The 123245-nt window shown below is 46.1% G+C and overlaps 2 protein-coding genes across 2 annotated transcripts; one reads left to right on the top strand and one right to left on the bottom strand.

The window, feature by feature from the left end:
* Positions 1–16219: 16219 nt before the first annotated feature.
* LOC306927340 (E3 ubiquitin-protein ligase TRIM11-like) lies at positions 16220–17524 on the top strand (the record flags this gene model as incomplete). The annotated part of the gene is made up of 2 exons (XM_079507051.1): positions 16220–17186; positions 17388–17524. The coding sequence occupies 2 exons, from the start codon at positions 16220–16222 to the stop codon at positions 17522–17524; spliced, it is 1104 nt and encodes a 367-aa protein (XP_079363177.1).
* Positions 17525–30870: 13346 nt separating this feature from the next.
* LOC306927339 (protein sel-1 homolog 3) lies at positions 30871–112353 on the bottom strand (the record flags this gene model as incomplete). The annotated part of the gene is made up of 27 exons (XM_079507050.1): positions 30871–31096; positions 31184–31367; positions 32472–32535; positions 33911–34025; positions 41586–41707; positions 42332–42447; positions 42832–42913; positions 48702–48783; positions 49170–49253; positions 53790–53917; positions 54730–54909; positions 56902–56964; positions 62166–62306; positions 63910–64035; positions 64433–64581; positions 64902–64923; positions 66257–66453; positions 67645–67788; positions 85562–85697; positions 88192–88315; positions 89929–89978; positions 94558–94673; positions 95367–95491; positions 104028–104154; positions 107948–108345; positions 109104–109348; positions 112330–112353. 27 exons carry the CDS (start codon positions 112351–112353, stop codon positions 30871–30873), a joined length of 3570 nt encoding a protein of 1189 aa, XP_079363176.1.
* Between the last annotated feature and the right edge of the window lie 10892 nt (positions 112354–123245).

The following is a 123245-nucleotide window of genomic DNA, read 5'->3' as shown; positions in this document are numbered from 1 at the left end:
ACATTGTTATAATTTAGCTATTGAAAAATAGCAGATCTACAAGCTCATAGCGCGAGTGGCGCGCTACGAGCTTGTAGGTCTGCTATTTTTGAAAAATCGTGAAAATATTTATTTCAGAAAACTGGAGGATTTAGAAGGATTTTTTAAAATTTGAGGTCAGGCCTAAATGGGTCAAATGATAAGGGACAATATCGGTGGCACCAACTGTATAGCTAGATAGCTATAAACACATCATGAGATCACGACACTGGTATCGGTATTCGGTATCGGCTAACACAGAAATGTAGGTATCGGGATCGGATCGGAAGCGAAAAAAGTGTATCGGGACATCCCTAGAGATAAGCGGTCTCATACTTGCTCTGATGAAGACTCTGTTTGAGTCGAAACATGTTGGCTTATTTTAACTTTTCTAAATAAAAAATACATTTATTTGTATCCACGCTCTCCTTATTTCATTTTTAATCTTTTGAGTGTTCGGATTCCAGTCTCACTGATCCTTGAAGCACCAGAACCAACTTTACATTATTATTTTTTTGCATCTCCATCGAGCACCTGGTTGACTTTCTTTGTTGTGGAGATAAGCGGTTTCTTGTCTGACGGCGACCGGCGCTATAACATAAGGTCAAATAGGTGAGGGTGTTTATTGCTGCTATAGGCAGCCCGCGGTGTGAGGTCTGTTTTTATTTTATGAGATGTATCAACCGGTTCCCGGAGGCGTATCTGAGTTGGTGTAATCGCTACGGAGAGGACTTTGACTGGACAGGACACTCTGACCTCCCTGGTCCCTGCTGTGTGGAGTCGAACTGCAGCCCACACTCTCCCTGCCTCGTCTCCCAAACGCCTCTATCTTCATTTATGAGCTCAATTAGCAAACAGTAGATCTGAGTCCACTCTCTCTGTCGTCGTGGGTTTCACATATACATAACAACTTTGAATCGTTATCGGTATATTGCCGCACTGACAATAAAATGTCCAGCTGAGTCCAGCTTTTTAATGCTTATATAGTAGTGGACACTGCTGCCAGTTATGTAACCCAGTGGTTCTCAACCTGGGGGTCGCGACCCCTCGGGGCCGGGGGTCCCCAAATTATTTAATAAATGAATTGAACTGAATGGCTGGAAAATGGAAATGTAGAGTTTACATAGTACACATTGTCCCCAGCCAAAAACGTTGGCTGGGGACCAGCTGATGTAACCAAAGGTTTTCTGTATAGTGACAATTTATATACATAATTACACAATAAAGTGAGCATAATTTCCATTGTGATTAAGTCAATGTGTAATATAGAAGTATTTAACATTTAATCGTATTAAACAAATGCCGTGCCTTGTTTACATTAGCCTATGGGCAGTTCATTAAATACCTTGTTTACATTAGCCTATGGGCAGTTCATTAGCCTATGGGCAGTTCATTAGCCTATGGGCAGTTCATTAGCCTATGGGCAGTTCATTAGCCTATGGGCAGTTCATTAGCCTATGGGCAGTTCATTGGCCTATGGGCAGTTCATTGGCCTATGGGCAGTTCATTAGCCTATGGGCAGTTCATTAGCCTATGGGCAGTTCATTAGCCTATGGGCAGTTCATTGTGGTAATTGCATTCTGTATTGATCATCCAACTACATTAGTAACTAAGCTGTCAAATGATGGAGTCAAAAATACAATATGTCTGTCGAGTAGAAGTATCAAGAAGAAATAACAAAGCAGAGTAAAAGTACCACTCTAGTAATTAAGTACTTTCCAACCACAGCACATTTAACCCATTCTGACCTGAGATCAGATTCTAAAAATGTCTTCTACATCCTGACAGTTTTCTGAAAAAGCTATGTTTCTATGTCAGTCGTTCTTCGATTTTTCAAAAATAGCAGAGTGGCGCGCTATGAGCTTGTAGATCAATAGCTAAAGCATAACATGCTAACACCAAAAGGGGTTCCCGCCCAAAATGGGTTAAAGTCGTGAGCTGGTCTACTATACTGAAGTAGTTTTCGGTACGCTATCTGACATCATATTTCTCTGTTAGCTTCTTTACTTCCAGGGAGTCCATCAGTATGCCATGGCCACACTTTCTGCATGGCTGGATGACGGCCTCCATCATGGCCGAGACCCATCATTACAGGCCAGGGTCAGCTGAGGGAAGGAGAGGCCATGGTACAGGCCAGGGTCAGCTGAGGGAAGGAGAGGCCAGGTACAGGCCAGGGTCAGCTGAGGGAAGGAGAGGCCAGGTACAGGCCAGGGTCAGCTGAGGGAAGGAGAGGCCAGGTACAGGCCAGGGTCAGCTGAGGGAAGGAGAGGCCAGGTACAGGCCAGGGTCAGCTGAGGGAAGGAGAGGCCAGGTACAGGCCAGGGTCAGCTGAGGGAAGGAGAGGCCAGCCCTAGTGAAGTACAAGCAGACATGTGACTCTGAGTAGAGATGAGTTAGACTATAACGTGGGCCGGGTTATGACTTACACGCACGCACGCACGCCACGCCACGCCACGCCACGCACGCACGCCACGCCACGCACGCACGCACACACTGTGTCACAATATGAAAGCCCTATACATCGTCGTATGATAATGGTGTCACACAGTGGAAATAAACCATAAATAGACGGCCTCTAATGATGTGACGTGAGCAAAATGGGGATTCCATGCCAGGGGGATCTGTTACCTATAGCGTGGGGCTTCTCAAACGTTTTCATGTCAAGGACCAAAGGGATACATATTACCCCTCACCGCGGACCCTCATTTGAAAAGACATAGCAGTGATTCTCAAAAGTAATTTCAAGGGTCGCCAATTTGATATGCATTAGACCACAGAGCTTTAATTTCATTGTAGGCTACTTGCTACAGTAACTATCAATCATTTGCCTGGGGACACCCTGGTACAGTACGTCCCCTAAACAAATTCACAAATCATATGTTTCTAGTGTGAATGGTTTGTGTGTTGATAATTATTTACTGCTGGCTGGGCAACTAATTGCCCCTGTGTTAACGATAAAGTTCACCTTGGCCTTGATCATAAACCGATACATTTATAATTTATAACAGCTGTGTACCTATAGCCTAGCATATGTCACTAATGAACTGTACTGTGGGTGTTCGTCACGGTGGGGGTTTCCTAGTTTGGAGATTGCTCCAGTATCCACTAGTTTTATGCCCACAGGGGTGGGAGGGACTTTCGCCCAGTGGAGGTGTCCCTTATTATGACAATTCACCTGTCAGACCAATAGACGCCTTATCAGACGACATCACACTGATAAGCACCAGCATACACGCGCATACCGGCAGCACAAGAACCCTGTCTCTCATAAGATGCAATGGAAAAGTTCTAACTCACGTGTAAAAAATGTCCCATCAAATATTCAGATGCTGTTTTTCTCCCAGTGTGGACTGTGGAGGAAGAATGATTAGGATTTTTATTGTGATCACTCACTCTTGAAATATATTATCCAAAATTGGGTTCTGTTGTGTGTGAACAATAATAGCAATTCAAAGCAGTTGTCCTCAAAACCACAGCTCCAGTCGCTGTCATAAGAACGGGAGGTGCGCTCATGATCACGGCAGCAGAGCCGGTTTGTGCACGGCTGCACGCGCACCTGCACCCCATCAAGTATAATTTATGCTTCGTCCCGCGATGGTGTCGCGCACGCAGACCTCTACGCTCGCAACAGTTGCATCTGCGATGTGATGTAAGCTTATATATCAGCTGTTCTCTGGGTGCAATACTGTTGCGCTTTGAAGTATAAATGTCTCCTAGGGTGCACCTCACTAGCCAACTCACAACAGGAGGTTGAATGAACTGAAACCAGTGCTCCCCAAAACAACAGGTTCGGAGATCTGTTGGGAATTGATTACAGGAAACCTGTGCGACCAGTCTCAATGTTTTTATGATTCCCCGTGGGATCATTACAGCAGGAAACACAGTGGTCGATACATTGATTCCTGAGACAAGGTATACAGAAGGGGCCAGTGAGGCTATTCAACGTTGAAGCTCTGGGTCCTAGTGGTAGGAGGAGGGACTACAGGCGGACCCGTGGATTCATGACCCGGGAAACCCCGTGCAGCTGGGCTTTAACATTGAGCGCTCGGTTGCACTTCCGCATTTGACCACCAAAATTTGGTGGTCAAATGCGGAAGTAGACGTTCTGAGACGGTACTTCCGGCAGTCTTCCGGGTGCTTCAAAACGCCACTGAGCAACTTCCACTGACATGAATAGCTGGGGGGGGCGGAGCTTCGCGCCAGTTCAGTCTCTATCCTTTTATATACTCTATGATACAGACTAACGCTGCTCCCAGTGGAAGTGGGAGGTGGAGTTAAGATTCATATCATGGCATCAAGCCATGATGGTGTGGAAATAATCCATGCTAATGTAGCCAGGCAGAGTTGAGCCTCATGGGCCACCGTAGGCTGGCTGCACTGTCACTTCCTGGCCAATCAGTGGGAGTATATAAAGGCCCTGCAGACTAGCAAACATAGGATTCTTGGTGTTGACTGTCTGTGAACTGGGTCTCATTCTTTGTGTTTTTCCATTCCTATGCCTGCGTTGAGGCACTGTATATGTCCAAGTCATGTACCGAGAGGGATATGGTGTGAGAGAACACAACCACTCCAAGTTATTTCACCACTGCTGTTTTGGTTTAGCTTGAGTTTTATAATTTGCTTTTATTTATTGAGCTATTTCTTTTGAATTGGCTTTTATACTTTTAAGGAATATAAACATTGCAAAGTTGTTTATATAATATTTAATAAAATACCTCCTTGTGTTTGGGGGAACTTGTCTCAAGCCCTTGTTTCGAACTTGTTATGTGGGGAACCCAATTTACAATTACTGGTATTCATTCATGTCTTTGAATATTTCAAGGTGGCGTAGTCTTGCTATACAAATAAGAGTAAATCCTTTGCCGCACTTGGTTACACTAAGATGAACTCCCGTCTCACGGTATGGACCAGCTGGGCCACGGGAAGATATTTACAGAACGTTCAGTAGGGGGTGCGCGCAAAATATGTGTGCACGCGCCTCGTGCACGCGCATTTTCACGCGGAAAAGTGGCTTTTACTTTCCCTCTCAGTTATATGAACAAACTGACACAAGCAATTAACCAGGATAAGGTGCTGATACTGTGATATCCTGTCCGAGGGGGGGGGGGGGGCTGTGCCTGGGGCGGGGGGGGAGCACCCCCGTTCCCTCAGGCATGGTATGGGCAGTCACCTGTGTTAGTTGATGAAGATGAAGTTACCTTTCCTGTGCTGTGCTGAGTGGGCTGTTTGGAGACAGTAAGGTCAGCTCTCTCTTTACTCTGTGATTGCGGTTGTTACAATGCAGTTTCTGAAGTGCTGATGAAGCTATTTCAGGCTAGTCGTACAGCGTCCCGCTCATTGCCCACTGCTATAGCGATCGATGGGGGTGGGTGGGGGTTACAGGTGGAGGGTGGGGAGGGGAGGGGGAGGGAGGGATATAACTTATAAGATGAGATAAGATCAACCTTTATTGATCCTCCCCTCGTGGGGACACGATGGGGGTGTGGTAGAGCGTCTTTCAGCAACAGTGAGCGTGGAACATGATCGGCTGGATGGGTTCAGGTAAAAGATTAGAATAAAGGAGAATACAGATGAGATGAGTTCAACGTAGCAGACATCATACAGCTTATGAATCATTTACACAGGCGACCACAAGGGGAGATAAAAACAACATTTGTTTTGTTTGTATTGCCCCGTGTAAGAGAGGGGAACATCATTTCATCCAGTGGCGTGCACAGACATTTAGAGGGGCAGGTGCTCAAGTTAAAAAAGGGCACCTTGTGCAGCGCGTGGAACCGGCCGGTTGCCTTAATCCATTTTGGGCGGGAACCCCTTTTGGTGTTAGCATTATGTTATGCTTTAGCTATTGAAAAATAGCAGATCTACAAGCTCATAGCGCGCCACCGAGTGGCGCGCTATGAGCTTGTAGGTCTGCTATTTTTGAAAAACCACGTTTTTTTTTCCTTTTTTTTTCAAAAGGGCACATTGCCAAAAGGGCAGGGGGTGCTCTAGCACCCCCTAGTGTCTATCTGTGCACGCCACTGATTTCATCCCTCTATGTCTGACATATATTGGTGTGACAAATAAAGAAACCTTTTATCTATGTAAATTCATTCATACATACCATTGTTCCCTTTTCTCCTTTTTTGTATTATTTAGTTGATGACCCATTGTGTACATTTTTAATGTCCAAAATAGAAGACTATATAAACTCCATGTGACCACAATTCATGTCCGCCATTGGCTGTTTCCCCTCAGTATGGCGGTGTCAGTCAGTCCTACCCATAGTCATCTGTCCTACATGTTGCTTCCTGCATACATGTTACAATATTTCAAAGTCAATTACCACCAGTAAGACGCCCTGAGGGCGAGAAGCGACCTCTCCCCTTCTGAAACAACAGAGCTTCTTAACACAATCAGTGCCGGAAGTCCTTCAAAATAGGAGCTCTGGGGTGCCGGAACAACATGGCCGCTTTTACTCGGAAAGCCATGACCCGGAAACAATCCACTAAAAAACTTTACACTTTACATAGCTAGCTTACATTGCGATCGTTTTAGTTTATACGATATACGATCCAAAAAGCGTTCATTTTTTGCGGGAGAGACGGATGAGGAGCAGAAATGAAGCGCCAGTATATCGATCCGTTCAACACCACGGAAAGCGGATTCGGAGAGACGAGTCATTCTTTCCGCCGTGCTAACGGCTAACTCAATGATAAGCTAACATGGGGACAGAGCGGAGCATTGCGGTAGCCGAGAGGAGAACTGACAAATAAAAAAAGGGAAAAATTCAGAATATTCTTATCTCGCCCCGTATCATTGAGGATGCGCTAGGACGTCCTCACTCGTCTTTAGGACGCGTCGATTGGGACCCCTAGGACGTGCTGACACGTCGGATGGACGGAAACGGTTAATACGGCACAGTTGAGAAGCAGGAGTTAAAACTATTAATCTGGTGTCAGTGAGGTCAAATGTAGAGTTGCTGCAGGCCGGCTCCATATACTGTATGCAGATCTAGTATGTCAAACCATGTATGGCTGTCCAGGGTTTGACTGCATGGTGGTGGGTAACCTGTCATGTATGGCTGTCCAGGGTTTGACTGCATGGTGGTGGGTAACCTGTCCAGGGTTTGACTGCATGGTGGTGGGTAACCTGTCATGGCAAACAGACACTTTAACCCATTTAGGCATGACGTCGAAATAAAAAAAAAAGTCTTCTGAAAGAATATATGTTCAATTTTCTAAGATTTGTGCCGCATTTTCACGATTTTTCAAAAATAGCAGACCTACAAGCTCGTAGCGCGCCACTCGGTGGCGCGCTATGAGCTTGTAGATCTGCTATTTTTCAATAGCTAAAGTATAACATAATGCTTAAAACACCAAAAGGGGTTCCCGCCCCAAAATGGGTTAAAGGGCCTTCTACACCAAGTACTATTATAACTATTATTACAACTATAAATTAACATTAAATGACAACCACTGTCATAGTTGAGGTGTGGATATGAGAATGAGAATGAGAATGATGTGAGAATTAATGATGTTTTGTATTTTACTATACAGCATATCTTTAAAGTTATACTGTGCGTGGGGTGGATGGCCCTACCACAGCTCTGATGTAAGCTGCACCACAATGTTAGACATTAAGTCAACTTTTCTCGGGTGTGAACTGGAGTTCATAGGCATTTCTGCAAAGTGTTTTTTATCTTCGGTCCAGTCGTCGCGATAATGTTTTGTTCGATTTGTTTCACTGCTGGCCCGGGCCTGATATTATTACAGTAGAATGCTGGTACAACAGTAGTAACCACGGTGAACACACTTTGTGTAAGCGAGCGTTTCGGAGCGTACAATGATATCTGGCAAACACGGCGCAGAGAAGAGGAACGAGTGAATAACATTTGCCTCCATTGTTGATGACATGGATGTGGAATGTTGTGGCTGGTACTTATACTGGCAGAGCAGAGAGGGCATTCTGAGCAAATGAAGCACAAAGCCAGAAACATTCTGAGCAAATAAAGCACAAAGCCAGAAAGGTATTTCATGCAATGCTACATACTCGCAGTGGTGGGAAAAGTACTCACATATTAAGTAAAAGTATCAATACTGCAATTGAAATCCGGTGAATTAAAGGCTACAGTTGTCTCTTAAGGTGTCTATAAAGGGCCTTGCAAACGTGAAGCGAGGAACGCAGGCGTTGCCTGGATCAACACAGGTCTCCTCCAGGTCTGTTGAAGAGGGTCTGGATCAACACAGGTCTCCTCCAGGTCTGTTGAAGAGGGTCTGGATCAACGACAGGTCTCCTCCAGGTCTGTTGAAGAGGGTCTGGATCAACACAGGTCTCCTCCAGGTCTGTTGAAGAGGGTCTGGATCAACACAGGTCCCCTCCAGGTCTATTGAAGAGGGTCTGGATCAACGACAGGTCTCCTCCAGGTCTGTTGAAGAGGGTCTGGATCAACACAGGTCTCCTCCAGGTCTGTTGAAGAGGGTCTGGATCAACACAGGTCTCCTCCAGGTCTGCTGAAGAGGGTCTGGATCAACGACAGGTCTCCTCCAGGTCTGTTGAAGAGGGTCTGGATCAACAACAGGTCTCCTCCAGGTCTGTTGAAGAGGGTCTGGATCAACACAGGTCTCCTCCAGGTCTGTTGAAGAGGGTCTGGATCAACGACAGGTCTCCTCCAGGTCTGTTGAAGAGGGTCTGGATCAACACAGGTCTCCTCCAGGTCTGTTGAAGAGGGTCTGGATCAACAACAGGTCTCCTCCAGGTCTGTTGAAGAGGGCCTGGATCAACACAGGTCTCCTCCAGGTCTGTTGAAGAGGGTCTGGATCAACACAGGTCTCCTCCAGGTCTGTTGAAGAGGGTCTGGATCAACGACAGGTCTCCTCCAGGTCTTTTGAAGAGGGTCTGGATCAACACAGGTCTCCTCCAGGTCTGTTGAAGAGGGTCTGGATCAACACAGGTCTCCTCCAGGTCTGTTGAAGAGGGTCTGGATCAACAACAGGTCTCCTCCAGGTCTGTTGAAGAGGGTCTGGATCAACACAGGTCCCCTCCAGGTCTATTGAAGAGGGTCTGGATCAACGACAGGTCTCCTCCAGGTCTGTTGAAGAGGGTCTGGATCAACACAGGTCTCCTCCAGGTCTGTTGAAGAGGGTCTGGATCAACACAGGTCTCCCCCAGGTCTGTTGAAGAGGGTCTGGATCAACACAGGTCTCCCCCAGGTCTGTTGAAGAGGGTCTGGATCAACACAGGTCTCCTCCAGGTCTGTTGAAGAGGGTCTGGATCAACGACAGGTCTCCTCCAGGTCTGTTGAAGAGGGTCTGGATCAACAACAGGTCTCCTCCAGGTCTGTTGAAGAGGGTCTGGATCAACGACAGGTCTCCTCCAGGTCTGTTGAAGAGGGTCTGGATCAACACGGGTCTCCTCCAGGTCTGTTGAAGAGGGTCTGGATCAACAACAGGTCTCCTCCAGGTCTGTTGAAGAGGGTCTGGATCAACACAGGTCTCCTCCAGGTCTGTTGAAGAGGGTCTGGATCAACACAGGTCTCCTCCAGGTCTGTTGAAGAGGGTCTGGATCAACACAGGTCTCCTCCAGGTCTGTTGAAGAGGGGCGCAACAACGCAAGCGTAAAAAAAAAGAAGCTAAACCAAATCCAGGTCTGGTGAGTCGCGGGGAGTGTGTGCACAAAACGAGCATACGCGCAACAAATTCACGGGACCGCGCTCACGTAAATACGCTTGCGTTGTCGCACCGCGACTTCTCTGAGCAAAAACGCAGGTCTCATTGAAAATGAACTACAGCCGCGTTTTATCGCTCCACGTTTGCAAGGCCCTTAAGGCGCCAAAAAGCCATGCTAAAAATGTGTATATATATATATATATATATCATTATTATCTATCTTATCTATAAATGCACAGTGTCTGTCTGTGTGTATGGCTGTAATGCACGTAATTCGAGAACCGTTCACCCCACCGACTTCAGGGGGTGCAGTGCCCGATGTCGAGTCGGTCGGACCCACGGTTGTCCAGAACCACCACAAAAGGCCTCTGCCCGGGCTCTGGACAGCAGGGCCCCTGCCCAGGATCCATATTTGGACGTGGCCTGTTCTGACATCACAACACTCTGACACACAACACACATCACAAATCTCCATATATGGGCATATAAATGGACACAGACAGATGGGTGGAACGGTACGGGTACAACGGGCATGGATCTCCAACTTCCATCGTTAGCGACTCGGTGCTCTACAGCCGGCCGGGCTAGTAATAATAATCCAGATGTCACTGAACACGAGGAACTTGTGTAATCTTTTCACGTGAAAAAAACCCAGCAGCATTCCTACGTGTCAAAACACACTAGTGTGACTAGTGTGGGTCACTATCTCATCCCAGATAGGGACCAGATATACGCTATGTCGTTTATTCCCTATATCTAATGTCAGATAGTGAACAGATATGTTTACATAGTTTATTGCAGTCGTTGCTCAGAGCCAGTCCACATGCATGCTGATGGAGAGACCTTACTGTACTGTACAGGTATGTTGTAAATGTTATATATTAGTGCTGATAGAATCGCTAATAGATAATTCATCATGAGGCCTATAGTTTGCTTAACCCGTTAAAACCGGGAGTCCTTGTAGGTTTTATAATCTATACGTTAACCACTTTAACCATTATTGTATACGTTGGGTTTTCAAAAATAGAAGATTTACAACCTTTGTTCACACACACGATTTCTTTGAGATGGGGGGTATTGGCGGCTAAAAAGGCTATACATATACTTTTGGGGGTCCTTGACATGAAAAGGTTTGAGCACCACTGATATCAGAATTTAGAAGACATTCTATCGGCCTGAAGGTGTTATGGGTGAAGGAGCAGCCTGTAAAAAAATAAATCTGATCTTTCACTGTATTCTCTGTGCGTGCGTGCGTGCGTGCGTGCGTGCGTGCGTGCGTGCGTGCGTGCGTGCGTGCGTGCGTGATAAATCCATCATACCTCACAGTCAGCTGCCAACGTTTCACAGCAAACTGACAGCCCTCAAAATGCATTCAAATCGTGTCAGTCTGACTGGAAGTTCAGCTCGGCTCTATTTATTGTGTGGAAGCCCATTTCTGTCACTGACTTAAAAAAGACCTGAACTCTTCCCACAAAATAGATATAGGAAACTGGGAGAAAATGAATCCAGTCACAATTCCGCCGTTTTTAAACCACTTTTCGTTCATGTCATTATAGGTGACATTCTCCCCAAATCCTAGAAACAATTAAAGTAGTTTGTATTTTTGGGGAAAAGATATTTAACATCTGTGAGTATAGAGGGTATGCGTGTGACATCATCATCAAACCAGGAAGTTATGCAGGAATGCCTACTGAGTGGCAAATAACTTACTTTCTGGCCTTGACAGCCCATACATCCACACAGAAAAGTCTTATCTGATTGCATTAAACAACATTAAACAATGTTAAACTCACTTTGCCTGTTGCTTTGCCACTCGATGTGCCATTCACTTTAAGCATACGCATACTCTCTATTTGTGATATTAGTATAATAGACCTGAATGACATGCTTTGGAAGAAGTGATTGCCAGTATTCAATGTGGTTGTGCTGTAACTTCACACTGGGATTCTGGGGTGTTCCAAACACATGCAGTTCATCTCTATACTATCACTAACTTCACACTGGGATTCTGGGGTGTTCCAAACACATGCAGTTCATCTCTATACTATCGTTGCTGTCGGGAGGAAACCTCATAACTACATTTTTTACGTTTTTGATTGAACCAATGGAAAGTAGTAAAAAAATGCTTGGGACAAAACCTCTTAAAACACATTTTGTGCCCAAGACGTCTGTGGACGTCTTTGGTATTACCGCACGGGAAGAGCTGTGGACGTCTTTTATTTTTTGTAATAAAAAAAAATCAAACAAATCAAAACAATGATTTTTTTTTATACGTGGTGCCAAAGTGTGTGTTTTCGCCATTGAGAATGCATTTGGCGTTTCAATTAAATAACTCAGAAACTATAAAACATTTCAAAGTAAAAAGTTCCAGCATGTGTCTCCACAGTCAGCTGAATTATAAAAAATGTGAATGGATTTTCTAGGTGAAAGTGATTTTTGGGCAGTTTTGCGTGGGCTCTCAAAGTGTTAACTCAGTTGAACCCTCAAACTGTCTGGTAAAGCAGCCAACTCACACCACCTCTCCCCCTCTCATGCAAGTCATTGACAATATATAAAGTCACAACACCAACTTTGATGAGGCAGTATTGCTTTGTTTTCAAAACATAAGGTTTTCTTAATTTCCTGAAAAATGTACAGTATATTTTTCATAATCCTGAAAGATGAACATTTTGGAGTTATGTGGTTTCTCTTCCCGACAGCAGAGATATGCTCCCTCCACCCTGTGCTCCCTCCACCCTGTGCACCCTCCACCCTGTGCACCCTCCACCCTGTGCTCCCTCCACCCTGTGCACCCTCCACCCTGTGCACCCTCCACCCTGTGCTCCCTCCACCCTGTGCTCCCTCCACCCTGTGCTCCCTCCACCCTGTGCACCCTCCACCCTGTGCACCCTCCACCCTGTGCTCCCTCCACCCTGTGCACCCTCCACCCTGTGCTCCCTCCACCCTGTGCACCCTCCACCCTGTGCTCCCTCCACCCTGTGCACCCTCCACCCTGTGCTCCCTCCACCCTGTGCACCCTCCACCCTGTGCACCCTCCACCCTGTGCTCCCTCCACCCTGTGCACCCTCCACCCTGTGCACCCTCCACCCTGTGCACCCTCCACCCTGTGCACCCTCCACCCTGTGCTCCCTCCACCCTGTGCACCCTCCACCCTGTGCTCCCTCCACCCTGTGCACCCTCCACCCTGTGCTCCCTCCACCCTGTGCACCCTCCACCCTGTGCACCCTCCACCCTGTGCACCCTCCACCCTGTGCACCCTCCACCCTGTGTTCCCTCCACCCTGTGCACCCTCCACCCTGTGCTCCCTCCACCCTGTGCTCCCTCCACCCTGTGCACCCTCCACCCTGTGCACCCTCCACCCTGTGCACCCTCCACCCTGTGCACCCTCCACCCTGTGCTCCCTCCACCCTGTGCTCCCTCCACCCTGTGCACCCTCCACCCTGTGCACCCTCCACCCTGTGCACCCTCCACCCTGTGCTCCCTCCACCCTGTGCTCCCTCCACCCTGTGCACCCTCCACCCTGTGCACCCTCCACCCTGTGCTCCCTCCACCCTGTGCACCCTCCACCCTGTGCACCCTCCACCCTGTGCACCCTCCAGCCTGTGCACCCTCCACCCTGTGCTCCCTCCACCCTGTGCACCCTCCACCCTGTGCTCCCTCCACCCTGTGCACCCTCCACCCTGTGCACCCTCCACCCTGTGCACCCTCCACCCTGTGCTCCCTCCACCCTGTGCACCCTCCACCCTGTGCACCCTCCACCCTGTGCTCCCTCCACCCTGTGCACCCTCCGCCCCCTCCACCCTGTGCTCCCTCCACCCTGTGCACCCTCCACCCTGTGCACCCTCCACCCTGTGCTCCCTCCACCCTGTGCACCCTCCACCCTGTGCTCCCTCCACCCTGTGCACCCTCCACCCTGTGCTCCCTCCACCCTGTGCACCCTCCACCCTGTGCACCCTCCACCCTGTGCTCCCTCCACCCTGTGCTCCCTCCACCCTGTGCACCCTCCACCCTGTGCTCCCTCCACCCTGTGCACCCTCCACCCTTTGCTCCCTCCACCCTGTGCACCCTCCACCCTGTGCTCCCTCCACCCTGTGCACCCTCCACCCTGTGCACCCTCCACCCTGTGCACCCACCACCCTGTGCTCCCTCCACCCTGTGCACCCTCCACCCTGTGCACCCTCCACCCTGTGCACCCTCCACCCTGTGCTCCCTCCACCCTGTGCTCCCTCCACCCTGTGCTCCCTCCACCCTGTGCACCCTCCACCCTGTGCTCCCTCCACCCTGTGCTCCCTCCACCCTGTGCTCAGGGCAGCGCTGTAAACAGCGACGGCATGTGGCTCAGGGGGTAGAGTGGCTGGATGGTAACGGCAAGGCAAGGTTGCCAGTTCGAACCCTGTGGGCTCCTCCAGAGTTAGTGTCGAAGTGTCCTTGAGCAAGACTCTGAACCCCTAATAGCTCCTGATGTGCTGGTTGGTGCCGTGCACATGGTTTCTGCCACCATCGGTGTGTGTGAATGGGTGAATGTAATGCACAATCTATGTAAAGCGCCTTGGATCCAATCCAATCCAACTTTATTTATAGAGCACATTTAAAACAACAAAGTTGACCAAAGTGCTGTATGCAAAGCAGTAATAAAACATATACAATAAAATCAAACACTCAGGAGTACACATTATTCACGGTTTAAAAGCCAGGGAATAGAAATGAGTTTTAAGATGTGTTTTAAAAACAGGTAGTGTTGGAGCCAGCCTGACACGGAAGCTGGTTCCACAGTTTAGGATCTTCAATATATCCTGAATAACAGAAAAAAAGTTGCCTGGAATTGTCTGAAGGGAAAGTGTTGAAAATGGCCTGTACAGTATGGCCACCATTGACATCCTATTATAAGGCACTATTTTCTAAATGTCCTTATGCTTTAAGTAGCATGTGACATACTAGGGGTGTCAAACTAGGGGTTTTCATGATGCTGAATCCATTCCAAGTATTCGTTTTGCACAAAAACACTCATTAAGGGCTAAATTTAAGTACTAAAAACATCAAACAAAAACAGAGCAAGGTCAGTGGAGAGCAAAAACAAAGACCGAGGCAGTAAAAGAGGTAAAAAAAAAAGGTCAGCCAAATGCCATAGTAAAATATAGCTGCAAGCAGCGATAAGGCGGGACCAAGAAAGAAGACAATACACAATAAGATCAATTTGCAGAAATAAGACTCATGGGCTGAGTTGTCGGTAGCCCGGATTTGAACACACAACCTTGTGGTCGCAGGGCGAGAGCTCTACTGACTAAGCTACACGGAGACAATCAGTGACTACAATGTAAACATGAAAATCATTCAGTGTGTTTGATAACAATCATGTGTGTCCTCGTTTTGGGCATGTCATTATCCATTACTACAGTGTGTTCGCTGTTCATGCTTTCACGTACAAAGTTCTCTTCAACTGGAATTTCAGATAATGGTCCATACATTGTGTGTAGAACGTTTCACGCAAATTGCTCAAAAAACCAGGCAGAAAATCAGGTATAAGCATTCTTCAAACTGCTCAAAATGGCGGAAAGTCTGAGGGCAAGTAAGCTTACTTGTCAAAGTGACAGATGTGTTCCCTGTGAGTCAAGGAATATGTGGAAACAAGTGCCAAACGAGGCATGAGTTATGACTGTTCAAAGGTTTCATTTTCAAAGCACCCCCTTTTGGCCAATTGGACTAAGACTAAGCTTTTAGTGCTATTTGGCATGACCCTCTACCATACTGTAAAATGTCATAAGCATATGACGCTGCATGTATGTATTAGGGACAGAAGAAGATTTTTCACAAAACAGCAATTTTCATCGGCTCATAAAAACTTAAATTTTTCACTTAAAAATAATGTACTACGATTTGTTGTCCGTATAGGTCCAAAGTTCACGTGTAGACGTTTTCGTGCACTTTGATCAAAGATTCTGGGAGGAGATATATTTTAACTGTTTTTCATATAATTCAATGGTGCTCCATATATGGCCTGTGCACGCTTCTCTCCCTCAGGTATATAGGTATATGTGTATGTGTGTACCATTTATGCCCATATATGAAGATCTCTGTGTATGTGTGTACCATTTATGCCCATATATGAAGATCTCTGTATATGTGTATGTGTGTACCATTTATGTCCATATATGGAGATATCTGTGTCTATGTGTGTACCCTGTATGCCCTTATATGGAGATTCCATCTCACAGATTTCCCTAAGAAATCAGTTTGTTGATTTTGGCTAACGATCAGTGCACTTAGGAGGCCAGCTCAGCGTGACATCACGGAACTCCTTATTTGGGCATGGCTGACACAGAACTCCGTCGGTGGGCATGGCTTGTCGTCACAGTGACATCACTGTGATGATGTCACAGCGCCTGGTATAAATGCAGAACCCACACTGAGAAAATATCATTCACTGCCTTGTACCGACACAACATAGCCTCCTGCTGGACTCTTCACCACGTTGTACCGACGCAACCAGTTGGGTTCGCTCTCTTTCACGAAGGAAGTTGTTTCATTTTGTACACTTTTATTCTGAGCGTGTAGAGATGGCTACCGCCTGCGACCTCCCGACTGAAGAGGACTTACGTTGCGCTATCTGTCTGGACGTGTTCACCGATCCAGTCAGAACTCCATGTGGACACAACTACTGCAGAACCTGCATCACTCGCTACTGGGACATCAACGACGTGTGCAGGTGTCCGCTGTGTGCAAAGGTCTTTGACGAGAGACCAGAAGTATTTGTCAATACCTCCGTTTCTGAGATGGTTCATCGCTTCAGGAGTCACAAGTGGAAAGAAGAATACGAAGAAAAGATCAAACGCTTGGAGAAGCTCAGCAGGAAAGATGCAGACGCTGTCCTAGCAGACAGTGTGCAGATCTTCACTGCTCTGATCAGCTGTATTCAGAGAAGCCAAGCTGAGCTCGTTGATGCGATTGAAGAGAAGAAGAAAACAACAGAGAAACAGGCTGAAGGCTTCATCGAAGATCTGCAAAAGGAAATGACTCAGTTAGAGGAGAGAATCTCTGAGCTGAAGCAACTCTCACACTTTGAAGACCTCCTCCAGAGCGTCACATCCATCAACACCCCTCCACCCACCAAGGACTGGACGAAGGTCAATGCCCTCCAGTCTTCATGTGTGGGGACTGTGAGGACAGCTGTGGCTCAGCTGGAGGAGACACTCAGTGAAGTGATAGATAAGAAGCTGGGTGATGCTGAGCTGAGGAGGATCCAACAATATGCAGTTAACGTGACACTGGACCCTGATACAGCACATCCTGAACTCAGCCTGTCTGAGGATGGAAAACAAGTGAGTCATGGAGACGTAAAGAAGAATGTCCCGGACAACAAAGAGAGATTCTCTCCATGTCCCTGTGTCTTAGGAAAACAAAGCTTCTCCTCAGGAAGGTTTTACTATGAGGTTCAGGTTGGAGGGAAGACTGAGTGGGATCTAGGAGTGGCCAGAGAGTCCATCGACAGGAAGGAAGACGACATCATACTGACTCCCTACAATGGTTATTGGAATTTCGGGTTCTTTAATGGAACGTCATATGCTGACCCATATGACTCATATGACCCATATGACTCATATGCTGTCCCCCTCCCTGTAAGAGAGGAGCTCCAGAAAGTGGGAGTGTTTGTGGATTATGAGGAGGGTCTGGTCTCCTTTTATGATGCGGAGGCCAGAGTTCACCTCTACTCTTACACTGGCTGCACCTTCTTCACTGAGAAACTCTTTCCATTCTTCAGTCCATGTCGTAATGATGGTGGTAGAAACTCTGCTCCTCTGATCATCTCTCCTGTCAACATGAACGCTGCTCTCAGTGGGGACGGAGGGAACATTTCCCTCTAACTTCAAAAAGAAGAAAAACATTTCTAAACAAGTTGTCCCGGCAGTAGATTATTCATAAATAAATTATGCACGTCCTTAAAAAGCAAACAAAATCGCTCTGGCGCCTTACTGGTTTATAATATATGAACATATAATGCCAATATATGGCAAGTATGCAGAATATATGCACATATTTGCATTATTGTGCATATATGTGGATATGAAATATTACATAATATGTCTCGTATATAGCTTATATGTCCACATGTATGGATATAATTATCTACATATATGTACAGACATATATGCAAGCAGTCAATTTCGAATAATGTCACATGACAAAACTGGTGGGTCAAACTGAACAACCAATATGTCAATTTGAAGTTGAAGTCACGAGGACAACTATAACGAGAGAATATAATGTATCCATTAACGATTGAAATAATATTACAATATTTGCCTCTGAGACGTAGTGGAGTAGAAGTAAATGAAACTTGGAAACACTCCAGTAAAGTAAATAAATATCTCAAAATTGTTGCGAATGCAGCAATTTTGAACTATAGAAGATGGCCTAAACTGTCTGTGTGTCTGTCTGTGTGTCACGCTGTAACACCACCGACCCGCCACCAGAGGGCGTAGCTTTATCACACACACACACACACACACACACACACACACACACACACACACACACACACACACACACACACACACACACACACACACACACACACACACACACACACACACACAACTTAACTTAAAAAAACTTAACTTAAAAAAAAAATTAAAGAAAAAACTTTATTCTAATTGTTGTTATTGCAATTTACGAGCTGCGTTCGCTTCCCGCGTTTGCGCGTCTTACTTGTACTGAAGTAAAGTACTTAGTAGGCTACTTGGTTACTTGTGCGTGCACGGTGCACCCCTTGTGCGTGCACCCCTTGTGCGTGCACCCCTTGTGGTGCGCGAATGCCCTCTAGCTTGTAGTCCAAAATGTGGACTACAGACCATGTGACTTCCATTGGAAATGCTTGGGGCGGCCATGACACTCACAACACTCATACAACAAGCATGCATCATTTAAAGGTCTGAGTGAGGCCTTAGAGGTATTTGAGCATTTCTTATTTATCTTACTACATTTTATATTTGAAAACTTTAATTACCAGTTACTTTGTAGATTTTGATTATTATTATTGCAAAACATACATTAACCACATCAGTCCATTTCGGCCAGTATTTTGAAAATAGCCGATCTACAAGCTCACAATGCGTCGCGATGCGAGGCATTGTGAGCTTCTAGATGGGCTGTTTTCAAAAGATCTGTATACATTTTGAGAACTTGCAATGAGACATTCAGCATAAAGAGTACTTTCGACTTTTGCTACTTTAAGTACATTATTTGATACCAATAATTTTCTACTTTTACTCAAGGCAATTTTGAATTCCGGACTTTTACTTGTAACAGTTTCTATATCGCAGTTTCTATATCAAAGTAGTGATACTTTTACTCAAGTCCAAAATGTGAATACTTTTTCACTGTTACATAGTGGCTGCTACTGGTTGTGTTGTTACATTTTGTGACATATAAAGCCAGCAGAATGTTCTCCCCCCGTGTCCCCTAGGGTAGGTACCCTCACATGTTCTCCCCGTGTCCCCTAGGGTAGGTACCCTCACATGTTCTCCCCGTGTCCACTAGGTTAGGTACCCTCACATGTTCTCCCCGTGTCCACTAGGTTAGGTACCCTCACATGTTCTCCCCGTGTCCACTAGGGTAGGTACCCTCACATGTTCTCCCCGTGTCCCCTAGGGTAGGTCCCCTCACATGTTCTCCCCTAGGGTAGGTACCCTCACATGTTCTCCCCGTGTCCCCTAGGGTAGGTACCCTCACATGTTCTCCCCGTGTCCCCTAGGGTAGGTACCCTCACATGTTCTCCCCGTGTCCCCTAGGGTAGGTACCCTCACATGTTCTCCCCGTGTCCCCTAGGGTAGGTACCCTCACATGTTCTCCCCGTGTCCCCTAGGGTAGGTACCCTCACATGTTCTCCCCGTGTCCCCTAGGGTAGGTACCCTCACATGTTCTCCCCGTGTCCCCTAGGGTAGGTACCCTCACAAAAAACATGCAGTAATCCTGGTCTCTAAACTGTCTCCCCCTGGCCAGCCGGGGCGCCTGATGGAGGGGAAAGGAACTGGTTGGAATAACGTGTTCCTTCCACGCGCCACGTCCAACCAGGGAAACTCCCCCCTGTCAGGTGTAAAGGAGCAACTTGGACACTCAGGCATGAAGGAAGCATGAGTTCAAGTCCCCATATATGGGGACTACGTTGGCGGAGGGTGTGTAGAGCCCAGGATCACATTAGATAATTGACACAGGGGTGAAAAATGGGTTACAAAATCGTGGGATAAAAAATATAAAAAAATAAAAATAAAGCCAGCAGAAACATGAAACTCAGGGCTTTATTAATTCCCCAACACACCATATCATATCGCCTTAATGTTAGCATAGCTTTGGCCAAGTATTTCAGCATTTCACACTCGTACATTTCACACTTTCACACACAAAAGAACACACCGTAGGTCAATATAACTGTTCAGAGCAAAACAAAATGACGCAACGAACCACGGCTCACAAAATCAGGTCAATTGAATAGCTGGATCATTTCTGAAAGGTTTTCAAGCTTAGAAATAATCTAATGTCGTTGTTGACTCAATGCCCCAACGTCAGTTTAGTTCAAGTAAAAAAATAACCCACTCGTATTCTCTACACATGTACACAAGTACACATGCTACCTATTCAACTCATTTCACGTTCCATTGAGTTCCCAATAACATCAAAACTACACAGTGGACGCATAGCACTGTTTGAAGGTGTAACCATTAGGAATAATCAAAATCTCAACATTAGAGGCGTGTAAGTCAGTAGGCTGACAACCTGTGGGTCAGATACCCACATGATTTATTTTTGGTTTTTATTTGTTTCTGTGTTTGTTTGTTTTTTTGGGGGGGGGGGGGGGGGGGGGACAGTGAAGTGACAAATGAAGGACTTCACTCTACCAAGTCCCTCATGCGAGCCCTGCGCCACAGAGAGCTCGCTCTCGACTTGTCACGGTTGAGTACTGAGGAGAAAATGTAACGACCAAAATGCTGGATGAGGCCTTGATCAGGCAGAGAAGCATGTCAGTGTTTACTGTTTAAGGACTCAAAAACTAGGAACACAAACAAAAACACTGTGTGGATGGCACACTGTGTGGATGGCACACTGCTGTCAAGACATGAGACACAATGAACTAGCAAGGAGGAACCACAGGCAACAGGGGGGGTATGAATACACACGGACACAGGTGAACTCAACTGATAATCAACACAGGGATTGGCTAGGAGACTAAGGCCCCATTTACACTGGCAGCCAAATCCAGCCTGAATCAGATCTGAGCCACATCCAGATTGGAATCTGATTTGTCTAAATGAGTCATGTGACCATTTAAACGAATCCGATTTCAATCTTGATGTGGCTCAGATCTGATTCAGGCTAGATTTGTCTGCCAGTGTAAATGGGGCCTAACAGGACACAGGTGGAGAAAATTTCACTAATGATCACAGGGAGCTGAGCCAAGACAGGTAACAGTGAGTGACTAGAGAGGAAACCGACCAGGACACTATAACATTACTACAAACTAAAGGTAAACCGACCAGGACACTATAACATTACTACAAACTAAAGGTAAACCGACCAGGACACTATAACATTACTACAAACTAAAGGTACTTACGTGGGTGTAAAGTCAAACTCAAACTGCAACTAGGAACACTTCAACACAGCAAAATGCTGCGTTCAAGTTCAAGAGGGTTCGGACAAATGAAGGAAACTCTCCAGCAGTTATTGACTGATTTTCACAGTGTAAAGTGCTGCCTTCTCACTGTGTGTTACCTCTCAACTCAAGGGGTATTTTTTCCTAAATAAAGAAACTTGAATCATCAAAGCTGCCCTTCAGAGTTGAACGCATAGCCTGACCATAGCCTGACCATAGCCTGACCTAGCTGTCTCCTCTAGAACGTTGTTCTGCTCTTAATGTCTCCATATTGTAACTCTTTGTGTTATTCTTCAGTGTCACACAAAGGCATCAAACTGCAAGCTCGAAGTGTGCAGGCGCTTCTCGTTTCGAGCTTGTAGGTGTTAGAGGGGCAGGGGCTGAAATCCCGTTAAGAGGGCACTTTTGGACAAAAATAGCGAAAATAGCAGATCCACAAGCTCTCACGTTGAGAGCTTGTGGATCTGCTATATTCAGGGTGCAACCCAGCACTCTTCATCTAATGGAGATGCGGTGCAATAGCCGCTGCCACACGGTCGAAAGAGCTGCGCACGTTCTCGGCTGCGCGCAGCTTAAAGCTTGAGTTTTTAGACAGCTGGTGGATGGAAATTAAGCTCCACCTCCGCCGAAGACTTGCGCGACGGCCAGATTCCCGGAAACGCTCTCCTCCGCTCAAGTCTTCGGCGGAGGTGGAGCTTAATTTCCATCCACCAGCTGTCTAAAAACTCGGAATTTAAGCTGCGCGCAGTTTAAGAAGTGCGCAGCTTAAGACCGTTTTGCGCTAAGGTGTGGAGACGGTGAATGACATGGATTTCTAAACAAATGTGTTCAACACAAAATGATGCGTTCAAGTTCAGGAGACTTCGGAAAATGCTGCCTTCCGGCATGGCATGGAATGGAAAGGAAAGGAGGGCATTTGCATTTCTTTCACCATATAGTAAATGCTGCATTTGTGGTCTGTAAAGGGCAGTTGGTTTTACAGACGGGTAAAAGGGCAAAGGCTTCCTTTGATGTCTATGTGTGCACGTCCCTGGGTTTGGACATAAAGACTCCTCTCTCAGCCTGTTTGCTCTCGTCGGATCCCTCCCCTCCAGAAGGACATTGCAGAGTTATAGTTGCCTGACAGTGGAGTGCACATGAGGGCACTGTGGGAGGTGGTGCTCAAAAAGCCCACAAAAAGGGCACGTGCACGACGCAGGCACCCGCGCCGTCTGCATGCGGGACTTTTTAGCGGTTTGTAGCCTTTTTTTGCCTTCATTTTTCCCTCATTTGACCACCTGGCACCTGCGGTACTGTGGGTCCAGTACCTGCAGTACTGTGGGTCCAGCTGGGTCCAGTACCTGCAGTACTGTGGGTCCAGCTGTGGGTCCAGTACCTGCAGTACTGTGGGTCCAGCCAAAACATCAGAGCCACAGTGTGAGGACATACTGTACCAGAACCACGTTAGGCAGGCCAGCATGAGACAATTAACCAAAGTCCACTGTAACAAAATATTCAGCAAAACAAGGTTAAGTATTCTGATAGCTTCACATTCACAACAAATACATGCTTGACTACCAGGTAACAAGACAGTATATATCCTGAGGCTTTACGCTGCTTCAACACACACACACACACACACACACACACACACACACACACACACACACACACACACACACACACACACACACACACACACACACACACACACACACACACACACACACACACACACACACACACACACACACAGAGCTTGGTAGCTGCCCAAAGCAACAAGCATTTAAAAAATGCACCAGAACATTATACAGGAAGGGTGTCTCGTATAAATATTATGTTAACAGTTTTTACTAGTACTGCTTTTGCTTTATTTTTTATCCCTGTTGTCCGTCAAAAACTCAAAACAAGCTTTTTTCAACGGACCACAAGTTATAACTAAGCAACTATAAACAACCGTTGATCATGGTCGCCTTTACAAAAAGTATTTTCAGTGTGGAATTAATTAACGTAAAGCTGCTACAAGCAATAATATGTCAACATTTTAATTACCTTTTTTTTTTGTGTCACACATCTAGGGGCCGCAATCTGCATTCAAAGATTTTCCTAGAAGCTTTGTCATTGGTCGATTTCCCTGTCTACTTCCTGATTGGTTAGTCATTTCGACCAGGTTTTTTTTCCGACCACTGGGAACATCTTTGAATGCAGATTGTGGCCCCTAGATGTGTCACAGAGACTAAATCATTTTTTAGAGCGTTTTACTCATTGCTGGCTGTCTGAATATACCAAAAAAAAATAATGTCATTAAATGTTGAGAAATATTGCTTATAGCAGCTTTAAAGTGTGCTTTGTGGCCGCCCCCCCGCACGTGTGCGGGCGGCCGCTAATGACCTCGCCTGTAGCGCCACATACAGTATGTACAGTAGCGAGCAGCCCTGCAGGTGTTAAGCCATTTTGGGCGGGAACCCCCTTTTGGTGTTTGAAGCATTATGTTATACTTTAGCTATTGAAAAATAGCAGATCTACAAATTCATAGCGCGGCACCGAGTGCCGCGCTACGAGCTTGTAGGTCTGCTATTTTTTTTAAATCGTGAAAATGTGCCTCAAATCTTTGATTATATATTCTTTCAGAGTTTCAGTTTTAAACTCAAATCTTTGCTTCTGGGGGAGTTCTCTGCAGGAACAACATATTTTCAGATGGGGGTCGGTGGCATATTACATATCATTACATATCATATTACATATCATTTATATTACATATCATTTATCATATTACATATCATTTTTGGGGTCCTTGACATGAGGTTTTTCAGAAAAAAGGGCATTTTAAAAAAGACATTTTTTAAATTTCGACATCAGGCCTAAATGGGTTAAACCTATTGAACCTGCAAATTGGTCCTGGGCCGAAGAAGAACTGATTATCACTCTGTGCTTATCGTCCGACACACAGCAGGCATGGCTCATCACAAGACCATTCACACAACTTCTGAACTTTCTGAAATTCATGACAAGTGAAAAAAATGAACAAGAAATGATCCAAAATGTCTTGGAAGGCGTTTTTTTCGTGTATGTATGTATGTATGTATGTATGTATTTGGCACGAAAGCAATTATCGAATGTGTCACTTCGTAATTGCAACGCTGGTCAAAGTGCCTGCTGGCAAAGACTGGAGGGTTGTTGCATCATTATGTTATCAACAATCAAAGGCTAATTAGAGGGAGAGGTCATTTCATGTAAAACATCTCTAATTATGCAGTCACAGTTTGGTCTGAGCTGCACCGATCACCATAGTAGCGTTTTACTTTACCTGCAGCTAACGTGCACAGAGGGTATGCATACATGCGTAATGCGTGTATTATCATCATCGTACCCGGAAGTTACGCGGGAATGCCCACTGAGGCCTCATTCACACGTACCAAACACCAATCAAGCAAATGTTTGGTCGTTTTTTTTGTTTTTTTGGGCCACCACAATGCGTTTCCAATGGGAGTCACATGGTTTGACCAAACATTTTTGTTTGATGAGGGGGGAGGGGCAGAACACCACCAGCAATCAGCAATCAAACACAAATGTTTGATCAAACCATGTGACTCTCATTGGAAAAGCATTGTGGTGGCCCAAAAAAAAAGAAAAAAACTACCAAACATTTGCTTGATTGGTGTTTGGTACGTGAGAATGAGGCCTGAGTGGCAAAAAAACGACTTTCTGGCCTTGACAACCCAAACAGAAAAGTCCTATCTGATTGCATTAAACGACGTTAAACGACGTAAAACTCACTTGTTCCCTTCTCCGTGTCATCAGTGCCCATTTCTGAGGTGGGGTTGTCGAAAGGGCCTTTCTGTGTGGAGTTTGCATGTTCTCCCTGTGTCCCCTAGGGTAGGTATACCCTCACATGTTCTCCCCATGTCCCCTAGGGTAGGTACCCTCACATGTTCTCCCCGTGTCCCCTAGGGTAGGTACCCTCACATGTTCTCCCCGTGTCCCCTAGGGTAGGTACCCTCACATGTTCTCCCCGTGTCCCCTAGGGTAGGTACCCTCACATGTTCTCCCCGTGTCCCCTAGGTTAGGTACACTCACATGTTCTCCCTGTGTCCCCTAGGGTAGGTACCCCCACATGTTCTCCCCGTGTCCCCTAGGGTAGGTACCCTCACATGTTCTCCCCGTGTCCCCTAGGGTAGGTACCCTCACATGTTCTCCCTGTGTCCCCTAGGGTAGGTACCCCCACATGTTCTCCCCGTGTCCCCTAGGGTAGGTACCCTCACAAAAACATGCAGTAATCCTGGTCTCTAAACTACCTCCCCCTGGCCAGCCGGGGCGCCTGATGGAGGGTTGGAATAACGTGTTCCTTCCACGCGCTACGTCCGTCCGGGGAAACTCTCCCCTGTCAGGTGAAAAGAAGCAGCTTGGACTCCTCATGCATTGAAGGAAGCATGAGGTCAGTCCGCTGCCCCCCCCCACCCCCAGGTTGTCAGAGGAAGTGTAGCGCCCAGGATTACTTTAGATAATTGGCACTGGGTGAAAAAACTGGGTTGCAAAATCGTGGGATAAAAATTATTTAAAAAAAACAACTCACTTTGCCACTCGACTTCCTGTATAAAAACACATAAAACAACCTAGGCTATCTAGCAATGAATGTCTGTTTTTGATGCATATTAAAGACTTGAACGAAAAATAGCCGACAAAATAAATGTTTGAAAATGTTTGACAGCTGTCCCTGACTCTCCTACAATAACAGGGACCCCATGAAGGCCTAAAGTGTTTCTTTTTTAAAGCACACAAATGAGACTGAGGTTTATGACCGTAAAACGTGGCTCTATTTTACTTGTTTTTTTTCCCCCTTTCCTAGACTAATAGAATGTTTCACAATCTGGTTGCCGTAGCAACAAGGATAAGGTGACAGAAGAAACAAAGCTGTCGGTGGCAGAAATGCACTAAGTAAATAAGAGCGAGTAAATTCCTCGTTCCCGCTGGCAGCTTCCATCACTCAGAACTAGTGGGCATGTTGTTTGTTTTTCTACTTGTGGTGCATAATGATCAGAACGCCTTTAACATTTACACGTTAACAAAACAAGAAATACTACCGCACGTTTTAACTATACAGTATTTCGGTGTTGATGAAGCAACGATGACCGATACTTAAGAGCACGGGAGAAGCGTGCACACGCACAGGCACAGTCGCACGTGCACACACACACGCACGCACGCACGCATGCACGCACGCACGCACGCACGCACGCACGCACGCACGCACACACACACAGAGCCGCACGCTAGTATAACAAGTGAGATATGTTAGAGAGAGAGACAGAGACAGAGAACATTTAATTATTCCACTCCCAAATTACACACACATCATCATGGCTGTGAAGTGAAGGTCTCGCAGTGTCTGTTGACACTGTAAAACGCCTTATTTCACTAATTACAGCTCAGTGAAGACAGCAGCTGAACCATCGCATCATCATAACACCGTACGCACTGTACGGCCGGCGGTAAATAACAGTTAGCACAACTGAATAACATTCGAGATCAATTGAGAGACTCGCAGAGCGGAGACAAAAAAGCTCTCTTTTGGAAACGGGTGTATTTGTTTTTCGGGGGGAGATTCAGGAACTCCAACCACCATATAGGAGGAAGGAGGGAGTCTTATCTGTTCCTTGAGGGAAGGAAGGGAGGCTACATCTTCATCCAGCTGATGTCTGCTCAGGCGGCCTTATAGTGAGCACATAACGCCGCTGTGTCTTGTTTCAGGGAACACTTTGGCATGGTGCCACGTATCGTCAGGTGGAAACAACAACAACAACACATGCAATTTCTCTAAACATATGTGATATATATTATGTACAGGCTGGGGCCGAAGTAAATCAGAAGGGCATAATCAGGATAAAATGTCCTCTCCCTTTGACCTGCTGACAGGTGCATTTCTAGGCCTGTCTCGAAGGGAGCCAGTGATTTGCTTGTTTTGAGGGCAGGGGGAGGGCATTCCACGCCTGAGTAGCAGTGCTGTGCTGTGGAAGGTGAATTTGCCCACATTTGTTTTATATTTGGGAGACACCTCGACACATGGAAATGGAACCTAGGACCATCTGTCTCACAGGCGCCAGGTGGCCTCTCTGTACTCATTCAGCTATGGCCGCCCCATTTTATAGTCAAATTCAAAGTATCTAGCTCGCTGCTTTGCAGACATTGACATTCTAAAATATAGTCAAAGATGTTTTTTTTTTCATGGAACAGAAATGACAAAAACAGATGGCAGCGTGCTATAGCTGTAGCTGAACCTTTTTTTTTGGGAGGCATAATTACACCCTCTCCGTGTCGCCTTCAAAAGATTGATGATGTTTGCCTGGTTGGAGAGACTAAAAGCTAAAACTCCTGCAACAAAATGTCCTGAAGTTACACCTCCTAGAAGAAGTATACTATACTACTAACTCTGGCAAAGTGCATGACTGGTGAGAATCCACAGATTAGTGTTGTGAGGCTGCCTTTGTGATGGATAAAACAAACAGATGTGTTGTGACTCGCTGCCTTTGTGTTGATGGATATGGCTGATTGTGTTTCCTTATCTCCTGCTATCGACCAGGATTAATGCACCCGCCAGCGCCCGGCCAGGGGGGACTAAATCAATAACTACCTAAATTCCATGGCAGCGGCCTTGGCCAAAAAAAGAAAGAAAAAAAAGAAAGAAATATTTTAGGAGGGGCTGCCGTGTCCCTAGCTGTTACAGGAGGGACTGCTGTGTCCCTTTAGCTGTTACAGGAGGGACTGCCGTGTCCCTAGCTGTTACAGGAGGGACTGCCGTGTCCCTAGCTGTTACAGGAGGGACTGCCGTGTCCCTAGCTGTTACAGGAGGGACTGCCGTGTCCCTAGCTGTTACAGGAGGGACTGCCGTGTCCCTAGCTGTTACAGGAGGGACTGCCGTGTCCCTAGCTGTTACAGGAGGGACTGCCGTGTCCCTAGCTGTTGCAGGAGGGACTGCCGTGTCCCTAGCTGTTACAGGAGGGACTGCCGTGTCCCTAGCTGTTACAGGAGGGACTGCCGTGTCCCTAGCTGTTACAGGAGGGACTGCCGTGTCCCTAGCTGTTACAGGAGGGACTGCCGTGTCCCTAGCTGTTACAGGAGGGACTGCAGTGTCCCTAGCTGTTACAGGAGGGACTGCAGTGTCCCTAGCTGTTACAGGAGGGACTGCCGTGTCCCTAGCTGTTACAGGAGGGACTGCCGTGTCCCTAGCTGTTACAGGAGGGACTGCCGTGTCCCTAGCTGTTACAGGAGGGACTGCCGTGTCCCTAGCTGTTACAGGAGGGACTGCCGTGTCCCTAGCTGTTACAGGAGGGACTGCCGTGTCCCTAGCTGTTACAGGAGGGACTGCCGTGTCCCTAGCTGTTACAGGAGGGACTGCCGTGTCCCTAGCTGTTACAGGAGGGACTGCCGTGTCCCTAGCTGTTACAGGAGGGACTGCCGTGTCCCTAGCTGTTACAGGAGGGACTGCCGTGTCCCTAGCTGTTACAGGAGGGACTGCCGTGTCCCTAGCTGTTACAGGAGGGACTGCCGTGTCCCTAGCTGTTACAGGAGGGACTGCCGTGTCCCTAGCTGTTACAAGAGGGACTGCCGTGTCCCTAGCTGTTACAGGAGGGACTGCCGTGTCCCTAGCTGTTACAGGAGGGACTGCCGTGTCCCTAGCTGTTACAGGAGGGACTGCCGTGTCCCTAGCTGTTACAGGAGGGACTGCCGTGTCCCTAGCTGTTACAGGAGGGACTGCCGTGTCCCTAGCTGTTACAGGAGGGACTGCCGTGTCCCTTTAGCTGTTACAGGAGGGACTGCCGTGTCCCTAGCTGTTACAGGAGGGACTGCCGTGTCCCTAGCTGTTACAGGAGGGACTGCTGTGTCCCTTTAGCTGTTACAGGAGGGACTGCCGTGTCCCTAGCTGTTACAGGAGGGACTGCCGTGTCCCTAGCTGTTACAGGAGGGACTGCCGTGTCCCTAGCTGTTACAGGAGGGACTGCCGTGTCCCTTTAGCTGTTACAGGAGGGCCTGCCGTGTCCCTAGCTGTTACAGGAGGGACTGCCTTGTCCCTAGCTGTTACAGGAGGGACTGCCGTGTCCCTAGCTGTTACAGGAGGGACTGCCGTGTCCCTAGCTGTTACAGGAGGGACTGCCGTGTCCCTTTAGCTGTTGCTTTGTCCTGCCACTGGTTGGACACTTATCATCAGCATGTCACTGAGACGAGGTATAGGGGACAAGCATTAACCCATACTGGGCGGGAACCCCTTTTGGTGTTTTAAACATTGTTATAATTTAGCTATTGAAAAATAGCAGATCTACAAGCTCGTAGCGCGCCACCGAGTGGCACGCTACGAGCTTGTAGGTCTGCTATTTTTGAAAAATCGTGAAAATGTGCCTCAAATCTTTGAATATATATTGTTACAGAGTGAACATTTTAACTCAATTATTTGCTTGATCTGGGTTGGGGTCCCTGGAACATCATATTTTCAGATGGGGGACGGAGGCCAATTACATATTATTTTTGGGGTCCTTGACATGAAATATTGAGCACCACTGATACAGGATTTAGAAGACATTAGTAGAATCGTCCCCAGGTCAAAATGGGTTAATAGCTGACCTATTAGACTGAAGAACTTCTCTTACTGCTGGCTGCCGGTCGGTAGACCCTTTGTGCCAGTTATTTTTGCCGATTGTTCTCACAGAGTTGTGAGATCTGCTACTGTAAGTTTTAAGACTACACCGGCGTACAACTAAGTATAACAAGGCTTTATCACTGCGTGAAAAGAGGAGTTAACGGGCAATTATGGGCACTAGATTTGCCCGTAAACCTCAAGTTTAAGCAGGCTTATAGTTTGTTGGAAAGTTTAACAGGGGTTTCCTGTAATATACACATCCGTATTCCATGCTTTTTGCACAGTGCAAGATGCTTCAAATGTCCCCTTTGTGGTACAGATAAAAAGTATGAGCCACGACAACACTTCTGTTATTATATTCTTCCATCTTTATTTATTCTCCATCAACACTTCCGTCTTTTTTTGGAGTGGAGCCGTGAGTCATGGAGCCATTGATAGCATTGTGTCATCATGTACAGCTCATCCTCTCCCATGCATGCCATGCTCTCATACACTGTCTGGGGCTTAACCCATTTTGAGCGGGAACCCCTTTTGGTGTTTTAAAGCATTATGTTATACATAGCTAAAATAGCAGATCTACAAGCTGTGATATTTTTCATGGCTGCAATATTTTTCAAAAATAGCAGATCTACAAGTTCATAGCGCGGCACTCGCTATTTTTGAAAAATCGTGAAAATGTGGCGCAAATCTTTGAATATATATTTCAGAGCGAGTGCTTTTAACTCAAATCTTTGCTCCTGGGAGGTTCCTGGAACAACATATTTTCAAATGGGGGCTGGCGGCCAATTACATATATTTTTGGGGGTCCTTGACATGAAATATTGAGCACCACTGGTACAGAAAAATAGGTATTTCAGAAAACTAAGATTTTTTTTTAAAATCAGGCCTAAATGGGTTAAATGGCTGCGGCCTGTATAGCGCATAGTGTCACCGCTGCGCCGAGCATTGTCCCGTCATAAGACGTGATAGAGCAGTGTTGTGCACAGAGCACACAGACACACGCCCGACACGCTCAGGGCCAGATCCGCGGCCTCCCGGAGCCTGGCCTCGCCATTCAGCGCGCTAAGCCACGCCTCCCGGAGCCTGGCCTCGCCATTCAGCGCGCTAAGCCACGCCTCCCGGAGCCTGGCCTCGCCATTCAGCGCGCTAAGCCACAACAGATGATTCCTGGCGTCGGTTCTATAGAGCCAGGACGTTCCCACGCTGGTGGTGTCATCATCTCCTCCTCCTCCTCCTCCTCCTCCTCCTCCTCCTCCTCCTCCTCGCTGTGAGCCGTTGTTGTCGCCGCCGTCATCATCGGTTGGAAGCGTTCCTCTCCTCGCCTCCCCCACCCCCCCCACCCCCTCCCCCCGCTGCTCTGCGGCGCTGCTAGGGGCCTCTGTTTGATCAGCCCTGATCAACAGATGCTCTGCGGATGAGAGGACGTGATCAGCCCTGATCAACAGATGCTCTGCGGATGAGAGGACGTGATCATTATCAACTTGTTTGCCTGACAATGTTCTGGCTTCATTGTTTTGGCGCTTCATTGAATGAACCACTTTATACGCCTGGCATGGTCGCTAGTTTTTGGGAATAGGCGGGGCATATTTTTTTAAAGAAGGGGTAGGACCCGATAAGTTTTTAACTAAACTTCTTCCTATCCCTTTTTCGAACAAAACTATAAGGATATTAGATATACCTTGTTTTATTTCTTGTTTTATTATTATTTTAATTCTAGTTCTTCCTTTATTTCCATTGCCTGTTATTTTATGTTTTAATATGTTCGAAATAAATAAATAAATGAAAATGAAAAAAAATGAAAAAAATAAATATTTTGGGCATAGGCATACCGGTAGGTATATATTCTTATAAGGCATATAGATACATTTGGCGCAATAGATATATATAGGCATATTTTTGGCATATAGACATAGGGCAATTCTTTTTTTATCAACCCATTTTGAGCGGGAACCCCTTTTGGTGTTTTAAACATTATGTTATAATTTAGCTATTGGAAAATAGCAGATCTACAAGCTCATAGCGCGCCACCGAGTGGCGCGCTATGAGCTTGTAGGTCTGCTATTTTTTAAAAATCGTGAAAATGTGGCGCAAATCTTGAATATATATTCAATATATATTCTTTCAAAGTGAATGTTTTTAACTCTTTCTTTCTTTCTTTCTTTCTGTTTATGGGAACAAGCCCATAAATCTTTTTCCATTTTTACTGTGGCTTTCTCATAGACAAAACAATAACATTATATAACAAGGAGCAAAATAACATCTTTGCCGCTGACTGACTCTTGCGAGGGTTTTTTTTCTTTCTGCCAGGACGAGAAACTAGAGCATGCAGGGTTTATTACCAATATTATATTTCCTTTGTGATGATAAATAATTCAATAGGAGACGATAATAAACAAGTGGGATGTCTAAATGTCACCTGCTGTGTGTCAGTGAGTGCGGCGATACCTGGGGAAATCACGCCACCTTGTGGCACACACATGTAAATGCTGCGATGCACAGCTGTGTTGGTGTGCAGTGTCTCATAATGTATCTTCATAACTTCACAGAGACTCACCCAGGAAGACTTGGATTGGCACGGTAACCATAGCAACCACCAAACACAGAACTGCTGCATATGCCTATATGGGGGGTAAAAAAAACAATAACAGCGACATTATTAATTTTCAAAATATGCAGCTTGCACTGTCTTTATTTGTGTCGTCTGCTCACAAGACGCCGGCCGGCTCTGGTCGAGAATATCGTTGCTGTCGGGCAGAAACATATATATATTTATTTGTAATTAACGCCCTCCTTGATCATATTACAGGGTGATTTATTGATGAATACTTTATTAGCTTAGGAAAAAGCTCAAGAAAGCAGTGTTGTTTTTGGCATCAAATTTCTATTTTAGTTTTAGTCGTAGTCTCTTGAATAGTTTTAACTTAGTTTTAGTCACATTTTAGTCACCTGGAATGTTTTAGTATTAGTCTAGTTTTAGTGTTAGTCTAGTTTTAGTCGACTAAATGTCATAAGATTTTAGTCGACTAAATCTACAGTTGATTTAGTCGACTAAAAGGTATTTTGGCGGGCCTTGATGCTGTTGTAATGACTGTTTTTACACTTGCTGAAAATAGCCGATCTGCTATTTTCAGCATGCAACCAAGTGTAAAATGACTTATACTGGATCTCTTGTCCACTAGACCCTTCCTAACATTTTAGTCTAGTTTTTATTTGTTGACGAAATTGTCGACATATTTAGTCTTAGTTTTAGTCGTCGTACCTTAGTTTTCATTTAGTTTCCATTTAGTTTTCCTCAGTGAAAAAAGGTAGTCGACGAACATTTTTCGTCTTAGTTTTAGTCGACGAAAACAACACTGCAAGAAAGTATACAGTTCAACAAGAAAGACTAGTATGCCTAGTATGGCTTGTTTCCATTGGGGTCCTTCATATTCAATTCATCTGGACATTTAATGGTAAATGGTAAATGGTGCATTTATATAGCGCCTTTATCCAAGGCGCTTTACATAGATTGTGCATTACATTCACCCATTCACACACACATTCATACACCGATTGCGGCGGAAACCATGCAAGGCACCAACCAGCACATCGGGAGCAATTTGGGGTTCAGTGTCTTTGCGACGTGTTGTGAGCTTGTATAGATCATCTTCTATTTTCAAATAGCCACTGTGTGTGTGTGTGTGTGTGTGTGTGTGTGTGTGTGTGTGTGCGTGTGCGTGCGTGTGCGCGTGCGTCTCTCTCTCTAGATAGAAGACACTTTCAGCAGGTTGTCCCAAGAGATCCACTGTGTGTGTGTGTGTGTGCGTGCGTGCATGCGTCTCTCTCTCTAGATAGAAGACACTTTCAGCAGTGATCCACTGTGTGTGTGTGTGTGTGCGTGCGTGCGTGCGTGCATGCGTCTCTCTCTCTAGATAGAAGACACTTTCAGCAGAGATCCACTGTGTGTGTGTGTGTGTGTGTGTGTGTGTGTGTGTGGCTGTGCGCTCCACTCACCAAGGTCAGCAGTGTCGCGCAGCCACTCATCTTCGTCACGGCCTGTCCCAGCTGGACCCTGAGCAGAGCCACGGAACACGGTGTCACAGCCTCCGCAGGCTCCGCCTCCACACACCTGTACAGACACACAACACGGTGTAACACCTCCACACACCTGTACAGACACACAACACGGTGTAACACCTCCACACATCTGTACAGACACACAACATGGTGTAACACCTCCACACATCTGTACAGACACACAACACGGTGTAACACGTCCACACATCTGTACAGACACACAACATGGTGTAACACCTCCACACATCTGTACAGACACACAACACGGTGTAACACCTCCACACATCTGTACAGACACACAACATGTTGTAACACCTCCACACATCTGTACAGACACACAACACGGTGTAACACCTCCACACCAGGGGCGCCTAACTTTGTTTCCAGGTGGGGGAGCACAGATTTGGACAAATATGCGCGCGCAAAATTTGGGCGCGCGCCCGGAAAAAAAATGGCCGAGTCGGGTGTCTTAGCACGATTCTAACTCTGTTAAAAGCATGACAGCCACTACTAAGAAGTCACTACTGACTTAAAATTAAAAATACCCACATGGTTAACTGCAGGGCTGCATTGGTAGGCTACTGCACATTCATGTTTAAAAAAAAAAAAAACAATAATCACATCGCAGCCCGTTCCGTCGCAGTTGATTTTTCACCTATTTAAGCTGCGGTCGGTTTGGTGACCATCTCAAGGTTCAAGGTTGTACTTTATTGTTACATCTTGTGTACAGGTACATAAGAGTACAACTTATTTTTGTTTGGCTTCCTTCAGACAATGCAGCAGCAAAAATATAATACGACATCAAAACAGCAAAAACACAGCAAACAAAATAGAATATAGAGTGCAAAAAAGAGCAAAAATATAATACGACATCAAAACAGCAAAACACAGCAAACAAAATAGAATATAGAGTGCAAAAAAGAGCAAAAATATAATACGACATCAAAACAGCAAAACACAGCAAACAAAATAGAATATAGAGTGCAAAAAAGAGCAAACAAGTGTAGAAAAAGAGTATCATAAATTATGTACATGTGCATGTTTTCCTTATTATTATTATTATTATTATTATAGTATTCTTTTATTATTAACTTCACAGTAGACTATGTTCAATATAAGTATACAACAAAAAAGTTTTAGAGAGGTGCAATTTGAACTCAAAAGGGCAAAAGGTGCGGGAGGGTGCTAGCGTTTTCCTTTTCCCTGATACGCTTTGGTTCAGTTCGCTTTCGTTCATGTATCTGATTGTTCGGGGAAAGAAGCTTTTTTGCAGTCTATTTCCAGTGGCTTTGAGACTGCGAAACCGCTTCCCATGTGGTAGCATCTCAAACAGACTGCGGTTGGGATGACTTGGGTCCTTCATTATTCCTCGAGCTTTGCTGACACAGCGTTCATTGTACAGGGCTTGGATAGGGGGGAGAGCACATCTGCTGATGCGTTCGGCTGTCCGCACAACCCTTTGCAATGCTTTACGGTTTAGGTCGTTTAGGCCGTGAAGCAACCAGTCAGGATGCTCTCTGTGGTGCCTCTGTAGAAAGCTCTTAGAACTTTTGGACCCATTCCAGCTTTCTGAGAAAGTAGAGGCGTTGTTGTGCTTTCTTCACCACCCGCTCTGTCTGCACTGCCCAGGTGAGGTCCTCAGTAATGTGCACTCCCAGGAATTTGAACTCTCTGACCCTTTCCACTGCAGCACCTCCAAGGTTCAAGGTCTTTATTAATGTCCCAGAAGGGCAATTAGGTTTACAGCAAGAGTAGTGGTTTAAAACATACAAACAATACATAACAATACAGGACAACAACAGACATGAGACACCATAGCATAAACAGAGGTCTGGGCGCATCTAGTGCAGGTATAGAATAAAAGATAAAACATAAGAAAGGCTACATTTCAGAAAAAGTGCTAGGATATAAAGTGCCGGCATAAAGTGCTTGTTTCAGCATCGTCATCATCACATTACATGTTACTGGCAGCGTTGGCTGCACGGATCGAGGCAGGGACAAAGGAGTGCTTATATCAGTTGTTTTTGACAGCGGGGGCACCCAGACGACGGCCCGATGGCAACAGCCTGTACTCTGACTCCAGTGGGTGGGCATCATCCAGCCGAATGGCCCCATGAGCAGCTGTACTCTGACTCCAGTGGGTGGGCATCATCCTGCCGAATGGCCCTGGCCTTCATGAGCAGCTGTCTATTGTAGAAAGGATCGAGGCTCTCCAACTGGATCCCAGTCATTTTGGAGGCAGTTTTCACAATACTTCTAAGAGAATTTTCTCCTGGTCATTCTGGATGAATACTCCCGATTTCCTTTGTGGAAATTACAACTTCCACCTCTGCAGGTAAAACGATTCCCCTCCTGGACAAAGTGTTCTCTATAGCAGGGATACCACTGGAGGTGAAGTCTGACAATGGCCCTCCGTTCTCCAGTAAGGAGTTTGCAGACTTAGCACAATATCTTGGTTTCCATCACAGGGAGATTACTCCCTACTGGCCACAAGGAAATACTGAAGTTGAAAGGTTCATGCGCACCCCGACCAAAGCAGTCAACACGGCAACGGCGGAAGGTAACCATGGAAGCAATAATTGCATAAGTTCTTGAGGAACTACAGAGCTACTCCTCACCCCCAGCTGACCTGCTCTACGGCCGCCCCGTGTCAATCAGACTCCCCACTGCCCCGTTGCCTCGGGAGGATACCGTGCTTCGCTCCACAGACGGCTCCAAGAAAGAAAAGATTGAAGGCATTATGCTGACAAGAGGAGGAATGCACCACAACACACACTGAGGGAAGGAGATGTGGTGCTTATACGTCAGCAGCAGAAAGGAAAACTTTTGACACCGTCTGACAAAGTCATAGCGGTAAAAGGCCCCATGATCACAGGCCAGAGACATGGCCATGTTGTCACAGGCCAGAGACATGGCCATGTTGTCACAGGCCAGAGACATGGCCATGTTGTCACAGGCCAGAGACATGGCCATGTTGTCACAGGAAAGAAGACAATTCCGTTCATGCTTCCACGCTTCGCAAGGAATCTCGGGAAAATTGTGCCCCCAGAACCGGAGGAGGCGTCTATACCATTTTATGTCTATGGTTACACCATCCTCCTCCACACATCTCTACACACAACAACATATGGTGTAACACCAGCATCCTCCACACATCTCTACACACAACAACATATGGTGTAACACCCACCATGCTCCACACATCTCTACACACAACAACATATGGTGTAACACCCACCATGCTCCACACATCTCTACACACAACAACATATGGTGTAACACCCACCATGCTCCACACATCTCTACACACAACAACATATGGTGTAACACCCACCATGCTCCACACATCTCTACACACAACAACATATGGTGTAACACCCACCATGCTCCACACATCTCTACACACAACAACATATGGTGTAACACCCACCATGCTCCACACATCTCTACACACAACAACATATGGTGTAACACCCACCATGCTCCACACATCTCTACACACAACAACATATTGTGTAACACCAGCATCCTCCACACATCTCTACACACAACAACGTATTGTGTAACACCCACCATGCTCCACACATCTCTACACACAACAACATATGGTGTAACACCCACCATGCTCCACACATCTCTACACACAACATATTGTGTAACACCCACCATGCTCCACACATCTCTACACACAACAACATATGGTGTAACACCAGCATCCTCCACACATCTCTACACACAACAACGTATTGTGTAACACCATCCTCCTCCACACATCTCTACACACAACAACGTATTGTGTAACACCAGCATCCTCCACACATCTCTACACACAACAACATATGGTGTAACACCCACCATGCTACACACATCTGTACACACAACAAGATATGGTGTAACACCATCATACCATCACACATCTGTACACAAACAACACAACATGGTGTAACACCCACCGTGCTCCACACATCTCCATACAGATAAACCGTACCAGAATGTCTACACAAATATAAAGGTTGAGCTGGAATGGGAGGTTTGGGGTTAGGGGTTAGTAGGACTAGGATTCAGGGCTATGGGATTAGGGGCTCCCTTTTCGTCACCGCTAAACCCCTTATCCCTAAACTTCTTTGCCTTTTTTTACTATTTTGCTAAACATTTTTGAATAGTTAAAATGGCCAGTCTACAAGCTCACAACGTATCAATGTAGATTGGTTAGTTGAACTATTCAAATATGTTTTGCAAAATAGTAAAAAAAAAAGGCAAAGAAGTTTAGGGATAAGGGGTTTAGCGGTGACGAAGATGGAGCCCTAGGACTATAGGATTCAGGGCTATGGGATTGGGGGTTAGGGCTATATGATTAGGGCTTTTGAGGGAACATATAGAGGTCGTATGGCACCGTCATGCTGACTTCATACTGCATTTATACACATTTTGATGTTTGAGAGGATGGTTTCTGTTCCAGACCTTTATACTGCTCAGGCTTTGATTTGAGTTTTAGAAAAATAGGTATTTCAATGATGATGGCACGGAACGGAAGTGGCTTTTTGAGAAGAGTACTTGCAGGGCAAGCTGACATGGCGAAGAATTTCTCCCTGTATTTTGAATGAATTAAAGGTCATTTTTAGTTTTTATAATGACATGGTTGCTAAGGAAACAGGCTCTTATAAGTAACGTGTTTCATGAACCATTAGTTGAGAGCACATTGAGTTAGAGGAAAACAAGGTATTAGTGTGTCCATTATGGCACGGACGCGTCTTTTTGGGAAGAGTATTGGGGTAGGATGATGCAGTGCTGTTTGAATGAATTAAAGGTTTTTTATTTTTATACCTTAAACCATTTTGGGCGGGAACCCCTTTTGGTGTTTTAAGCATTCTGTTCTACTTTAGCTATTGAAAAATAGCAGATCTACAAGCTCATAGCGCGCCACCGAGTGGCGCGCTACGAGCTTGTAGGTCTGCTATTTCTTTTAAATCATGAAAATGTGGCAAAAATCTTTGAATGTATATTCTTTCAGAGCGAACGTTTTTAACTCAAATCTTTGCTTCTGGGAGGAGGTCCCTGGAACTACATATTTTCAGATGGGGGTCAGCGGCAGATAATTCAGATAATTCTGGTGCTCCTTGACATGAAATAGTTTGAGAACCATTGATACAGAAACATGAGGTTTTTCAGAAAAAAAGTACATTTTTTAAATTTCGACGTCAGGCCTAAATGTGGGTACCTGGTTGATAAGGAAACTTTCTGTTTCTCCAGAGTTAGGGCATCATGACATTCAGCCTGGGAATTATTCTACCCTAAATGATTCTATTCCCAATTAGTAATTATTCTACTACAATATCATTATGTCTTTGGTCTGATTGGAAAACATCCACTCAAAACTATAAGAAACAGGTACGTATATAGAGGGAGATGGCAGTAATGGACCGACTGCACTAAGAACTCATGTTGTGCTCTTTTATGTTGATGTGCCACTGAAAATGTGTACAACTTTGGTTTTTCGGGTAAAATCGTTACCTTTTTTTTGTTGACTTGTGAAAATGAATATGAATATGAATATGAATATGAATATGAATATGAAAATGTATACAACTTTGGTTTTTCGGGTAAAATCGTTACCTTTTTGTTGTTGACTTGTGAACCACAACTTTAAGTAATCTTACAATTGTGCCCCCCTGCCTAATCTAGTTGAAGAGCACAGTTTTCCGGCCACTGCTACAGAGCTGACAATGAGGTTATATGTGACTACATTTGACTGAGGGACTGCCATTGGATTTTTTTGAATTTTCGTTTTTTCATGTCATATGAAAGCAGGGAATCATAGCTTCAAATTGACATATTGGTTGTTCAGTTTGGCCCACCAGTTTTGGAGATATGGCTTATAGAGTAATGTCTTGCAGAAAACAGCGAGTTGAGAAAACAAGCTTGAAAGGTTCACTTCTGTGGTCTCTAACATTACACCTAGCTACATGTTTAAGCATTTATTTCATATTTACATGTCGATTTCAGCTCTGACACTTATTTCAGACATGCTCTAGTATGTGAAGATTCTGCCTGTGCTATAAACTCATTTTGGGGAAAAAGAAAATAAAAACGTTTTTCTCCTCTGGTGAAAAGCTGGAATTTGCGTGATGGCAGTCTCTCAGTCAAATCTGGTCACATATCTTCCCTTCTTCTCTGGAGTCCTGCCTCAGGGCGGACCAGAGGTAGAAAACTGTCGTACCCATGATGTCATCGCTATATAGGGGACACATGCATCAGTAAGCAGGAACTGGGGATGGCAATGAAGGACGGGAAGTCTGGAGTAGCATTGTGGAATCCATGATCTCGACCGCGGTCGAAAAATGATGATGATGATGATGATGAATACCCCTGATATAGAGCGTTGCAGTCCCGCCCCCGACGAGCCAGTTCATTTATCAAGTATTACCTCATCCAATTCAAGCATTACCTGTAAGCCTCGGTCAACTCGGATCGTGACAACTCATGACAACAAACACAACTAATAATAATTAGAAAGAAGAAAAAGGGTCAGCTGGGTACAACACATTTGTGGTGTTTTTCTTTTGTTCGGCCACCCGAAAAAAGTTTGTCGTCATGAGTTGTCACGATCCAAGTTGGCTTTGTCCGAGGCTTACAGGTCTTTAAATAAACCCTCTATGAAACGTCTCTATGGGAAAAATGAATTGGAAATGGTCTTCCGGGGCGCTCGTCATCATGAAAGGGGGCGTGACTGCGACAGTGTACGGCGTCCGCCTGTCCAAATCCATTTCTGCCTGCCCAAAATCCATACACTGAGAAAAAAGAGAGGACAAAACCGAGACCTGAGAACGGTTAGTGGACAGCTGATTGGCCGCTGCGCGTATAGAACACGACACATCAGAGTCACCCATTGGAATGCAAATGCATGCCTTTCAGCGTTTGTAGCGGACTCGTCTGCATGGCAGGTTTATCTCTTTGAAAACCTTAAGTGCTTCTGATTGTGAGTGGGGGGGGGGGGGGACGACGACGATGACAACAACACATCTTGCCTGTCCGACATGTAATTCCTGGAAACGCCTCTGGACGGCGACGGGCTGAGAGGGAACATATGTGACCAGATTTGAATCAGAGCCTGCCACCGCGCAAAATCCAGCTTTTCACCAGAGGAGAAACTCATTTTCCAAAAAATGAGTTAATGGCAGACTCTTCACATACTAGAGCATGTCTGAAATAAGTGGCGACATGTAAATATGAAATAAATGCTTAAACATGTAGCTAGGTGTAATGTTAGAGACCACAGAAGAATGTAAATATGAAATAAATGCTTAAACATGTAGCTAGGTGTAATGTTAGAGACCTCAGAAGACATGTAAATATGAAATACAATGCTTAAACATGTAGCTAGGTGTAATGTTAGAGTCCACAGAAGACATGTAAATATGAAATAGATGCTTAAACATGTAGCTAGGTGTAATGTTAGAGACCACAGAACTGAACCTTTCAAGCCTGTTTTCTCCACTCGCAACGAAAAATTCAAAAAAATCCAATGGCAGTCCCTCAGTCAAATGTAGTCACATATAGGGCTGAGAGGGAACACAGAACGGCTGCCAAACCAAAGCCAGTATAATAATAATACCTGTGTAAAATCTTCTCCACCAAGACGTCCAGAGTGTCCTCTTGTGACGCGTTAAAAATCTCCCGGACGATCCGCGGGAGAACGTGGCCTTCCTGCGCCAGCGTTGCCAGGTTGTACATCCCCTGCCATGTTGAAATATACGAGAAGGAAATAAGTAAAAAATTACAAGACCGTATAACGTCAACTTGACGAGCTGGCTGGCGCACGGCGCACATCACGACCCGCCGGCCGCCACATACTGTAAATAATAACCCCAGTATGATTCCGTTTGTTGTTTTTATTACGGCGCGCCTAAAGCCGCAGCGCAAGGTTAACCCATTGTGTACGGCCCGGGAACCCCTTTTGGTGTTTAAAGCATTGTGTTATAGGCCTACTTTAGCTATTGAAAAATAGCAGATCTCGAGCTTGTAGATCTGCTATTTTTCAAAAATTGCGAAAACGTTGCCGCAAATATATATTCTTTCAGAGCGAACGTTTTCAACTCAAATCTTTGCTTCTGGGGGGGGGGGGGGGGTCCCTGGAACAACATATATGTTCAGATGGGGGTCAGCGGCCATGAATTACATGGTTTCATGGGGTCCTTGACATGAAATAGTTTGAGAACCACTGACATAGAAACATAGGGTTTTTTCTGAAAACTGTCAGGATTTAGAAGCCTTTTTTTAACGGGCTTCAGGTCTAAATGTGTTAATTATCTGCGACTGACGGTGGGTGGGTTGGTTTGGAGATTACAGTAAATCCGTCACCTGAGGACTGCCCGCCAGCGCCGCTCTGCCGTACATCCACACGGCCTCGCCGGCCAGAGATAATGAGTCTCCGCTGACAGCAGCGTCCAGGTAGTGGTCTCCCATTCTCAGCAGCGCTGCAATGTGAAGAATGAATGTGATGATATGGAAGAGACAGAAAGGAGAGAAGAAGGTGTACTGACTGTACTTGACGCCAATGAAGGAGATTGACGGATGTCGGACGTTGCGGTGTAGGGGATATGGAGGACAGACAGGAGGACAGACAGACAGACAGACAGACAGACAGACAGACAGGCAGGCGCTCACCGGAGGGATGGGGGTCGTAGTTTAACACAGAGGACAGACAGACAGACAGACAGGCAGGCGCTCACCGGAGAGATGGGGGTCGTAGTTTAACACAGAGGACAGACAGACAGGCAGGCAGACAGACAGACAGACAGACAGACAGACAGACAGACAGACAGGCAGACAGGCAGACAGGCAGACAGACAGGCGCTCACCTGAGGGATGGGGGTCGTAGTTTAACACGGAGTGGTTGTTGTACCTCCACTGGCAGCTGCTGTTGGAGCCCAGGGTCAGCTCCTGCAATGAGGCCGCAATGGATGAGTGCTGCAAAGTAACTAAATACATTTACTCAAGTACTGTATACTCATTTTGAGGTATTCTTCTTTTTTGTGGGGCGCTACTAGCCCCTTTATGTGTGTTAGAGGGGCAGGGGCTGACATCCCGTTAAGAGGTGCACTTTTGGAAGAAAATAGCAAAAATATCTGATCTACAAGCTCTCAACGCGTCGCGCTGCGACGCGTTGAGAGCTTGTAGATCAGCTATTTTCAGAGCACAACCCAGCACTCTTTAGCCTTAGTGGAGATGCAGGTGTAACGACATGGATTTCTAAACAAAATGTGTTCAACGCAAAATACTGTGTTCACGTTCAGGAGACTTCGGAAGATGCTCTGAATGCTGCCTTCCGGCGTGACATGGAAAGGAGAGGAGGACATTTGCATTTCTTTCACCATCAGTAAATGCTGCATTCGTGGTCTGGAGAGGGCAGTTGTTTTTTAAAAGGGCAGGGGCTGAACCCCCTGTTGATGTCTATGTGTGCACGTCTCCCTGGCACAGCTTGTGTGTTTGTGTGTATGAGCCGTGTTCGTGTTTGTAGCACGGAATGGGGTGATTTGATTGGTTGAGCACAGGATGTGATGTTTGATGATGTATGATGATATAATGATGATAAGAGCGCCCCTCACTTACTTCACACACGTGTGATTTTTGTTTACGTTACTACTGTATTTCCAGGTTTCATAACTTTTACTTGGGCTCCACTACGTCTCAGAGGAGCTCCACTACAATTATTTATTTGAAAACTCCCTCCTCAGGTATTAAAACCCACTGCCCGCCAGGATTAATGAATCTATTTATCGTGCATTGCCAAGGTATTTCCCCTTTCAACCCTTAGTTTGAAGAGCCAAATATCCATAACCGGATGTTACGATCACATAATGCTGTGTGTGTTGTCTTGACCGGTTGTTGTTCTCTCGCTCGGTGCAGAAAAAACCCGACCGCGGGAATCACAGCGCCTGCTGTCGGCCGTTGAGAAACCAGAAACAACCATTTGGTTGGCAGAGGGAGAGTAGCGCCCGGATTACAGCTTGGGACATTGGCACCGGGTGAAAAATGGGTTACACAATATTGTGGGATAAAAAAAATAAAAATAAAAGTTACTAGTTACTTTGAAGATTTTGATTATTAAAAAAAACAAAAAACGTTAACCACTTCAGCCCTATATACACTTTGGCCATTTGAAAATAGACGATCTACAAGCTTACAAGATGCAACGTAGATCTGTATTTCCAAAAATAAATTATACAATTTACACATTTTGAAAACATGTGAAATGGGACATTCTGCAAAATGAGTAGGGATAGCAGCTATGGACAAAACATATCCTCACAGGAAATACAAATGTAGGCATGACGTGCACACATAAACATCAAAAGGGGCTTCAACCCCTGCCCTTTTACCCGTCTGTGAAACAACTGCCCTTTCCAGACCACGAATGCAGCATTTACTACATGGTGGAAGAAATGCAAATGCCCCCCCTCTCCTTTCCATGCCATGCCGGAAGGAAGGCAGCATTCAGGAGAATTGTTTCCCCCCCCCCCCAAAGTCTCCTGAACTTGAACACAGCATTAACTAATTTGTTTCGAAATCCATGTCGTTACACCACATCTCCAGTAGGTAAAGATTGCTGTGTTGTGCCCTGGAAATAGCTGATCTACAAGAGCTTGTAGATCTGCTATTTTCGCTGTTTCTGTCCAAAAGTGCCCTCTTACGAGATTTCAGCCTGAATGGAGGTGATATCAAAAGCAGAGGCATCGTCCCACCAGCAGCACATCCATCCAAGCCAAGCCGTCCTGCCTTGAAGCTCTGCCATAAAACTTGTGCTTTACGGTGAGATTTATAGGAGCTGTTAAAGTGTTGTTGAACAACAGAGGAGGAGGAGGAGGACAGACATACCTCACAGAGATAAGCAGGAGGAGGAGGAGGAGGAGGACAACAGACATACCTCACAGAGATAAGGAGGAGGAGGAGGAGGACAACAGACATACCTCACAGAGATAAGCAGGAGGAGGAGGAGGAGGACAACAGACATACCTCACAGATATAAGGAGGAGGAGGAGGAGGAGGAGGAGGAGGAGGAGGACAACAGACATACCTCACAGAGATGAGCAGGAGGAGGAGGAGGAGGAGGAGGACAACAAACATACCTCACAGAGATGAGCAGGAGGAGGAGGAGGAGGAGGAGGAGGACAACAGACATACCTCACAGAGATGAGCAGGAGGAGGAGGAGGAGGAGGAGGAGGACAACAGACATACCTCACAGAGATAAGCAGGAGGAGGAGGAGGAGGAGGAGGAGGAGGACAACAGACATACCTCACAGAGATGAGCAGGAGGAGGAGGAGGAGGAGGAGGAGGACAGACATACCTCACAGAGATAAGCAGGAGGAGGAGGAGGACAGACATACCTCACAGAGATAAGCAGGAGGAGGAGGAGGAGGACAGACATACCTCACAGAGATAAGCAGGAGGAGGAGGACAGACATACCTCACAGAGATAAGCAGGAGGAGGAGGAGGAGGACAGACATACCTCACAGAGATAAGCAGGAGGAGGAGGAGGACAGACATACCTCACAGAGATAAGCAGGAGGAGGAGGAGCAGGAGGAGGAGGACAACAGACATACCTCACAGAGATAAGCAGGAGGAGGAGGGGCAGGAGGAGGAGGACAACATACATACCTCACAGAGATAAGCAGGAGGAGGAGGAGCAGGAGGAGGAGGACAACAGACATACCTCACAGAGATAAGCAGGAGGAGGAGGAGCAGGAGGAGGAGGACAACAGACATACCTCACAGAGATAAGCAGGAGGAGGAGGAGAACAGACATACCTCACAGAGATAAGCAGGAGGAGGAGGAGCAGGAGGAGGAGGACAACAGACATACCTCACAGAGATAAGCAGGAGGAGGAGGAGGAGGACAACAGACATACCTCACAGAGATAAGCAGGAGGAGGAGGAGGAGGACAACAGACATACCTCACAGAGATAAGCAGGAGGAGGAGGAGGACAACAGACATACCTCACAGAGATAAGCAGGAGGAGGAGGAGGAGGACAACAGACATACCTCACAGAGATAAGCAGGAGGAGGAGGAGGAGGACAACAGACATACCTCACAGAGATAAGCAGGAGGAGGAGGAGGAGGAGGACAACAGACATACCTCACAGAGATAAGGAGGAGGAGGAGGAGGACAACAGACATACCTCACAGAGATAAGCAGTAGGAGGAGGAGGAGGAGGACAACAGACATACCTCACAGAGATAAGCAGGAGGAGGAGGAGGAGGAGGAGGAGGACAACAGACATACCTCACAGAGATAAGCAGGAGAAGGAGGAGGAGGAGGAGGAGGACAACAGACATACCTCACAGAGATAAGCAGGAGAAGGAGGAGGAGGAGGAGGAGGACAACAGACATACCTCACAGAGATAAGCAGGAGGAGGAGGAGAAGGAGGACAACAGACATACCTCACAGAGATAAGGAGGAGGAGGAGGAGGAGGACAACAGACATACCTCACAGAGATAAGGAGGAGGAGGAGGAGGAGGAGGACAACAGACATACCTCACAGAGATAAGGAGGAGGAGGAGGAGGAGGACAACAGACATACCTCACAGAGATAAGCAGGAGAAGGAGGAGGAGGACAACAGACATACCTCACAGAGATAAGCAGGAGAAGGAGGAGGAGGAGGAGGAGGACAACAGACATACCTCACAGAGATAAGGAGGAGGAGGAGGAGGAGGACAACAGACATACCTCACAGAGATAAGCAGGAGAAGGAGGAGGAGGAGGAGGACAACAGACATACCTCACAGAGATAAGCAGGAGAAGGAGGAGGAGGAGGAGGAGGACAACAGACATACCTCACAGAGATAAGCAGGAGGAGGAGGAGGACAACAGACATACCTCACAGAGATAAGCAGGAGGAGGAGGAGGAGGAGGAGGAGGACAACAGACATACCTCACAGAGATAAGCAGGAGGAGGAGGAGGAGGAGGAGGACAACAGACATACCTCACAGAGATAAGCAGGAGGAGGAGGAGGAGGAGGAGGACAACAGACATACCTCACATAGATAAGCAGGAGGAGGAGGAGGAGGAGGACAACAGACATACCTCACAGAGATAAGCAGGAGGAGGAGGAGGAGGAGAAGGAGGACAACAGACATACCTCACAGAGATAAGCAGGAGGAGGAGGAGGAGGAGGACAACAGACATACCTCACAGAGATAAGCAGGAGGAGGAGGAGGAGGAGGACAACAGACATACCTCACATAGATAAGCAGGAGGAGGAGGAGGAGGAGGACAACAGACATACCTCACAGAGATAAGCAGGAGGAGGAGGAGGAGGAGGAGGAGGAGGAGGACAACAGACATACCTCACAGAGATAAGCAGGAGGAGGAGGAGGAGGAGGACAACAGACATACCTCACAGAGATAAGCAGGAGGAGGAGGAGGAGGAGGACAACAGACATACCTCACATAGATAAGCAGGAGGAGGAGGAGGAGGAGGACAACAGACATACCTCACAGAGATAAGCAGGAGGAGGAGGAGGAGGAGGAGGAGGAGGACAACAGACATACCTCACAGAGATAAGCAGGAGGAGGAGGAGGAGGAGGACAACAGACATACCTCACAGAGATAAGCAGGAGGAGCAGGAGGAGGAGGAGGACAACAGACATACCTCACAGAGATAAGCAGGAGGAGGAGGAGGAGGAGGAGGACAACATACATACCTCACAGAGATAAGCAGGAGGAGGAGGAGGAGGAGGAGGACAACAGACATACCTCACATAGATAAGCAGGAGGAGGAGGAGGAGGAGGACAACAGACATACCTCACAGAGATAAGCAGGAGGAGGAGGAGGAGGAGAAGGAGGACAACAGACATACCTCACAGAGATAAGCAGGAGGAGGAGGAGGAGGAGGAGGAGGACAACAGACATACCTCACAGAGATAAGCAGGAGGAGGAGGAGGAGGAGGAGGAGGAGGACAACAGACATACCTCACAGAGATAAGCAGGAGGAGGAGGAGGACAACAGACATACCTCACAGAGATAAGCAGGAGGAGGAGGAGGAGGAGGAGGAGGAGGAGGAGGACAACAGACATACCTCACAGAGATAAGCAGGAGGAGCAGGAGGAGGAGGAGGACAACAGATATACCTCACAGAGATAAGCAGGAGGAGCAGGAGGAGGAGGACAACAGACATACCTCACAGAGATAAGCAGGAGGAGCAGGAGGAGGAGGAGGACAACAGACATACCTCACAGAGATGAGCAGGAGGAGGAGGAGGAGGAGGAGGAGGACAACAGACATACCTCACAGAGATAAGCAGGAGGAGGAGGAGGAGGAGGAGGAGGACAACAGACATACCTCACAGAGATAAGCAGGAGGAGGAGGAGGAGGAGGAGGAGGAGGACAACAGACATACCTCACAGAGATGAGCAGGAGGAGCAGGAGGAGGAGGAGGACAACAGATATACCTCACAGAGATAAGCAGGAGGAGCAGGAGGAGGAGGAGGACAACAGACATACCTCACAGAGATAAGCAGGAGGAGCAGGAGGAGGAGGAGGACAACAGACATACCTCACAGAGATAAGCAGGAGGAGGAGGAGGAGGAGGAGGAGGACAACAGACATACCTCACAGAGATAAGCAGGAGGAGGAGGAGGAGGAGGAGGAGGACAACAGACATACCTCACAGAGATAAGCAGGAGGAGGAGGAGGAGGAGGAGGACAACAGACATACCTCACAGAGATGAGCAGCGTTGTTCTGGGCAGAGCCAAGCCCGCTCTCTGCTGCCAGCACGTACTTAAGGAGAGCCTCGCCCCTGTGGGGGGGGGGGGGGGGGGGGGGGAGAGAGAGAGAGAGAGAGAGAGAGACAGAGAGAGAGAGAGAGAGAGAGACAGAGAGAGAGAGAGAGAGAGAGAGAGAGAGAGAGAGAGAGAGAGAGACTCAAATTTTTTCAAAAATATCAGATCTACAAGCTCACAGCGCGGCACAAAGTGACACGCTGCAAGCTTGTATATCGGCTTCAATAGCTAGTATAAATTAAGTATAATTAGTATAAGTTTGAAATAATGAGTTAACGTTCCAGATCTAAATGGGTTAAACTCACACCGCGGCCGCGACGCCACAATTGGATTTATTGGAAGAGGAAATATTTGCGAATGTTTGAACGGGAGCCGAAAATCATTTGAAGGCTCATTTCCATACCTGGATCCCCGAAGGTAGTCCTGGAGAGCCTCTCGGATTAAATAGCCCAGGTGTCCGTTCTGCTCACACACCCTTTTCAGGAGGCTGCGTGGACGAGGGGCAGAGAACCAATCATTCATGAGGAAATAAAGGTTGTGCATTAGGTCGAATTGTCTGTCAATTAAACCATTACATAATTACATAATTTGTGAGTACTGGATCTTCTATTCAGTATTTAAGTCCGACGTCATTTTGTAGTGCTACGTTGCGTCCGGGTCCAAGTGGCACCAGCTCCCGTCCGCATCTCATTGTAAATAGAATATCTAAACGCGTGAATCTTTTTACAATGACGTTATTTTTCAGAAAGGAAGCCATTGAGGGTTAAAATGGGTCTTAATGCTTCCAACTCGAGTAGAATTATTAATGTTTTGTAAGTGTCCATGACAAAAAGAAAATGATGTGGAGACAATAAAAGACTATTATTATCATTATTATTGTAGGTGGTAACAGTCCATTTGCTCAGTAAAATATTTCGGGGGCATATTTAGAATGTTTGCAGGCTTGAGTATGTTGAATCTAGTTTGCATTAATGAGGATTTAGTTGACACAATGAAATAAAATGGCGATAGTATTCCGTGTGGGGCAGACGACGGCCTGTCACAGCCAGATTTGGGAGAGCAGCGCAGCTTTGTTGTTGCGAGGAAAGTGGTCAAATTAGACTTTCGTGGTTGTTTTCGTCTCAGATTTAGTCCGACGGAGCGTCACAGTATAACTCTATGGGGACACAAAAGTAGGACCCGGAAGTATCTCAGGAGGGGGTGCTCACGCCACAGCTAAAATACTGAATAGAGAGGGTATGCGTGTGACATCATCATCATACCAGGAAGTTATGCGGGAACGCCTACCGAGTGGCAAAGATAAATACTTTCTGGCCTTGACAGCCCATACATCCAAACAGAAAAGTCCCATCTGATTGTATTAAATGACGTTAAACGACGTTAAACTCACTTTCACATTCATTCCTGCGCATACCCTGTCAAATGTCATGATGGCCGTTATGCTGCGTGTTTGATGAGTGATGGTGTTATGGGTGCCAGCTGTGTGTCGGCTGACTCAGCACATGTACTTTGACTGAGAGCCTCCCATCGCGCAAAACCTCCAGCTTTTCACCAGAGGAGAAAAACAGGCAGACTCTTCACATACTAGAGCATGTCTGATATAATTGTCAGAGCTGAAACTCGCTGTATTCTGCAAGACATTACTCTATAAGCCATATCTCCAAAACTGGTGGGTCAAACTGAACAACCAATATGTCAATTTGGGGTGCAGTACTTAGTTTAGACAGTTTTTGGTTTAGACTAGTCATTGGTTAGACCTACATTAGTCCTACAACTACAACCTATCTCAAACCCTCACCCTAACCTCCCACGGGGCAGCACACCAAAACCTAACCTTAACCCATGTCTAACCAATGACTAGTCTAAACTAAGTATGCACCCCGTCAATTTGAAGCTATGATTCCCTGCTTTCACATGACGTGAAAAAAACGAAAATTAAAGAAACTCCAATGGCAGTCCCTCGGTCAAATTTAGTCACACTTGTTTGAGTGTGTACTTCAGTGTCTGGTGATGGAGAGCCGGCCCGAGAGAGACTGGAAACGTCACGTCCATTACATGGAACCATTAAATAAACCTGTTAAATAAACGTTTTGGAGCATCATCCAGTGAGCGGATCGACCTTAATCTTCCTTCTCTATTAATCCATTTAGGCCTGACGTCGAAATAAATAAAGTCTTCTGAAAGAATATGGGCGGCGGTGGCTCAGGGGTAGAGTGCCTGGATGGTAACCGTAAGGTTGCCAGTTCAAACCCGGGCTCCCCCAGAGTTACTGTCGAAGTGTCCTTGAGCAAGACACTGAACCCCTAATTGCTCCCGATGTGCTAGTTGGTGCCTTGCATGGTTTCCGCTGCCATCGGTGTATGAATGTGTGTGTGAATGGGTGAATGTAATGCACAATCTATGTAAAGCGCCTTGGATAAAGGCGCTATATAAATGCACCATTTACCATTTACCATTTAGAATATATATTCAAAGATTTGTGCCGCATTTTTACGATTTTTCAAAAATAGCAGACCTACAAGCTCGTAGCGCGCCACTCGGTGGCGCGCTATGAGCTTGTAGATCTGCTATTTTTCAATAGCTAAGTAATGCTGACACAAAAAGGGGTTCCCGCCCCAAAATGGGTTAATCTAACTCCGACCCGGCACCTGGTTTTCAGTGAGTGGATGTGTAACTCCGACCCGGCACCTGGTTTTCAGTGAGTGGATGTGCGTGCTTTATTGTGCTCCTCTGTCAATTAAACCAGACAGCCAAAGCAATGGGACATTGAGCAGAAGCACACCCCCATGGACCTAAAGGGCAAAGCTGTCTATATTTGAAAAGGACTTTGTTGTTTCCAATGGGCGAGGCTCTTAGATTGAAAGGACTTTGTTGTTTCCAATGGGCGAGGCTCTTAGATTGAAAGGACTTTGTTGTTTCCAATGGGCGAGGCTCTTAGATTGAAAGGACTTTGTTGTTTCCAATGGGCGAGGCTCTTAGATTGAAAGGACTTTGTTGTTTCCAATGGGCGAGGCTCTTAGATTGAAAGGACTTTGTTGTTTCCAAGGGGCGAGGCTCTTAGATTGAAAGGACTTTGTTGTTTCCAATGGGCGAGGCTCTTAGATTGAAAGGACTTTGTTGTTTCCAATGGGCGAGGCTCTTAGATTGAAAGGACTTTGTTGTTTCCAATGGGCGAGGCTCTTAGATTGAAAGGGCTTTGTTGTTTCCAATGGGCGAGGCTCTTAGATTGAAAGGGCTTTGTTGTTTCCAATGGGCGAGGCTCTTAGATTGAAAGGGCTTTGTTGTTTCCAATGGGCGAGGCTCTTAGATTGAAAGGACTTTGTTGTTTCCACTGGGCGAGGCTCTTAGATTGAAAGGACTTTGTTGTTTCCAATGGGCGAGGCTCTTAGATTGAAAGGACTTTGTTGTTTCCAATGGGCGAGGCTCTTAGATTGAAAGGACTTTGTTGTTTCCAAGGGGCGAGGCTCTTAGATTGAAAGGACTTTGTTGTTTCCAAGGGGCGAGGCTCTTAGATTGAAAGGACTTTGTTGTTTCCAATGGGCGAGGCTCTTAGATTGAAAGGACTTTGTTGTTTCCAATGGGCGAGGCTCTTAGATTGAAAGGACTTTGTTGTTTCCAATGGGCGAGGCTCTTAGATTGAAAGGACTTTGTTGTTTCCAAGGGGCGAGGCTCTTAGATTGAAAGGACTTTGTTGTTTCCAAGGGGCGAGGCTCTTAGATTGAAAGGACTTTGTTGTTTCCAATGGGCGAGGCTCTTAGATTGAAAGCCGTTTGTCTAGTTTGTTGTTTTGACTTGAATAGAAAAAAAAGGTGTGAAAAGGCGATGTCGGCGATGAATGAGTTAAGTATGAATCATCCAAAGACAGAATAAGTCTGCACACCGTTTTGAAAACTCCCCAAAAACGTTATTTACCAAGACGGGGAAAACAAAACACCCAACGCTTTGGCCTCAGAGACATCTACGTCTCGTTAATGTCGTCTCAGACGGGAAGCGACTTGGTGATTCATTTCCAATGAGAGGTACGTGGGCGATGACTTTTGGACGCGCGGTGAAATTATCGCACACGTGCTGGTTTTGTGCACACGCCCGCGGACGACTAGACCTGGACTATTTTCAGCTTTCTTTGCTCCACACTATGCACGCACGCACGCGCGCACGCACGCGCGCACGCACGCACGCACGCACGCACGCACGCACACACGCACACACGCACACACACACACACACACACACAGCGTCTCTGATCCAAGCGAGAACGCCTCCTTCACGCTCTCCCCGTCAGAAACGGCCTTTAGCCTTTCCTTAGTGTTTTATCCTAATGAGGTAGTTTTCTTTTAGCACCATATCAATTTGGAGATATTATTATTATCATCATTTGAATGGCGCTAATGGCCCAGCAATTACCTTGACACACCTAGCTGGACCTGGGGCGGCGGTGGCTCAGGGGTAGAGTGCCTGGATGGTAACCGTAAGGTTGCCAGTTCGAACCCGGGCTCCCCCAGAGTTACTGTCAAAGTGTCCTTGAGCAAGACACTGAACCCCTAATTGCTCCTGATGTGCTGGTTGGTGCCTTGCATGGTTTCCGCTGCCATCGGTGTATGAATGTGTGTGTGAATGTAATGCACAATCTCTGTAAAGCGCCTTGGATAAAGGCGCTATATAAATGCACCATTTTACCTGCATGGAGGTCATTCTAAAACAAATATCCAGCTATCTCCCAGCGAGCCTGCTCTCTGTCCACACCAGCGTTCGTGTTGTCAATAAACCCATTAGAAGACGCTAAACGTGACACGGCCTAATCACGGCGCGTGCCTTTCGTATATGACAGACTGCATGCAACGCCGATGACAGCAACGCCGCACACTTTATTTTTAGATATGTAAATAGCTAGCGTTGTGCCCTTGAATTATCCCCCGCTGTCGTGGTTAAGTGAACTGACGTGATGTGCGCCGCGGGCTGCACCTCGTAACCACTCACAACAAAGAATCTGTCAAACCCGAGAGGGCTATAATGAGCGCCTTACATCACGGCGCTCTCGGCGTCCTTCGGCACCCCCTGCAGGCTCCCCGTGGAGAGGTACCACGCCGCCGCCAGCGCCGCGTGCTCGTGGCCCAGGAGGGACGCGTTGAGGAAGTACCGGAACGCAGCAGTCTGTGGAGAGGATGATGATGACACACGCAACGTACTGTTCAGTTCTCCTTCTGATGAAATGTTGTGGAAGGAATGCCCTGCAGTGTTTCAACGTCATCATTGATGTTCATTGTGGAAGGAATGCCCTGCAGTGTTTCAACGTCATCATTGATGTTCATTGGTCTGAAGGAATGCCCTGCAGTGTTTCAACGTCATCATCAGTGGCGTGCACAGACATTTAGAGGGGCAGGTGCTCAAGTTAAAAAAGGGCACCTTGTGCAGCGCGTGGAACCGGCCAGTTGCCTTAATCCATTTTGGGCGGGAACCCCTTTTGGTGTTAGCATTATGTTATGCTTTAGCTATTGAAAAATAGCAGATCTGCAAGCTCATAGCGCACCACCGAGTGGCGCGCTACGAGCTTGTAGGTCTGCTATTTTTGAAAAATCCAAAAAAAAAGAAAAAAAGTTTTTTTTTTTTTTTCAAAAGGGCACATTGCCAAAAGGGCTGGGGGTGCTCTAGCACCCCCTAGTGTCTATCTGTGCACGCCACTGGTCATCATTGATGTTCATTGCAATGTCATTGGTCATGATATTTGCATATAAATACCCCCCACAGTGGCTGAAATTCACACAAATTAAAAATCTCTGGACAATGTTGAACCTTTGACCTTTAACCCTGATAAAAGTAAGTAAAATAACTGTAATATATGTTTTTTTGTGATCATTAGAATGTCTAGAACATCTCTTTTTTGCAAGTTTGAATCCGGGTTTTACAGGGTTAAATTAGACGTTTGCTTTCCTCCGAGGTGGAAAGCCTGGTTACTCCATCCATACCTCATTCACTGACGGATATTGGGACAGGACGTTCCCTCTCAGCAGGTACACTCCCATGTTGAACATGCCGTCGGCGCTGCCGTTGAGCGCCGCCCGCTCAAAGTATCTGGCGGCGGCCTTGGAGTCGTTGAGGGTGTGGTCGTAGTACCACCCTAACCCGTTCAGTGCTCCCACCGACCCCTGTGGGGAAGAGCAGGGACTCAGTCAGCATGCATGGTGGTCAAGGCAGAGACTCAGGTACAGAGCAGGGACACAACATGCATGGTGGTCAGGGCAGAGACTCAGGTACAGAGCAGGGACACAACATGCATGGTGGTCAGGGCAGAGACTCAGGTACAGAGCAGGGACACAACATGCATGGTGGTCAGGGCAGAGACTCAGGTACAGAGCAGGGACACAACATGCATGGTGGTCAGGGCAGAGACTCAGGTACAGAGGAGGGACACAACATGCATGGTGGTCAGGGCAGAGACTCAGGTACAGAGCAGGGACACAACATGCATGGTGGTCAAGGCAGAGACTCAGGTACAGAGCAGGGACACAACATGCATGGTGGTCAGGGCAGAGACTCAGGTACAGAGCAGGGACACAACATGCATGGTGGTCAGGGCAGAGACTCAGGTACAGAGCAGGGACACAACATGCATGGTGGTCAGGGCAGAGACTCAGGTACAGAGCAGGGACAGAACATGCATGGTGGTCAGGGCAGAGACTCAGGTACAGAGCAGGGACACAACATGCATGGTGGTCAGGGCAGAGACTCAGGTACAGAGCAGGGACACAACATGCATGGTGGTCAGGGCAGAGACTCAGGTACAGAGCAGGGACACAACATGCATGGTGGTCAGGGCAGAGACTCAGGTACAGAGCAGGGACACAACATGCATGGTGGTCAACGGCAGAGACTCAGGTACAGAGCAGGGACACAACATGCATGGTGGTCAGGGCAGAGACTCAGGTACAGAGCAGGGACACAACATGCATGGTGGTCAGGGCAGAGACTCAGGTACGTGCACACCAGAGTAATCTAGTAAGAGAGTGGCGACACGCTTTGATCTCGCCGCAAAGCGGGGCGCCATATGGGCTATAGTTCCAAACCTTGGAACTATCCCATTGAGATAGAATGAGCCCTTCCGCATTCTATTGTTACAATGGGAGTCAACACTTACTCTGGTGCACACATAAGACATCAAAGGGGGCTTGTGAGCCTCTGCCCTTTTACCCGTCTGTAAAAAAAACTGCCCTCTCCAGACGATGAATGGATCATTTACTGTGATGAAAGAAATGCAAACGCCCTCCCTTTCGTTTAATGCCATTTAATGTCAGGAGAATTGGCTTTTTCCGAACTCCCCTGAACTGGAATGCATCATTTTGCGTTGAAATATTTTGTCCTCTGTGTAGAAATCCATGTCGTACACCCGTACGCCACATCCCCAGTAGCTAAAGAGTGCGGGGTCGGCGCCCGAAAATAGCTGATACAAGCTCTCAACGGGTCACAGCGCAATATAGTTAAAGCATAATGTGACCAGATTTGACTGAGAGCCTGCCATCGTGCAACCTCCAGCTTTTCACCAGAGGAGAAAAACTATTTTTTTCCTTTTTTTTATCCAAAATGAGTTAATAGCACAGGCCGACTGTGAAATAAGTGTCAGAGCTGAAATCGACATGTAAATATGAAATAAATGCTTAAACATGTAGCTAGGTGTAATGTTAGAGACCACAGAAGACATGTAAATATGAAATAAATGCTTAAACATGTAGCTAGGTGTAATGTTAGAGACCACAGAAGACATGTAAATATGAATTACACAACACATTACTCTATAAGCCATATCTCCAAAACGGGTGGGTCAAACTGAACAACCAATGTCAATTTGAAGCTATGATTCCCTGCTTTCATATGACATGAAAAAAAGAAAATTCAAAAAGATCCAATGGCAGTCCCTCAGTCAAATATGTATAACAATTTTAATAAAGGCCTTGGCTGTAACAGAGTTAGGCCCAAAACACAGCAGTCACAAACTCCTACAAAACAGTTTTATAAGCATGTCTGTCAAACCAAAGCAACTCCTTGCGACTGCCATTGGGATAGATGTAATGGTTGCCTAGTATATATACATACAGTACCATGTGATAGATGTAATGGTTGCCTAGTATATATACATACAGTACCATGTGTGCAGCCTTCTCCAGCAGCAGTAAGCCCAGAGTCGTGTTCTTCTTCACAAACTGGCCCTGAAGGAAATCCATATCAATCAGTGAAGCAAACAGCAACGCACCGAACAGCTCCCACAACGCACCGAACAGCTCCCACAACGCACCAAACAGCTCCCACAACGCACCGTGCACACACTCATTCAAACAGCTCCCACAACGCACCGAACAGCTCCCACAACGCACCAAACAGCTCCCACAACGCACCGTGCACACACTCATTCAAACAGCTCCCACAACGCACCGTGCACACACTCATTTAAACAGCTCCCACAACGCACCGTGCACACACTCATTTAGACAGCTCCCACAACGCACCGTGCACACACTCATTTAGACAGCTCCCACAACGCACCGTGCACACACTCATTTAAACAGCTCCCACAACGCACCGTGCACACACTCATTTAAACAGCTCCCACAACGCACCGTGCACACACTCATTTAGACAGCTCCCACAACGCACCGTGCACACACTCATTTAGACAGCTCCCACAACGCACCGTGCACACACTCATTTAAACAGCTCCCACAACGCACCGTGCACACACTCATTTAGACAGCTCCCACAACGCACCGTGCACACACTCATTTAAACAGCTCCCACAACGCACCGTGCACACACTCATTTAAACAGCTCCCACAACGCACCGTGCACACACTCATTTAAACAGCTCCCACAACGCACCGTGCACACACTCATTTAGAGCCTAGCCTGCAGTCTGGGTAGAGACATGACTCAAAGCATTCAGACGATGTCCCAGCTATAGCACGGGGACATTTTCACATGTCAATCTCCCTAAAAACTAAGATATATGGTTGGTTATAAACTAAGATATATGGTTGGTCAGATATATGGTTGGTGGCTGTCGGGCAAAACATGAAGGAGGAGAAAGAACATCCGCACTAGTTTGTAGAGCTCCGAGACTCACTTTATTTAGAGGCAACAAATTGGAATGTTTTTTTTCCCGACCTACTAGGTCTTCATCATCAGGCATCTGTTGTCGGGCAGACACCTCTTGTCTCCATGTTATTTTCTACGCCCTACATCATACGTGGGCAACTGGCGGCCCGGGGGCCACATGCGGCCCCCACTATCACTTAATGCGGCCCACAGGTTACTCCACTACAATTATTTGAAAACTTTAGTTACTAGTTACTTTGGAGATTTTAATTTTGATTAGAAAACATACATTAACCACTTCAACCCTATACATTTCGGCCATTTGAAAATAGCCGATCTACAAGCTCACAATGCGTCGCAACACGTCGCATTGTGAGCTTGTAGATCTGCTATTTTCAATAGATTTTGTACACATTTTGAACTTGTGAAATGGCACATTCTGCACAATGAGTACTTTTACTTTTAGTACTTCAAGTACATTTTGATGCCGATACTTTTGTATATTTACTCAAGTACATTTTCAATTCCGTACTTGTAACGAAGTAGTTCTAAATTGCAGTATTGGTACTTTTACTTAAGTAAAACAATTGAGTACTTTTTTCCACCACTGCTGAGAAGTAACAGTTTTGTACGTATACCGGTGTGAGGTTTCCATCCGACACAAACGATATACACGTATAATTAAAAACAAACTTATTTTGACAGTATATGCATGGCTACAAGTTTGGTGTTGATTCGGATTAGGAAAGTTTACTTTCATTATAATTCTGACAGCTATGATTATTGTTTTTCTCTCTCTTTACAGTTTGGCATTTCCAAAAATAATTTGGACATTTTTCATAATAACATCTGTCTTGCAGAGGTTGTTGTCAGCTGCCCTCGGTACATTTCCCATCAGTAGTTCTGTTTTGACACTCGTATATATAAAAAAGAAATAAAAAAAGCCTGCTTTAATTTTCTGTGATGTCTGGAATGTATCAGTTCATACTGTATGCATCAACATTCCACTTCAGTGCCGTTTGCTTTGGAGACATTTTCATTTTGTAACTCTCCTTAAAGGAGCATTCAGTGATTTGGGTGATTTGGAAAACCTCCCGGTCCACCTCGGTAACAAGATGTGCACATATGCACGCATAGCGGCAGCGGTGGCCGAACGGTTTGCGGAGCGGTCTTGATACCGGAAGGTCGCCAGTTCGTATCCCCGGACCGGCACGTTAAAATTACCACCGCTGAAGTGCCCTTGAGCAAGGCATTGAACCACTACCATGAAATGTTCTATGAGCAGGGCCTGGCTGGAAACAAGTATCTGATGCTTAGTCCAGTTACCCTGGGTAAATATAGTAACTTTGCTTTGCTTTGCTTTGCACTACAGTGGAGGGGACACGCAACAGGCCAACAGCACAAACCAAGGCCCGCCCCCACTTGATCGTGATTGGCGGAAGGCCCCTCTCTATCCTGATTGGATGAAGGCTGGGCCACCTAGCCAAAAACGAAACCTAAGGTTTTTTGACCCCCAGGGGTTAACTGGGGACAGGGAGGAACTCCTTATATGGTCAGCACACTCTATAGTAGGGAGGATTATCACAACAAAACAAAAAAAGAAGTGATATTTGAATTAAGTGAAATCACTGAATATATCTTTAACCCATTGAGAACGACAACCCCTTTTGGTGTTTTAAGGATTATGTTATAGCTATTGAAAAATAGCAGATCTACAAGCTCATAGCGCGGCACTTGGTGCCGTGCTATGAGCTTGTAGATCTGCTATTTTTTTGAAAAATTGTGAAAATGTGTTGCAAATCTTATAAGAATAAATATTCTTTCAGAGCAAACGTTTTTAACTCAAATCTTTGCTTCTGGAACGGGTCCCTGGAACTACATATTTTCAGATGGGGGTCGGCGGGCAATTACATATATTTTTCGGGGTCCTTGACATGAAAATGGTTTAGAACAACTGATCAGATCTACAAGCTCATAGCGCGCCACCGAGTGGCGCGCTATGAGCTTGTAGGTCTGCTATTTTAGAAAAATCGTGAAAATATTTATTTCAGAAAACTGGAGGATTTAGAAGATTGTTTTTAAATGTCGAGGTCAGGCCTAAATGGGTTCAAGGGCCAGTGGGGTCTCAGGGCTTATTGATAGACCACATGTAGACAGGACAGGAAACGGGGAGAGAGATGGAGGGAGAAGACACACAGCAAAGTTCGTCGGGATCGGGACTCGAAACCGCGACACACTGTTTTTGCTGGATTACCTGCAGCCAAAGTTAATTATCAGCCATAAAGAACTATTTCTGTCCATTTAATTTCAATCCAGGAAAGCATCTGTGTCATTGTATAGTTTTCCAGAAAACTTATATATATATAGATATAATTTAAAAATCGGCCCCTCAGGTCAAAATGGGTTAATTCGGGGGGTCCTGGACATGAAACAGTTTGAGAACGCCTGGCTTAAACCCTGTCCGTCCGCACTGCCAGCGAGCGAGCCAACGATGACATCTCAATAGAATACATGTTTTTTTTTAATATTTTTTATCCCACGATTTTGTAACCCATTTTTCACCCCTGTGTCAATTATCTAATGTGATCCTGGGCTCTACACACCCTCCGCCAACCTAGTCCCCATATATGGGGAGAGCAACGGACTTGAACTCATGCTTCCTTCATGCCTGAGTGTCCAAGTCGCTCCTTTACACCTGACAGGGGGGAGTTTCCCTGGTTGGACGTAGCGCGTGGAGGGAACACATTATTCCAACCAGTTCGTTTCCCCTCCATCAGGCGCCCGGCTGGCCAGGGGGAGGCAGTTTAGAGACCAGGATTACTGCATGTTTTTTGTGAGGGTACCTACTCTAGGGGACACGGGGAGAACATGCAAACTCCACACAGAAAGGCCCTTTCGCCAACCCAACCCCGCCTCGGGTATGGGCACTGATGACGTGGAGGAGGAAACACGCCGCCAGCACCCACAGCATCCCGAGCGGGAATCGAACCCAGGACCAGCAACTGTGCCACCGTGCCCCCAGAATACATGTTTTTCAATGAGACCGTCCTGACGTACCGCGAGCGACATCGCGCCGTGCAACGACGTCGTCAGTGTTGTTTTTGGCAGTACATTTCAATTTTAGTTTTAGTCGTGGTCTCTTGAATAGTTTTCATTTAGTTTCAGTCACATTTCAGTCACCTGCTAAAAATGCTTTAGTGTTAGTCTAGTTTTAGTCGACTAAATATAAGATTTAGAAGACTAAAATGTATTTTGGCGGGCCTCGATGCCGTCGTAATGGCTGTTTTTACACTTGCTGAAAATAGCCGATCTATACAAGCTCACAACGCGTCGCAGCGCAACGCGTTGTGAGCTTGTAGATCTGCTATTTTCAGCATGCAACCAATTGTAAAATGACTTGTACTGGATCTCTTGTCCACTAGTCCACTAATCGACTATATATTTAGTCATAGTTTTACTCATCATGGCTTAGTTTTGATGTAGTTTGTCAGTGAAAAAAGGTAGTCGACAAACGAAGGTATGTGTATGTGAGCTTATACCATAATCACAGTAATCCTTAATCATATTCCATCATTCAAGATTTGGATCTGGGATTTGGATAGAAATGAAAGGATGAGAATGAGTCACTTTCAGTTAGAGCGCTGCTGAGGCTGAGTGTCTGGTCGTCGACACTTCATTGATGCATCAAGGAAGGCAATCATTATGTTTCTGCACGGTTAAATAGGTATTCTAGTCTATTCTAAGATAGCATCTTAAATACATGTTGTGGAAATGTGTTGTGACTTTGATTGAAAAGTTTTAATACAAATAGTTCCAATGGCATCTAAATGTAAGGTTGCAAATATGCTTATCGGTGTAAGTTCTTCCCCCCAAGGGGTACTACCTGCATGGGCCAAAAGAGTTTGAGAACCCCATAGAATGAACCTGACTCCGCCAGATTGCGGCAGTATTGAGTTCACCAGTTCCCTCCTCCTGCCTGCATCTGGGCTCTCCCAAGCAGAAACGATGAACCCGGAAGCAGCGGAACAAATATTTGATATCTCCATAATAATTTCGAGTTGTAGTCTTGTTGTAGGTTGTGTTTACATTTGCGCTGTGGCAGCGCTTCAATACGTCATAAGTCTCGCGTTGATCCCGCCTCTAGCGGCCTCATACAGCCGCATATCGCTCCGGCCAGAATTGGACCTGGAGTACATCATCTCTGCCTGAGAGTTCCCAGACTCTCCCTGCTGGCAGAATGCAAATGTTGTCCAGCAGGGGGAGTGGTTTCACCAGGCTACAATAGAATCCCCCCCACCCAGAATGTCCCCCTGTATACCTTCATCAGCAGCATGGAGTAGTCGAACATGGCGGCGGGGTCGGTCATCTGCATAGCGCTCCTCTCCAACCACCTGACCGCTGTCAACACGTCCCTGGACACGCCGTTCTGTCCGAACAGCAGCAGCTTGGCCAGCACTCTCTGGACATAAAGATAAGCCCAGGTTTAACAGAATCAGTCTGGCCAGCACTCTCTGGACATAAAGATAAGCCCAGGTTTAACAGAATCAGTCTGGCCAGCACCTTCTAAACAGAAAGATAAGCCCAGGTTTAACAGAATCAGTCTGGCCAGCACTCTCTAAACATAAAGATAGACCCAGGTTTAACAGCAGCAGTCTGGCCAGCACTCTCTGGACATAAAGATAAGCCCAGGTTTAACAGAATCAGTCTGGCCAGCACTCTCTAAACATAAAGATAAACTCCCCCACTGTACTGCCTATCACATCTACTACCTACTGACTACCTATCTATCTACTGTCTATGTGTGCACGGCCCTGACCTGAGCCCCTGCGTCGTCCCTCTCTAGTGTTTGGTAAACAGGGGTGTATTACCTGAGCCCCTGCGTCGTCCCTCTCTAGTGGTTGGTAAACAGGGGTGTATTACCTGAGCCCCTGCGTCGTCCCGACACAGTGTTTGGTAAACAGGGGTGTATTACCTGAGCCCCCGCGTTGTCCCTCTCTAGTGGTTGGTAAACAGGGGTGTATTACCTGAGCCCCTGCGTCGTCCCTCTAGTGGTTGGTAAACAGGGGTGTATTACCTGAGCCCCCACGTCGTCCCTCTCTAGTGGTTGGTAAACAGGGGTGTATTACCTGAGCCCCCACGTTGTCCCTCTCTAGTGGTTGGTAAACAGGGGTGTATTACCTGAGCCCCCACGTCGTCCCTCTCTAGTGGTTGGTAAACAGGGGTGTATTACCTGAGCCCCTGCGTCGTCCCTCTCTAGTGGTTGGTAAACAGGGGTGTATTACCTGAGCCCCCACGTTGTCCCTCTCTAGTGGTTGGTAAACAGGGGTGTATTACCTGAGCCCCCACGTTGTCCCTCTCTAGTGGTTGGTAAACAGGGGTGTATTACCTGAGCCCCCACGTCGTCCCGACACAGTGTTTGGTAAACAGGGGTGTATTACCTGAGCCCCCACGTTGTCCCTCTCTAGTGGTTGGTAAACAGGGGTGTATTACCTGAGCCCCCACGTTGTCCCTCTCTAGTGGTTGGTAAACAGGGGTGTATTACCTGAGCCCCCACGTTGTCCCTCTCTAGTGGTTGGTAAACAGGGGTGTATTACCTGGGCCCCCACGTTGTCCCTCTCTAGTGGTTGGTAAACAGGGGTGTATTACCTGGGCCCCCACGTTGTCCCTCTCTAGTGGTTGGTAAACAGGGGTGTATTACCTGAGCCCCTGCGTCGTCCCGACACAGTGTTTGGTAAACAGGGGTGTATTACCTGGGCCCCCACGTTGTCCCGACACAGTGTTTGGTAAACAGGGGTGTATTACCTGAGCCCCTGCGTTGTCCCTCTCTAGTGGTTGGTAAACAGGGGTGTATTACCTGAGCCCCCACGTTGTCCCTCTCTAGTGGTTGGTAAACAGGGGTGTATTACCTGGGCCCCCACGTTGTCCCTCTCTAGTGGTTGGTAAACAGGGGTGTATTACCTGGGCCCCCACGTCGTCCCTCTCTAGTGGTTGGTAAACAGGGGTGTATTACCTGAGCCCCCACGTTGTCCCTCTCTAGTGGTTGGTAAACAGGGGTGTATTACCTGAGCCCCTGCGTCGTCTCGCTCTGCTTGGAACCTCAGGAAGTGGAAGGCGTCGCTGCTCTCGTGCAGCAGCTCCTGTAGAGCTTCCTCGTTGGCGAGGAGCGTGTTCTCAGCCGGGTAGTGTTGCTGTCCAGACGGGGAGATTCACCACACATTAGAGACTGTTTGTTTTCATTGGTGCTGATTTTGAGAGCAAAGTTGTGGGTGAAGCCACAAGCCTTTGCTACTAAAAGCTTTCAGTTTAAGTCGACTAAATTGTATTTTAGCCAGACGTGATGGCATCGAAATGCCTGATTTTAACATCAGTTGAGTATAAATCACTGATTTATACTCAACTTGAGTGAGTATACTCAACTGTGTGCCGAAAATAGCGGATCTACAAGCTCACAACGTGTCGCAGCGCGACACGTTGTGAGCTTGTAGATCGGCTATTTTCAGAGAGTGAGACCCGCACACAAAACCAAACATGAAATGACCTCAACACTATTGTTCATGCTTTCGGGATATCTGTACAATGTGTTACCTCGTCAGTCCAGCTGTCGTCCACGCTGTGGGCAGCCACGTTGGCGTAGTAGCTGTAGGCCACGTCCAGGTCTTTGGGGAAGCCGTCGATACCCTGAGCGTGTTTGTATCCCAGATGCATGAGGCCTAAACGGTCGTGGCCCGACGCGCCTATCAGACTGTACACATGACCCTGGAGACACAGCACAGGAGACATGTGTTCTGTATGACACACCTATCAAACTGTACACATGACCCTGGAGACACAGCACAGGAGACATGTGTTCTGTATGACACACCTATCAAACTGTACACATGCCCCTGGAGACACAGCACAGGAGACATGTGTTCTGTATGACACACCTATCAAACTGTACACATGCCCCTGGAGACACAGCACAGGAGACATGTGTTCTGTATGACACACCTATCAAACTGTACACATGGCCCTGGAGACAAAGCACAGGAGACATGTGTTCTGTATGACACACCTATCAAACTGTACACATGGCCCTGGAGACAAAGCACAGGAGACATGTGTTCTGTATGACACACCTATCAAACTGTACACATGACCCTGGAGACAAAGCACAGGAGACATGTGTTCTGTATGACACACCTATCAAACTGTACACATGGCCCTGGAGACAAAGCACAGGAGACATGTGTTCTGTATGACACACCTATCAAACTGTACACATGACCCTGGAGACAAAGCACATAGACGTGTTCTGTATGACACACCTATCAAACTGTACACATGACCCTGGAGACAAAGCACAGGATACATGTGTTCTGTATGACACACCTATCAAACTGTACACATGACCCTGTAGACACAGCACAGGAGACATGTGTTCTGTATGACACACCTATCAAACTGTACACATGACCCTGGAGACAAAGCACAGGATACATGTGTTCTGTATGGCAGAGCAGTGGTTAATAATGAATTATAATGAATTAATTGCATTTTATAGCGCTTTTTCCAAGTGCTCAAAGCGCTTTACAATGGTTCATTCATTCATACATTGGGAGGTGAAGCGGCGAACAGTCGACGCCAGCGTCCTCACTTCCCACATTCACACACCAATGGTGGCGAGCTCACACTGACCGACTCATTGGAGGCAACGTGGGGTTCAGTGTCTTCTTGCCCAAGGACACTTCCACATGTGGACAGGAGGAGGAGCCGGGATTCGAACCGCCGACCCAGGGATCATTGGACGACCTGCTCTACCTCCTGAGTCACAGCCACTTAAACTAGTTTGGCTTCAGTACTCCCTTTTCCTGATTTCTGGATCAAAGTACCTTTACCTGACTACATGTTGCTTAGAAAATGAGAAACTATATCTAGCATATTGTTGCTGTCGGACAGACTTTTGGGGGGAAGTAAATTAATGTCTTACCGTACCATGTGTTGTTTACACGTCTGACCAATAAAAGTATTCAATCAATCAACTAGAAATGCACTCTGTTGAGGTGCTAACTTGCGCCTTGCACACAAGTAGGCCATGCCCATGCATGGCCTACTTGTGCGCAAGCAGAGCGCGCAAGTACTGCTACTAACTAATGTCTATTACATCTTCTGTTCTAAATCCTTTAGACCCGTTACTGACCTTATATACCAGCCTTGAAAACGTACCGTAGTTATGTCACCATCAACAGCCAATAAGGGACCACCATTCTTACCACGACATACATGCATACATGCATACATGCATACATGCATGCATACATACATACATAATAATGGTGTTCCCTTATTGGCAGGTGGACAACACCGCCATACATACATACCCAGCCGATCGCAGTACGTGCACGCTCTGCTAATTACTGTTATGCCAACCTGTTGCTGGTCGACGGGGTTGTGTGCCAGGCCGGCCAGGTGGACAGACGCCAGCATGAGGGAGGCTCTGTGGTCACCCAGGCAGGACGCGGCCTCCAGCAGAGCGTTGCGGCTCCTGGACGCTGCTTCTTTGACCTGGTCCTCGTCCAGCATCCCTCTGACCGCCTGGTCGTACAGGCTCCTCACGTCCCACGCTCCTAGTGGGAAGGAGAGCTCACATCAGGGGTCAGCATCGCCATGCAGCTGGCTTGTGGTGGGCATTTTTTGTCAAAATGTAATTTTTATTTGCCACAGACATACAAAATTACCGGACGATAACGTTTTCAGAAACACATAAAGAGATAGGCCTGAATGACCAACAGGTCGGTCAATCAATCAATCAATCAATCAATCAATCAATCAACTACTGTTGACCAAAAATAGCAGATCTAGATCAAGCTCACAATGCTTCAGGTTGTGACGTCTTGTGAGCTTGTAGATCTGCTAATTCTTGCTGAGAGCTTTGGTGTAGATTGAAAAAGAACTCACCGAGTACCGTCCGTGAAACTCAGGTTTGTTACACTAAGTCTAGAGCAGGGGTGTCCATATTATAAAATATTAAATCACCCGAGGGCCGACTACATTACCAAATATAACCAGACGTGCGGGATTTTTTCCAAATCACCCAATAAAGGAACAAGGAATCCTGACAAATTAGACTCTGGGAAATGCCCAGGTGAATAATACACTTCAATGTAAAAATGTCCCATACTGTTGGGCGAGCCGTTCTTAATACAATTCAGGTGCGGGCCGCACTTTGGACACCCTTGGTCTAGACCAGGGGTTCTCACGTTTTTGGCCGGGGACCCCCGGAAATGCTTTGGCAATGTCTCGGGACCCCCGCCCCGCCCCTCCCGACCCCCAATATAAATTGACTGCTACAATAACCTTAAACCATTTTGGGCGGGAGCCGGGAACCCCTTTTGGTGTTTTAAGCATTGTTATAATTTAACTATTTAAAAATAGCAGATCTACAAGCTCATAGCGCGCCACCAAGTGGCGCGCTACGAGCTTGTAGGTCTGCTATTTTTGAAAAACCGTGGAAAAAAAATTAAAAAACAAAATCTTTTTTTTTTTTTTTTTTTGAAAATAATTTGGGGACCCCCTAAAATAATTTGGCGACCCCCCGAGGGGTCGCGACCCACGGGTTGAGAACCCCTGGTCTAGAGGGTCTAAGAAGTGATTAAACCGAAGATATATCGATAGATTCCAAATATCTTTCGGTTAAATGGTATTCTGAGACACCCTTGCAGCACCCACGGTGAGAACCCCCTGCTTCAGGGCCAGAGTATACCTGTTCCCAGAGACCACCCACGGTGAGAACCCCCTGCTTCAGGGCCAGAGTATACCTGTTCCCAGAGACTCCTCTTGTGTCTGTAGGAAGTGGAACAGCGTGCTGTACGAGAGTTGTGTTTTCCAGCTCCAGCGCTGTCTGCACGTTCCCTGCTGGCTGTCGGTCCTCCATAATGTCATGTAGGACGGGCTGCACCAGCCTGAAATGATTCAATGTTATGTTATGTTTAAGAGCATGTTATTTCATGATGTTATGAGGGCTGCACCAGCCTGAAATTATTCAATGTTATGTTATGTTTAAGAGCATGTTATTTCATGATGTTATGAGGGCTGCACCAGCCTGAAATTATTCAATGTTATGTTATGTTTAAGAGCTACAGATATTTCATTTCATAATGTCATGTAGGACGGGCTGCACCAGCCTGAAATGATTATCAATGTTATGATAAGAGCACGTTATTTAATTTCATAATGTGACCAGCCGGAAATGATTCAATGTAATGTTATGTTTAAGAGCATGTTACTTCATAATGTTATGAGGGCTGCACCAGCCTGAAATGATTCAATGTCATGTTATGTTTAAGAGCATGTTACTTCATAATGTTATGAGGGCTGCACCAGCCTGAAATGATTCAATGTTATGTTATGTTTAAGAGCATGTTATTTCATGATGTTATGAGGGCTGCACCAGCCTGAAATTATTCAATGTTATGTTATGTTTAAGAGCTACAGATATTTCATTTCATAATGTCATGTAGGACGGGCTGCACCAGCCTGAAATGATTATCAATGTTATGATAAGAGCACGTTATTTAATTTCATAATGTGACCAGCCGGAAATGATTCAATGTAATGTTATGTTTAAGAGCATGTTACTTCAAAATGTTATGAGGGCTGCACCAGCCTGAAATGATTCAATGTCATGTTATGTTTAAGAGCATGTTACTTCATAATGTTATGAGGGCTGCACCAGCCTGAAATGATTCAATGTTATGTTATGTTTAAGAGCATGTTATTTCATGATGTTATGAGGGCTTGTAATGGCAGTTTTAGAATGCCAATTCTACTATTCAATAAGAACTATTATTGTATTCCATTCGGTCAAATAGGATGGAACAATCATTCACTACGCAGTCAAACCAACCAACAGCTGTCAATCTGACAGCTGTCACTATTACCTCTTCGGGGGTATTGGTCAACAATCAGAATAGGCAACGATGGCTTCCTGGCAGAAGCTGTCACTAATGACAGCTGTAGTTCCCATGTTCACTTACTAATAGCTCTCATACATGTATTTGTGTAAATATCCCATTTAGAGTAGTCTTCCTGTCAATCTGACAGCTGAAGTCTTCAAGCCCTACAAAGGTGACAATTACCTACTTGGGTGTGTTCTCAAATTAGTCTGTTTCCTGCTTGCCTCCAACTATCCCATTTAGACTATGTCTAAATGGCGCAAGCAAACACCATGAAAGGAGACGATTGAATCACCACCTGTTATTATCTGTCTATGTCCCTGTTGTATATTGAGACGTGCTTGATAATAAAAGGAGGTTGTATGTCATTGATGGGGAGAGCTGTGGGAGAGTGGTGGGAGAGGGCTGCTGGACTGTTAACCATTCTGCTGTACTGAGATGTCCTACTGAGATGATGAATAAAGAAAGATGCCTGACTCTTTGACGCTGTGTCGTGCCTTCGCCTCTGCTGATCACGAATGATGAGAGCTCATTCCTGCCATAACAAATGACGCCGTGAACAGGAGAAAGGAGCGACGCACAGCAAAGAGAGATGGTACTTCAACACCAACTGGAGGACCAGAAAAAACTAATGGACGACGCACAGTCACGTGTGACTCTACTACAACAGAAACTTGAAACCGCGGTAATGCAACTCACAGGCTTACACGCCAACTACACTTTGCACGCCAAAACAACCAACGACCAGGACCAAGCCAACACAACCGACGACCAAGCCAACACCGTTCCTGTCAACGAAGAAGACCAGAACAGCTACTACAACGACCAAAGGAGAGACACACGACTACATGTGTCCCTACCAAATGACAGCTACTACAACGACCACATCAACCACATTCACAACAGAGACTTTCAAATGACCAAACCGACGGAACCAAAAATAACCAATCTACTGGGTGGCTTCGAGGCACTGTCACTTGATGTGCCAGACTACATCGAGCCTACCCCAAGACCAACAGCCAGGACACCACATCAAGTAATCACCAGACCACCCGTCTGGGCTGCAAGACAACACCCACAACCTTGGGGAGCCTGGCATAGCCAGCCTGGCAACCCAAGGCCATTCCACAGCCAGCGAGTTAGACGACCAGGACCACCAGGACCAACACCATACTGGCATGGCCGAGCCAGGCTTGACGTTGCTAGAGAGGACGTGAGACGCCAGGAATCCGGACGCCGCTGGCATGGCCGAGCCAGGCTTGACGTTGCTAGCATGGACGCGAGACGCCAGGGAAAACAAGACAGAAGAAATCGACACAGACATTATGCACGCTGCCTGGGACAGAAGACGTGTTTTTACTGCTTCAAGGAAGGCCATATGATCCGTGAGTGCCCCTTAAACCAGAAAGCTTGGCGTTGCCGTAAAGCAGGCCAGGAAATCAATTTTGGCTAAAGAGAAAACAACTGAAAGTAACTAGATCTTTAGTTTGTAATTTATCCTATGTGATTTAATCTATTTTAGTCTTACTACATGTGCAAGTAGTGAACTACAAAATTATAAACTACGATCTAATCTAAAATGCAATCCAACAGTCTAGGGAAAATTATAACTAGGCTTATTAAAATCCACTTTAAAATTGGTAAAAATGTATGTGAAAACAGCAGCTGAAAACCAGAAACCTAAAATAGGACAATGGGTAAAGTTGTAGTGGAATTTGTTTCCACCCACAGACCATACTGAGCGCATCTCACTCTCCTCCCAAAATGGAAGGAGAGAGTGGCAAAGGTGTTTTCAGTGTGTGTGTGTGTGTGTGTGTGTGTCAATAAACCCAAATTAGGAATACATTTACAGTTTTGCAAATAAGTAATATGGATCTAAAGTAACTATTCAAAAGTTAGTGTTTCAAGGTGTTAAATCAATAATGTGAAATCGATCATTTAAGATGGCATGGCACAAGGTTAAAAGTCTAATATTAGTTTGTCTCCTGTCAATTAGTCTGGTTTTACTAGGTAGCCCACGGTAATTCTAATTCCATGTCAAGAATTTCGTTAAAATTCCATGTGATGTATGAAAAAAAAACCTATTTCGAATAGTAAGATCTGCAGTTAAATCGTTCCAGTGAGCTTTCAAAATAGGTCCTTATCTCCGTGGGCTAACTTAAGTAATAGAATACAGATTTATCTTCGGGGTGAGATCTGAAAAAAATCGAATCTAGTGAGCTTACGAAAATTAAATAGTATAGTAATACATTGAATGGAGATAAAATAAGACAAAGAGACCTCACCTTGTTCACATCAGTAACAGTTTAATTTGAGTTAATTCGATATTGGAAAATATAAATGTCTGATTTACAGCTTTCCTTTCTCTCTCTTTCTCTGTCCAGCTGGCAAGAGGGGAGGAAGGAAAGGGGAGTTTATTTGTGTGTCTGTGTGTTAAAAAGTAGAAAATAGCCTTTCGCTGTCAGTCTGTTTATTTATTTATTTCCGGGTGTGAAAAACAGCCTGAGAGGTGGACTGACATTCAATTCTTTTAATTATATTTTATTGTTGAAGTGTTTACATTCTATCCTAATAGAATCCATTTTAATTATTTCCATTTGAATGTAAATCCTACCTTAATTGTAAGTTTAATCATTTCAGTTAATTTTGTTCTTACCTAACTATTATAGGTACGTGTAGTGTGGAATTACACTTTACCAACAAATAGTATTGGGAACGGAGCAAGGAATCACTACCTTTTAGCAGATCTACAAGATCTTTCTAGATGTGCCTATCTTCCTAAATTTAACTAGATGTGTTCACTATCTTCTAATTTAACTATAGATGTGTTTTTTCTTGATTCTAGATGTGTCCAGTAATTTTTAGTTCTTAGAAGTGAAGAAAAAAATGAATAAATAGCGAAGCCTTCTTTATCTGACCACTGTCATCAAACATGAATCTAGCCATACAGTTTTAATCATCAATATTTGTCATTCTAAAAATCTCCTGGGCCATGCAAATTAATAAGGTATCAATTTTCATATATAAAGCGGTGGATTGTAATGGCAGTTTTAGAATGCCAATTCTACTATTCAATAAGAACTATTATTGTATTCCATTCGGTCAAATAGGATGGAACAATCATTCACTACACAGTCAAACCAACCAACAGCTGTCAATCTGACAGCTGTCACTATTACCTCTTCGGGGGTATTGGTCAACAATCAGAATAGGCAACGATGGCTTCCTGGCAGAAGCTGTCACTAATGACAGCTGTAGTTCCCATGTTCACTTACTAATAGCTCTCATACATGTATTTGTGTAAATATCCCATTTAGAGTAGTCTTCCTGTCACTCTGACAGCTGAAGTCTTCAAGCCCTACAAAGGTGACAATTACCTACTTGGGTGTGTTCTCAAATTAGTCTGTTTCCTGCTTGCCTCCAACTATCCCATTTAGACTATGTCTAAATGTCGCAAGCAAACACCAGGAAAGGAGACGATTTAATCACCACCTGTTATTATCTGTCTATGTCCCTGTTGTATATTGAGACGTGCTTGATAATAAAAGGGGGTTGTATGTCATTGATGGGGAGAGCTGTGGGAGAGTGGTGGGAGAGGGCTGCTGGACTGTTAACCATTCTGCTGTACTGAGATGTCCTACTGAGATGATGAATAAAGAAAGATGCCTGACTCTTTGACGCTGTGTCGTGCCTTCGCCTCTGCTGATCACGAATGATGAGAGCTCATTCCTGCCATAACAGGCTACACCAGCCTGAAATGATTCAATGTTATGTTATGTTTAAGAGCATGTTACTCCATGATGTTATGAGGGCTACACCAGCCTGAAATGATTCAATGTTATGTTATGTTTAAGAGCATGTTATTTCATGATGTTATGAGGGCTACACCAGCCTGAAATGATTCAATGTAATGTTATGTTTAAAAGCATGTTATTTCATGATGTTATGAGGGCTACACCAGCCTGAAATGATTCAATGTTATGTTATGTTTAAGAGCATGTTATTTCATGATGTTATGAGGGCTACACCAGCCTGAAATGATTCAATGTTATGTTATGTTTAAGAGCATGTTACTTCATAATGTTATGAGGGCTACACCAACCTGAAATGATTCAATGTTATGTTATGATAAGACCATGTTATTTCATGATGTTATGAGGGCTACACCAACCTGAAATGATTCAATGCAATGTTTTGATAAGAGCATGTTACTTCATTTCATAATGTGATGTACTGTAGGACGGGCTGCACCAACCTGAAATGATTCAATGCAATGTTTTGATAAGAGCAAAGGTTTTCCACTAACGTGGAGAAGCCTTTATTTGTATGATTTGTGAACTAAATTCACAATATTAGAAGGTCACTAATAAACTAGCGCGAGGCTTTCTGTAGTTTTTTCCTGGCACAGCTAAAAGGGGGCCGAAGAAACGCCTGGCTTTATATGTTAAAGATGGAGTGCCGTGATTTCTTTCCCACCCTGAAACATCATCATCAGGTATTATCATTATCTACATAAGGAGTAAAGGTCCCTGTCAGGTATTATCATTATCTACATAAGGAGTAAAGGTCCCTGCACACCACACCCTGAAACATCATCATCAGGTATTATCATTATCTACATAAGGAGTAAAGGTCCCTGAAACATCATCATCAGGTATTATCATTATCTACATAAGGAGTAAAGGTCCCTGAAACATAATCATCAGGTATTATCATTATCTACATAAGGAGTAAAGGTCCCTGCACACCACACGTATTATCATTATCTACATAAGGAGTAAAGGTCCCTGCACACCACACGCGTTTTTCGGAAAAAACGATGGAGAAACTTTCCGAAAAACGCGTCCAGTGTGCAACCACCTTAACCCATTCAGGCCTGACGTCGAAATAAAAAAAACGTTCGCTCTGAAAGAATATATATTCAAAGATTTGTGCCGCATTTTTACGATTTTCCAAAAATAGCAGACCTGCTATTTTTCAATAGCTAAAGTATAACATAATGCTTAGTTAAAACACCAAAAGGGGTTCCCGCCCCAAAATGGGTTTAAAGCTATAATATGACACACATGCGTCCTCAGGTCTAAATGGGTTAAGGGCTCCATTTCCGTCACCGCTAAACCCCTTATCCCTAAACTTCTTTGCCTTTTTTTTTTTTTTTTTTACTATTTTTAAAAACATTTTTGAATAGTTCAACTAGCCAATCTACATTGACACGTTGTGAGCTTGTAGACTGGCTATTTTAACTATTCAAAAATGTTTTGCATAATAGTAAAAAAAGGCGAAGAAGTTTAGGGATAAGGGGTTTAGCGGTGACAAAAATGGAGCCCTACGTGTGCAGTATTTGTTAAAATGTCATTTTTATGTGGACAAGCCCATGCACCAGTTCATTAAGTATGCCTGGTTCACCTGGTGGTGATGGGTGGTGATCATGGAGTTCTAAAGGATAGAGGGAGGACCGGAACGGCATCCCACCAAATTTTGGTGGTCAAATATGCGGAAGTGAAAACGAGCGCTCAATGTTAAACCCCAGCAGCTACACGGGATTCTGGTTTCCTCGTCATAAATGCACGGGCCCGCCTGCAGTTCCAGCTTTCACCACTACGTCTCGCAACGTCAACGCTGGCCAGCCTAGCTAGCTGGGGGCTTGGCGGTGATCCACCTGAACTGAAGCCGCACCCACAGCTGTTGTGGTATGATAAAGGGGGAGGGGTTAGGGGAGGGCATGATATTGTGATGTCACTATATCACAGTTTTCTTTCATTGGCACGTTTGACTGTCAAGGTTTCAGCAGAAACCCTAAATACAAAGGAAAGACTTCATTGCACATAACAACCACACCAAGGGGTCTAATGAAGTTCTGTCACCTATTAAACACATAAAAAATGGAAGAAAAGAAAAAAAAACACAAAAATCACGGCATTCCATATTTTTCTTCCTGCCTTGATCTCCTTGCCTGGTTTTAGTGTATAGAGGGTATGCGCATGCTTAAAGTGAATGGCACATCGAGTGGCAAATCGAGTGGCAAAGCAACATGCAAAGTGAGTTTAACATTTTTTAATGTTGTTTAATGCAATCAGATATGACTTTTCTGTGTGGATGTATGTATCCTTATGGATGTAAGGCCAGGAAAGTAGTTTTTTGCCACTCAGTAGTAGGCGTTCCTGCATAACTTCCTGGTTTGATGATGATGTCACGCGCTGTGACGGTTCCCTATATTATGATGTGTATATATATTACTCTTAGGTTGTCTGGTTTTGGTGTATGTTGGGTTTACCCTATAGTAACCTCTGTTCTCTATCGTGTTCGAGACTGGCTCTCCACTACAAATTATTCAATTTGTACGGGAACTGACCCCACGGGGCAGTGTTCATGGATATCTCTTTAAGACACATCATCTACGGTGGCCCTGCCCAGATGCCAATCAGCGGGCTATTTAAGCCCCGTCTGGGCATGGCCACTTCGATCTTTTGATTTCCACGAGAGCAGACGTTACGTAGGCTATCTCAGCAGTTTGGAAAACACATTATATAAAAAACAAACAATATTATAACAGCTGCGTGGCACACAGTCCACTTACCGAGGTAAGAGAGAGCCGGTCATCTCGACGACTCCTCTCAGGACGCCGCGTAGCTCCACAAAAAAAGCAAAACAACAACAGCAAACAAGCTGAGTGCCGAACCCGCTCGCGGAGGAAGCCTCAGTCTTGTCCGTGTGTCCGTCCCTGGCGAAACCTGACCACGTTGGGGGAAACCTTGCGACGGCGCTCGGCGTGGCCAAAGGGTCCCAAGCGTAAAACCGACACCGTTGGTGGAAGCCTTGGGCACCCTGGCTGCATAGCGTTGTGAGACCCGGAGCGGAACCGACACCGTCGGAGAAACGCCGGGTTAATCATCGCGGCTGTATACCGCTGCGGCGGTCGGCGGGGTAGAACCCAGAGAGAGCTGACTCAGTCAACGTATCTCTGAGGCTATCGGCTGCCGCTGTTCGCTGCCGCCGCGGTCCGGACCACACGACAGAGGGAAACAATAACAACCCCCGACTTCCGCGTTGACGTCATCACGTCGGCGTGGGGGGGAGGAGGCTCTAGTGCGTGCACAGCAAATACACTGTGTCACCCAAGCAACGTCGTATAGTCTGGTCTATATAATAAGTGGGTTTATATACACACAATTATAGATATAGGTTATAGATAGTAGACTTGTGATACATATCTATATACCTATCCAGGTACTTAAATAAATAAATAGGTATACATTCATATATATATATATATATATATATATATATATTAATTATATATATACTTTAAATATATATATGAAGTTATAATACATGTCTATATACTTGGCTGAATAAGTAGAAATAAGTAAATAGATATATCCATATATATATGAACATATATATGTAAATTATAACACATAGCTATATATTTAAGTGCATAAGGAAACATGGCCAGTCCGGCGCACACCTGTTCGGGGTGTGGGGTAAAAATGCCCATGGAGGACGGCCATGAAATGTGCATGTTGTGCTTAGGTCTGGACCATGCACACATGGCCAGTTTGGACCCGGCATTCTGCATGAACTGTTTCATCCTGCCGGCTAGAGTGAGGGAGGCCAGGGCTCGGTCTTTCTCTCTGGCACCGGTAGAGGCTTTTGTAGCCCAGCAGCATCAGGCTAAGCGGCTAAAGACTGCCGTTGGTGGCGACCAGCGGCAGAGGCAACCCCCGTCAGCCACAGCTCCGTCAGCCCCGCCAGCTCCGCCAGCTCCGCTAGCTCCGCCAACCCCAGGGCGTCCGCCGGATCTACGGCGCCTTACAATCCTGCGGCGCCCTACAGCCACAATATCGACCCCACCGGCTCCACAGAACCCTGCTGCCATTGTAGGCCAGGAGGAGGCGCACCTGGAGGAGGGGTCGGAGGAGGAGGATGTGGATGTTCTGGGGGATGACCCCGAGGACCTTGAGGAAGAAGACCTCCCCCCCTGGCAGGGGGAGGAGGAGGCACAGGCGGAGGAGGAGCAGGAGCAAGAGCAGTACCCCTCCCCCGCTCTGGAGCTCGTGGCGCGGGCCGCACAGGCCTTGGATGTGGAGCTGCCCTCAGGGCAGACACGGAGAACCTCCCGGTTCGACGAGGAAGTTGGGGACAAGCCGTACCCCCTCGTGGTGCCGTTGCTCCCAGAGATGGAGGACTTAGTGTCCCAGCAGTTTCAGAGGCCGGCGGAGCCCCATCGCTGGTCAGGCCTAGTTAGGCGACTGGGGAACGTGGAAGGTCGGGAGAGGATCGGCTGTGGCCCACCACCGCCCTTGGATAGGGCCTTGGGGGCCCTGATCGCCCCCGCCACGTCAGTTCTGGGGAAGCCAGCCTGTGCCACTAAGAACACCAAGGCCATGGACACCATGCTGACCAAGGTGCATGGAGCCCTGTCGGTCCAGGGTCAACTAACTAACACAGCATCGATCCTAGCCCTGTACCAACGCGGTCTGGCCAGACAGCTGGACAGCGGGGGCCCCGACCTCGCTGCCGAGTTGCAGCAGGTGTCGGCGCTTTTGGCAAGAGTAATGAAGGAGCAAGCGGTGGCATCAGGCAGGGCGCTTGCCTCGCTCTGCGTGGCAAGGCGCCACCTCTGGCTGTCACAGTCGAGGCTTGAAGCGCCTGACAGGAAATGTCTGGCGGAGCTACCCGTCGTACCATCGGCCATGTTCGGGCCGAGTGCCATGACACTGCTCCAGCAGGCCCAGGAGGCCCGCAAGTGTGCTATGGAGGTGGCGGGGGCTATCCAGAGGGGCCGCAGCCGGCAGGTCGCGACCTCCCGGGCAGGGCCACCCCGACCCACCTATGACGCTCCAGGGGACCTAAGGGCCCAGTTGGACTCCACTCGGCGAGGCAGGCCCGGCCGAGGCCAGAAGCGAGGGCGGGGGCGGGGCAGAGGGCCCCGTGGGCCCCCGTCGCGCTCCTGACGGTGGGGGGGGCTCAGCCCCCTCTTTTCGCCCCCTGGAACAGACATTGTTCTGGGGGACAATTGGGGCGGACCCCTGGGTGATTTCCACCATGACCCAGGGGTATCGGCTGCAGTTCCTGCGCTCGCCCCCACGGACACGGTCTGCCACACTCACAGTGGTGGCAGACGTGAAACACAGAAAGGCTTTAGCAGCAGAGATCACCACTCTCCTGGTGAAGAGGGCCATCAGAGTGGTGCCGCAGGCCACTCAGCAGGCGGGGTTCTACTCCCGTTACTTCCTCATCCCCAAAAAGGATGGGAGGCTGAGACCAATTTTGGATTTGCGGGGGCTCAACAGGTATCTGAGACCCCTGCGCTGCAGGATGTTGACGGTGCCGAGGGTCCGACAGGCCATCCTACCAGGAGATTGGTTCGCATCAATCGACCTGGAGGATGCTTACTTCCAGGTTCCGATATGGGAAGGACACAGACGGTATCTCAGGTTCGCCTTCGACGGCAGGATCTTCGAGTTCTGTGTCCTACCGTTCGGAATGTCACTAGCCCCCCGCACGTTTACGAGGTGCATGGACGCAGTCCTGGGACCTCTGCGGGGAGAGGGCCTTCGCATCCTCAATTATTTGGACGACTGGCTTGTGTGTGCCCGCTCAGAGGGGCAGTGCCACGACAACGTGGCTCGGCTCCTGCAGCACCTGGGGCACCTGGGCCTGTGCCTCAACGAGAAGAAGAGCAAGCTCCAGCCGTCACAGTCCATGGAGTTCCTGGGCATGTGGCTGGATGCCAGGGCGGGGACCTTGTCCCTCACTCCGGTGAGGCAGGCCGCCATCAGGGACTGCTTGTCCCAGTTTCGGCTGGGGGCCAGGGTGACCTGGAGACTATGTCTTCGCCTGTTGGGGCTTATGGCGGCCACAGTACACATCGTGCCCCTGGCACTCCTGAATATGCGGCCGGTACAGCGTTGCCTCCTCGGTCTGGGCCTTTGCCCTCAGAGAGACCTGCAGGCCATGGTATTGGTGACACGCAGGCTGCGAGTGGCCCTCCTTTGGTGGGAACAGCCGGCCACTCTGACGAAGGGCAAGGCGCTGGGTCCGGTACTGCGCCGTCAGTTGGTGTCCTCCGACGCCTCCCTGGCAGGCTGGGGAGCGGTCCACAACGGCAACGGCGTCAGTGGTCTTTGGCAGGAGCCTTGGTTGTCTCAGCACATCAACCTCCTGGAACTGCGGGCAATCTATCTGGCGCTTCGGCGCTTCCAGACAGAACTAAGGGGCCGCCATGTCCTGGTGAGAACGGACAGCACAGCGGCGGCAGCTTATGTCAACAGGCAGGGGGGCCTGGGCTCCCCTCGCCTCTGCAGTCTAGCCCGGACCTTATGGGAATGGGCGCACCCGCGGCTCAGGTCCCTGAGGGCGATGTATGTGCCGGGCCAGGAGAATGTTGCTGCAGATCAGCTCTCCAGAGGGGGACCCCCCCCTGGGGAATGGAGACTACAGCCTCAGGTGGTGCACGAGATCTGGAATCGGTTCGGCACCGCCGTGGTCGATCTTTTCGCCTCCAGAGAGTCGACACATTGTCCCCTCTTCTTTTCCGTGGGGAGGGACGACCCTCCCCTGGGCACGGACGCGATGGCACATCAGTGGCCGAAGGGCCTCCTTTATGCCTTCCCTCCGTTCGTCCTCCTACACCCGCTCCTCCAGAGAGTTCAGGGGGAGGAGGTGAGCCTCATCCTTGTGGCCCCCAATTGGCCCCACATGTTCTGGTTTTCGGCAATTGCCCCCCTCCTGCAAGGCCGGCCCTGGGAGCTCCCGGTGCGTCGGGACCTCCTGTCTCAAGCCCACGGGTCGCATTTTCATCCCTTTCCCCAGGGACTCAGGCTCTGGGCCTGGCCCCTGAGAGGGCCGAGTTCCTAGCCATGGGGTTGCCTCCATCGGTAGTTGGGACTCTGCAGGAAGCACGAGCTCCATCTACAAGGAGGGCGTATGCATACCGCTGGGGTAATTTCCAAGTATGGTGCACTGCGAGGCAGGTGGATCCCCTCTCTTGTGGGGCTCGCGACATCCTCTCGTTTCTCCAGGGAATGTTGGAGGCAGGCAAGTCTCCCACGACCTTGAGGGGTACGGTGGCGGCCATAAAGGCGAACCGTGTTGGGCCTCGGAAACTGGCAGACGGTTGTTGCGACCTGATTAATCAGTTCCTTAGAGGCGCCACAAGGTCTCATCCCTCGCAGGGTAGGCCGACAGCCCCCCCTTGGGATCTGGAGGTGGTACTGTCAGCCTTGCAGCACGGGCCGTTCGAGCCCCTGGAAACGGTGGGGCTGGAATGGCTCTCCCACAAGACCGCATTTTTGCTGGCAATGGCGACCGCAAAAAGAATAGGTGAGCTACATGCCCTGTCAGTGCATGAGGAGTGCTGCCGCTTCCTGCCCGACGATGCTGGGGTGGTACTGCGACCGAACCCCGCATTCCACCCTAAGGTCTGGTCTGGACGAGCCAGTCAATCCCTTGAGTTGCGCTCGCTCAACCCCTCTTCTCTGTTGTGCCCGGTCAGGGCCCTGAGGACGTACCATCAACGGACGCAGGACCTCAGGACAACGGACCAGCTGTTCGTCTGTTATAGACATAACTGCCTCGGGAAGCCGGTCTCGAAGGCTAGGCTTTCCCACTGGGTAGTGGAAACTATCCAGGAGGCATACAAACAGGCAGGCAAGCCAGCCCCGTCAGGGGTGCGGGCACACTCGACTCGGGGCCTCGCGGCCTCATGGGCTTTGTGGCGAGGCGCAACCTTGTCCGAGATTTGTACAGCAGCGTCCTGGTCGACACCCTCCACATTCACAAGGTTCTACTGTGTGAACGTGGCAGCCAGCACCCCATTCACAGAGCGGGTGCTGGGCTCCAGGCAGTAGCGTTGGACTGGCCTTAGCGTCTTGCGGGGCCAGCTGGGCCTAGGTTGCGACTTGCACCTAGGCCATGGGGTTTGTTGACTGGCCTTAGCGTCTTGCGGGGCCAGCTGGGCCTAGGTTGCGTCTTGCACCTAGGCCATGAGTTTTGTTGACTGGCCTTAGCGTCTTGCGGGGCCAGCTGGGCCTAGGTTGCGTCTTGCACCTAGGCCACGAGCTTGTTGACTGGCCGCAGCGTCTGGCTGGGCCAGCTGGGCCTAGGTTGCGTCTTGCACCTAGGCCACGAGCATCTTATTCTTAATTAAGGGTTTTGGAGCACATTGGTGAGCTGGCGCCAGGGATGGCCACGGCCATGGCGCTCACCACGTATAGGCTCTGATAGTTTTCAGGGTTAAACTGCCTCGGGCTGCCGCGGGGGCAGCTGGGTCTGCTTATTTCCTCGCGGTGTGTCTTAGAGCGTTCCCGTACAAATTGAATAATTTGTAGTGGAGAGCCAGTCTCGAACACGATAGAGAACGGAGGGTTACACGGTAACCCAGGTTCTCTGAGTGGAGAGACTGGCTCTCCACGAAAGAGCCGCTCCGAAATTCGTGTCAATCAAGTTAATCGAAGTGGCCATGCCCAGACGGGGCTTAAATAGCCCGCTGATTGGCATCTGGGCAGGGCCACCGTAGATGATGTGTCTTAAAGAGATATCCATGAACACTGCCCCGTGGGGTCAGTTCCCGTACAAATTGAATAATTTGTAGTGGAGAGCCAGTCTCTCCACTCAGAGAACCTGGGTTACCGTGTAACCCTCCGTTCTTTTTATCCAATAGGATTGGGGAGCAGAGCTAATCATGATGATCAGCCTAAGTGGCTCGCACCTGGGCCCGGGTGTCGACGCCCTATAAATGCCTGCTTCCCCAGTCCTTCCCGAGTTCTGTTCTTTCATTTGCCTCCTGCACCTTCTCCACCATGCACACTTTTCAACATTTCTGTTAATACATACAACACGCACCCACATACATTTCACTCATGCATACACGCACTACACCACTGAATACTGACCTCCACACTTCATCTGTTTATTCCTCAATTATTGTTTGTTTACTTATTACTTTGATTGCTGGTTTAATTAATAAATTATATTTCTTTGGTAAACTGCGTCTCCACGGTTTTTTGTTGTGTATCTTGGCACCCCCTAGGCCAGGTACATAACAAAATGGGGGCTCTGTCCGCTTGAATTTTGGATAGTTGTGCAGTAAGTTTGGAGAGTCAAGTGACTCGCCCTTCTGCCTCTTTTGTTCTGCGCTGCGGTAGTCAATTGGCAAATTAGCCTTGATTAATGGCTCGTCTGCACCGTGGTTTTGTGAATTGAGTGAAATCATTTGGGAACCATTCCAGGGGTTTCCTTGTCCATGTGGTCAACACTACAGTCCGGTGAGTACAAAGCGATGTTTACTTCAGCGTACACGCTTGTGTGCTCGGACTTTGGGAGATGCAGTTGATTTGGTTGATTATTTGAATTTGTTAAAGACATTTGGTTATTTTGCAATTAGAATTTGATTAAGTTTTGTGCTAGTGGTGAGGTTTTTTCCTGGAATTTGTGCTGCTAAAGTGGGAAAAAAAAAGAAGTTTGCCGGGCTGGTTTTGTCTTTTGTATGGTTATGAGTGTCTCTGTTAGGTGCGTTTAGCTTCTGGGGATAGAAAATAGCTCGCTGGGTCTAGGCCGGGGGGTGGTTTAGGTGCAAGGTGCGGCTGTAGCGGCTGTGCGTACGCACGGTCGTCTCGGGGGCACAGCTGAGAGGTGCATGCGGGTCGCCAGTTTCTGGTTGCCCTCCCTGCCTCTCGGTATCAGCTAGGCCTTTGCGGTGGCCTTCAGTGCATAAATACCTTCCGCAAACCGGCATGAAGACGGGTGGAGTTAGCTTGGGGATTAAATAGTCTAGAGGGGCACTTGTAATTTGTTTTGTGTTTTAACCAGCTGGGGGACTGTCTGAGCGCACATAGCCAGGATGGTTACGCTAGAGGCATTTGTGGCTTGTCCTTCTGAAGAGCTGTTAATGCAATGCACCAAAGACCAACTAATTAAAATAGCAGACCATTATAAAATTAAACTTGATTCAAACGACAAGAAGACAAAGGAATCCGTACAAGGGGTGTTGAGGCACCATTTGTTTGAAGAGAAGGAGTTTGCAGAGCCAGAGAAGGTGTCTCCTCCGTTAAACACTGCATCGGCGGTGCCTACGGTAATGTCAGGGACAGGTTGGACTTTTGAACAACAAAAAGAATTAATCATGTTGCAGGCTAAATTGCAGGCTGATCAGGACAAAGTGAGGCTAGACACGCAATATGCCATTGAGAAAATGAAACATGATGCTGAACAGATGAAATGGCAAGTAGAGCAGAACAGGCTGGACCTGATAAGGGACGGTAAGATTTCAGTTGCTGCACAAGTATCTACTACAGAACCTGCAGAGTCCGCAGGGGGTTTTGATATTAGTGGAAATCTACGTCTGGTGCCCAAGTTTTCTGAACGTGATCCTGAGGCATTTTTTGCCATGTTTGAGCGTGTGGCCGACGTGCGTAGATGGCCTGACTCTGCACGCACGTTGATGTTGCATTGTGTCTTCACAGGCAGGGCGCAAGAGGTTTTTTCAGCTATGACTGTCGCTGATAGCCAAGATTATTCTCGCGTTAAGGCCGCGGTGCTAAAGTCTTACGAGCTCGTGCCCGAGGCGTATAGACAGCGCTTTAGGTTTTGGAAAAAACATGACAAGCAGAGTCATTTGGAATTTGCACGTGATTTGACGACCAGTTTTACCCGCTGGTGTAACGCCTCGGAGGTAACTGATTTTGAGGAGCTATGTGATTTGATGATTTTGGAGCAGTTTAAGAATTATGTTCCTGCTCGAGTGGCGACGTATATCAGTGAGCAGAAGGCGCGCAGCGCATCGGCTGCGGCAGCACTCGCTGATGATTATGTCCTGACGCACCGTGACCGTGGAGAGTGTATGGCTGGCGGTGGCGAGTCTCATGGCCGTTCTGATAAACCTCGCCCGGTTGAAAATGACAATAACGGTAATATGCATGAGGAAGACAAGGTTTGCAATTACTGTCATAGACGTGGCCACTGGAAATCTGAGTGTTTCCGGTTAAACCCCAGGACTGAAACTTTGAGCGCAGGTCATTCGCAACCAAAAGGGGCTGGCGTTGCCGCTCCAGTTCATCCGGTGTCCATTTGTGTTTCACCTAATTTCGGTCCAAATAAGGATACAGAGTTTGCAGCACTGAGATCTTACCATCCATTTATCAGGCAGGGGTCTGTGTCTTTGGTGCAAGGGGGAAAAGAAGTACCTGTAACTATTCTAAGGGATACGGGGGCTTTTGATTCATTTATGCAAGCTGGTGTTCTTCCGTTAAACAATGTTTCTGACACGGGTGACAAGGCGCCTGTCCGAGGCATAGACATGAATGTTTTGATGGTTCCTTTGCATAAAGTGGTGCTTAAATGTGAACTTTTTCAGGGAGAAGCAAAGCTGGCCGTGCGACCAGCACTGCCGATTCCAGGAGTGACTGTGATCCTTGGTAACGACCTGGTTGGTGCTCAGGTGTGGGCGGGGCTTCAGCCACCAGCAATGGTGACGTCCGTTCCCCTGGTAACTAGGGAAGCGGCCACCTTTCAGGCAGACGTATCTGGTCCACACACTGTGGTAAAGCAGGTCTCTGATCAAAATGACAGGATTTCTACAACTAAACGTGGTAGGAAACGAAAGAAACGTAAGAAACAAACTGGTTTTGTTCTGGCAGCTCCACAGGTAGACAGGCCATTCTAGAGTTACATGGAGGCCATTCTGGTCTCTTGAGGACAAATGTTATTAGGGGTCTTCTCTGTGGTTTCGCCCTGTTTTGGCATTCGTCCCTTAAATGCTTCAATATATAAGTTGCTGGGGTGGAGACTGTTAACAGGGGGGTTGGCCATGTTATAGGAGCACTCTTAATGCTAATGTTAGTATTGGATATATTTAAAGCTAATTCAAGTAGTGGGTGCCGGTGTTCCCTTTGGGACCCCGTCTTTATGGGGGGGGGTGTGACGGTTCCCTATATTATGATGTGTATATATATTACTCTTAGGTTGTCTGGTTTTGGTGTATGTTGGGTTTACCCTATAGTAACCTCTGTTCTTTTTATCCAATAGGATTGGGGAGCAGAGCTAATCATGATGATCAGCCTAAGTGGCTCGCACCTGGGCCCGGGTGTCGACGCCCTATAAATGCCTGCTTCCCCAGTCCTTCCCGAGTTCTGTTCTTTCATTTGCCTCCTGCACCTTCTCCACCATGCACACTTTTCAACATTTCTGTTAATACATACAACACGCACCCACATACATTTCACTCATGCATACACGCACTACACCACTGAATACTGACCTCCACACTTCATCTGTTTATTCCTCAATTATTGTTTGTTTACTTATTACTTTGATTGCTGGTTTAATTAATAAATTATATTTCTTTGGTAAACTGCGTCTCCACGGTTTTTTGTTGTGTATCTTGGCACCCCCTAGGCCAGGTACATAACACGCGCATATACCCTCTATTCAAGAAAGGAGTATCCCGGGGCGCCCGCTGGCCTAGCGGTCCAGGCACATGCCATATATAGGCTTTTGCCTGACAGCGCGTCGCGTGTTCGAGTCCTGTGTTCATGACGACCTTTGCTGCGTGTGTCTCTCTCTCCCTCTTTCCTGCTGTCCATCTTCACTTGATACGATCAATAAAAGGCAGAAAAGCAGCAAAACTAAATAAAATAAAGGAGTATCTCACCTTTGTTTAAAGCGAAGCGGTGCCTTCCAGTCACTTCCTGAAGAAAAGGAGGAGTATCTCACCTTTGTTTAAAGCGAAGCGGTGCCTTCCAGTCACTTCCTGAAGAAAAGGAGAGGAGTATCTCACCTTTGTTTAAAGCGAAGCGGTGCCTTCCAGTCACTTCCTGAAGAAAAGCTTCAGTGAATGTCTTTATTTCTGCACACTGGCGGTGAGTCTTATTCAGATCCCGTAGCGTCCTCTCGGGGAGGAGAGGGTTGGTCACCTGTTACACACGGAAAGACTAATTAGTTACGATATTTAAACGTATTTGATCCCGTAGCGTCCTCTCGGGGAGGAGAGGGTTGGTCACCTGTTACACACGGAAAGACTAATTAGTTACGATATTTAAACGTATTTGATCCCGTAGCGTCCTCTCAGGGAGGAGAGGGTTGGTCACCTGTTACACACGGAAAGACTAATTAGTTACGATATTTAAACGTATTTGATCCCGTAGCGTCCTCTCGGGGAGGAGAGGGTTGGTCACCTGTTACACACGGAAAGACTAATTAGTTACGATATTTAAACGTATTTGATCCCGTAGCGTCCTCTCGGGGAGGAGAGGGTTGGTCACCTGTTACACACGGAAAGACTAATTAGTTACGATATTTAAACGTATTTGATCCCGTAGCGTCCTCTCGGGGAGGAGAGGGTTGGTCACCTGTTACACACGGAAAGACTAATTAGTTACGATATTTAAACGTATTTGATCCCGTAGCGTCCTCTCGGGGAGGAGAGGGTTGGTCACCTGTTACACACGGAAAGACTAATTAGTTACGATATTTAAACGTATTTGATCCCGTAGCGTCCTCTCGGGGAGGAGAGGGTTGGTCACCTGTTACACACGGAAAGACTAATTAGTTACGATATTTAAACGTATTTGATCCCGTAGCGTCCTCTCGGGGAGGAGAGGGTTGGTCACCTGTTACACACGGAAAGACTAATTAGTTACGATATTTAAACGTATTTGATCCCGTAGCGTCGTCTCGGGGAGGAGAGGGTTGGTCACCTGTTACACACGGAAAGACTAATTAGTTACGATATTTAAACGTATTTGATCCCGTAGCGTCCTCTCGGGGAGGAGAGGGTTGGTCACCTGTTACACACGGAAAGACTAATTAGTTACGATATTTAAACGTATTTGATCCCGTAGCGTCCTCTCGGGGAGGAGAGGGTTGGTCACCTGTTACACACGGAAAGACTAATTAGTTACAGGGGTTATAAGTGACACTTAAACGTATTTGTTGAACCACTTAACCCATTCTGGGCGGGAACCCCTTTTGGTGTTTTAAACATTATGTTATAATTTAGCTATTGAAAAATAGCAGATCTACAAGCTCATAGCGCGGCACCGAGTGCCGCGCTATGAACTTGTAGGTCTGCTATTTTTGAAAAATCATGAAAATATTTATTTCAGAAAACTGGAGGATTTAGAAGATTTCTTTTTAAATTTCGACGTCAGGCCTAAATGGGTTAAACCATGTTATGGTTCACCGGAGTGCCTCAGGGCTCTCTACTAGTGTCTTTTCTGTTTTCGCTGAAAATAGCAGATCATCAAAGCAGATCAAGTTGATCTGATATTTCCCCACAATTAGGATGCTGGGGTTTAACCGATTCAGGACGGGAACCCCTTTTGGTGTTTATAGCATTATGTTATATACTTTAGCTATTGAAAAATAGCAGATCTACAAGCTCATAGCGCGGCACTCGGTGCCGCGCTACGAGCTTGTAGATCTGCTATTTTTTTTAAATCTTGAAAATGTGGCGCAAATCCTTGAATATATATATATTCTTTCAGAGGGAACGTTTTTAACTCAAATCTTTGCTTCTGGGGTGGGGGTCCCTGGAAAAACATATATTCAGATGGGGGTCGGCGGCCAAATACAGATAATTCTGGGGGTCCTCGACATGAAAAAGGTTGAGCACCACTGGCATAGAAACAGGATTTACATGACTTTGTTTTGTAGAATTGGCCTCAGGTCTAAATGGGGCGGCTAAAGGAAGAGTTAAAGAGCTCTATAGCTGCTATTAGTGTGATTGTTTGTTCAGTAACAGCTGGGTCTTCCCATTCGTCAAGCTCTTTAGTAAACAGAAAATAAATGATCAAACAAACAAAATGAGTAGACACAATTGGAACTGGAACACTATAAAATTGAATGAATCAAATTGAATTGATGAATGTGTGTACTCTCTCCTGATTGGATTACATTGGCAAACGACTAAGGAACTGGAGAGACTTCTGTTAATGAAATAAACGAAACCTTTTCTTTTGACAAAACATACATTTTGTTTAAACAAAAAAACTAAAATCGCTTACACCACCTTTAATATATTACCTAACAAATCGTTCACAGAAAATGAAAATAAAATAAATGCTCTACTTAGGCGATAGTATCGGACGGGTCCTCTCTGCTGTACCGTATGGGTTCCTATAGGTACCTTATGGGTTCCTATAGGTACCTTATGGGTTCCTATAGGTGATAGTATCTCTGCTGTACCTTATGGGTTCCTATAGGTGATAGTATCTCTGCTGTACCTTATGGGTTCCTATAGGTACCTTATGGGTTCCTATAAGTACCTTATGGGTTCCTATAGGCGATAGTATCGGACGGGTACGCTCTGCTGTACCTTATGGGTTCCTATAAGTACCTTATGGGTTCCTATAAGTACCTTATGGGTTCCTGTAGGCGATAGTATCGGACGGGTACGCTCTGCTGTACCTTATGGGTTCCTAGGCGATAGTATCGGACGGGTCCGAAATAGCCGTAGATTCCTGGCATGTTCTTCCCTCCTCCGATCACAAAGTAGCCGTCAGTGTCGTTGTAATGGATGCTGTCTGCAAACCTACATCAAATAAATAGACCAATCATCAGTGATGGAAAAATCATTCACATCTTTTACTTGACTATAAAAGTATCAATACATGCCATGTAGAAATACTCTGCTACAAGTGCAAGGCCCGACTCACACCTTTACATCTAGCATACAACATTGATGCATGCTTGTTGTATGAGATGTATAGCTGATGCAAGCTCGCAATGCATTTCCAATGGGAGTCACATGGTTTGACACAACATTTGTGTTGTATGGATTTTGGCTGTGTTTCGACTGCCCCCCCTCCCCCTCCTACAACACAAATGTTGTGTCAAACCATGTGACTCCCATTGGAAATGCATTGCGAGCTTGCATCAGCTATACATCTCATACAGCGAGCATACATCAATCTGTTGCAAAGGTGTGAGTCAGGCCTAAGGGTGCACTCACACGGTTAATGCAATGTTCTGTGCTCGTTGGATCAATGCTGTGTTGTGTCATGGCCGCCCAATGCATTTCCAATGGAGGTCACATGGTTTGACACAACATTGTGTTGTGTGAGGGGGAGCGGCGTTTCGACTGCGCCCCTCCCCCTCTAATATCTGTTGACCGTGAACAGCCACACCAAATGACATACATGTCACCGCGCGTCTAATATCTGTTGACCGTGAACAGCCACACCAAATGACATACATGTCACCGCGCGTCTAATATCTGTTGACCGTGAACAGCCACACCGTTTACGGGCGTCAGAATGTGTCTTCATGTATGAGACGTGACAGTTTAACCCATTCTGGACGGGAACCCCTCTAAGTATTATGTTATACTTTAACTATTGAAAAAATAGCAGATCTACAAGCTCGTAGCGCGGCACCGAGTGCCGCGCTACGAGCTTGTAGATCTGCTTTTTTTTTTTAAATCATGAAAATGTGGTGCAAATATTTGAATATAAATGTATATTCTTGCAGAGCGAACGTTTTTTTAACTCAAATCTGTCTGGGAGGTCACTTGGAACATCATATTTTCAGATGGGGGTCGGGGAGCCAATTACATTTATTTTTTGGGCTCCTTGACATGAAATATGTTGTGAACGACGGACATATAGAAACATGAGGTTTTTTCAGAAAACTGTCATGATTTAGAACGCATTTTGTAGAATCGTCCTCAGGTCTAAATGGGTTTAACCCATTCTGGGCGGGAACCCCTTTTGGTGTTTGAAGCATTATGTTATATTTTAGCTATTGAAAAATAGCAGACCTACAAGCTCATAGCGCGGCACCGAGTGGCGCGCTATGAGCTTGTAGGTCTGCTATTTTTGAAAAATCGTGAAAATGTGGCACAAATCTTTGAATATATATTCTTTCAGAGCGAACGTTTTTAACTCATATATTTGCTTCTGGGGGGTTCCTGGAACAACATATTTTCAGATGGCGGCCGGCGGCCAAATACATATCATTTTTGGGGTCCTTGACATGAAATATTGAGCACCACTGATATAGAAACATGCAGGTATTTCAGAAAACTGTCAGAATTTAGAAGAATTTTTTTTAAATTTCAACGTCAGACCTAAATGGTTTAATGTGAACTCATGGCTGGAAGATGTACCGTAGCGTGGCCGTAAAGCAATCTGGAACATGTCTTACTGGTATGTGAAGGAACGGCTTCCATTATCCCACGTGGCGTCCAGCGTCACCTGCAGGTCACACAACATCAAGAACATTATCCCACGTGGCGTCCAGCGTCACACAACATCAAGAACACAGCGTGACATCTCCAGACAGAGGTGTATCCACTATCCTCGCTGTGAGGAGAAAACCTTCCATCTCCATATTTTAATGTTTAGGGGTTTTTTTAGGCATGTAGCGATATATCGTATATCGATATATATCGATATTAATCCCGACGATATGAATCGATTAATTGAAATAAAAATAAATATTTTCAACAAAAAAGGGGAGCTAGTGTGTGATGTGAAATGTGAGCTTTAGTCATATTCCATCATATTCAAGTGCTTTTGGAGAGAAATGATAGTCACTTTCAGGTGTAGAGCACTGTAGAAGGGATCTGTGTGTGTCTGTGATGGTCGTTGATGCTCATCAAGGAAGGCAATTATGTTTCTGCACTGTCAATGTAATGCTACTTCTTTTGCAATGTAGTTAAATAAAACCTCTCAGGGGGGAAGATAAATTATATAAAATTTAAAAAAACGGTAATCTTTCTTTAAACTATATATTTTTTAATTAATATCGTGAAAAATCGTATCGTGAACCTCATATCGTGATACAAATCGTATCGTGAGTTGAGTGAATCGTTACATGCCTAGTTTTTTTAAATATATTTTATATACATCTCTGTATGACTGTGTTTGAATCACGTCTGAAAACTCACTTGTACTCCTTAGTGTTCAAACATTCTGACTATAAACTCACTTGTACTCCTTAGTGTTCAAACATTCTGACTATAAACTCACTTGTACTCCTTAGTGTTCAAACATTCTGACCATAAACTCACTTGTACTCCTTAGTGTTCAAACATTCTGACTATAAACTCACTTGTACTCCTTAGTGTTCAAACATTCTGACTATAAACTCACTTGTACTCCTTAGTGTTCAAACATTCTGACTATAAACTCACTTGTACTCCTTAGTGTTCAAACATTCTGACTATAAACTCACTTGTACTCCTTAGTGTTCAAACATTCTGACCATAAACTCACTTGTACTCCTTAGTGTTCAAACATTCTGACTATAAACTCACTTGTACTCCTTAGTGTTCAAACATTCGGACTATAAACTCACTTGTACTCCTTAGTGTTCAAACATTCTGACCATAAACTCACTTGTACTCCTTAGTGTTCAAACATTCTGACTATGAACTCACTTGTACTCCTTAGTGTTCAAACATTCTGACTATAAACTCACTTGTACTCCTTAGTGTTCAAACATTCTGACTATAAACTCACTTGTACTCCTTAGTGTTCAAACATTCTGACCATAAACTCACTTGTACTCCTTAGTGTTCAAACATTCTGACTATAAAGCCCAAACCACACCAATGGGTCTCCATTAAGGATGTCCCCGTTCCCGATCCGTTCCCGATATCACAATTTCTGTGTTAGCCGATACCGAATTACCGATACCAGAGAATAATATTTATAATAATGAAAAAAGAAAATTACTTATTTTATCTCGTGTTGTGTTTATAGCAGACTCCTCACTTGCAGTTTGGGCAACTCGGTTGTGAGTATAGACGCATGTAGACGCAAGCAACCATTGAATTGAACCAATTGAATCACTTGCGTCAACTTGTGTAGACATGCGCCACCATGTGCCACGATGCGCCACCATGTGCCACGATGCGCGCCGTGCAACAGGACACACCACACCGCTGTGTGACGAACGCTAAAACCGTTTCGTTGCGTCTCGACCCATTGGTGTGGTTTGGGCTTAAGAGCTGTTGTTTACGCTATAGGCATTATGGGCACGTCGCCTTACACCTTAACCTAAACTTATTTTACTACTTTGAAAAAAAAATTCAAATAGCCGATCTACAAGCTCGCAACGTGTCGATGTAGTTCGGCTATTTGAACTATTTTTAAATGTTTTTCAAAATAGTAAATAAATGCCTAAAAGTGTAGGCATAAGGTCTTTATGTTCTTCATGGTCTTTTATTGTTGTTTCGCTCTTGGTATATTTTAGTATAATTATTTCCTTTGGTTACTGAGTGTACAGCACTTTGGTTTATACATTTGGTTTATAAATCCACTATAAATAAAGTGGATTAGATTGGATTGGCCAGTACGTGTCACACAAACCAGCACAAATATCCGATCTACAAGCTCATATATTATTCGTCAAGGCAAAATAAATAAGTCAAGTCAAAATGTCACTCATTTTACCTTGTTGACAGACAGTGGTGAGATTTTGTAAATATTCAAAGGACTATGTCTTCAAGAGACACCAAGGTGACCTTCATACACTGGAGCAAAAAAGTGCCAATATTTGGATGCAGAGGAATATAAACCAACGGTTCGGCAGATAACCGCCTTCTTTCGGGGTGTGTTATCTGCCCAAACGTATTTGCTGGTTCCTATTCCTCCGTGTCCAGAATGAAATATTGTTCCCTTTGGCTACCGGTGCGGTGCGTACAGCGCCCACCTTTATCCCATTTTGGGCGGGAACCCCTTTTGGTGTTTTAAACATTATGTTATAATTTAGCTCTTGAAAAATAGCAGATCTACAAGCTCATAGCGCGCCACCGAGTGGCGCGCTACGAGCTTGTAGGTCTGCTATTTTTGAAAAGTCGTGAAAATGCGGCACAAATCTTTGAATATATATTCTTTCAGAGCGAACGTTTGTTTTATTTCGACGTCAGGCCAAAATGGGTTATATGTCTCCCATTTGGAATGTTCTGCTGCGGGCCGGCCGGCACTACAAAGTGCGTATATAGCATTCATGTGTCTATATTCAGCCAATGAAAAGCATTAACAAAGAGAATGTGACTAAATAATAATAACCAAATAAGAGAAAAATAGGTTTTCTTAGTGGTGTGCTATAGACCCAAAATCCATCCAGTATACAACAAATGATGAACACCAGTGTTTGTTTATGTGGTGTGTGCCAATAAAAAAAAGGTGTAAATGTGAGTAGGCTTTGTATCAGTAAAATTACATTTAGGATGTGCTGGCTTATTGGGATTTTTCTTTTTTTTTAATTCCTATTTTTGATAAATATTAAAGGACTACTTCACCACTTCAACCTATCTTTATATAATTGGATCCTCACTAATAATAATGAAAAAAATGGCGCAATTTTTTTCTACTTAGTCTGTGTCTCATAGGAGGGCTGTGGGCAGTTCAGAAACCCGTCCACCAGTGACATCATCGATGGGGAATACAAGCTAATAGAAACGGCAGGCTCCTTGAAACATTTTTGTAAAAAACTCTTGTTTAAAAAAAAATCTGCCAAATGATGATGTCACTGGTGGACGGGTTTCTAAACTGCCCACAACCCTCCTATGAGACACAGACTGAGAAGAAAAAACGTGGTGAGGTGGTCCTTTAACTACTTTGTAATATCCATTGAAACACATAGGGCTCCATTTTCATCACCGCTAAACCCCTTATCCCTAAACTTCTTTGCCTTGTTTTTACTATTTTGAAAACATTTTTGAATAGTTCAACTAGCCAATCTACATTGACACGTTGTGAGCTTGTAGACTGGCCATTTTAACTATTCAAAAATGTTTAGCAAAATAGTAAAAAAAAAAAAAAGGCAAAGAGGTTTAGGGATAAGGGGAAAATGGAAAACTGCAGGCTCCTTGAAACATTTTTGTAAAAAAACTCTTGTTTTAAAAAAAATCTGCCAAATGACTGGTGGACGGGTTTCTAAACTGCCCACAACCCTATATGAGACACAGACTGAGTAGAAAAAAAGTGGTGAAGTGGTCCTTTAACTACTTTGTAATATCCATTGAAACACATACTGTATACGGTTCTTTTTCTTTCTTTCTTTCTTCCATTTCCTGAACAGTAACTGACTGTACTTGACGGTTTCCCACCAGGCAGCTAGCCTAGCGACTCCACAGGCTATACAGTAACTGTAGCCAGTGAACTGTGACCGCCACTGAATTGCACCGCCGCGCCGCACGGCCGCGCGTACATGCAGCCGTCGCCTGGAGTTTCCCAGCATCCCGTTGGGCATCCTATAGAGCTGTATATACACCTTAATCCGTTCTGTACGGGAACCCCTTTTGGTGTTTTAAGCATTATGTTATGCTTTAGCTATTGAAAAATAGCAGATCTACAAGCTACGAGCTACGAGCTACGAGCTTGTAGATCTGCTATTTTTGAAAAAACGTGAAAATGTGGCCCAAATGTTTGAATATATTCTTTCAGAGGGAACGTTTTTAACTCAAATCTTTGCTTCTGGGAGGAGGTCCCTGGAACACCATATTTTCAGCCGGCGGCCAAATACATATAATTCTAGGGGTCCTTGACATGAAATAGTTTGAGCACCAATGACATACAGAAACATGACGTTTTATAGAATCTGGTCTCAGGTCGAAATGGGTTAAAGGAAATCAAACATCTCCACATCATGAAGACGCCTGTCGGGGACACGTGTGAGAGACCGTCGGGGGCGGGGGTGTGAGACCGCGCGGCGAGATGTGCCGGGGTCACAGGGGCCGCGTTCGAATTGTCATTACTTATCCAACGCCTCCCCGAGGCGGCAGGCGCCATGGCTTCGCGCCCGCCCACTCTGTCGCTCTACCTCGGAGTCTCGTACGAAGCAGTCCAGTCTGATCCACGTCCTCAGGGGAAGCGAGGCGGGCGAGTGGAAGGCCTCGTCTCTCCCGCTTGTCAGACGTGCCTGAATTATGACATCCCCTGCATGTGAGAGATGTGACACGTCATATATCTCACCACGGGAAAAACGCTTTTAGCACACAGTCAGTCAGTCAGACAGGCACGCACGCACGCACGCACGCACGCGCTGCACGTACGCACGCACACACTGCACGCACGCGCACACGCACGCACAGCCCACCCCCCCCCCCCCCCTGTGCCTTCATTAATACATCAATAATACACTGTGTTCTGTAAAGTCACCAAACACACGCACACACATCATCGTCGCTCTAGTCACATGACACAGCGTTCTGAGGAGGCTGTGTTGAACGCAGAGGTTGTCTCACAAATCACATTTTGGAACGCGGACCTCGTCCTGTTATCATTCATACTTTAAACATTTGTTGAGATTATTCTATTTGTTTAAAAAAAAAGGTTGCTTGAAAACAGCAAGCAATGCATCACATCACATGGCAACACGTTGTGAGCTTGTTGTAATCTACTGTTTTTGAATAGCCGAAGAATGTAATGGGATCAAAATGGTTAAACTGATTTTGACGCCATATATTAACAAATTTAACCCCTTTTCCCGGGGACCCCCTGGAAGCCCTCCACGGACCCATACTTTGAGAACCACTATAGTTTAACAGGTATCAGGTAGGACCCCCACCACCGGCCCACCCACTCACCTGTGTGCGTCAGATGCACCAGAGGGCCCTGGTATGAACTCACCTGTGTGTGTCAGATGCACCAGAGGGCCCTGGTATCTGTTGCTGGCGTCCAGGTGGTTGATGATGCCACACAGCCTGCCACTGCTGCACCACTCCATCAGGTACATCCACACAGACAGGGTGACCCTGAGAGAGACATGGATAATCATCTTCATTACAATTAAAACGTTTTCAATTTAGGCATTTGGCAGAGCGAGTTAGTGTGGAAGTGTCCTTGAGCAAGACTCTGAACCCCTAATTGCTCCTGATGTGCAGGTTGGTGCCTTGCATGGTTTCCTCTGCCATCGGTGTATGAATGTGTGTGTGAATGGGTGAATGTAATGCACTATCTATGTAAAGGTGTGTGAATGGGTGAATGTAATGCACAATCTATGTAAAGGTGTGTGAATGTGTGTGTGAATGGGTGAATGTAATGCACAATCTATGTAAAGGTGTGTGAATGTGTGTGTGAATGGGTGAATGTAATGCACAATCTATGTAAAGGTGTGTGAATGTGTGTGTGAATGGGTGAATGTAATGCACAATCTATGTAAAGGTGTGTGAATGGGTGAATGTAATGCACAATCTATGTAAAGCGCCTTGGATAAAGGCGCTATATAAATGCAACATTTACCATTTATTGAAACTATAAACGCGATTTAGAATGACCTGGCATCTGTCTATATAACATACTATCTAAATTATTTATAGGTACATATTTTAGCCTTTGCATACGCCTGTAAGGTCATCGAGGCTAGTGCAAGTGCTGCGGGCTAATTAAGATGGAGTCTGAAGAGGTGGGTTTTCAGATTACGGGGGAAGATTGGGAGTGAGGCTGCAGTTCTGATTGTGATGGGAAGTTCATTCCATAGTTTTGGAGCCAGAAGGGAGAACAGTCTGGTACGTGTGGAGCGTTGTCCGGCTGTTTTAGTGAAGGTTCTGCCAGGCTGTGCCAGCCTCCCTGTGCCATCTTTATGAGGTTGAATTTGAAACGCTACACACACAGCAGTGGTTATAAAATGTGCTTGTTTTGAAAGATTATTCGATAATTCTCAAAACGAACATGCATCATTTGTCATTTCTCAAAAATCTCAAAATAGCAGTTGCATCGCATCCAGACACGATGCGTAGTGAGCTTGTAGATTGTCTATTTTCAAATAGTTGATGTAATTACGGTTGAAGGAACACTACACCCAACCCAACTGCAGGCAGGTTTGGGAACTGTTGACCTCCTCTGACACACTGAGACAAAGATACAACCATAAAGAACTGTTGACCTCCTCTGACACACTGAGACAAAGATACTACCATAAAGAACTGTTGACCTCCTCTGACACACTGAGACAAAGATACTACCATAAAGAACTGTTGACCTCCTCTGACACACTGAGACAAAGATACTACCATAAAGAACTGTTGACCTCCTCTGACACACTGAGACAAAGATACTACCATAAAGAACTGTTGACCTCCTCTGACACACACTGAGACAAAGATACTACCATAAAGAACTGTTGACCTCCTCTGACACACTGAGACAAAGATACTACCATAAATAACTGTTGACCTCCTCTGACACACTGAGACAAAGATACTACCATAAAGAACTGTTGACCTCCTCTGACACACTGAGACAAAGATACTACCATAAAGAACTGTTGACCTCCTCTGACACACTGAGACAAAGATACTACCATAAAGAACTGTTGACCTCCTCTGACACACTGAGACAAAGATACTACCATAAAGAACTGTTGACCTCCTCTGACACACTGAGACAAAGATACTACCATAAAGAACTGTTTACCTCCTCTGACACACTGAGACAAAGATACTACCATAAAGAACTTTTGACCTCCTCTGACACACTGAGACAAAGATACTACCATAAAGAACTGTTGACCTCCTCTGACACACACTGAGACAAAGATACTACCATAAAGAACTGTTGACCTCCTCTGACACACTGAGACAAAGACACTACCATAAAGAACTGTTGACCTCCTCTGACACACACTGAGACAAAGATACTACCATAAAGAACTGTTGACCTCCTCTGACACACACTGAGACAAAGATACTACCATAAAGAACTGTTGACCTCCTCTGACACACTGAGACAAAGACACTACCATAAAGAACTGTTGACCTCCTCTGACACACACTGAGACAAAGATACTACCATAAAGAACTGTTGACCTCCTCTGACACACTGAGACAAAGATACTACCATAAAGAACTGTTGACCTCCTCTGACACACTGAGACAAAGATACTACCATAAAGAACTGTTGACCTCCTCTGACACACTGAGACAAAGATACTACCATAAAGAACTGTTGACCTCCTCTGACACACACTGAGACAAAGATACTACCATAAAGAACTGTTGACCTCCTCTGACACACTGAGACAAAGATACTACCATAAATAACTGTTGACCTCCTCTGACACACTGAGACAAAGATACTACCATAAAGAACTGTTGACCTCCTCTGACACACTGAGACAAAGATACTACCATAAAGAACTGTTGACCTCCTCTGACACACTGAGACAAAGATACTACCATAAAGAACTGTTGACCTCCTCTGACACACTGAGACAAAGATACTACCATAAAGAACTGTTGACCTCCTCTGACACACTGAGACAAAGATACTACCATAAAGAACTGTTTACCTCCTCTGACACACTGAGACAAAGATACTACCATAAAGAACTTTTGACCTCCTCTGACACACTGAGACAAAGATACTACCATAAAGAACTGTTGACCTCCTCTGACACACACTGAGACAAAGATACTACCATAAAGAACTGTTGACCTCCTCTGACACACTGAGACAAAGACACTACCATAAAGAACTGTTGACCTCCTCTGACACACACTGAGACAAAGATACTACCATAAAGAACTGTTGACCTCCTCTGACACACACTGAGACAAAGATACTACCATAAAGAACTGTTGACCTCCTCTGACACACTGAGACAAAGACACTACCATAAAGAACTGTTGACCTCCTCTGACACACACTGAGACAAAGATACTACCATAAAGAACTGTTGACCTCCTCTGACACACACTGAGACAAAGATACTACCATAAAGAACTGTTGACCTCCTCTGACACACTGAGACAAAGATACTACCATAAAGAACTGTTGACCTCCTCTGACACACTGAGACAAAGATACTACCATAAAGAACTGTTGACCTCCTCTGACACACTGAGACAAAGATACTACCATAAAGAACTGTTGACCTCCTCTGACACACACTGAGACAAAGATACTACCATAAAGAACTGTTGACCTCCTCTGACACACTGAGACAAAGATACTACCATAAATAACTGTTGACCTCCTCTGACACACACTGAGACAAAGATACTACCATAAAGAACTGTTGACCTCCTCTGACACACTGAGACAAAGATACTACCATAAAGAACTGTTGACCTCCTCTGACACACTGAGACAAAGATACTACCATAAAGAACTGTTGACCTCCTCTGACACACTGAGACAAAGATACTACCATAAAGAACTGTTGACCTCCTCTGACACACTGAGACAAAGATACTACCATAAAGAACTGTTGACCTCCTCTGACACACTGAGACAAAGATACTACCATAAAGAACTGTTGACCTCCTCTGACACACTGAGACAAAGATACTACCATAAAGAACTGTTGACCTCCTCTGACACACTGAGACAAAGATACTACCATAAAGAACTGTTGACCTCCTCTGACACACTGAGACAAAGATACTACCATAAAGAGCATTAATTAGGGACGTGCACACATAGACATCAAAGGGGGTTCAACCGTTCAACCCCTTCTCTTTTACCCGTCTGTAAAACAACTGACTCTCCAGACCACAAATGCAGCATTTACTACATGGTGAAAGAAATGCAAATCCTCCTTTCCATACCATGCCGGAAGGCAGCATTCAGGAGAATTTATTTTCTCCGAAGTCTCCTGAACTTGAACACAGTATTTTGCGTTGAACAAATTTGTTTAGAAATCCATGTCGTACACCGTATCTCCACTAGCTAAAGAGTGCTGGGCTGCGCCCCGAAAATAGCTGATCTACAAGCTCACAACGCGTCGCAGTAGGCTTTCTAATGACACAACCCGCCTTTGTTTTGGTGAGTAGCAAAAACGTTCTTTTAAAATACGCTAAAGAGGAGAGGCTGGTCTGATTTCGATTTGAGATTTAAAACCGAAAGTCCCATAGCCTTATACTGCAGGGCAGAATCGTAGAAGCAGTAGAAGGACCAGATGGACCAGAGCTAGGGATCCCCTGCAACCCCCTCAAGGACCCCTGGCTGGGGGGTCCCTAAGAACCCTATAAGAACCACTGCTATACAGTAGCCATGTCTACAATCCTGTCATGTCTGCTGAAAAGTGTGGGGTTCTAAAGCAGCTGAGCACACAGTGTGGTGTCTGTGGCGGAGCGTGAACAGAATGCTCTGTGAATCTGTCCGTGGAGGCGTTGGTAATGACTGACATGGAGGTGGAAATGAAAGCGGAGCGGAGCTGGAAGCGCTCAGTGACCTGTTCACTGTGACATCAGAGCACTGATGGATGCCCATGGACAGATCTCTCTCAGTCACATGTCTGTCAACAGTGGTGGGAGGTAGCCGAGTACATTTACTCCAGTACTATAAGTAACATATTTAGGTACTCTTTTACTTTACTGGAATATTCCAGTAAAGGTGTAAAGGAGCAACTTGGACTCCTCATGCATGAAGGAAGCATGAGTTGAAGTACGTTGCTCTCCCCATGTTGGCAGAGTGTGTGTAGAGCCCAGGATCACATTAGATAATTGACACAGGGGTGAAAAATGGGTTACAAAATTGTAGGATTAAAAAAAATGTAGTGCACCAGAGTGGACTGCAGTAGTGACTCTGAAACAATTTCATTTCAAAACCATCACAGAGGTTGAGTGTTGGAATGCACCATGATGCATCGGTCATCTATCCCCCACACACACACGCACACGCACACACACAACCAATTAGCAAAACAACTCCATTGGGGAGGAGAAGGGGGTTTTGTTCCATGGGAGGGAGAGAAGATTTGTGTCTTAATCTTTCATTGTTCTGTGAGAGTGTGACAGTGTCTTTGTTTACAGTATATCCATCTACTGCACACCATCACAATGCATGAGTGCGTGTGTGTGTGGGCGTGTGTGTGCGTGCGTGCGTGTGTGCGTGCGTGCGTGCGTTCGTGCGTGTGTGTACTGTATGTGTGAGTGTGTGCGCATGTGCGTGTGCGTGTGCATGTGCGTGTGTGTGCATGTGTGTGCATGCGTGTGCGCTTGTGTATGTGCGTCTGCGCTCATCTTTGTGGGGACCAAACATCATAAAACCAGTGAGCGATGACCTCCAGCTGGGGATTGTTTTTCTTGCCCCTGTGAGGTTAATTGTTTATGATGATTACATAATATATTTAGAGACTGTTATAATTAGACTCAGGTTGGGATTGCGTTTGTGCGTGCGTGCGTGCGTCTGTGCGTGCGTGCGTGCGTGCGTCTGTGCGTGCGTGCGTGCGTGCGTGCGTGCGTGCGTGCCTGCGTTGCGTGCCTGCGTGTGTGCGTGCGTGCGGTGCGTGCACAATAAAAGTAGACATAAACATCAAGACTATAAAATATCGCTCGAGAACGTCAAGAGAAATGTTTTAATGAAGCAACATTCCAGTCATGTAGAGAGTGTAGTAGACCTTGGTCAGTCAGGGGATATTATTATCATGCATGAGGGGTCAGGAAAAATGCTTGCAATGGAATGGATTCAGAATCATGAAATCAACCTAGTTTGACCGCTCACCTCACTGGCCTCACATGCTTTCAGCTGAAGAACGTCAATTTTGCCTGGTTATTAAAACCCGTTCTGGGCGGGAACCCTTTTTGGTGTTTTAACTAAGCATTATGTTATACTTTAGCTATTGAAAACTAGCAGATCTACAAGCTCATAGCGCGCCTGCTATTTTTGAAAAATCGTAAAAATGCAGCACAAATCTTTGAATATAATATTCTTTCAGAGCGAACGATTTTTTTATTTCGACGTCAGGCCTGAATGGGTTAAAGGTTTCATGACATTCATTTTCATTTCGTTTTTCATGTAGGTTTTATGACCTCAATTACACCCCAAAAAAACCTGAACTTTGAACATTCAGTGGATTTTCTGTGGTCTGGAGTTTTCTCTGGGGGGGAAGCCTTTTGAGCCACAATGAAAACAGGCAAAACAGTGACATCCGCTGGCAATTCCCATTGACATATATGGGATTTGCAGGCTGTGACATCACAAACAGCAGGAGAATCAGAGCACCTGTTTGAGCCAGAAAACCACCAGACCACAGAAAATATACTGAATGTTAAAAATTCAGGTTTTTTATTCAGGTGAAATTGAGCTCAGAAAACCTACAAAAAATAAACGTTTTGTCACAATCCCTTTAAAGGGGAATTCCACTCATTTTACTATGTCATTAATATATCTTAGAGCTGTTGTGTGAAAATAATTAAAAAAAAGTCCCCCCATTATGTGTTTCCTAGAACTGGAGGTATGAAAAAATCATTAACATGGTGAATCACATCCTGATGACATCATGAAGATTCCACACAATAGCTTTAACGTATATTAATGACATAGTAAAATGTTGAAAATGACCCTTTAATGTTACCCCAGCTTTCAGCAGCTGTCACAGATGACCCGGCTAGGGTTACACTGAATCTCAGTCTCTGTGAGATATGTTACTATAAACACCTTTACAAAACACATTGGTGAAGAAAATAATGTATTGGTAAGGAATTTATCCACAGATCTGTTCAATTGCTTTAATACCCCCTGACTGTATTCAGGTCTCCGTGCACATGCAGCTAAACGAGAATGATTAACAGCCAGGTGAAACAGCGTTCTCCGTTGTGCATCTGTCCCCCTTTTATCTGCAGCGTTACAGACTAGAGTTATAATATATCTAGAGTGGATGAGTAGCGACACCAAATTGACACTAATTAGCCCGCAGACCCACATTTGAAGAGATACGCCAGGGACCCCCCCTAAGAGAAGATTATTTTTACGGTTCTAGCAGTGATTCTCAACCTGTTTAATTTCAAGCAACCCAAGTTTGACATGCATTAGTCTACGGACCCCCCATTTAATGGCATTTCTATCTTTGGGACCCCCAATTTATATTGTAAAATCACTGTTATAATTTAACACTCTCAGAGTTACAGACCCATAAGGGTCCATTTGGTTCCAACCTATCATTTAGCTGCAGGGGACCCCCTGGAACTGCCTCAGGGACCCCTGGGGGTTCCCTGGACCCCACCTTGAGAACCACTGCGCTAATGCGTTTTGGTGTGCTGTAGGTGGAACTGGGAGGCCATCAGCGCTGATGTGAAGCACCTGGGCCCAGATAGCTCTGAGGACTCGAAAAGCTGTCCTTTTCCACTTTGAATCTATCATCAATCACTCCTTGCAGGCTGGTCTTGCACACTTTGATGTTTGTTTGCATCCATCACCACATTTTTCACACATCCGCTCACCTACACTACCCGTTTGTCTGATTTGTCTTTATAGTCCCGAAGCCGCCGAGGTGGGGTGGCAGATTTTGGTCAATATTGGTCTATAATAGAGCACCGAAGTCCTGACGTCACTTTCAGTAGAGGGCACCAACACACAGGTTTATAGGTTTTTTTTGAGTGGTGTAAACCACTCCTACAACTGGCTTTGTTGTGCAGAAAAAATGAGCATGGTTGCTATGTTCACCCTGTTCACCCGGGTGTGATTTCATACAACTGGCTTTGTTTGTGCAGAAAAAATTAGCATGGTTGCTATGTTCACCCTGTTCACCCGGGTGTGATTTCATTACGTCAGACGTGATTTCATTACGTCAGACAGGCTAAGACCTTACACCACTCAGTTCACATCAAAATCTCGATTTGATGTCGCTTCATATAAGAACTGTGTTTGAAAAATAAACCGATCACCCGGGCCTTTTCACTCATATGGATATGAAGCATCGACTGAAGGTGGAAATGTACAAATATACCCAAAGAGTAACAAAATAAGCGTTAGAAACGAGCCAAACAACCCAGAGACTACATTTCCGGGTAGGCTGCTTCTGCCCGCAGCCCGTCGCACAACAGAAACTGAACGTTAATTACGTTTATTTTTATTTTTATTTTATTGATATATAATGTATCCTGGTTAGTACGAGTCGAGTCACCACCAGCTGAGCTTACGTCAACGAGGAATCTCAGGAACGCAATATGTTGACAGCTGGGCGTGACGTATATGCTCAGCGACATTGCATTCATATGTAGTTTCAAGGCTTTTGCGGTCACATTAATACCATACTGTACATACTGTACCTCTTCATTACAACAAATATAGACTACTGGAAATGTCTTGGACCCAGAAATATAGTTTTATATTAAATCTTTTGCCACTTCTGTCAAAAAAAGGCCCTTATTTGGCTGCTGGACTCTTATGTCTTTAATTGTTTTTATATTATCCGTGTTATCCCATACTTACAAATCTAAGTCTACAAAGTAACTTGGAACTTGTCCAAAAAGCCCAAAAATAACTACATAGATTCTAGGATATGAACTCCATCTAAACACCATGTTTGTTTAACAGTGAGAGGTGTCGTGTCATGTCGTGACCCACCTGGGTCTGCTGACAGCCTCCAGGCGTTCCCTCTCCAGGTGCTTGTTGACGAAAGGCTGGAACCTCCTCACCACCCCGAACCGCTCCCCGCTGCTCGCCAACGGGAACGTCAGCATGTCCACCGTGGCTGTGTGGGTCGTGTGTGTGTGTGTGTGTGTGTGTGTGTGTGTGTGTGTGTGTGTGTGTGTGTGTGTGTGTACAAGACAAGAACACATTAACCCATTTAGACGGTTATTTAGATGATTATTTCAATTCAAGGACCCCAGAAAATATTTGTAATTTGTATTTTTCAATAGCTACTAAATTATAACGTAATGCTTAAAAACACCAAAAGGGGTTCCCGGCCAGATGAGACAATTAACATTCAAATGCACTCACTGTACTTAAGTTGTGTTTGAGAATATGCCCTCAAACCACAAAACAAAAAAAGTTCCCATGATGGTGTACATATATAGTACAATTCTCAGTGTACCGGTTAATTTTGTTCAATTTGTACACTTTTCACAGTTAAACCTGCAATACAGAACTTATTTTTCATGAATAATTATGCGATCTTATTTTAACTCATCTGTATGGTACAGTACGTCAATGCAATGTATTAGCTTGGTTGAATGCTTGATTCTGATAGGCAATTAGGCATATACACTTATATTCTTGCATTCTGCTATTGTAAATTATTACAATATAGGAGAATAATGAAGCGTCACCTTACTCACCTATACACCATGCAATTTAAAATAAGAAACACATTTTCGAAGGAAAGTTAATGCAAGGACAGGTTTGTTTTCTCTCACCGCCTCAACACATGCTGGCTTATGCTTGATCTGCCTCGAGAAATTAACAAGCAATACAAAAGCTGGTGTTGATTAAAGAACTACTCCGTTTTGAATCTCATTCAAGATGACATGACATCCAGACAGTGTATTACTTGTTTTAAACTTAATCATCACGCTAAAATATGTAGCCTAGATAGGTTGTTATAGGTTAGAAATAATCCGCTGACTTGTCCTCATGTCTCTCTCATGTCACTTTGTTTACAAACGAAATTCACGTGCAGGAAGTCACAGACTTTGAGATCCCATAGCCTGGAGGGATGCGACGTTATTTTTTCTGCGGTCCATAGACTTCCATGTTAAAAGAGGTATTTTCACAAGCCACAAACTACCATTTTGTAAAGGTAAGGTTTATTCTACTTATTTGAGTTGTTATACCAATGTGTTTTCTTCATATTATTATCGGTCTTTGACATTTTAACATTAGGAAATGTACTTAGATTCTCCAGAGAAAAAAAGTGTAAATGCCTAATGTTAAATGACACCACTAGCTACCGGAAAGGGGGCGTGGAAAGGGGGCTGTGAGATAGGCCTGTTGCCCTCCGACCTGTGCTGCGGGTTACAAATCACCCGTGCTGTGGGTTACAAATCACCCGTGCTGCGGGTTACAAATCACCCGTGCTGCGGGTTACACATCACCCGTTCTGCGGGTTACAAATCACCCGTGCTGCGGGTTACAAATCACTCGTGCTGTGGGTTACAAATCACTCGTGCTGCGGGTTACAAATCACCCATTATGCGGGTTACAAATCACTCATTCTGCGGGTTACAAATCACTTGTTCTGCGGGTTATAAATCACCCTTTCTGCGGGTTACAAATCACCCGTTCTGCGGGTTACAAATCACCCGTGCTGTGGGTTACAAATCACTCGTGCTGCGGGTTACAAATCACCCATTCAGCGGGTTAAAAATCACTCATTATGCGGGTTACAAATCACTCGTTCTGCGGGTTACAAATCACCTGTGCTGCGGGTCACAAATCACCCGTGCTGCGGTTATACAAATCACTCATTCTGCGGGTTACAAATCACCCGTTCTGCGAGTTAGAAAAATCACCCATTCTGCGGGTTACAAATCACCCATTCTGCGGGTTACAAATCACTCGTTCTGCGGGTTACAAATCACGCATTATGCGGGTTACAAATCACTCGTTCTGCGGGTTACAAATCACTCGTTCTGCGGGTTACAAATCACTCGTTCTGCGGGTTACAAATCACCCATTCTGCGGGTTACAAATCACTCATTCTGCGGGTTACAAATCACTCGTTCTGTGGGTTACAAATCACCCTTTCTGCGGGTTACAAATCACCCGTTCTGCGGGTTACAAATCACCCTTTCTGCGGGTTACAAATCACCCGTTCTGTGGGTTACAAATCACCCTTTCTGCGGGTTACAAATCACCCGTTATGCGGGTTACAAATCACCCGTGCTGTGGGTTACAAATCACTCGTGCTGCGGGTTACAAATCACCCATTCTGCGGGTTACAAATCACTCATTCTGCGGGTTACAAATCACTCGTTCTGCGGGTTACAAATCACCCGTTCTGTGGGTTACAAATCACCCGTGCTGCGTGTAACAAATCACCTGTGCTGCGGGTTACAAATCACCCGTGCTGCGGGTTACAAATCACTCATTCTGCGGGTTACAAATCACTCATTCTGCGGGTTACAAATCACTCATTCTATGGGTTACAAATCACTCATTCTGCGGGTTACAAATCACGCATTCTGTGGGTTACAAATCACCCATTCTGTGGGTTACAAATCACGCATTCTGCGGGTTACAAATCACCCGTGTCTTCCTGTGAGGTTAGGGTGAGGTTAGGGTTTGGGATAGTGTTAGTAATGGTCGGACAAACGGGAGGTCAGATCAATGCTGATACCGTGTGACAGCAGCCCCATCAAACATTTACTTTCACACACACTTTCTTTTTGGTTGATTTGGTTCATTCTTGAAAAATCTAATATTGACACACTGTCTTCATTTGTCATGTTGCTTGCAGGTCCCTCCCTGACACTGCAATATTATAGGCCATAGTTTTTGCGCTAGGACAGAAAGATCTATCACTGAACAACAGAACACGATCCGTCTCACAAACTCAACGCTGATTCCTGCGGGTGTCGGATGCTCCTCCTAGACAACGCTGGGCCCTGACACGACCCTGTAAACACCCATTACCTTACCGTCTCCTCCTAGACAACGCTGGGCCCTGAACACGACCCTGTAAACACCCATTACCTTACCGTCTCCTCCTAGACAACGCTGGGCCCTGAACACGACCCTGTAAACACCCATTACCTTACCGTCTCCTCCTAGACAACGCTGGGCTCTGAACACGACCCCGCAAACACCCATTACCTTACCGTCTCTGTCGGGCTGGGTGGAAACCTTATATGTCCAAAACTGTTACTTTTCAGGTTTTAAAGTCCAAAGCATCAAAAGTAGCAGATCTACAAGCTCGAACCAGACAGTGGCCTTGTGGTTAGAGTGTCCGCCCTGAAACTGGGAGGTCGGGGGTTCGATCCCCGGCCCGGGTCATACCAAAGACCCAATGCCTCCCTGCTTGACACTCAGCACCAATGGGTTGGATTTGGGGGGGTCAAATCAACTAATGATTCCTGAGCGCGGTGCACGCTGCGGCTCACCGCTCCAAGAGAGATGGGTCAAATGCGGAGAACAAAATGTCACTGCGGTAACGTGTGTGACTAATCGTACCGTCGACCTTTACTTTGAAACACGTTGTTTCGCTCCACGTACGTGTGGATCTGCTACTTTTTGATGCTGTTGTGTGACGCTGTAAAGCGTGATCAAGTCTGGGGCGTTAATTTAACAAAAGAAACGTACGAAAAGTTAAAATATGGAGATAAGAGGTTTCTCCCCGACAGCAGCAATAACAACCTATATGTGTGCTCGAATACAAGTTATGCAGAATACAGCTTTAAATGGGGACAAAAAGAGATTATTTGACAGGGTTACGGTTGGGTCAGTGACTGTGTGTAAGAGTGTGTGTGTGGTCTGGACACACGGCCATGGTGCTGCTGAGTGGTCTGGACACACGGCCATGGTGCTGCTGAGTGAGGCCTGACCTGAGTCGTGTGGACACTGATGATAGATTGTGGTGTGTGTGGCCAGCAGCCGCAGCCACATCAGCCCAGCGGACCATGAAGGACAGGCGGCCGGGGGTCTGGGGGGACGCTCGGGGACGGGGACGGTCCGCAGCACTTTGGAGTCCCTCCACACGGCCTGGCCATAGGAGGAGGAGGAGGAGGAAGAGGAGGAGGAGGAGGAGGAGGAGGAGGGGGAGGAGGGAGAAGAGGAGGAGGAGGAGGAGGAGGAGGAGGGAGAAGAGGAGGAGGAGGAGGAGGAGGAGCGGTGGGACAGCCACGCGCGGACCGTCACGTGCCGCGCGTCCAGGACGTGCCTGTTGAAGAAGCCACGGCGGTAGGTGACGGATGGCGGGAATCTGAGGAGCACCCGGCGCCACCTGGGGACAGACAGGCAGTGTGGTGGAAAGTAACTAAGTATATATCGAATACATTTATCTGACACCAGATTCTACAAATTACTTTTCTGAAAAACCTATGTTTTCTATGTCAGTGGTGCTCAAACTATTTAATGTCAAGGACCACCAGATTTATCTGTATTTGGCTGTGGACCCCCATCTGAAAATGATGTTATTCCAGAAGCAAAGATTTGAGCTAAAAACTAAAAGACATTTTCACCATTTAAAAAAAGAATAGCAGACCTACAAGATCGTAGCGCGGCACTCGGTGCCGGGTTATGAGATTGTAGATCTACAAGCTCAAAACGCATCACTTTGCCGCATCACCGCATTTTGACCTTTTGATGCTTCTGTGTTAATTTACGAAAAAGCACACAAAGGTTAGAATATAATGAAACAGAAAAAAAAAAAACCCCAACGATAAGTTTTGTTTGGTTTCTGTTGTCTGTTTCATTATTTGGTTTTTTTTTTTTAACTAAAAACAAAGTAAAAATAAATAAATAATTAGAATATGAATATGAAGATACGAGGTTTTGGAAGAAATAACGTAAAAATAACGGTAAAAATAAAATTACATTAAAAAGACAAATGGAAGTCCCATCCATCGGTATACCGTATAGATATAAATATAAATATAGATATAAATATAAATATAGATATAGATATATATATATAGATATAGATATATATGTAGATATGAGGGATGGTGGGCATTGGAGGAGCGGATCGTCAGCACCCACCTGGGCATGTGATTGTGGTGGCGTGGACGACGCGGACCACTGGTCCATCCGGTCCTGAAGAGCCGCAGCTCCGCGTGTTCGGGCGTAGGGGGCGCCACCACCACCTCCAGCGCCAGGCGGCACGGCCCGGCGCAGCGGTAGCGCACCTCGGCCACGCAGCCGTCCGTCAGCACCACCTGGTGGTCACTGCAGGCCACATCAAGCCTGATGAAACTGCTGCTGTCATGGCTGTCGGCCGGCTGTCCCTGGTGGCATGATGGATAGAAAAGAGTTAAGCTTGACTTAAGCTTGACTTAAATTAAAAGTATTAGAAATATTATGGAATGCAATCTTGTCTCTTTATTAAACCGGTCACAGTGCCAACCCCAGAGAACATGTCTTGTCTCTTTATTAAACCGGTCACAGTGCCAACCCCAGAGAACATGTCTTGTCTCTTTATTAAACCGGTCACAGTGCCAACCCCAGAGAACATGTCTTGTCTCTTTATTAAACCGGTCACAGTGCCAACCCCAGAGAACATGTCTTGTCTCTTTATTAAACCGGTCACAGTGCCAACCCCAGAGAACATGTCTTGTCTCTTTATTAAACCGGTCACAGTGCCAACCCCAGAGAACATGTCTTGTCTCTTTATTAAACCGGTCACAGTGCCAACCCCAGAGAACATGTCTTGTGTCTTTATTAAACCGGTCACAGTGCCAACCCCAGAGAACATGTCTTGTCTCTTTATTAAACCGGTCACAGTGCCAACCCCAGAGAACATGTCTTGTCTCTTTATTAAACCGGTCACAGTGCCAACCCCAGAGAACATGCAACTTTTAGCAACCAAGCTGAATTGCATCCATATAGGCCTATAGATAACATTTCTATCATAAAAGTTTATACTAATCACCATTTCTGGGTTCATGAAAATTCCAGTAGACTAGGGCAAGTGCTATGGGCTAAGATGGAGCCTGAAGAGGTGGGTTTTCAGATTACGGCAGAAGATTGAGACTCAGAGTGAGGCTGCAGTTCTGATTGCAATGAGAAGTGCATTTATCTAGTTTTGGAGCCAGAAGGTAGAAGAGTTTGGGACGTGTGGAGCGTTGTCCCGGCGTTTTTAGCGAAAGTATACTTCCAGCTTCCCTGCGTTGGCTGATCTGAGCGCGCGGGAGGGTTAGTAGGGTCCGATCAGACCCTATATACAAACCCTTAATGAAGCTTGCAGATCCACTATTATCATTTTTTGTTTGAGGGCAAAAAGAGAAAATGTCTGACAATGTTTCGCCTATAATGACATTCCCAAAATAGGGACGCCACGTTGGAAGCTATTCCTACATGAATGGTTGCATTAGGAGGTGGCGATCGCCATCCCCCTGGTGACCCAAACGATCGCCATCCCCCTGGTGACCCAAACGATCGCCATCCCCCTGATGACCCAAACGACGCCCCTGCATTAGGAGGTGGCGGTCGCCATCCCCCTGATGACCCATAGACGCCCCTGCATTAGGAGGTGGCGATCGCCATCCCCCTGATGACCCAAACGACGCCCCTGCCAATTAATGGCCAATTATAGTGGGAACAATGTAAGGTTAGTTTGAGGTCGGGGGTTTGGGTAATGCTTGGTTATAATGCATGCTCTCACTCAGACCAGTGGTGGTACTTCAGAGTAATGACAATCATTAACCCATTTTGGACTGAGGTCGTTTAAAAAATAATAATAATCTGAAAAACCCATGTTTCTATGTCAGTAATGCTCAACCTTTTTCATGTCGAGGACCCCCAGAATTATCTCTATTGGGCCACAGACCTCCATCTCAAAGTATGTAGTTCCAGGGACCTCCCCCCAGAAGCAAATATTTTAGTTAAAAATGTTCGCTCTGAAATATATATTCAATGATTTGCGCAACATTTTAACGATTTTTCAAAAATAGCAGACCTACAAGCTCGTAGCGCGCCACTCGGTGGCGCGCTATGAGCTTGTAGATCTGCTATTTTTCAATAGCTAAATTATAACATAATGTTTAAAACACCAAAAGGAGTTCCCGCCCAGAATGGGTTAAGCAGACGATTGGCATATATGGCACCAGGCGGGCGCGTGCATTTTAAAATAGAAAGGAGAGGTCGCACAGCTCGTATAGTCACAATGCCAAAAATACTTTTTAGGTTCAGAGTCTTGCTCAAGGACACTTTGTGGGCTCCATTTTCGTCACCGCTAAACCCCCTATCCCTAAACTTCTTTTACTATTTTGAAAAACATTTTTGACTAGTTCTACATTGACACGTTGTGAGCTTGTAGACTGGCCATTTTAACTATTCAAAAATGTTTTGCAAAATAGTAAAAAAAAAAAAAAAAAAAAACTTAAAGAAGTTTAGGGATAAGGGGTTTAGCGGTGACGAAAATGGAGCCCCTTGGAGTCTTCGACACTAACTCTGGGGGAGCCCACAGGGATCGAACTGGGAACCTTGTGGTTTCCATCCGGCTGTGAAGTCAGCATTTTGCTGTGGTGAAGGAAAGGAAATGCAAAATGCCCTCCCTTTCCTTTGCATGCCTGCCGTATACCCGAAGGCAGCACTCAGGAGAATTTCAGTTCTTTACACAAACTCTCCTGAAGTTGAACGCATCATTTTTAAATTGAAACAATGTTGTCCTCTGTGTAGATATCCATGTCGTATATATGCCACATATCCAGTAGTTACTAGTAGTTACTAGTAGGTTGTAGTAGTTACTACAACCTATCTCAAACCCTCACCCTAAACCTAACCTCCCACGGGGCAGCACACCTAAACCTAACCTTAACCCATGTCTAACCAATAACTAGTCTATGTACCCCTGTAGATCAGCTATATGTTCGCTATTTGTTTTGGCCTTTTAGTGAATTTCAGCCCTGCCTCCCTAACATTCTGTCCACGTCCCCGCACGGCACCTCTCATGTTTTACCATAATATTAGCCTATATTTGCTGCATTTATTTCTTTTTTTCCTTTAATGTGAAAATAGCTTCTTATCCAATACTATACTGTAGTATTTTATAGCCCCAGCTATCACACACACACACACACACAGACACACACACACACACACACACACACACACACACACACACACAAACAGTTTAAAACGTGTCTACAGTACATGGGGATTTGTCGAGAGCGTGTGATTTCTATGTTCTAAAGGAATTTTTGATCAAACACTTCCTTACCATCATCATCATCATCATCATTAGAAGTGCAGCAGTGGCACATCTCACAGCGTCGGAGCGTAGCGTCCTCATTCCGCAGTCTAGACACCACACTGTAGGCTGTTTAACAGATAGATCCCTCTGGAGAGTTGTACAGTTCACCTTTTTAAATTAACTTTTCCTCTAAACTTCATAATTAACCCGTTGGACGTATTGGAAGGAGATAAGGGATAATCTCTCTGGCCTGTGGATAAACTCACACCGGGCCCCAGATCTCTCTGTGTGTGTGTGTGTGTGTGTGTGTGTGTGTGTGTGTGTGTGTGTGTGTGTGTGTGTGTGTGTGTGTGTGTGTGTGTGTGTGTGTCTCTCTCTCTCTCTCTCTCTCTCTCTCTCTCTCTCTCTCTCTCTCTCTCTCTCTCTCTCTCTCTCTCTCCCTCCTGTTGGTTGTAAAGCTCTCACGCCCCGTGACGTGCTGTATACAGTAGCTCATACCTGACTTTCTGGTGCTGCAGGTTTGGCCAGTTGTGGGTAAAGTACTCACACTCCTTGTAGTGGAGTAAAACTATACTTTATAACTACTGGGGCGAATGTGAGGTAGAGCAGGTCGTCCAATGATCCAAGGGTCGGCGGTTCGAATCCCGGCTCCTCCTGTCTACATGTCAAAGTGTCCTTGGGCAAGACACTGAACCCCAAATTGCTCCCGATGTGCTGGTTGGTGCCTTGCATGGCTTCCGCCGCAATCGGTGTATGAATGTGTGTGTGTGAATGGGTGAATGTAATGCACAATCTATGTAAAGCGCCTTGGATAAAGGCGCTATATAAATGCACCATTTACCATTTACTGTAGTAAAACTACAATATTTCACTCATCAGGCGAGCCTTTCCGCGTCCCAAACGGTCGGGAAATGACAGAGTTACAGTGTACGTACAGTACATAGGGACACACACAGCTGCGTAATGGAGAGGAGGCACCGCTCAAAAATACCTCAAACATGTTCTTATGTACAGTAATGTACAGTGAATGTTACACCACTGGGTTTAGCTATACTTTAACATCTTAGTGTTAAGTTTAACTCTGAGAGAGTACAAGACTCAGAATGTTGCAATGTACTATAGATAAAATGCTTTCACGGCTTGCCTGCCCTATATCTATCTATCTATCTATCTATCTATCTATCTATCTATCTATCTATCTATCTATCTATCTATCTATCTATCTATCTATCTATCTATCTATCTATCTATCTATCTATCTATCTATCTATCTATCTATCTATCTATCTATCTATCTGTATGTTCGAAGGGCCTGTGGTGCTTTGTCTTCCTTTCCCCCTGACAGAGCCCCACCCCTGCACGTCACGTAAGCCGTAACTGTATTTGTGTACGATTGATTTTATCCTCGATTTGATTAAGAACCGTTCGTATAGAAGCGCAGACGTATCAAAGAGCTGGAGTCTGTCTATAATGTGATAACCTCGCCGGGGCTTTTGTCATCACGACGTGAAGAAGAATCCGGTCTCTATTGTCGTCTGACTTCTGCCTGGCTTCACCCACACAATAAAAAGAAAGCGTGCACACCATCTTATTTGAGCAGGGACCTGCTCTCCTAGGCAAGATTAATAACCCACGGGCTGTTGAGTTCCAGGCGTTCAAGGCGACGTAATGAGGCATCGTATAAGTAACTGAGTCCAATATCATGTTTGAGGCTTCGCCTCGCCATCTCCGTGGCCTACATAACCCATTTAGGCCTGACGTTGAATATTTAACAAAAAAAAGTCTTCTAAATCCTGACAGTTTTCTGAAATACCTATGTTTCCATGTCAGTGGTGTTCAATATTCCATCATGTCAAGAAATACCCCCAGAATTATGTGTAGCCTATTTGGCCGCTGACCCCAATTTGAAAATATGTTGTTCCAGGGACCAGATTTGAGTTGAAAACGTTCGCTCTGAAAGAATATACATTCAAAGATCTGCGCCCACATTTTCACGATTTCTCAAAAATAGCAGACCTACAAGCTCGTAGCGCGGCACCGAGTGCCGCGCTACGAGCTTGTAGATCTGCTATTTTAGCAATAGCTATACAGTATATGACACAATGCTTATAAAACACCAAAAGGGGGTTCCCGCACAGAACGGGATAAAGCGTGGCCTCCGAGGAAGTTGACAGAGCGTGCCGTGGCAAGCAAAGCCGTGCTGGCACGCTCACTTTACAGAGGCTGCAACGATCTTATCTGGCCGAGGCGAGAACAAAACCATCGGCTTTTGTGATTTGTTAGTGTTTTTTGTCAGATTTGTGTAAAGTGTGTCTTTATTATCATCATCATCATCATCATAACCAGCATCGATTGCTTTACAGGACATAATACAATTTCCAGGATGTACTATTTATTGAAAGTGCACAGCCAAAGGAAAAAAGAAAGACGCCTCGATGCATTTGAGACGTGGCCAAAAAACGGCAGATGTCTCTCGAGCACCGGTCCTGTCCTCTCGAGCACCGGTCCGGTCCTCTCGAGCACCGGTCCGGTCCTCTCGAGCACCGGTCCGGTCCGGTCCGGTCTGGTACCGGTCCGGCACAAGTACATTTTTGTTTTCGAAATACCACCAGTGACAGATTTGCCTCGACGAAAAAGTCCAATACAATTTGGCCAAATCCCCCACAGAGCCCTGCTCAGCGTTGTGCTGCTGACATCCATCTGGGATCAATCTCCGCTGCCGGTCTCGATGTGACCTCCTCCATGCATGGCCCACGGTACGGTACCACCCCTCCTCTCCTCTCCTCCATGCATGGCCCACGGTACGGTACCACCCCTCCTCTTCTCTCCTCCATGCATGGCCCACGGTACGGTACCACCCCTCCTCTTCTCTCCTCCATGCATGGCCCACGGTACGGTACCACCCCTCCTCTTCCCTCCTCCATGCATGGCCCACGGTACGGTACCACCCCTCCTCTTCTCTCCTCCATGCATGGCCCACGGTACGGTACCACCCCTCCTCTTCCCTCCTCCATGCATGGCCCACGGTACGGTACCACCCCTCCTCTTCCCTCCTCCATGCATGGCCCACGGTACGGTACCACCCCTCCTCTTCCCTCCTCCATGCATGGCCCACGGTACGGTACCACCCCTCCTCTTCCCTCCTCCATGCATGGCCCACGGTACGGTACCACCCCTCCTCTCCTCTCCTCCATGCATGGCCCACGGTACGGTACCACCCCTCCTCTTCTCTCCTCCATGCATGGCCCACGGTACGGTACCACCCCTCCTCTTCCCTCCTCCATGCATGGCCCACGGTACGGTACCACCCCTCCTCTTCCCTCCTCCATGCATGGCCCACGGTACGGTACCACCCCTCCTCTTCCCTCCTCCATGCATGGCCCACGGTACGGTACCACCCCTCCTCTTCCCTCCTCCATGCATGGCCCACGGTACGGTACCACCCCTCCTCTTCTCTCCTCCATGCATGGCCCACGGTACGGTACCACCCCTCCTCTTCCCTCCTCCATGCATGGCCCACGGTACCACCCCTCCTCTTCCCTCCTCCATGCATGGCCCACGGTACGGTACCACCCCTCCTCTTCTCTCCTCCATGCATGGCCCACGGTACGGTACCACCCCTCCTGTTCCCTCCTCCATGCATGGCCCACGTTACCACCCCTCCTCTTCCCTCCTCCATGCATGGCCCACGGTACGGTACCACCCCTCCTCTTCCCTCCTCCATGCATGGCCCACGGTACGGTACCACCCCTCCTCCTCCCTCCTCCATGCATGGCCCACGGTACGGTACCACCCCTCCTCTTCTCTCCTCCATGCATGGCCCACGGTACGGTACCACCCCTCCTCTTCCCTCCTCCATGCATGGCCCACGGTACGGTACCACCCCTCCTCTTCTCTCCTCCATGCATGGCCCACGGTACGGTACCACCCCTCCTCTTCCCTCCTCCATGCATGGCCCACGGTACGGTACCACCCCTCCTCTTCCCTCCTCCATGCATGGCCCACGGTACGGTACCACCCCTCCTCTTCCCTCCTCCATGCATGGCCCACGGTACGGTACCACCCCTCCTCTTCTCTCCTCCATGCATGGCCCACGGTACGGTACCACCCCTCCTCTTCCCTCCTCTATGCATGGCCCACGGTACGGTACCACCCCTCCTCTTCCCTCCACCATGCATGGCCCACGGTACGGTACCACCCCTCCTCTTCTCTCCTCCATGCATGGCCCACGGTACGGTACCACCCCTCCTCTTCCCTCCTCCATGCATGGCCCACGGTACGGTACCACCCCTCCTCTTCCCTCCTCCATGCATGGCCCACGGTACGGTACCACCCCTCCTCTTCTCTCCACCATGCATGGCCCACGGTACGGTACCACCCCTCCTCTTCTCTCCTCCATGCATGGCCCACGGTACGGTACCACCCCTCCTCTTCTCTCCTCCATGCATGGCCCACGGTACCACCCCTCCTCTTCTCTCCTCCATGCATGGCCCACGGTACGGTACCACCCCTCCTCTTCCCTCCTCCATGCATGGCCCACGGTACCACCCCTCCTCTTCTCTCCTCCATGCATGGCCCACGGTACCACCCCTCCTCTTCTCTCCTCCATGCATGGCCCACGGTACCACCCCTCCTCTTCCCTCCTCCATGCATGGCCCACGGTACGGTACCACCCCTCCTCTTCTCTCCTCCATGCATGGCCCACGGTACGGTACCACCCCTCCTCTTCCCTCCTCCATGCATGGCCCACGGTACGGTACCACCCCTCCTCTTCCCTCCACCATGCATGGCCCACGGTACGGTACCACCCCTCCTCTTCCCTCCTCCATGCATGGCCCATGGTACGGTACCACCCCTCCTCTTCCCTCCACCATGCATGGCCCACGGTACGGTACCACCCCTCCTCTTCCCTCCTCCATGCATGGCCCACGGTACGGTACCACCCCTCCTCTTCTCTCCTCCATGCATGGCCCACGGTACGGTACCACCCCTCCTCTTCTCTCCACCATGCATGGCCCACGGTACGGTACCACCCCTCCTCTTCTCTCCTCCATGCATGGCCCACGGTACGGTACCACCCCTCCTCTTCTCTCCTCCATGCATGGCCCACGGTACGGTACCACCCCTCCTCTTCTCTCCACCATGCATGGCCCACGGTACGGTACCACCCCTCCTCTTCTCTCCTCCATGCATGGCCCACGGTACGGTACCACCCCTCCTCTTCTCTCCTCCATGCATGGCCCACGGTACGGTACCACCCCTCCTCTTCTCTCCTCCATGCATGGCCCACGGTACGGTACCACCCCTCCTCTTCCCTCCTCCATGCATGGCCCACGGTACCACCCCTCCTCTTCTCTCCTCCATGCATGGCCCACGGTACGGTACCCTAACCCTGTGGGGTTTTTTGAACCCCCAATTTTTGTATTGGCTGTGCCAAAAAAAAGCAGTTTTCTATGCATTTCAGGGGTACTGTGGGGTTTTTTGAACCCCCGATTTTTTTATTGGCTGTGCCAAAAAAAAGCAGTTTTCTATGCATTTCAGGGGTACTGTGGGGTTTTTTGAACCCCCAATTTTTGTATTGGCTGTGCCAAAAAAAAGCAGTTTTCTATGCATTTCAGGGGTACTGTGGGGTTTTTTGAACCCCCAATTTTTTTATTGGCTGTGCCAAAAAAAAGCAGTTTTCTATGCATTTCAGGGGTTTTGACCTTTGACCTTTCTAGTGTTTTGACCTTTGACCTTTCTAGCGATGAAAAAAGCGCATCGTGGCATTTTGACCTTTCTAGCGATTTGACCTTTGACCTTTTGACCTTTGACCTTTTGACCTTTGACCTTTCTAGCGTTTTGACCTTTGACGTTTTGATTTTTGACCTTTCTAGCGTTTTGGCCAAAAAAAAAGCAGTTTTCTATGCATTTCAGGGGTACTGTGGGGTTTTTTGAACCCCCAATTTTTTTATTGGCTGTGCCAAAAAAAAGCAGTTTTCTATGCATTTCAGGGGTACTGTTGGGTTTTTTGAACGCCCATTTTTTTTACCTTTCTAGCGATTTGACCTTTGACCTTTTGACCTTTGACCTTTTGACCTTTGACCTTTTGACCTTTGACCTTTCTAGCGTTTTGGCCAAAAAAAAGCAGTTTTCTATGCATTTCAGGGGTACTGTGGGGTTTTTTGAACCCCCAATTTTTTTATTGGCTGTGCCAAAAAAAAGCAGTTTTCTATGCATTTCAGGGGTACTGTGGGGTTTTTTGAACCCCCAATTTTTTTATTGGCTGTGCCAAAAAAAAGCAGTTTTCTATGCATTTCAGGGGTACTGTGGGGTTTTTTGAACCCCCAATGTTTTTTATTTGGCTATGCCAAAAAAAAGCAGTTTTCTATGCATTTCAGGGGTACTGTGGGGTTTTTTGAACGCCCAATTTTTTTGACCTTTCTAGCGATTTGACCTTTGACCTTTTGACCTTTGACCTTTTGACCTTTGACCTTTTGACCTTTGACCTTTCTAGCGTTTTGGCCAAAAAAAAGCAGTTTTCTATGCATTTCAGGGGTACTGTGGGGTTTTTTGAACCCCCAATTTTTTTATTGGCTGTGCCAAAAAAAAGCAGTTTTCTATGCATTTCAGGGGTACTGTGGGGTTTTTTGAACCCCCAATTTTTTTATTGGCTGTGCCAAAAAAAAGCAGTTTTCTATGCATTTCAGGGGTACTGTGGGGTTTTTTGATTTTTGTATTGGCTGTGCCAAAAAAAAGCAGTTTTCTATGCATTTCAGGGGTACTGTGGGGTTTTTTGAACCCCCAATTTTTTTATTGGCTGTGCCAAAAAAAAGCAGTTTTCTATGCATTTCAGGGGTACTGTGGGGTTTTTTGAACGCCCATTTTTTTTGACCTTTCTAGCGATTTGACCTTTGACCTTTTGACCTTTGACCTTTTGACCTTTGACCTTTTGACCTTTGACCTTTCTAGCGTTTTGGCCAAAAAAAAAGCAGTTTTCTATGCATTTCAGGGGTACTGTGGGTTTTTTTGAACCCCCAATTTTTTTATTGGCTGTGCCAAAAAAAAGCAGTTTTCTATGCATTTCAGGGGTACTGTGGGGTTTTTTGAACCCCCAATTTTTTTATTGGCTGTGCCAAAAAAAAGCAGTTTTCTATGCATTTCAGGGGTACTGTGGGGTTTTTTGAACGCCCAATTTGTTTGACCTTTCTAGCGATTTGACCTTTGACCTTTTGACCTTTGACCTTTTGACCTTTGACCTTTTGACCTTTGACCTTTCTAGCGTTTTGGCCAAAAAAAGCAGTTTTCTATGCATTTCAGGGGTACTGTGGGGTTTTTTGAACCCCCAATTTTTTTATTGGCTGTGCCAAAAAAAAGCAGTTTTCTATGCATTTCAGGGGTACTGTGGGGTTTTTTGAACCCCCAATTTTTTTATTGGCTGTGCCAAAAAAAAGCAGTTTTCTATGCATTTCAGGGGTACTGTGGGGTTTTTTGATTTTTGTATTGGCTGTGCCAAAAAAAAGCAGTTTTCTATGCATTTCAGGGGTACTGTGGGGTTTTTTGAACCCCCAATTTTTTTATTGGCTGTGCCAAAAAAAGCAGTTTTCTATGCATTTCAGGGGTACTGTGGGGTTTTTTGAACCCCCAATTTTTGTATTGGCTGTGCCAAAAAAAAGCAGTTTTCTATGCATTTCAGGGGTACTGTGGGGTTTTTTGATTTTTGTATTGGCTGTGCCAAAAAAAAGCAGTTTTCTATGCATTTCAGGGGTACTGTGGGGTTTTTTGAACCCCCAATTTTTTTATTGGCTGTGCCAAAAAAAAGCAGTTTTCTATGCATTTCAGGGGTACTGTGGGGTTTTTTGAACCCCCAATTTTTTTATTGGCTGTGCCAAAAAAAGCAGTTTTCTATGCATTTCAGGGGTACTGTGGGGTTTTTTGAACCCCCAATTTTTGTATTGGCTGTGCCAAAAAAAAGCAGTTTTCTATGCATTTCAGGGGTACTGTGGGGTTTTTTGATTTTTGTATTGGCTGTGCCAAAAAAAAACAGTTTTCTATGCATTTCAGGGGTACTGTGGGGTTTTTTGAACCCCCAATTTTGTTTTTGGCTGTGCCAAAAAAAAGCAGTTTTCTATGCATTTCAGGGGTACTGTGGGGTTTTTTGAACCCCCAATTTTTTTATTGGCTGTGCCAAAAAAAGCAGTTTTCTATGCATTTCAGGGGTACTGTGGGGTTTTTTGAACCCCCAATTTTTGTATTGGCTGTGCCAAAAAAAAGCAGTTTTCTATGCATTTCAGGGGTACTGTGGGGTTTTTTGACGCCCAATTTCTTTATTGGCTGTGCCAAAAAAAGCAGTTTTATATGCATTTCAGGGGTACTGTGGGGTTTTTTGAACCCCCAATTTTTTTATTGGCTGTGCCAAAAAAAAGCAGTTTTCTATGCATTTCAGGGGTACTGTGGGGTTTTTTAAACCCCCAATTTTGTTATTGGCTGTGCCAAAAAAAAGCAGTTTTCTATGCATTTCAGGGGTACTGTGGGGTTTTTTGAACCCCCAATTTTTTTGACCTTTCTAGCGATTTGACCTTTGACCTTTTGACCTTTTGACCTTTGACCTTTTGACCTTTGACCTTTCTAGCGTTTTGGCCAAAAAAAAGCAGTTTTCTATGCATTTCAGGGGTACTGTGGGGTTTTTTGAACCCCCAATTTTTTTATTGGCTGTGCCAAAAAAAAGCAGTTTTCTATGCATTTCAGGGGTACTGTGGGGTTTTTTGAACCCCCAATTTTTTGACCTTTCTAGCGATTTGAACTTTGACCTTTTGACCTTTGACCTTTTGACCTTTGACCTTTTGACCTTTGACCTTTCTAGCGTTTTGGCCAAAAAAAAAGCAGTTTTCTATGCATTTCAGGGGTACTGTGGGGTTTTTTGAACCCCCAATTTTTTTATTGGCTGTGCCAAAAAAAAAAAGCAGTTTTCTATGCATTTCAGGGGTACTGTGGGGTTTTTTGAACCCCCAATTTTTTTGACCTTTCTAGCGATTTGACCTTTGACCTTTTGACCTTTGACCTTTTGACCTTTGACCTTTTGACCTTTGACCTTTCTAGCGTTTTGGCCAACAAAAAAGCAGTTTTCTATGCATTTCAGGGGTACTGTGGGGTTTTTTGAACCCCCAATTTTTGTATTGGCTGTGCCCAAAAAAAAGCAGTTTTCTATGCATTTCAGGGGTACTGTGGGGTTTTTTTAACCCCCAATTTTTTTGACCTTTCTAGCGATTTGACCTTTGACCTTTTGACCTTTGACCTTTTGACCTTTGACCTTTCTAGCGTTTTGGCCAACAAAAAAGCAGTTTTCTATGCATTTCAGGGGTACTGTGGGGTTTTTTGAACCCCCAATTTTTTTATTGGCTGTGCCAAAAAAAAGCAGTTTTCTATGCATTTCAGGGGTACTGTGGGGTTTTTTGAACCCCCAATTTTTTTTGACCTTTCTAGCGATTTGACCTTTGACCTTTTGACCTTTGACCTTTTGACCTTTGACCTTTTGACCTTTGACCTTTCTAGCGTTTTGGCCAAAAAAAAGCAGTTTTCTATGCATTTCAGGGGTACTGTGGGGTTTTTTGAACCCCCAATTTTTTTGACCTTTCTAGCGATTTGACCTTTGACCTTTTGACCTTTGACCTTTTGACCTTTGACCTTTTGACTTTTGACCTTTCTAGCGTTTTGGCCAAAAAAAAGCAGTTTTCTATGCATTTCAGGGTTACTGTGGGGTTTTTTGAACCCCCAATTTTTTTATTGGCTGTGCCAAAAAAAACAGTTTTCTATGCATTTCAGGGGTACTGTGGGGTTTTTTGAACCCCCAATTTTTGTATTGGCTGTGCCAAAAAAAAGCAGTTTTCTATGCATTTCAGGGGTACTGTGGGGTTTTTTGAACCCCCAATTTTTTTTGACCTTTCTAGCGATTTCACCTTTGACCTTTTGACCTTTGACCTTTTGACCTTTGACCTTTTGACCTTTGACCTTTCTAGCGTTTTGGCCAAAAAAAAGCAGTTTTCTATGCATTTCAGGGGTACTGTGGGGTTTTTTGAACCCCCAATTTTTTTATTGGCTGTGCCAAAAAAAAGCAGTTTTCTATGCATTTCAGGGGTACTGTGGGGTTTTTTGAACCCCCAATTTTGTTGACCTTTCTAACGATTTGACCTTTGACCTTTTGACCTTTGACCTTTGACCTTTTGACCTTTGACCTTTCTAGCGTTTTGGCCAAAAAAAAGCAGTTTTCTATGCATTTCAGGGGTACTGTGGGGTTTTTTGAACCCCCAATTTTTTTATTGGCTGTGCCAAAAAAAAAGCAGTTTTCTATGCATTTCAGGGGTACTGTGGGGTTTTTTGAACCCCCAATTTTTGTATTGGCTGTGCCAAAAAAAAGCAGTTTTCTATGCATTTCAGGGGTACTGTGGGGTTTTTTGATTTTTGTATTGGCTGTGCCAAAAAAAAGCAGTTTTCTATGCATTTCAGGGGTACTGTGGGGTTTTTTGAACCCCCAATTTTTTTATTGGCTGTGCCAAAAAAAAGCAGTTTTCTATGCATTTCAGGGGTACTGTGGGGTTTTTTGAACCCCCAATTTTTGTATTGGCTGTGCCAAAAAAAAGCAGTTTTCTATGCATTTCAGGGGTACTGTGGGGTTTTTTGATTTTTGTATTGGCTGTGCCAAAAAAAAGCAGTTTTCTATGCATTTCAGGGGTACTGTGGGGTTTTTTGAACCCCCAATTTTTGTATTGGCTGTGCCAAAAAAAAAGCAGTTTTCTATGCATTTCAGGGGTACTGTGGGGTTTTTTGAACCCCCAATTTTTTTATTGGCTGTGCCAAAAAAAAGCAGTTTTCTATGCATTTCAGGGGTACTGTGGGGTTTTTTGAACCCCCAATTTTTTTTGACCTTTCTAGCGATTTGACCTTTGACCTTTTGACCTTTGACCTTTTGACCTTTGACCTTTCTAGCGTTTTGGCAAAAAAAAAAGCAGTTTTCT

Source organism: Electrona antarctica (genome assembly GCF_951216825.1).
Source record: "Electrona antarctica genome assembly, chromosome: 7".
Classification (NCBI taxonomy): Eukaryota; Metazoa; Chordata; class Actinopteri; order Myctophiformes; family Myctophidae; genus Electrona; species Electrona antarctica.
Note: the sequence above shows the minus strand (reverse complement) of the source record. Positions and strands in the feature narration are given on the sequence as shown.